At 39.9% G+C, this 121,896-nt stretch overlaps 1 protein-coding gene and 1 long non-coding RNA gene across 9 annotated transcripts; one reads left to right on the top strand and one right to left on the bottom strand.

The window, feature by feature from the left end:
* Positions 1-237: 237 nt before the first annotated feature.
* Positions 238-45,834, bottom strand: CAPRIN2 (caprin family member 2). 8 transcript variants are annotated; one of them, XM_030804544.1, is made up of 19 exons: positions 45,640-45,834; positions 44,237-44,452; positions 42,007-42,069; positions 31,587-31,673; positions 25,585-25,823; positions 24,201-24,283; positions 21,923-22,090; positions 20,821-20,864; positions 19,243-19,920; positions 16,613-16,735; positions 15,028-15,109; positions 13,916-13,971; positions 11,476-11,580; positions 9,754-9,900; positions 7,174-7,342; positions 5,621-5,806; positions 4,459-4,559; positions 2,251-2,314; positions 239-1,155 (listed from the first exon to the last, which is right to left on the bottom strand). In XM_030804544.1, exons 2-19 carry the CDS (start codon positions 44,411-44,413, stop codon positions 587-589), a joined length of 3,141 nt encoding a protein of 1,046 aa, XP_030660404.1. In that variant the 5' UTR covers positions 44,414-44,452; positions 45,640-45,834; the 3' UTR covers positions 239-586. The 8 variants fall into 8 exon arrangements, with proteins under 8 accessions (XP_030660409.1, XP_030660404.1, XP_030660402.1 ...); XM_030804542.1 differs by having other exon boundaries at positions 44,237-44,502; positions 45,640-45,688; XM_030804545.1 differs by having other exon boundaries at positions 45,596-45,648.
* Positions 45,835-45,959: 125 nt separating this feature from the next.
* On the top strand, positions 45,960-73,503 carry LOC100587741. The gene is made up of 2 exons (XR_001114726.2): positions 45,960-46,160; positions 72,153-73,503. It is a non-coding gene; the product is annotated as an uncharacterized LOC100587741 (long non-coding RNA).
* The last annotated feature ends 48,393 nt before the right edge of the window (positions 73,504-121,896 follow it).

Here is a 121,896-nt window from a genome sequence, read left to right as displayed (position 1 = left end):
ATAGCTTCAAGAAGAATGCATGATTTGGCCCATGGAAAACAGATCAAATGTTTTGATGAATGGCATGTATAATATCAGAGAAAAGTAACCCTAGAAGGAACTGTTATATATGTCTTATTTTAAAATAATGGCATGAGCCCATGAAGAAATAACCATTCAAGAGTTATCAGTGATGACTATTAAAAAGCAGATATTTTACCTCTCAACTAAATGTTTAATTAAATAGGAACACTGAAGGTGCATGTAACTTTTTTATTGAGGCACAACAAGGCATTGTAACTTGCCTGGACTTGAGGCAGTCAGTTTAGTAAGCTGAACGTTAATACAGTTAAGGATTAAGTGCAAACAATATACATTCACAGCTTGACTAGCGAGGCTACATCACAATTTATAAAGTGCCAGATTAGTGCTAATTGTCATTCAGCTTGATTTTTCCCCTTAGGAAGGAAAACAAAAAAGTAAGGACCTCCTCCTTCCTCTAGGAACAAAAACATTTTCCTAAACCACTCACGAGGGCAAATACTACTTTTCCTTCAATCCCACTAATTAGAACACCATCCTTTTATTGTCAATACTGTACTGACTTTCAATCTTGATAAAGAAGATAGCCTGAAAACGTAGAATATTTCCAGCTACTTCCATAAATTGCTCCCCTGTGCAGACGTAACCATATCTGGTCTCCCTGGAAGAGCTGAAGAATTGCATGATTGCTAGCAGTTTCATGGTCTGGAGCACCATCATTGGCATAGGCTGATACCAAGACCTCTTCGTTCTTCATGAGGTTGACATACAGTGGCACATTCACTGCCAGCTTTAGCATGTGAAAAATGAAAACATAAGTGCCATTCACTGGGCAATTAAATCTACCAAGCTGAAGATCAAAAGTTTCTCCTAAGTTGTTCAGAAGGAGATCAAACACAATAGGTTGGTCTAAAGTTCCAGGGGCCAGATTAGAGGTTCTGGCTGCTGAGAAGGCAACTCGCATCTGCTGAGGCAGGGGGTAGACGTGTACTGGCAGTATGGTGGCTGCTGGATTTGTCACTGGCACATCCACAGGGGTCATGCTACGGGAGTCTCCTTGTCCAGAGTCACCACTGTTAAAGGTTTCGTTGTCTCTTTCTGGGCTGCTCACCTGAGAAGAATCACTCCACCCTGCTGTTTTATTAGCAACAGTGAGTTTCTCATAATGAAGCAGTTAGCTTTGAACACAATATTTAACATTAGTTGGCTACTGAAATAGACAAAGATACATTTTATAGTAAATTCCAAAACAAAAGCAATATATAGCTAGATTATACTTTTCTAGATTTTTCTGACAATAGGTTTTTACAATACCCTTCTAAAGCCAGAAAGGTCCAAGATAATCTTGTCTAATTGATCCTTTTTTAAGATTAAGAAAATGTGGCCCCCAAAAGGCTAGATAACTTAGCAAAGTCTAAAACTCAGGTCTGAACACTTTTTACTTCATCTTCCTCCCATAATTCTTAATTTCTCAGAGATCATTCTACAAATCAGCTACTGTAGAAAGTCTCAAGAAAATGGAGGCTACATAAAAGAACCAATTTTTAGAACTACTAGCCACTAGCCATTCAGAGATACATTGATATGGAACTAAGTCCCATGATGAATGCTTGGTTTTTTTTATTTCCAAGTCATACACTTTTAATGTTTTAAGTGCCATACAAAAACACTGCTCAGACTAAGGCAAAGGCAAACTGAATACTATTTTTTCAGAAGGAAAAGACTGCTTTCCTGTGACAAAGTTACTCTTCAATGATTTTTTTTCTCCCTTATACAAACTTTTAATAGTTCCTCCATATTTTAAAGTGTTATAACTATGCTGGTTTTGTCTCAAGTCACAATGTCTTAATTTTTGCTTATTCGAATCTATTAATGCAGTGACACGACAGTAAGTAGAAGCACCCATTATTACAAAAACCACCATCCTGAATCATCACATGAAAAATATTTGAAATCAGCATAGTGAATATATAAGGTTAAATATGCTCTACTATCAATCAGATTTTTAAAAAACACCCACCCTTTTAATTCAATTTGCAATTGGTTTCCACAGCCTATCTAGTGGTCTAATATCTCCCTTAGTACTTTAGTACTACATTCAAGCAAACTGAAAACCTCAACAAGATAAATGCTAAAAAGCAACGTGCTTTGGAAGGAACTTGGTAGAGGATGCAGAAAGAGCTAGAGACATGTTTTGGGTAAGAAAACTATTCAGCTAATTCCCCTTACCTCTCGAATTTGCTCGTGGACCACCAGATGTTCCTCCTCGCTTATAACATTGCTGGAAATTATCCTAAAGTGAACATATAATATTTACCTTGGCATTAAAAATGCAGGACTATAATTGGTTATTACATAGGACTACTGGCTGGCAAATAAGATTAGTCCCCTTAGTTCTTTACCTGGCCTTCCCCAGCAACCAAAGAGGCTCAGGTGTTTCCAAACACTAAGAAAAACAAAGCAAGGGCAACAGTGGCATTACTTGCTTCATCTGTTTATTAACCTGACCAATCAGATCTGTTAATACCTGAAAAACAATAAAGCACTTGGAGAATACTATGTAAAAGATACAATGCTAGGTAATGAGAGAAATTTTTTAATGTGGCATGGTCCTTTGTCCCTCATCTCAGTATAAAAGGACATCATAAAGCAAGAACGCAGATTTTTCTCAACCTTGCTCTATTTATACACCAAACTGGGAAGACTAATACCAACTATGTTGGGGTTTTGGAATTTTTTTTTTAAGAAATTGATAAAAAATCATATTGTATAAATATATTTATTGCCTAGAAATATAATCCAATATATTAAGAAAAAATGTTCCAGGGGCAGCACTTCAAACAAACTCAAGTATGAAGGAAGCCAAACTTCATACAACCCATGAAAAGAATAATTAGTGGTGTAATTATTATATGCAATAAAAATTGAAAAGGACAAGAAGGTACACAATAAAAATAATAAAGCCTCTTACTCCATACTCCCAGTCGCCCCTTTGCAATAGCAACTAGCATTATCAATTTCTTGTTCCTCAGGAAAAATGTAAAAGAGCACACAAAATACTGTAATAGTGGTATTAAGAAGAGAGTTCTTTTACCTAAGTCTGTATTAATCAACATCCTCCCCTCACATACATTCCCTGAGGATCACGTAATAACATCTAATATTTGCACGGGCTGATAAACACACCTGGCTCTGTAATGCTAAGCACTTGAGTGCTTTAGTTCATTTAATTCTCAGAATATCTCATGGAGAAAACCTCACTACCCCTCAGTGTTAGATGAAAAACTAACAGATGAGGAACTAGACCTCAAAAAGTTTCACCAACATATCCGAGGTCACATGGCAAGAGAAGGGATAAATGAGGGGTCAAACCCAAGGCATTTAGATTCCAAGGTGTTCTCCACTCTTTTTTTTTTTGAGACATAGTCTCACTCTTCTTGCCCAGGGTGGAGTGCAATGGCGCTATCTCTGCTCACTGCAACCTCCACCTCCCAGGTTCAAGCGATTCTCCTGCCTCAGCCTCCTGAGTAGCTGGGATTGCAGGCGTGTGCCGCCACATCTGGCTAATTTTGATTTTTAGTAGAGATGGGGTTTCACCATGTTGGTCAGGCTGGTGTCGAACTCCTGACCTCAAGTGATCCACCTGCCTCAGCCTCCCAAAGTGCTGGGATTACAGGTGTGAGTCACCATGCCCAGACTTCACCCTTTTCAATACTGCCTCTGTGTGGATATCCATCCTACCCCATGTAACTGTAAGTTCTTCAAGGATAGGTATTTTATATATTACCAGCAGAACTCAGTATGGTACCATACACATACTCAAAGGCTTGTAAAACTTCAAAACTGAATATGCTGATGTATTATAGATTCAAATCCTTAAGTTCCCAAGGTTTAGTTAAAGTGGAATTTCTAACATACTGTTATGAGTCTTTTATCATATGTAGTAAAGAAAATATGCTGGGTTCTTCAAATAAGTACAAACAACAAAAAACTTACAAAAAAGGGCTTTGCTATATTTGCTATTTAGGCAAGTTAAGCTGAATGCAATGTAATAAAGTTAAAATCATGGGCTCTGGAGTAAGAAAGTCACGTTCTAATCTTAGTTTACCATTTCCTTGATGAGTGACCTTAGGTAAGTTATCTAACCTCTGAACCCATTTCTCCTGTCAGGTGGAAGAGCAAATGAGTTAATGCAAACAACATGATTAATAATGTCCTTAACACCTTCTAAGTTCCACATAACAAGCAATTATCATTTATCTTTCTTGGGTAATTGGAAAAAGCTTCCAACTCAACTCTTCTCCATAGGACTTACAAGTAGTTTTAAAACTAAGAGTGCACTTTTAGAAAACAAATTATGACTGCAATATACTTCAATCACCACCTTAACATCAACAACTGTAGCACTATTCAACGATGACAACTATTCTTACTTACCCTTTGGGAATAAGGTGCTCCAGAATACTCTCTAGCTTGGAACTGCAGCTGGCTATAATTTCCATTGGAAATTGAAGGGAGTCCTCTATAAGTATCAAAACCTAATAAATAAACAAACTTACATAAGATTATGAACAAAACCATATTAAACTTTTAAACAGTCTAATCCTATATTGCTTTAAAAGTTAAATTGATTATATAATGCTATCATCAGACTTATGCCCTCTTTAAGCAAACTCTACTAATATTGCTTCCACAGTAAAACATATACGTACACAACATTGCTGTCTTCAAATAAGCCAGGTTTATAAATTTACTACTGCTAAAATGCAGGGTGGGGTTGGGAAAGGGTGGTGGTAGGGCAGTTAGGTACTTAGGGCCTCTGTCTAGGGTTGTTTTGTTGTTGTTTGCTTTTTTAAAGGCAGTGCCTCGCTCTGTTACTCAGGCTGGAGCATAGTAGTGAGATCACAGCTCACTGTAACCTCAAACTCTTGGACTCAAGCATTCTTCCCAGTTCAGCCTCCCAAGTAGCTGGGACTAGAGGTGCACATCACCATGCCCAACTAATATTTTTTAATTCTTTGTAGAGGCAGGGTCTCCCTATGTTGCCCAGGCTGGTCGCAAACTCCTGGCCTCAATGATCCTCCTACCTTGGCATCCCAAAGAAATGGGATGACAGGCATCAGCCACTGCACCCAGCCTGTCTAGAGTATTTTTGTTAATAGTAAGTAGTGACTAGGATACTCGGAACCATAACAAAAGTTTAAGAGAATATCACTATTATAGTCTCAAATTCTATATTCTTCTTTGTGACATAATCTAACAAATAACTAAAAAATGGGCATTTTGTAAATATGATACACTTTTAGCAAAGTCAACAAAAGAAAAACATTACTCAAATATGAAAATTCATCCTTTGTAAAACAATATAGTGAAACTTTCCACTTCAGTAAGTCACAAAATCAATCTGTTTTTCATACAGAAAATTAGTTCCTCTGTTACGGAGAATAGGTATATTAAAAATACTTTATTATCCACAAACAGGAAATTCTCTACTACATTGTAAATGACAAAAGGGAAGAAGGTTAGGTAAAAATGGTTTGAGTCAAGTAAACACACAGACAAAATAATTCAGTATAATTAAATTTTATTCAGGGCATACCTTTATAACCACCAGGGGACCGATAGGAATTGGTTATTAATCTCCCACCACGAGTACATCCTCTAACAGATCCCCGGCTATTGACAAATGGCTGAGTAGGTCTGGGAAATACATTCGTCTGTGCTGGGTAAAAGGCAAGGCTACCATTGCTTACTTGAATAGTTCCATCAGGATGATAATTTGCTGCTTAAGAAAAACGGTTTTAGAGTCCAAGAGTTAAATGCTAATAGTCTTTATACTTAGAAGCCAATATATATCAAAATCATTAATACAATTTGCTCCCTTTAAAAATGAGATGTATATTCATATATATAATTCATCTATATGACTCATACATAATTCATATATATAATGGAATATTATTCAGCCTAAAAAAAGGAAGAAAATTTTGACCCATGCTACAACACGAATGAACCCTTAAGACATGCCAAGTAAAACAAGCTAGTTTCAAAAGCACAAATATTGTATACCACTTATACGAGGTACCTAGAGCAGTCATTTTCAGAATCAGAAAGTAGAATGGTGGTTGCCAGGGGCTGGGGGGAGAGGAGGAGGAGGAGTTAGTATTAAATGATTACAAAGTTTCAGTTGGGGAAAGATGAAAAGTTCTGGAGGCGGACAGTGGTAATAATTACACAACAGTTTGGTTGTACTTAATGCCACAGAACTATGTAGTTAAAAATGATTAAAATGGTAATTTTTATGTTATGTATATTTTACGACAATTTTTAAAAAGCAGGCTAAATACTCCAGATGAGGGAGTAAAAGAAAATGGATTCTAATTAATACTGTATCTGAGAAGGCACAAGACAAAAATATCCCTTACGTAAGTCACTTGCCCTGTCTTTCAACAGTAGAGGGGAGAACAGAATCAGGTCATCTGTGCCTAGGTCCCAGAATTTATATTACTACCTCTTCATCACTTGATTAGCCAAGCACTCAGAAAGCTCAATTCATTTGCTCCGACTTCAGTTAAAAAACTCAATAGGGATCTGAAATACCAATACAAAAAATCTACAGGTGCTTCTTAAATTTAAATTAAGAAATGAGTACAAAGTTACCTATTCTTTCATGATTTAGAACAGCATGAAAGATCAAAATAGCCTCTCATCTCTAAGCAAACAGTACAATGAGCATACTAAGTCATATCTTCACAGTCTTCAATCTTTTATTATAAGATAAAAGAGAAAAGGACAGATAACCATTTTTGTTAAAAGGATTAACAGAATGGTTTCAAAACCTTCATACAAGCAGCCCATCTACCTCAATCACTGTCTGTGGTAATCAAAGCAAATAGATTTAAAAATACAAACCTACTTCAAGGTTAAATCAGTCATCTAAGTTCTATCTCTACAAAAATTAAAATTAATAGGTAAACTTAAAGTACAGGAAAGGGCATTAGGTTTTCCTCAACACTGGAGGAACATGTGAAGAAATAATGCTTACTAGGCAGGAAAATACTTCTAAAGTGTCACTACAGACTTGCTAGACTTGCTTTCCATTCAATTGGCTGTCCCTCTAAGTCTTCCAAATATCATATGCAAAGATCTTACCAGTCTCTTGAGAATGGACAGTTTGTTCTACATGTATAGATGGCAGTTGGCACTGGGGTGGTGTTTGTGTACTTGCTGTGGTAAAACTTTGATTGTAGCCAGGTGAATAAGGGGCTTCTTTTATTTCTTGTTCTTTTCGTGGAGGCAGAGGTGCATTAACGTTAAATACCTTAAAAGACAAGGACACGCTGAGTCATTTGGGAAGTTTCAAAGAAAATGCTTAAGGGTGGTATCCAGCAAAATTGTACATTCAAAAACTTCTATTTTGCAGGCAAAGGACTTGAATAGACATCTCTCCAAAGAAGATAAATGGCAAATAAGCACATGAAAACATGCTCATCATCATTAGTCATTAGGGACATGTAAATCCAAACCATAATGCCATACAATTTTATACCCATTAGCAGGGCAATTATCAAAAAGACAGAAAATAAGTATTGGCAAGGATGCGGAGGAACTGGAACCCTCATGCATTGCCGGTGGGAATGCAAAATGGTGCAGTCACCCTGTGGAAAACAGTATGCTGCCTTCTCAAAAAGTACAGAATTAACATATGATCCACTAATTTCATTTCTAGGTATATACCCAAAATAATTGAAAGCAGGACTCAAACAGATATTTATACACCCATGTTCATAGCAGCATTATTCAGAATAGCCAAAAGGTACAAACAACTCAACTTCCCAACAGATGAATGGATAAGCGAAATGAAGTACATACATAAAATGGATTATTCAGCCATACAAAAATGAAATTCCGATACACTGTATAACGTGAATGAACTTTGAAAACATTATGCAAAGTGCAATAAGCCAGATACAAAAGGAAAAATGTTGTAGGATACCACTTATATGAGGTAGAATAGGTAAATTCATAGAAGCAAAGTAGAATAGAGGTTAGCAGAGCTGTGGAGGGGGTTACAAATAGGAAGTTATTGTTTAATGGGTACTGAGTTTCTGTTTGGAATTATGACAAAGTTCTGAAAGTAGTGATGATGATTGCACAATATGAATGTACTTAATGCCACTGAATTGTATACTTTAAAGGTTAAAATGGTAAATTCTGTGTTACATACATTTTATCACAGTAAAAAACAACAAAAAAACACTCCTACTTGATTCCTGACAGGATTTACACCTAAGAGCAAAAGTTAATCTTCCTGCTATTATGCTATCATAATAATGCTTACTGACAATAAAAGCTATACAAGGGAAAGGGGTCTTTTTTCAAAAACTAAAGATGAATGAAATATTTTACCATTTACTGAATCTTTACCGTGTGGCAAGCAATGATCTGTCCTTCTATGACTCTCTAGCTCCCTGATTCTGCTCCATTTTTCCTTGTATCACACAGCACCTGATACACAGGTATTTGTCTCCCTAGCCCTCCTACCTCCATACTAAAATGTTAAGTTTCCTGAGCATACTTTTCTTTTTTTCACTGCTACAACCTCAGTGATTAAGAACAGTGCCTGGTTTTGTAACTATTCTTTAATCAATACATGAGTAAGAACCAATGTGTACTGGGTAGGATTCAAACAGGCAGAGAAAACAGATTGGCATGAGCAAAAGGTACTGTGACAAGAATATATAAGGCAAGCTCAGGGGACTAGTGTGATAGGTTATACCACACTTGAAAAGGTACTGAGTGTCAGAGAACTAAATTTCATTCTGTAATGGAACACTGCTTGCTTTTAATTAGACAAAAGAAAAGGTAAAACCAATGTGGCTATACTGTGCAGGATGAACTGACAGGAAAAGTGTGAAAGCAAGGAAACTATTCTATCTAGAAATAAGATATTCTAAGTGATAAGGTGAGTGAATTCAGCTGTCTGGACTCACCAGCCAATCTCCCGGGGTGGTGCCTGCTTTCCATGCTACTCCACTGGCCCCACTACCACCATCACTCCAAAGTGCTTGGAGTGGGACACTAAGCACCAATAGGAAGGGTACTTATCGGCTCACTAAGGCTTTTTTCCCCCCCCAGAGAACTGTTTTATACTAGTCTGTGTTTACAAAATAAACATACCAAACTACCTGTAATATTATTTAAAAAAAAAAAAAAGCCTTAACTACAATGTGTAGAAAAATACGTAATTCAAAACACCACACAAATCTGAACAAATCTCCAAAAACCATCTTGAGATCAGGATAAAATAAAATGTAAGTTTCAGCAATGACAGAACACCCAAGTATGTGTCCGGTATTTCAGGTTACTGATGTTAGGGAATAACACTAGTAATGATATTAGTAATGGTTAGTATTATTAAGCTGTTGCTAGAAATTCTGTTTCTCACCCACACATTTTGTTTGTTTAGTATGGGTCCTCAGCTTTGCCTGCTACTAATTCTAAAAGAAGGAATAATGCTCTGATAAAACACCCATTTAAAATTCTAGAGGCTGTGGATTTCCTACTCTTCTGCCACAAACAGTATTGCCACTGGCCAAATATAATTCTACCAACCCAAATAAATTTTACAAAAGGCAAACTTTTCACATAGTATCCAATAATTATGTAAGAGAAGCAATGGCTTTTAACAGGAATAATGAACTGCAATCATCATTCATGTTTCATACTCACTGTCTGCATGGCTTGAAAGGGTGCTGTGTTAATGGTTACTGAACTACTACTTGCTGGAGGTGACTGGAAGCCCTGTTCAGAGCCCTTTGCCATGGGAGGATTTGGAGAGGCTAGTGAAGACGGTTGCTTGCCTGGGGGAACTGCTGCCTGGGGAGGAGAAATGCAGCATCAGCCAATCACCTGCCATATAACAAGCAGTTAACTTACTCTAAAACCCAAACTGGCATAAGTCAGCAAGTTCTTTAGGATGACATTTGGACACAGGAATGCAAAAGAATAGCTTTTGCTTACAATTTCAAATCTCAGTTGCTGAGGATGCATACCAGTATTTGCTTTGCACAGCTTGCTGACTAAGTGAAAGAGTCTTACCAATAATCAGTCTAACAGACGAGGGGCTGAACTTTTTATGTGCACCTAGTCCTTTCCAAACCCTGAAATGGTAACTTCCACTGAAGAACCTAATATTATTCAAAATTTATACGTCAGAATTGGATTTAAGAAAAAACTTGGGTTAGTTGTTTAGTGTTAATTTTTCTCTATTTTAAAGACTTATTAGTAGGTTTCTAAGTCAGCTACCTAAAACAGAAAACAACTCTGATCCAATTTAAGTAATCCTTACCTAAGGAAGCCACAAGTTCTTGACATAACAGATTATAAATCCAAAGGCTTAAAAAAAATACCAAAAACCAATCTCAACTAGATTGTGAAGCAGACAGCTGTGAGTTACTTGGTAACAATCACTTCTTCCTCTTCTTAAAATGAGGAATGAGATAATTTAAATTCAGATCAAGTCAGCACCATAAAAACTAAGAATTATCTATATTTTCTTATATTCTATAATGAATACATATTCTTGTATAATAGTTAACAAAAAATACCTGATGGTTGCTAAATTACCCCTCAAAATTCATCCTACTATGTCCATCTCAAGGATTTACTCAAACTTAGTAAAAACTATAACTTAGAATTGAAATTGAAAGCACAAACTTAATACTGTTAAAATGCTTTTTTTTTTTTTTTGAGATAGAGTATCACTTTGTCACCCAGGCTGAAGTGCAGTGGCACAATCTCTGCAACCTCCACCTCCTGGGTTCAAGCAATTCTCTGGCCTCAGCCTCCTGAGTACCTGGGACTAGAGGCATGCGCCACCGCACCCAGCTAATTTTTGTATTTTTAGTAGAGATGGGGCTTCACCATGTTGGCCAGGCTGGTCTTGAATTCCTGACCTCAAGTGATCCACCTGCCTCGGCCTCCCAAAGTGCTGGGATTGCAGGCGTGAGCCACTGCACCTAACCCAAAATATTTTTGACAAAGTTGGCCAAAACAAGATTGTAACTCATTCCAACTCAGTAAGTGCTAATATTAATAATATAAAGTTATTGAGCTTTCAGTTATACAAATAAGAGACTTTTCTCCTAAAAGTCCTTCAGTATAAATATAGTGAGAAACTTGACTTAATGCTACCTACACTTTTCATTTTTTTAGATTAAAAATGGACATTTATTGCACTAGATAAGGCAATACCATATTAAATCTATTTATATGGCAAAGCTACAATAAAGTTACCTGTATAAGTTCCAAGATCACAATATCTATAGAAAGCAATACATTAATAAAGTATAAATGTTACATCATTCAACTAATCATGCCTGTAATTCATAAGATAAACTGGTTCTGCTATTCTTTAAGACACAAAAGAAATTAAGACAATTGGTCTTTTACCTCAGGAGTCTCTGAGGTCATAAACTCTGTTTCAGATCCAGAAGAAGCCTGATCAGTAGTAACCAAGCAAGCATTTGAGCTACAAGTAACCGGAGAAGAAGTAGCCTAGACACAGGAAAATACAAAATATTGTAAAAGGCACATTTTGTTCACTTTATATTTCTTGGGCCCTGGCCTTCCTAATATGTTACTCTTACTGAACACGCACATGTGTCAAGCACTCTGCTAAACACTTTATACATGTTAATATATTTAATCCTAACAGTAATCTGTGAGGTAGGTACTATTCTCATTTTATTGACAATTAAGCAGTGGCAAAGAAAGGTTAAGACATTTGCCCAAGATCATACTACAATTAAGTGGTAGAGCTGAGATTCAAACTCAAGCAGCCTGCTACACTGCCTTTCCGGGCCTGGTCACCAAAACTACACATCTCATCCCATGTTCACTGATTCTTGGCCCCGTAGTAGATAGCATTCACGGGAAGGTGAGCTCTGCGTACATTTAACACTGTAGGCACAGCTCTGCCAGAGATCATAGTAACTGTGCTTTCATGCTAAGTGCTATCAGCATCCTAAAGAGGCAGGCTGAAATATAAATAGGAAGAATAAGCTCTACATAAATCAGAATGGCACCAAAAATTCTAGTGAAAAATCAAAGCTAATAGCATATGTAAAATAAAAATTGGGAGAAAGCACATTAGGAAAAAAAGTTGTGACAACTGTAATCAACAGAAAATGAAAAGAGTGGTTGGGAAAGAATTCTATCGCACGGCAGGTATTCAAATACAGCAGAGAGACACCCATAAAAATCGGGCAATAGCAAGATCTAAAGTGTCAGTGAATCCACTCCTTTTAGATAAGTGCTTCTATGTGGTTCTCAGAAGCCCAAGTAATAAAATAGGTGAACTGGAAACTAATGAAGGGTTATAAAACAGATAAATCACGTTTCAGTGACCTTCTGGAAGGAGGCATTATGATATGTTGCTTTTTAGGAAGGAGACTGGGGACTGAGTTTTAAGATCTTATGGAAAAAAATATTTGAAATCCTTTAGAACATTTTGTATTACCCAAGTAAATAGGCATAACTTAGATCTGGCCAAAATATTAGAACCATTATAAGATTAAAGTGTTTCTAAAACTAGGTCTTTCTTCTGGCTCTGTCATTAAAGTAATGAGACAAGCGCCCAAGAAAAGAAGAACTGGCTGTTGTGGGGAAATAACTAACTCTGTTGCTAAGGGAAGATTCACAGATGCTAAGTTAAGGCATCTTAGGCCACTCGATAGTTAATCTTAAAATGGCTTCGATTTCAGTTAAAAGGTTCATTTAATAACAAAGACATTTACATTAGTATTTATTTAGAAGTGATGGCAGTTCCTGCTTCCAAATGAGTGCTTTTTAAGTAGACCAGTTGGAGGTGGGTTATTGGTGAATAAACATGATATTTGAAACCAATGTTCCAAAAAATGGGTATGAAGATTCATTCAGGAAGCTTTTAAAAATATAGGCAACACCCCAGAAAATTCTGCTCCAACAGGTCTAAGGTCTTATCTAGAAATGTATACCTTATTAAAGTGACCAGGGGCTTCCGATGCAGCCATCCCACAGCCTCCACCAGAGAACTACTAAACTAGACCAGTGCTTTTCAAAAAATTTAACCTGTCAATTGAAAGCCTTATGCAGAACCCTAAACGGCTAGAACAGAAAATGTAACTGCTTTAGTAAAAGCAGTGAGTGAATTGGAGGAAAGTAGGAAAAACCCCAATATACCCTGCTCAACAAATATGGTTTGAAAATTAAGGCTGAGTACAGTGGCTCACACCTGTAATCCCAGCACTTTGGGAGGCTGAGGCGGGTGGATCACGAAGTCAGGAGTTCAAGACCAGCCTGGCCAAGATGGTGAAACCCTGTCTCTACTAAAAATACAAAAAAATTAGGCAGGTGTGGTGGCGGGCGCCTGTAATCCCAGCTACTCGGGAGGCTGAGACAGAGAACTGCTTGAACCCGTGAGGCAGACATTGCAGTGAGCCGAGATCATGCTACTGCACTCCAGCCTGGGTGACAGAGCAAGACTCTGTCTCAATAAAACAACAACAACAACAAAAATTAATTTCTTTCTTCAGACACTTTACTACGTTAATAAACTAAATCACTTAAGTAGCTCAAGAGAACATAATATTCTTAGACAAGGTACCCTCTGATTTCTTCAGGCTTGCTTTCTCTTTACTAAAGTCAGGAAATCTGTATTAAATAGTTTTCAGCACAGTCATCAGGGAATCATTTTAGGACAAGTTGTATTTAATCTACAAAAGTAGATATGCTTAGAACACTTTTAATAATTTCATTAGGTACATAAGAATCAGTAAGTCTGATTATTCTTTCCAAAGCAAGAGCTTCTTTCTTGAGTAGCAAAGAATAACAGATTAATTTGGAAAGTTACCTGTAACGGCTCTTGAAGAAAATCACTTTGAGTGGACAGATTTTGTTCTTTAGATGCTGCAAGGTGTAAAATAAACAGTAATTACTGAGGGAAGACAAAAGCTTACGCATATCAACTAGGAGGAAACTAAAGTTTACACTTCACAAAAAAGGCAATAGCTGGAAGGACTAGGTCTCAAGTTCATCATGCACTTTCTATTAGAGTTTTAAAAAGAGAGAACTGTAGAAGAATAGAAAATACTAGTTCCATCGGTGACACAGAGTGATGCCTTAAGGTTAAATGGGCAAAAGTAGCATTTCAAGACTTCCAAAAGAAAAGAACTAAGACATTTAAAAATAACTGATAATAGTGACCCGGGAAGGTAAGACCCGGGCTACCATGCATAGTAATTAACTGATAAACTTAAGTTTCACAAATTTCAAAGTCAATCTTATCTGGATCATCTGTTCAGTTTTTTTCTGATTATATATATTAACATACTTTTCAATTATATAGTTTGTTTTGTTTCTTCTTGTTAATATCCATCACTTTTATTAATTACTCTCTATTTACTCTTACTTCACCCAGGAATTGCTACACCAATCTTCAAGCTGGTGTATACTGCTCACTAAAGCTGGACTAGCTTTATGTCACTCCTCTCTGGAGAGAAACAAATGTGGGGCAAAAAGCCTAAGCTTTGAAGCATCGGACCAGATTCGAATGCAGGCTCTTTTGTTAGTTACCGTGTTAACTGCTGTTCTACACTTCATTGTGGTAATCACATCCGCAGTTAAGACCCAAAAGCCTCAACACTAGATTTAGAGTCCAAAGGAGTCAATCAAGTTCTAGTCAGAATTCACTCCAACAACAACATAAATTACAAAAACATCTATTGAGTATTTCCATTCACCCATCCAGAGCCTTTCTCCAAAAAATGAAAACAAGTCAGTTAAGTACACTAATGTCCTAATGGTAATTTACCCACATATAACTGCTAACAGATGGATACAGTTAGAATAAATAAATACACCAACATATTAGGACATCTAAAATAAAATCATTTGAAAAGACAACAACAACAAACAGCTGTTAGCTCAAGACGTTTGCTCCAAGTCTTTAGAATGATTACACACCTACGGGGCTACCTGGAGTAGCTGAAGGCGGTTGTGACGTTGGAATTGCACTTGAAGGTTTGTCAAAGTCCAGAACAGACTCCTAAAGATACGATTTTAAATAAAGAGTAGAAACAGAGATTACTCATTTAAAAGCTATTACCATTAAATTATTCATGATGCTGCCTATAGTCTATTAGCTACACATATCTAGCTAAAGCTATAGGTATCTAGCTAATCACTATCTCAAGATGCCAAAACTAGTCTCCATAGAAAAAGAAATTAAGAATTAAAAATAAAATCTAAAGTAACTGCCATAACTTAAGGCTGTGTAGAGTGCTAAAACCACAAGAATAGGCCATGTGCAGTGGCTCACACCTGTAACCCCAGCACTCTGGGAGGCTGAGGTAGAAGGATCGCTTGAGCTCAGGAGTTCGAGACCAGCATGGGCAAAAAAGCGAGACCTTGTTGCTACTAAAAATTTTAGCTAGGCATGGTGGTATGTGCCTGCAGTCCCAGATGCTCAGGAGGCTGAGACAAGAGAATCGCTTGAGCCCAGGAGTTCGAGGCTACAGTGAGCTTTGACCACACCACTGCACCCCAGCCTCAGCCAGCAGCGTGAGACCCTGTCTTTAAACAAAACAAAACAAAAAGCCTACAATACTAAATCTAAGGCCTAAGTCAGAAAAGAAACTCTTGACCTTACTAAGGTCCTAAACATAGCCATCAATCCTAGTCTAATCAGAACCCCTATTTTTATTACACCCAACCAAAGTGCATCTATTTATCTCAATCATTTACTAGCTCATGCTGTTAAAACACTTTCATGATGAGAAATCACTCCCTTCTATCTGCCTATCTCGGTTCTTCCAGAAAAGTTTCCAGTATTTTGCATACTTAAGCTACACATTTGCAGGGAGCATTTTAGTTCTTACATCTTCAACTAATCTGATGGTATAGGCAATTCCTACATTTTGCAAATAAGTGTTGGAGGTTAAATAAACAGCTGGTAAGTAACAGAATTTAAACCCAGGCCAATATTCCAGGCTCAGGATCTTTTACTAAACAAAAATACTTATTTGACTACTTTAGCCCTCAGTAATCTCATACCATTCTCAAATTCTGTGTCTGTATCTCACAACTTAAACATATTGTATAACACAATTTATCATTTAACTATTGATTTAACATAAATTTACAATCTTCTACAGCTGGAATATAAATTCTTTGAAGGCAATGAATGTCTTATTTTCTTATCTGTACTATAATGGTATCTAACAATACCAGGCACAGAGTAGGTTCTCACAGTTCTCAGTACTGATCATCTATAGCAGTAATGATACTTGAGCAAGTTAAGCTTTTCACATGCCTAATTCATTTTTTTTTTTGTTCTAACAAACTTAGGAAGTAGGAACAATAATCCTCATTTTTCAAATAAAGAAACTGAGGCAGAATCAAGTAATTTGCCTGAACTCCAGGCTAGGAGAGCTAGGAGGCAGCAGAGCCAGGACTTGACAGAATAATCTATGCTCTTAATAATTTCACTGTAATGTTTCCAATCAGAACCCCCATGCATATCATTTAAGATTTTGTAAATGACTCATACTTGCATAAAGTTACAAGTTCCTTGAATCTGAGTCATCAGATCCTGCAGTTTTTCTTTCCTCAATACTGGATCCTTCGGAAGGGTAGAGGAAGATCCTACAGGCTGATGCATAGGCTGAGGCACCTACAAGATAAACCCATAATGTGTAAGAGTGACATTCAAATTCAAGAGCCTAACTAGGAAACAGCTTATCACTACATCTTAGAGGAAAAGAAAAAACAGCAATGTTCATTTATCACAGGTAAAGAATTTTCTCATAAATACCTTTTCTAAATAAGCAAACTTTAAACAGATTTTTCCCCTTCACAATTTTCATGGAACTCTTTCTAAAACACAAAATATTCCTCTTAAAGGGAAGATCCAGCAGAACTTCCTTGTTAAGAGTGTTTTCATTATGGACATGAGTTACCATATGTCCTCTAGGATAAGATGCCACTGACAATGAGACATACCTATGATTTTTTTTCCAGGGCAAAAATTACTACTACCACATTAAATGTACATCCCATTTTTAAGATGTATCTGATTTCAGAAATCAAAATGTAAATACATATGTAAGTACATACATACACACACCCTAAAATTGAGGGGGATACACTACATTTTGTTATAAAGTAAGTACACTCTTGGGAGCTGATATTCATCCTAAATTGCTTAAAATTGCTGCACATCTTGAATTAGACCAATTTACAGTTACTTTTTATAGCTGTCAACATGCCAGTCTCCACTAGCTCTTCTCCACCTTCTAAATCTCAAAGAAGACACACAGCTAAGCTTGTCAAAGGTACCAGATAAAATAAGAGTTAACAGACCAGAAGTGAATACATATGGGACTCTTTTAGGAGGAAGGTATGAACATTAGTGATTAATTTCATGTTATCTAGTCTTTTGGCTTTGAACTCTATTCTGCACTTGACTGTACTTAGTCAATATTCTAGACAGCTCAGATTCCAAGAATGACAGAAAAATACTATATTACACACAGAAGTATACTCTCCTCTCAGTAACTGAAAAACCCTACAACTTCAATATAATGCTATCTGTGCTACAAAAGCAAATTAAATACGTTTTGACGTTTCCAAATATGTAACCCTGATTTTAAATGCAATTCATCAAATAGCATGATAATATTCTGGTATGATAAAGGTTCTGCATTGCTACACCTACTGGAATTTTAAACCAGGTTTTGAAAAGCAGCTTTCAGATATAAATTGGGTTTTTAAATATGTTTTTCAAAATAGTTATATTACAGTTACTGTTGTATGATATTTGGTTAATAAAGCTGACAATCTTCTGTAGGGTCAGGAAGAAGCTAAAATTAATATTAGCAACTTGGAAAGAGAGAGAAAGGAGAGCAAAATAGCCAAATAACTCTAAAATTTTGTTCCCATACAACACAATTAAGCCAAGGGTAATTTACTTATAAAATGCAATGCTTTGCTTTCCCCAAGCAAAATGTTTTTCACATTATATTAGAGGGCCAATGGTTTATCAGAAAGCCTTTAGCTAAAATGGCACAAATGTGCAAGGAAGACTACTCCATAGAGATAGAGAACACTGGAAGCACAAGTTCACGTATCTCAGCAAATGAGGTGGTAACAAGTTTGCATTATAAATAGTAGGCAACCCTAACATAGCACTGTACCCAAGAATTTTTCAATGTAAGTGTTATCTACCTGAAATAGGTTATTTATCCTTAAAGAATGTGGCCTCATATTTTAACTGAATCTTGTACTCCAAAACCTAACTACAAAATATTTAATGCCAACAGTTTTCCTATCTTTGGAAAAATTCTCATTTTGAAATGGAAGTAGAGAACTAATTCAAATCCTTCCCCCAATACTGAAATATCTGCAACCACCATAAACCTTCTTCATAAAGACCTGAGCTAAACTGAGTGACCATAAATGAGTAGAAGAGAAGCAAGAGAATATAGAAAAATACAACTTGTCAGAAAAAGTTATTCGTATAGCAGGTAAATGACAACAAATGAAATACAGTATCTCCCATCCTGTGTCAAGCATTTACATTACTCACTTGTTCACATTATGGTCTTAGCTAAACTATTTACTATTTTCATATCATGTTATATTGTTAAAATCTGGCATTAAAACAACATTTTATAATTGCAGAAATTTCATCTCAGATTAGGCTCAGACAGACTAGATGAACTCCCAGTTTTCAAGGGAAAACAATAAATCTACCCACTAAAGAGGGTGAAATATTTTATACATTAACTTCACATGGGTTTTGAAGAGAACTAAGGCAAGGCACAATGGCTCACGCCTGTAATCTCAGCACTTTGGGAGGCCGAGGCGGGTGGATCACGAGATCAGGAGATCCAGGCCATCCTGGCTAACACGGTGAAACCCCGTCTCTACTAAAAATACAAAAAATTAGCCAGGCATGGTGGCATGCGCCTGTAGTCCCAGCTACTCAGGAGGCTGAGGCAGGAGAATCGCTTGAATCCAAGAGGCAGAGGTTACAGTGAGCAGAGATCGTGCCACTGCACTCCAGCCTGGGTGACAGAGTGTTTCTCCATCTCAAAAAAAAGAGAACTAAAAAGTCATTACCACAACACCTTATTTATGCCTACGCTGACAGAAGCAGAATGATACAGATCAACTCACATCTTTGGGTTCTGTGTTCAACTTCCTGGGCAGGAGCTGGTCATTTGGTATGAGGCTTGCTGTAGCTACTCCCCAGGACTTTGGAGAAATCTGTGACTGTGATGTTAAAGAGTGTTTTTGACTCTCAACATTGTTTTCCCAGGATTTTGGAGTCTCTGGCTGTTTTGAATCCTGTTCTTCACACATGGGAGTGGTCCATGACTTGGTGGTGTTCTGTTCGCTCTGCACGGAAGGTGTCCAAGACTTTGGAGTTTGCTTCTTTGGATCTTGTTCTTTCTGCAGCTGAACTGGCCACAGCTTTGGTGTCTCCTGTTTCTTTTGTTCCTCTTGAACATACCCTGCTTTGGATTTAGGCGTTTCTTGCTTCCACTGGCTAGGAGATGGCTTGGATTTGGAGATCTCCTGCTTCTTCTGCTCTTCCGGCAGAGTAGACCTGAGTTTTGAGGTGTCTTGTTTCCTTTGTTCTAAAGAAACTGCAGCCTTGGATACCTCCTGGTGCTTACCAGAAGACTCCCAGGATTTAAAGGATTCCTGTTTCTTCTCTTGACCATCTGGTTCAGTAAGCATATCCCAACGTTTTGGGAGATTTGGTTTTCTAGCATAATCTGCTTCCCAAGGTTGCTCTTCACCTTGTTTGTTTGAATAATCTACTTCTGTCATATAGCGTCTGTTAAGAAACTAGATAGAGAAACAATGCACTTAAGTCACAAAATTCACAGAAGACCTTGAAGGGAATATTCAACTCTATTAGTATTGCTATCTCCTTTGATCTAAGTTGTTGCACTAATATGAAATTTCTGTCCTTATTCTACTTGAAAAGACTTTCCTACTTTCCTACGTTTCTGTCCATTCCTTTTTCCTCAATTAACAGAAATACAGACTTCGATACTTCAAAAGTAGCAACTTCTGTTGGACTTGCCTAAGACTGGTAAGAATTGCTTGATTTGGATTCTTCTACCAAGGCTGTTCCGCCTTTGCCAGCCTTAGGACTCTTCTCCTCAGTTGACTCCCTCAAACATTAAAAGGCAGAAGATAGCTCAACTTTAAAGTTAAATTATGTAACCTTAAACCTGACATTTCCTAAGTTACCAGTGTTTTCTTTATTTCCTTTATACATCGATTACACTGTTTTTGAATCTCCTGTTCTTTTCAGCTTCCCATGAATTTCAATGTCACTTCAGAAAGAGAACAAATACCCCTTTCTGCTACCAATGTGAGTAAATTCTGGAGAGAGCAAAGTCTTGCGCATCTTAAAGTTCCTCTAACATAGGAGCCAAAAATAGATATCATGTGGGCAGTTAGTGTGGCAGGCCAAATTCTAAGTAATTTAGAATTTAGATCAACCTCTTTAATCCTCACAATAACCCCATGAAGTAGTCATTATCATTATCTCTATTTTATATATGAGGATAACAGACACAGCTGGACCAGATTTCTTGCCCAAAGTCCCTAAGCTAGTAAACTGCAGAACCAGGGTTCAAGCTCGGGCAGTCTGGCTCCAGAGCCTTAGCTTCCAACCACAACCCTATGCAAAAGGCTGAAAAATCAACATCAGCAAATTGTCTTTCAGTATCTTACCTCTTGTGGTTGTATCTCTGGCTGGGCAAATTCCATTAGAGACTCTGGGATGATAAAAAGAATTTGAATAAATACTAGGTGAACTGTAAGTTTTTAGACAGATTACAACTATAATTCATTCTAGCAACATATTTCAGAAGACTCGTAACAGAAAAAGGGTAATACAATCAAGTATATTGATGGCAAGAGGAATTCTATTGCTTGTTAGTCCAAAGCATGTGGTCTGAGGCTAGTTCAAACCAGTAGCTCTCCTTATGTAAGACACTTTACAAAAGTCAAGTTTCAGTTTAAAACTGGTATCTGATTGAAAATAAGACTATTTCTTCTTATCCTAAAACACAGCTTTTTTCAAGTTAGCATTATAGCTCATGTCCCATGGGGTAAAAACTGGTCATCTCAGCTTGACATAGAGCCCTTAAAAACCTCTTACAAGCCAGTTTAACGTTAGGAGGGGATAAGAGAGTGGAGATACTTAAGCACTGCACTTAGTATTAAGAACTAAGGGGAAATAAACATGGGAAATGGTTTGACTCTTGCTTATGGCTACCAGAACCCTGCCTGGACTACCTCCTTAGAAGAGATATTTCTTTAATAAATCCAGCTTCGGCAAACAAAAGCAGAAGTGCCATTTGCTCAAAATATTTCTTCCCCAGGCAAATGGTAATTTTAAAAGTATATTTTCTTTACTGACTTTAGCACTTTTTTCGCCTGAATCGGTATTTGCACCTTAGGTTAATTACATCCTCATTCTACTACAGTACTGGTTTCTACTACAACTTCCATTGTAAACAATTTTAAATAGAATTATCCTACTAGCCGTTTAACAGAGAGGTTTATTCAAATTCCATAAATGCCTCCTTTTAACCAATGTATTCTTTTGGGACAAAGTACAAACTAATATTTCAATAAGGTTCACTCAGTAAATCATGGTGATAAAGCCTAGAGATGTTTTATAAACCTAGGTTTATCCTGCAGTAAGTAAAGATTTCCATGCATGTAGAACCTAACAAATTAAAATAAGGCAATCACTGCACAATATGTGACTCATTTGGGGTATTAAAAAATGCAACCACTATAAGGATTTTCAGAGGTCACAACAAACCTGACTCTTTGACAGATTCAGTCTTCGATAATTGTGTTTTTTTCTCTGATTGTATTAGCATTTCTTCCTCCAGTGGTACTTCCTTTTCCTTGGCATTTTTGGGAACTGGGATACTTTCAAAATAGCCTGAGTTCAGCAATTTAGACAGTAGATCTTTCAAGTGTTTGTCTAAGAAAGAGTGATTAAGACTTAGTTGTCACATGACCTAACTGAAAATTACTGGGAATAGAAATCCTAATTTTATCCTAGTTGTAGTACATTGTTACAATAGTTTACATTGATGTACATAGTACATCGTTACAATAGTTTACAACAGTTTACATTTTCATGGTACTGACTGGAGAACTTGTCAGTACCATGAAAAGTAAATATGCAGTCCATCTTTATTTTATGCTGAATCAATATGAATTTTAATGAGATCAGAATCTCAAAAGTTCAGCAAGTCACTTAAGTTTCTCTGGACCTCCATTTCCACCATTTGAAAAATGACTAAAAATCAGAGACCCTAATCAAATATGTCACAAAAGCACACATCTATTCCCTGAGATGAGAAATAAGTCATTTTTCCTATCTGCTCCCAAGACATCACAACTAGCAACCATTCTATCTTCCCCAACTAATTACGGCTTTAGAGAAGTAAAAGTCAGTTCCTCAAAAAGATTGGGTTAGAAAATCCTATATTGGACAATCTCTATTAGATTACTAATATTATTAATCTATTTTAGAAAACCCTATCTTTTACAAACTCTGAAGTATTTTTAAACTACAAAATTCCATCATTAAGATTTTACTCGAGTTATGCTGTTTGTCATTCCTACCACCTAACCATTTGATGATCAAGAAAAACCTTAATATGATGCTGAAGTCACTACACTACAAATAGGTCTAAAGTCATTTTATTTTAAAAATCCATTAAAAACATAATCCCAAACTAAGCAGAGTTTCCGTACTTCATCTGAGTCTATTATTCCTTTCACAGTACTATGACATAGATTTTGAGTCTATTATTCCTTTCATAGGAGTACTATGACAGATTTTGTCTTTTTAAAAAAAATCAGCTTTCAGATATAATTTACAGGCAAAATTCTCCTATCTTAACTGTACAGTTTTAACGGATATTTAGTTGTGTTACCACCAGAATCATGATATAGACGATTTTCATCAACCCAAAAAATTCCTTACTACCCCTTTTGCAATTAATCGTCCTCCCCTGACCCCCTGAAAACCAATAACCCACTATCATCCCATTATGTCTTTTCTAGAATTTCATATAAATGAAATCATACAATATGTACTCATTTTATGTCTGGCTTCTTTCACTCAGCATAATTATTTTGAGATTCATCCATGTTGTTACATGTATCAATAGTTCCGTCCCTTTTTTATTGGTGAGTAGATTCCACTGTATGGGTATACCACATTTTATCAATTTATCAGCTGAATAAAGCTAATATGAACATTCATGTACAAGTACTTATATGAACACGTCTTCATTTATCTTAGCTAGAAGACTAATTGCTTAGTGTTATAAGTGTATGCTTCATTTTATTCAAATACTGCCAAACTATTTTCTAAACTCATTTTGCATTCTAACCAAGAAATAAATTTTTAATTTTGATTTAAGCTTGAACAAACTTAGAAATCTTAAGATAGTTATAGACACTTCGATATTTTTTTAAAAAGGAAGCAATCACTGGTAACAAAAATATTTACTACCTTCTAGCGAGTTTTCATTACTCTAAGCTAGTACACAAAGCTATGTACTTCACGTCCAATCATTTGTATTTGGTCATTTGGCCAAAGTCTATTTGGCAAGCCAAAAGAACTCTCTTTCCACAGACCACTTCCAGATCAATAGACAACAATGTTTCAATAGACTATAAAACCATTCATATATTCTTAGGCTGATCTGGTAGATAAGCCTTGATATTAACAATGTATGAATTTAAGATTCTTAAATAGAACAGGTACTACCAAACAGAATAGAAAACTGAACCCCAAAATGATCAAGCTAGTGTTGAAGCCAGTACTTCGCTCTATTTCCAAATCATATTGACTTGCCACTTCAAAACTCTCCCTGAATTCCATTTTAGTGACTAGGGTTATACAATAGCTGCTTTTAACAGAACTAAACAAAGGGATCATTCTCCCAATGAATATAGTATTGTCAGACATGTAAGTTCTGATGGACTGACACAGTTTAGACCCTCAATATCATACTAAACTTCTAGACATAGTTTAGTATTTACTGCATAAGTCCAGAGTAGAGAAAACTCACATGTCGTTCCTACCACTGCTTTCTCACTACCTTCCAAAAGGTCCCAAAAGTACAAGGATGACTGCTCCATCTGGTCTTCAACGCTGACAAGGAAAAGCAGCAGCAGAACAAAGTGGCTTTAGAAGTACATATATATGGAGCAGCACAATTTATGCAATATAACCCATTAACAGACAAGACATTCAAATGTTAATTGTCTTTTTGCTCTTTGGAAACAAAAAAATTGAAATGTATACAAGATGACTAAATGCCTGCTTAAGGATTTCAAATGTAAGAATTTTTCCTTAAAACAACTAAAATATGGATTTTACCAAATAAAACTATTAAACAATAGACCAAAAAGAGTTTAAAGCTGCCAATGCAGTATCATTAGTTCAGGTGTATGCCCTACATAAAAGAACAGTGAAATGGAAATATTAAGAGCTGCATTTGACTTTAAAGAAAGCAGCTTATTTAACAAATTACGTTTGGCTTACATTTCATATATTAAAATGAAGCTACATTCCCTGAACCCACAAAAGTGAAGGAAGCAATGTATAGATGATGATGATGGAGTAGACTATCAGCATGAGAATTAAAAAATATATGGCTATATATAGGCAATTAAGAGTTCTATTAGGCTTCTTTCTGATCAGAGACTGATTTCTGGTAACCGTTGAAATCTGACTCTACTTTAGTAGGGCTAACAAACACGAAGCTGGAATAGCCTGCATCTAACAAAGCAAGAGCACAGCATGTGTCCCCTAGCTGATTTACTCCATCAAAACAAAAAGAGCAATGGATTACTGTGAGGGAAAAAAAAATCAGACAGCCCCAATTTGCAGGTTTTGTATTTTAAACTATTAAATGTACTTATCACTAGTTATTCACAGCATAATAAGAACACCAAATAATTGTTACTTTGAAAGTTTAATGACACCAGCCAAGTTAAATATTATTTACCTCTACTTAAGTATAGCAGGAGTAAGAAGGCAACTCTGAGGAAATTACTTTAAAAGTTTTAGAAATAGATATAATATTATACTTGTACAGGATTAAAACTTGATGCTCAGACCTCATTTTTTTTTTTAAATCAGTATTACAATGAAGAAGCATGTTAATGAGACCATTCACACTCACTTTCCTTCCAGACAATCCGTCAACCCTGTCAGACTCTGGGCCAGCCAAGGTTTCCATATTGAATCAAAGTAATACTTTCTTAATTTCTATCTCCCCCTCTCTAACACACACACACACACACACACACACTCTCTCTCTCTCTCTCTCTCTCACACACACACACACACACTCTCTCTCTCTCTCTCTCTCACACACACACACACACACCCCTAAAAAGCTAAAGTGTCAAGTGTTTCATTTCAGGAAAATCTTTTCATTAGCTTACCTCAGACTTTCATTTCTTTCAGGGCAGGTCAGTTTTGAAAACTTAATGAGGTAGTCAAGTTCTTTTGAAGGCAAATACACTGCACCATTCAAACCCCCTCTGAAGTCTTTTTGTACATGTTCCTGGGTCAAGTTCTGCAATACATACTGAACTTGAAGTATAGTTCGAAGCTTTTTCTTCTCAGCCTCAAGTTTTAGCATGTGCTCCCTTCTCTGGGCCTTCTTCTGCGCTTTTAGTAGCTGTTAAAACAAATGGCTAATTAAGGGTAACAATTCTCTACCATCCCATATTAGCAATACGTGTTCTACAGTCTAAACCCAAATAGCTGAGATTAGATGATAAATCTCATGACTGTCAAACCACCAGTTTAGTCTGTCTCCTTCTTGAGCTAAAGAAGTCACTGAGTAATAAACTGGTTTGTCTCAGTTAACCGGAGCCAAAGGGGTCAAATATCTGACTCCCAAATCCAGGATATGTCTAGTACCGCTAATATCACCATGATGAGTAGCGAAGTACCAATCATCGATGTCCATATTCATTTTACTCTTTCTAATGTATGTGTATCAGTCCTTTTTGGATCTTTTAGGATTTTTTTAAATTTCATATTCCAGGGGAAAAAATATTTGAACTAAAATGGTCAGTTTTCAATGAACCAAAGAAGACTGGCTAAAGCATAAGGGATTGAAAAGCTAACAGACATAAAATGTCTTCCAAGTGTAATGCCAAAAACCAGCCACAGCAAACGTTATTTTGTTTCAGAAGTAAAATTAAAATTTTTAAAATAATAATTTGCCCTGTCAGTCTGGACGGAGCTATATCCTCCAATATTTAGCTGACAAAACAGATACAGAAAATAAATGGAGCTTAAGTTTTCCCTCAGGCCAGGCACAGTGATACACACCTGTAATCCCAGCCCTTTGGGAGGTCGAGGAGGGTGAATCATTTGACCCCAGGAATTCAAGACCAGCCTGGGCAACATGGCAAAACCCCATCTCTACAAAAAATACAAAAATTAGCTGGGCATGGTGGTGTGTGTCTATAGTCCCAGCTACTCAGGAGGCTGTGGTAGACAGGTTGCTTGAGCCCGGGAGGTCAAGGGTACAGTGAGCGGTGACAGTGCCACTACACTCCAGACTAGGCAACAGAGTGAGATCCTGTCCCAAAAAAAAAAAAGGTTTCCCCTCCAAAAATTTGTGTATATAGACTGAGCAGCCCTAGATCTACTCTAAAGCTTAGAACTATAATACCTTAAAGTCTGACGTAATATTCATGGGTCCCAGAAAGGACTTGCCATTTAACTAAAAAGTACTATCTCTTTCCATTAAGAAACCTAAAAGGTCTTTTCCCTCCATAGTTTTTCTGATTGTAACGTTTCCGTCATATTGGATGTTTCACAAGGTTTGAAGATTAAAATACAAAAAAAAAAAAAAACAACTAAGATTTTTCCTATAGATGGGTCAAAGTACTTTGATATAGCATTGATATTTTAAATTATGTAAAAGAGATGTTCATAAATCCTAACATTAAAATTAGAGGGGAAAACCTCATGTAAAAGATTCACTGTGGCATAATCCCTTCCTAGGGGATGTGGAAGCAACTTAATAAATATGATTTGTGCTACTGCTAGGGACAGAAAGATAGTAAGTGAAGATAAAATTTTGAGAATGAGAAATAGACTGGTTGAAGGTTGCATGGGCAAGCACATTTTCTCAGATGGGAAAGGCTCAGTAAGGCTTCTTCCAAGACCTCAGTATAGACTGCATCAATAACACTTACCAAAACTATAGGATTCTCTCATCTTGCTTGAGAGAAGAAAAGAGGACGGAGGTGGCACTCCTAGCTCTCCAAAACACTGGAGTTTCTCATGGTATAGGGAAACGCAACTGATTCACAGGGCATCTTCAGACAATTATACCACATGATTATCTCAGATTTGGCCAGTCTCCCAAGGTAGGACTGGGTGGTCATATGGGCTCATGCCACCTTGAACTTCCCGTATCAAAGTATTTTTGGGTTTTTTGTTTGTTTTTGAGACAGAGTATCATTATGCCATCCAGGCTGGGGTGCAGTGGCACAATCAAGGTTCACTGCAGCTTCGACCTCTTGTGCTCAAGTGATCCTCCCACCTCAGCCTCCTGAATAGCTGGAACCACAGGTACGTGCCACCATGCCGGGCTTATTTTTTTTTTTTTTTAATAGAGATGAGGTCTATGTTGTCCAGGCTGGTCTTGAACTCCTGAACTCAAGCAATCCTCCATCCTCCTCCCAAAGGGCTAGGGTTACAGACGTAAGCCACCATCCCTGGCTATTTTTTATTTATCTGCATCTATGATGACAGGGACTACATCTACTGTTCACCAATATTCACTAATGCCCAGCACAGAGTCTGACAAATACCAGGGCCTCAAATTTTTGTTGAATAAAAGCAAGTATCAGGAAAGTCTCCCAGATCATGATCAGGTGTCATGAAAAGCCATGGACAAGAGCCAATTTCTCCTTCTTTAGATGAAAATTAGAAAGGTGGGTTACATTGTTCTCTTTTTCCAGTTGAGGACCAGTTTGGAAAGGAAACCACTCTCAATCAGTAGTACTGAATGATAAAATTGGTTTTCTTTTTTTTGAGACATAGTCTCACTCTGTCACCCAGCCTGGAGTGCAGTGGCACAATCTCGGCCCACTGCAAGCTCCGTCTCCCGGGTTCATGCCATTCTCCTGTCTCAGCCTCCTGAGTAGCTGGGACTATAGGCGCCCGCCACCACGCCCGGCTAATTTTTTGTATTTTTAGTAGAGACAGGGTTTCACCTTCTTAGCCAGGATGGTCTGGATCTCCTGACCTCATGATCCGCCCACCTTGGCCTCCCAAAGTGCTGGGATTACAGGCGTGAGCCACCGCACCCGGCCAATAAAATTGGTTTTCTTAATCCAGACTCAGAATGATGAATCCCTACCAGGAGATAGAGCTCATGAGGACAAAGCAGAATGTGACAAGGTCGAAAAGAAGGACTTCCAAATTTACTTTGAAGGGAAAAAACAAAATGTTCCACAAGCTGCAAAACTGGCTATCATAGAACATGTCTGACAAAAGAAAAACTTAAAAGAGGAGCCTAAAAATTACCAGGGGGGAAAAAAAAAAACCTCAAAAGTACTGCCAAGCACCTTTCAGGGTCTTGATTCAGTAAGGCAACCTCCAAAGTACTTTATCATGTCACCTAAAATGAAAGTAAATCTCAAACACAGGCAACTAAAAATAATTTCATGGATATTAACAAAATTTGGTGAGTTGGGAGCTACCTCTAGACTACAGCGGCAAAGAAAAAAAAAACAGGTAAGACACTATATTCATGGTATAGGGAAAAGGTACCTAGGGCCATATCTTGGCTCTACCACTTACTGGCCATATGACTTTGAATACGTTCCTTTTACTTAAATGTAAAACTCGAAACTATAAAAACCCTGTAAGATAACCTAGGAAATACCATTCTGAATATAGGAACTGGCAAAGATTTCATAACAAATATGCCAAAAGTAATCACAACAAAAGCAAAAACTGACAAGTTAGATCTAATTAAACTTAAGAGCTTTTATACAGCAAAAGAAATCATCAACAGAGTAAACAGACAACCTACAGAACGGGAGAAAACCTTTGCAAACTATGCATCTGACAAAGAGCTAATATCCAGTATCTATAAGGAAGTTAAATAAATTTACAAGAAAAGTAAACATTAAAAAATAAGCAAAGGACATAAATAGACACTTTTCAAAAGAAGACATATATGTGGCCAAAAAGCATATGATAAAAAGCTCAACATCACTGATCATTAGAAAAATGCAAATGAAAACCACAATGAGAAGCCATCTCACACCAGTCAGAATGGTTATTATTAAAAAATCAAAAACTGAAAAATGCTGGCAAGGTTGCAGAGAAAAGGGAATGCTTACACACTGTTGATGAGTGTAAATTAGTTCAATCATTGCGGAAAGCAGTGTGGCAATTCCTCAAAGAGCTAAAACCAGAACCACCATCTGACCCAACAATCCCATCACTGGGTATATATCCAAAGGAATATAAATCATTCTACCATAAAGACACAGGCATGCGTATGTTCATTATAGCACTATTCACAATAGCAACGACATGGAATCAATCTAAATGCCCATCAATGATAGACTAGATAAAGAAAACGTGGCACATATATACCATGGAATACCATGCAGCCATAAAAAAGAACAAGATCTTGTCCTTTGCAGGAACATGGATGGAGTTGGAGGCCATTATCCTTCACAAACACAGAAATAGAAACCAAATACCACATGTTCTCACGTATAAGTGGGGGCTAAATAATGAGAACACAGGGACATACAGAGGGGAACAACACACACTGGAGCCACTTAAGGGTGGAGGTTAAGAGGAGGGATAGGATGAGAAAAAATAACTATTAGGTACAAGGCTTAGTACTGGGTGACAAAATAATCTATACAACAAATCCCCATGACATGAGTTCACCTTTATAACAAACCTGCACATACACCCCTAAACCTAAAATAAAAGTTTTCTTAAAAAGAAGAATAAGTCACGCATGTAATCCCAGCTATTTGGGAGGCTGAGGCAGAAGAATCGCGTGAACCCGGGAGGCGGAGCTTGCAGTGAGCCAAAATCGCACCATTGCACTCCAGCCTGGGCAACAGGGTGAGACTCCCGTCTCAAAAAAAGAAAAAGAATAAGTTACTTTTGCTCTGAGTCTCAGATTCCTGATGTGTAAAATGGGACTATTTAGACCAACTTCCCAGACTATTGTAAAAATCAAGAGGAACTGCATAGGTGCCTGGCACAAGGTAGGCATTTTTTACACGTTTTTAATCTAAAAAGAAGAAAAGAATACCATATATTAGAAAAATATAGGCCTAAATGAAAAACTAAATTGTTACTGGGTAACTCTGAGTAAAGACAGAAGACAGAAAATTTTAAATATCATAAAAGTATACTTCTAACCATATTTGTAATCCTTCTTAACCAAGAATTAAGATGGTAAATGTCTCCAGCCTAGAAGAATTTTTTTGATTCCAGAGGAATGGAGAAGAGAATTTTAGTTCACTATAAAGAAAAACAGGCCAGGGCGATTGCTCACACCTGTAATCCCAGCATTTCGGGAGGCCAAGGCAGGAAGATCCCTTCAGCCCAGGATTATAAGCCTGCAGTGAACTATGATCACACCACTGCACTCCAGGCTGGGTGAGAGAGCGAGACCTTGTCTCTGAAACATAATAAAAATATATATATAAATTTTTAATAAAAACATCCAAAAAAAATAGAAGATATTATCTTATGAGGCATGCTCTCCACTCCAGGAATGAATGTATTTAAAAATTTCCGCAATTGTTGGAACATGATCTTTAAAGGACCTTCTAATGCTGAGATTTGAAAAAGTAAAGAATACTTCACTGAGAAGTGTTTAAGACTTCGTATTACTGATTAAATTTGTCAGAGATAAAAGTCTGAACTGCCAACATAGAGAACCTAACAAGCAGTGAGGCCAGATTTAACTCTATTTAACATGAGTCATTTATTTTCCCATTAATAATTTTCATGCTTTCAAGACTACCAACTCTGTTGTCTCATATGTTAAATAATGTGAAAAAAGCCTATCTTATATAAATTTACAAGCCTATATTCTAAAATATCTTTAATAAATATACCTTATCAAAAGTTTGATTGCCTTACTCAATGATTTCTATAATTTGACAATTAAATAACATACATTAGATAACTAATGCTTTATTCACAATGCCTCATATTCAGATGCCATTTGTGTTCTCCCTTGAGACTACAGAAATCTGAAAAAACTAGTTCTCCAAGTTATCCTCAACCCTCTATCACAATAAAATATCAGCAGAAATTAGAAGAATAATAACCAAGCACCATTACTAGACACTGACACACTGACATTTTCTCCAAGATCAGTGGTTAAAACCAGTCTCAGGAAAAGCAAAGAAAACATACTCACATCTAGGCTCAACCCAGAAAAGGTTTTCTGAAGCTCCTTGGCAAATTCCAAATTATGTACCACTTCTTCATATTTCTCTACTGCTTCCTACCAAACAGGATAAGAAAACATCAATTTTGTGACTGTTTAAGTATAAATATGTGAAAATAAGTGTTTCTTAAACACAGTAGAAGAGATTTAAGACCTTATAGCTATTTACTATACATACACAAAAAAAGTACTTTCCTAAAGAAAAAGGAGAAAGAGTATTAATACCAGTTATATTAAGTTGCATTTAAAAATTCAATTCTAATGCCAGAAATTCAATTTTTGTATTAGAAATATGAGTCCTAATTTTACCCTATAAAGTCTGAGATCAGAAAGGCCTGTTGGTTTTAATAGCACTGAGCCAATGGGATTTCTCTGTTAATATTCATTCACTACTCAAACATATTACACAAATAGCATGGTGGGTATCAAACAGATGAACAAGCAACTTCGAGACATTATAATATGGTAGAAAGATTTAGAATAATTACCTGCAACACACAAAAATAAATATTATAACAAACAATATGCAATGTCCTACAGGAAATTTAAAGGAACAAAACTTTTTTTTAAATATTTCCCAGATGAACTACATTGACAGAAAAGAGGGGGGCATTTCATGGGACTTTAACTCAAATCTATGTGGAAAGAGAAAGGACCAATCTGAAACAGAACAAGGTGGAGAACCTGCGCAACCAGATAAATACATATTATAAAGCCTCAGTAATTAAAATAGTGAAGTATTACACTCCAAGGTATCCACCCAAAAGAAACGAAAACATGTCCACATAAAGACTTGTACATATATGTATACAGCAGCATAATGGCCCAAAATGAAAACAATCCAAATATCCAGCAACTGGTAAGTGGATAAACAAAATGTGGTACACCCATACAATGGAATACTAGTCAGCAATAGAAACAAATGAAATACTGATACACGCTATAGCATGGATAAACCTCAAAAATATTATGCTAAGTAAAAGAAGCCAGATGCAGAAGACTATTTTATGCGGAATGTCCAGAAAAGACAAATTTTTAAAGATAGAAAGTAAATCAGAGCACAAAAGAGAACTTCGGGGGGATGATAGGAATACTCTAAAATGAGACTGTGCTAACAGTTCGATAACTCTACAAATTTACTATAAACAAATGTATGCTTAGAATGGGTTTACTTTGTGTTAGGTACATCATACCTCAATAGTGTTGCAAAAAATAGACTGATATTAAGTCTTTATAAAGGTACAGAACAATATGAACTCCTATGTAATAATACCAGTATTAGTATAAATTGGTACAATAATTTTGGAAAACAGTTCAGTATTTTTACCTATGAAGTTGATCATGAGCATGTCCTACAGCCTAATGATACGTACCCTGAAAAAAAATCTTACTCCTGATTCTCAGTAACACCTAAAAGATTCCTCAAAGTAAAATTCTTCATAGTGACAAAAAAACCCCAAAACCTCAAGCATCCATCTATTTACAGACTAAAACTAAGTAGAGAGAACCAAATAAAATACAGGCACTTGTATTGATATAAAAATACTAAATATAATGAGTGAAAAAAGCAAACTGCAGAATATATAGCATGATACCACTTACTATTAGGTACAAAAAAAAGCAACTCTAACAGGGCAGCAAAAAAAAAAAAAAAAAAGATGCTCTTAAAAGCAAGAGAAAACTTCAGGGTCACGGTTACAGGAAGGAGAAAGTACCACACGAGAAGGGAGCCTCAACACTGTTGGAAACAGACTACGTGAGTTGAGAGTCGGGTTCTGGTGCTTGCTTTATTATGTGTTATAACTTACATGGAATACATTGTTTCAGCCATATATTTTATAATAAAAAGGTATAGAGATCGTCCTGCTACAGAAACAAGAATGAGCGGATAACATTACCAGGATATACAGTCCTCAGAGGGATGTAAAACTATAAAGAAATACTCCTCCATATCTACTCCCAAATGGTATTAACTTTGACTCAAGAAAAACAGCATCAGCTGGGAACTACCTCAACTTTCCATCATCTAATGTAGACCTATCCTTTCATTTTTCCTTTCTTTACTAAGTGAATAAGGTATCCCGCCACCCTGCCCCCGCTTCTACCTGTGCCCTGGATCCTATGGAATTGTGCCTTCATACAAAACTTTACTTTAGGATTCCCTCTTTAATGTCTTCTAACAAAGAGCTGCTCCCTCTCTATTGATGCTTAAATCAGCATTTTACAAGTTCATGTCATCCCCAATCTGAACAAGAAAAATTAATTCTTCTGTGACAACTACTTCCCTCCAGCCTTACACAAATTCAAACGTGTTTTCAGTCTCCAGCTCTTCAGACCTCATCAACCCGGATTCCGTTTCTGCCATCCCACCAGAACTGTTTTAGCTGAAGTTACCAATTGTCGATGTCATCCTTTAAAGCTATGGATCTTTTATAGCTCTCATTTTGGTTGACTTAGCAGCAGCCTTCAACAAAAAGGCACACTCCTGCTCTACAGACATTTCTTGTTTTTCCTAACACTAAACTTCCATTTTTCTCCCATTTCTCCAGCTGCTTATTTACTAGCAATTTTTCCATTAGCTTCTCTCACCTGCTTTTAGCACCTGTAAAATAGGAGTAATAGAACCTACCTCACAAAGATGCTGTACAATTTAAATGACTGCATATGTATAAAGCACTCAGAATGATGCCTGACCCTCATAGGCACACTGCATTTTTAGCCATTATTGTCCAAACATTAAATGTCAGAGTTCCTCAGGATTCTGTCCTAGGTTTCTCTATTCTGCTTTCTATACTCTCACCCAAGACAGTCTTATCTCCTCTAATGGTTTCAAGTAGCGGTCATACAGGTGATACTTCTATCGGCTAAACTTCTCCATGCTCCAGACCCATTTACCTAAACACCTGGTACCAGACACTGATGTCTCCCAGGCACATTAAAATCAATAGTACAAAATTGAGCTCTTTATATCCTACTCCATCCTCCCAAACCTCCTTCTGCCCCAGTGGCCCCACGTTTAATAAATGGTTTTGCCATCCATCCACTGTTCAAGCGAGAAACCTGAAACCACTCTCAGCTCTACCCTCTACTCCTGTATCCAGTTACCAAGCCATGATGATTTTACCTCTCAAATCCAGCTACTTGATTCAAGTCCCTCTGCCACTACCTTGGTAGGGCTCCCATAATCATTCACCTAGACTACAGGCAACCCTTTTCTAATTTCCTTACATCCATACACCATCTCCAAACCATACTTCACACTGCAATCAAGGTGATTTTTTTTAACTAAAAATCTGTAGTTGTTCCCTGCTTAAACGTATCTGTACAATTTCTGATGCCTTTGGAAAAAAGTAATTATCAAATAGTATACAAAGACCTACCCCCTCCAGCTTCATCACCCATCCACGTGACCTTCTTTCCAGTTTTTGAAAAAGGCTCTTTGTAAAAAAACCAAAAATCTGTTCCTTCTTAGAGCCTTTACACATGCAAGCATCTGCCTAGCCTTCTGTTCTTCTTCCTCCCTCCCTCCTTTCACTGGCTAAGTCTCATTCATATTTTAGGTCTTTTTTTTTTTTTTTTTTTTTTTGAGACAGAGTCTCACTCTGTCACTCAGGCTGGAGTGCAGTGGGTACGATCTCGGCTCACTGCAAGCTCCGCCTCCTGGGTTCACGGCATTCTCCAGCCTCAGCCTCCTGAGTAGCTGGGACTACATGTGCCCGCCACCACGCCCGGCTAATTTTTTGTATTTTTAGTAGAGAGAGGGTTTCACCATGTTAGCCAGGATGGTCTCGATCTCCTGACATTGTGATCCGCCTGCCTCGGCCTCCCAAAGTGCTGGGATTACAGGCGTAAGCCACTGCACCCAGCCTCATATTTTAGGTCTTAACTAAAGTTCTTCCTTTCTTAGGATTGATCCTGCATTACAATCCCTTATCATCCTGTACTTCAACTTCTTAAAATCCATCATATACTGTATTTGCTTATTCTCCACCACATTATAGACTCCATGTGGTAATGATTACATTTGTCCCTTAGGTATTATAACCCTAATATTAAGTACAGTACCTCCTAGAGTAGATACTTAATATATTTTGTTGAATGAATAAAAGATAGTTCAGATGATCTTAGAGAGCATTAGATATGCTCAAGATTCTGAACAATTTAAAACTTTTGAAAGAAATCATACATTGAGAGCTGTTTTAAGCAAAGGACACCACAGACAACAGGACTGGTGAACTGAAGGTAAGATCTCAAGACAAGGATATCAACTAGGAAGCATATGTAAAGTTTAGGTGGCTTGCCTTGACTAGGCCAATAGCAGTGGAATTACAAAAGAGGGAAGATTCTATATTATTTATTGAGTTTACTATAGATGTATTAAATATAACACAGGATCACAGTTCAGCAGCAAAAAATGGGTACCAAATTCTAATTCCTTAACAACAAAAACTTTGGCAGAACCAAAGGCATCAAGTTCCCCTTGCCTATTGCTTGAGAATTCACTTCAATCTCATCTCTTTATTTCAAATCCAGATCTGAACCAAACATACTAAAGTTATAAATGTAACAATTTAAGTCATTTAAATTATAAAGTTACATTAAATTATTACAAATTAAAGTGACTCCAAAAATAACTTCATTAGACATTCTTTTTACTATTTGAAAAGAGAAACGTACGTTACCAATTTAACATAAACCTTATGTAGCTCAGCCTTGACAGATTCCTTAAGAGTTACTACTTCAAAGAGGCTGCAAGAGCCATATAGAACATTACAAGTTTTATTTACATTATTATAAGTACCTATTGGGTTAAAGAAGAAAATCAAACTAAAATTATAAAACATCACAAATAATATTGAAAACACAGTATCAAATCAAATACAACTGAACCAGTGCTTGAAGGAAAATTCAGTCTTCAAGAAATTTTAGAAAATTTTCACAATTAGAAAAAGCAAATAACCAAAAAACAAAAAGGCAGAAAAATTTTTAAAAAGTGGAATAAAGTAAGTCCAAAAGCTGATTTTGGGTGGGGGGGTGGAATACACCCCTAGATAATTTAAGAGTAAACTAAGGAAATAAAACCACACAAAATTATAAAGTAACAACAGAAACAAGCTGTATTAAACTTTTATTAAAAACTATTTGGCCCTAATCTATGCAAATAAATTTTAAAAACTGAATGAAATAGGTGATTTTCAATGAAGTTTTAAAAAACTGATGCCAAAAGAAATCTAAACAAAATCAATTTCCAAAGAAAAACATAGAGAATATTTTCAAAGAGCTCCCACCTCAAAGAGAACCAGGCACAGATAGTTTCTCACACAATAATTCAACCAAACTTTAAAGACCATGTATAGTAGAAACACTGCCACAATATTAAAAACAACAACAAAAGAATTGGTGAATGAGTAGATGGAGAACAGAGAATTTTTAGGGCAGTGAAACTATTCTGTATGATATTACAACGGTGGATACATTTGCATTTAACAAAACCCATAGAGCTGGGTGCTGTGACTCATGCCTGTAATCTCAGCTACTCAGAGGCTAAGAGGATCACTTGAGCCCAAGAGTTCAAGGCTGCAGTGAGCTATGAGATTGTGCCATTGCACTCCAGCCTGGTAAGAGAGAGACCTTGTCTCTTAAAAACAAACACACACCAACAAAAACCACAGAATGTACAGCACCAAGAGTGAACCCTAATGTAAACTCTAAACTACGAACTTTGGGTGATGATGATGTGTCAACGTAGATTCATAGAAAGTAAAAAACGTTATTTCTCTGATGAGAGATGTTGATAGTGGAAGAGGTTGAGCTTGTGTGGGGTGAAAGTGCTACTCCAGTGAATGCATGAATAATAAGAAATCAAATGCTACTGCTGACGTGCACAAGATTTGAGTGGTATTTCCTTAAGTCAAAACCTAGTCTAGAACAAGACCCTAACTCTCTTTTATTCTGTGAAGGCTGAGAGACTGACGAAGCTGCAGAAGAAAAGTTGGGAGCTAGCAGAAGCTGGTTCATGAGGTTTAAGGAAAGAAGTCATCTCCATCACATAGAAGTACAAGATGAATCAACAAGTGCTAGTGTAGAAGCTGCATCAAGTTAGCCAGAAAATCTAGCTAAGATAATTGACGAAGCTGGCTACACTAAACAACAGATTTTCAATGTAGACACAAGAGTCTCCTATTGGAAGAAGGTGCCATCTAGGACTCCCATAACTAGAGATGAGAAGTCAATGCCTGACTTCAAAGCTTCAAAAGACATGCTGACTTTCTTATTAGGGTCTAATGCAGCTGATGACTTTAATTTAAGGCCAATACTCATTTATAATTCTGAAAATCCTAGGACCCTTAAGACTTATGCTAAATCTACTCTGTGCTTTATAAACAAAGTAACAAAGCCTGGATGATAGCACACCTTCTTACAGCACAGTTTACTGAATATTTTAATCCCACTGTTGAGACCTATTGCTCAGAAAAAAAAGATTTCTTTCAAAATATTACTGCTCATTGACAATGCACCTTGTCACCCAAGAGCTGCGACAGAAATATACAAATCAATGATGTTTTCATGCCTGATAACGTAACACACATTCTGCAGCCCATGGATCAAGGAGTAATTTTGACTTTCATGTCTTCTTAAGAAATACATTTGGCCAGGCACGGTGGCTCACGCCTGTAATCCCAGCACTTTGGGAGACCGAGGCAGGCAGATCACCTGAGGTTGAGAGTTCGAGACCAGCCCAACATGGAGAAACCCCATCTCTACTAAAAACACAAAATTAGCCAGGCATGGTGGCACATGCCTGTGATCCTAGCTACTCAGGAGGCTGAGGCAGGAGAATCGCTTGAACCTAGGAGGTGGAGGTTGTGGTGAGCCGAGATCACGCCATTGTACTCCAGCCTGGACAACAGGAGCGAAACTCCGTCTCAAAAAAAAAAAAAAAGAAAAGAAACACATTTTGATAAGGCTATAGCTGCCATAGACAGTGATTTGTCTAATAGATCTGGGCAAAGTAAATTGAAAAGTTTCTGGAAAAGATTCCCTACATTCTAGATGTCATTAAGAACATTTGCGATTCATGGGAGGATGTCAAAATATCAACATGAACAGGAGTTTGGGAAAAGCTGACTCTAACACTAATGGATGACTCTGAGGGGGTTCAGAACTTTAGCAGAGGAAGTAACTGCAGATGTGGTGAACATAGCAAGAGAACTAGAAGTAGAGCCTGAAGATATGACTAATTGCCGCAATCTCAGGATAAACTTTTAATAGATGAGTTGCTTCTTATGAATAAGCAAAGAAAGTGATTTCTTGAGATAGACTCTACTGGTAAAGATACTATGAACATTGTTGAAATGACAACAAAACCTTTAGAATTTTACATAAACTTATAATTGATAAAGCAGCAGCAGGGTTCGAAAGACTGACTCCAATTTTGAAAAAAGTCCTACTGTGGGTAAAATCCTATCTAACAGCATCACATACTACAGAGACATCTTTCATGAAAGAAAGAGTCCATCAACGTGGCTAATTTCACTGTTGTCTTATTTTAAGAAATTGCCACAGCCACTCCAACCTTCAGCAACCACCACCCTCATCTGTCAGCAGTAATCAACACTGAGGCAAGACCCTCCTCAGCCAGTGAAAAGATTACAATTCACTGAAGGCTCAGATGATCATTAGCATTTTTTAACAATAAAATAATTTTTAATCAAGGTGTGTACCTTCTTTTTGACACAGTGCTACTGCACACTTAACAGACTACAGTATAGGACAAACGTAACTTTTACATGCACTGGGAAACCAAAAAATTTGTGTGACTTGCTTTATTGCAATCTTCACTTTATCTTGGTGGTCTGAAACAGAACTCATAATATCTCTGAGGTATGCCTATACTGGTAACAGTTCTCTAAAGATTCTGTTTTTTTTTCCTTCTGGCTTATTTGCATTTTCTAAATTTTCTACCTTACATATTGCATGTATGAGGTGTGATTTCTCAAAAGTACCACCAACTACGTGCTTAGTTACATCTAAAGACCTAACATTCATTTTATATGTAGTAAGTCTACATGTAATAAATATTTTATATACCTACTACATGTTATACTCTATTCTACGCACTAGGAATACAGCAATGAACAGACAAAATCCTTACTTTCATAGAACTTACATTGTAAGGGTAGGAAAGAGACAAGATAAAACATAGCTTGTCAGAGAAGTGCTAACTTCTATTAAGAAAAATTAAGCAAGGAAAGGAGCTAAGCAGTGTGAATGGGGAAGTGGAGGTACAGTGAGGTGAGAACAGATCTCATTGTGGGTACCTTCAAATACAAGGCTGAAGGAGGTCGGGAATTGAGCCATTGAAACATCTGGAAAAAGAGCATCCTGAGCAGTAGGAACATCATGTGCGAAAAGCCCTGCAGAAGTGTGCCTGGGATGCCTGAGGAGCAGCAAGGAGGCTAGGGTAGGTAGAATGGAGCTAGCGAGGGAAAGAAGAGCAGGAAATGGAGTCAAAATGTCAAAGGAAGTGGGAAGGATATTCTGTAGGGCTTTGTAGACACAGTAAGGACATTTTACCAACAGATGGAAACAAATGGGGACTTCTGAGCAGAGGAATAACCATCTTGACTTGCATCAGAACAGGATCACTGAATTTACTATGCTGAACAGACTTGGAGAGAGCAGAAACAGAAAAACCTGTGAGGCAGAAGTAATTACTACTGTAATAAGTAATGCAGATGAAAGATTATATAGCCTGGATGAAGACGGCAGAAATGGTCAGTTTCCTGATTTACCTTAAAGGGAGAAGTGAGCAGACTTGCGGATGAGCTGGATGTGAGCTATGAGGAGAAAGGAGATAAGTTCTCCAAGATTTTTGGCAACTCCTTCTAGTTGATCAAGCCATCAACTGACATAGCTAAGATTAGAGGAGGAGCAGGTTTTGGGGAGCAGGGAAAAATTACGAAGTGTCAGATAGGCAACTGGACACAGAAATATTGAGTTCAGAGGACTGATCTGTTGGGAATATAAATTGGGCAGTTGTCAACATATTACTCCAGATATCAAAGTTCATACATTTATTATAGAAACAACATGTGGCTATAAAGACAGTAATGAAATATTGAGAATGAAGTTTGCCTGGCTGGGGCAATGAATATAGCATGTCCTTAACATTTCTTAGAGAGCTACCATGGGAACAATCAATCTCCAACCCCCTCTCCCCGATGTTTCTTAAAAATAAAGAACACAACTCTTAACAGGACACTTCGTTCAAGAATATTTACACACAAAGAAGTTTTATCACTTTAAGAGTTATTGACAACAGAGCGAAACTCCATCTCAAAAAAAAAAGGAGTTATTGAACACACCATGACTTTAAAACAAAGCCATGCTGAAATGCTGCACATCCAGCTAAGTCCTCTCCCCAGCTAAGTGAGCGCACCATTTGCAGAGCTCACACAATGCAAATATGTGTCTCAGCAAAATTATAACTTACTACATCACAAAAATTCTGGGTCAGTGAAGAGGAGTCACTATGGAATGGGAAAAGTCCTTGAATGCCAGTATCTATGATGTATAGCCAAAAATTTTAGTTGAAAAACATAAAGACAAAAGACCCACAAACAAGATCAAATAATTTTCAAATAAATGTGTCCCTTCTTAGTCAGGAAACATGATCAAGTCAAAATGGCAAACATCCACGAAGCACTGTTTTCTTTCCACGTTGCAAAAACTCTGCTTCACAAAGTACATAAAATTTGCAATTACCAGGTATATCATTGACAAGTTAACCAATGGAAAAAATCAAGTAGCCTAATGCCTAATGTTTATAGTAAGTTTTTTTTTTTTTTTTTTTTTTTTTTTAAGGCCAGATATCTATCAGATAACATGCCTCCTGAGAGGGGACACAAAAATCCAGCATAGAAAAGTAGGAAGAGAGCATGAAAGGAATTAAGGTGAGGCAGCTAGAGAAAACTAAGGTAAGCTACAGTAAATACTCTTTCACATTTTGGAGCAGAAAGATGTCAGGTTTAGAATATACCAGTGAAGAGCTGGAAGTTAGAGTATGCCCTTCTCTTCTCCTTCAGTCCACTCTGGCACATAAGTTTAATTTAAATCTGTATGTTAACTCTTAGTAACAGTCTACACCTTTACTCCTGTTTTAACAGTCTACACTCCCATGCATACCATCTTCTAGTCAACAGAAAAAAAAGTCGTATCTGAGATCTAACAGGCACAAACAATGAAGGCTTCTGAAACACTTTTGAACAAACTATGGATTTTAACTGTGTGTGTGCACTATAAAGACTCTGGTCTCACTAAATCCATGTACAGTTTTATTAAGAAAAGAAAACCAGCAAGTCTTACTAAAAGATCATAAGCCACTTACCAACTGGTCTGGATTAAGTTGCTCTCCACTTTTCAGGCGATCCTTATAATCTTCCAGTTTGAGCTACAAAAGAGAAACTTGTATCTACCATAGTCTGATAGAAAATTCAGAAGCAAATAAAGTAAATGCCAGATCTTGTCTCCAGGAAACAAAGTCCTTGAAGTAAGCTATCAATCTACAAGACTATCATTTTACTATAAGGCATGCAGCAACTGTAGATGAGTTCCAGTCAGGGGAGAAAAAATACACAGAATCACGAGTCTGGAATTACAAAAGCTAAGCAGTAATAAAACTATTTTCTCTTAATGACTCTATTAATAACAAACTAGACCACTTAACCCATGGTTACTTACCTAGTAAATCGTATGTCCCCAACACAGTAGCTTCTCAACACGGGACAATTTTGTCCCCCAAAGATACCTGGCAATATCTAGGGATATTTTTGGTTATCACAGCTTGGGAGGGGGAAGAAGAGTGCTACTGTTATCTTGTGGTTAGAGGCCAGGGATGCTGCTAAACATCTTAAAATGCACAGGACAGCCCTTTACAACAAAGAATTATCCTGTACAAAATGTCAGTGGTGTAGAGGTTGAGAAGTCCTACTCTAATCTCATGCTTAAACTATTAGTTCAGTTACCTGTTGAATTATGTGGCATTTTCCTAAAAGGAAACTCCTATTGGAAGTACAGAAACAAAGATTTCTATCATTAGAGTAAGCTCATCCTGAAGTTATTTTTCATATTATATTTGATACTTAAGGAAATTATGAAAAATAAATTGCATTTGTTGGCCCCATAATAATGACATAAACCCACTATGGTATTTTTTTTTTTTTTTTTTTTTGAGACGGAATCTCACTCTGTTGCCCAGGCGGGAGTGCAGTGTCGCGATCTCGGCACACTGCAACTTCCACCTCTCGGGTTCAAGCGATTCTCCTGCCTCAGCCTCCTGAGTAGGTGGGATTATAGGCACCCCCCACCACGCCTGGATAATTCTTTCTGTATTTTTAGTAGAGACAGGGTTTCATCGTGTTGGCCAGGCTGGTCTCAAACTCCTGACCTCAGGTGATCCACCTGCCTTGGCCTCCCAAATCCCAGGGATTACAGGTGTGAGCCACCGCACCCGGACCCACTGTGGTATTCTAAAAGCATTTTTTAGGCTCCTCCTGTGGAAAAATTCTTTCCCAGAAGGTTGAAACAAAAGTACTGGTACTATCAGGTATTCAAAATTAAAAAGGTACTATAGGTAAGCTAGAAAGCATAAGTATACATATACGTAGTTCCTCCACCTGAGGGAGGCTCCGTCAATAGATCCTGCTTTGACCATTTATCATAGTGACGGGGAATTTGTGCTGACCTGGCACACTCACCTTACCACACTTGTGATCAACTGCATGCATTAAAAAGATAAATGGTGAGAGCTACAGAGAAGCTACTAGCAACCTGCCCTTCTTTACTTTCTTAGGTAAAAAAAAAAAAAAATAGAGTCAACCAGACTCTAAGAAGTCTCTTCACACTCCTCCATTAAAAGCAACTTTAAGGTTTAACTAGGTCTTGGCACAAAAGTATTTAAGAGCACATAGATCCAGATAGTCACTCAACCTCACCTGTCCAAAAGCAGAAGAGAATCGTAATATAGCAAAGCAACGTGCAGTCTGTTTCACAGGCTACATGACTCAGGAAATGAAGAAGGATTCAGATCTTTACAACAGCATTTTCTGTAGCTAGGATTAACTCCTGGGTCTCTTTACAAGGCTGACTACCACGCTTTCACCTAGCAATCTTAAATCTTCACCTAACATCACAAAAGTAAGTGGTAAAACATTTTCTAGTTCTACCACGGTTAAACCTTCCAACGACTGCAGCAGTTATACTGCAATATCAACTGCTGCAGAAAGTCACAAGGAAAACAAGCTAAAAAATCAGCTATTAACACATCTATGAAAAGAAACATTAATACTACATAAGGAATTAATCTGACCTAAAATAGCTAGCTCTTAAAGTATTTCAACAGCAGCATGCATAATTTTACTATGAATATTTTTATTCAGTTGTTTTGACAAATGAAACAGAAAATGTTTAATATTTCCAACAAGCCTGCTTGTTTAAAGCAGCTAAACCTAAGGTTAGTTAAATTTTTAGTAAAGAACATCTATGAGCTCTTAAAGAAAAATGTCAGCTCCTTCATCTTTAAGATCACGCATATACAGGACTGGAAGAAAAAAAGTTACCTTCTTTTTCTCGATGTTTCTAATTTTGTGTTTAAGGCATATGAGTCCATTTTCAATATAGGTCTCATATGCTTGGGAAGGAGACGCAGCAGAACTCAGAGTAGACTGCAGGGGGCTCAAGGCCCGCTGGCTTTCCCCATGCTGACTGTGGTTCACTTGGGGCTTGGCTGACTTCATATTCCCCTCTCTTTCCTCCTCTGAATGGCCTGAAGGTGACTGGTAACCAAAAGGGGATGAAGAGAGTTGCACCATTGAAACAGATGAGGCTGAAGGAGGTGGGGGAAAGTTAAGTATAAAATTAGGACTAGAGGGACACAGCCAGGCAATAACTTCCCTGGAAAGTCTAGCCCACTCCCTTAAACTTTTCCACGGAAGTGAGCTCGAAACCCAATGATGCTTCAGATACTTGTACTTTCATCCTACTTTTAAAATAATTAGTGTCGCTAGCCAATAAGGATAGCCTTTACGTAGGCAAAATTCCAGTATAGAGGATGTTTCCAGAAATTCGATTTTCCACATAGGGAGGAAGAACTGCAATGGCTTCAGAGCTCCTTTCTTCTCATGAGGGCAGATCACATTCTAAATAATTCCCATGGCCACGTGATGACACCAAAAGAATAAGCTTTCCACACCGGGACCTAAGGCAGCCACTCAAACCTCTTTACATGGTCCCTCACCACCAGCCCCAACCTCAATCCTGAACGTTTGAAAGAAAATCCCAAACTCAAAACATTCTTTTATAGCTCTAAGTGAACCAGCAGCTTCCTGAACAAGAATACTAACTTCCCCGATTGCTCTGGGGCCTACAAGGCAATCCATCACTACTGGACATTTGCAGACAGGTACTCTCTCAACCTGCAGGAACCCCGCGTTGATTCTCGGTTGTTTGGTTTAGACTAGCCCAAAACCGCTTACACCCAACCAGTTTAAGAGCTCATTCTAGCGAGCCCTTCCCGTGCCCTAATCAGTGGCCCTTGCGCACTTACGTATCCGTCTCTCGACCTCCAAGCACCCGAGTTATCCCTTTCTCCCCCCTTAGGAGCATCCCCAAAGCAAGGACAGAACAGGCCCCATGCACGCCAGCGCGCACCCCCTCAAGTCTCCAGGGGAGCCTGAGCGAAAAGCACCTCTCCCGAGCGGCCACGGAGAGCCCTGCAGGCACCGACGCCCACCCTTCCCACAGCCGCCCCGGGGACGCAGAAGCCACTTCTGCAAGGCCCCGGGGGAGGCTGACCTGGGGAAAACGCACTGGCCGCGGTCCTCGGGAGCCCCCGCCCCGCCCCAGGGATGCCAAGCCGCCCCTCCACCTCGCCGTGGCGCCGGCTGCCCAGACCTGCCCACCCTCGCCGGGTCAGCCACCTCCCTCCGCCGCGCCGACCCAGGCCGCCGCAGCTCGACTTCACCTCCCCAGGCAGCCGAGGCCGCCGCTGCCGCAGCCCGGGCCCGCCTTCCAAATCCGGGGGGAGGCAGGAGCGCTGCGGAGGTGGACCGGCGCCACCCCGCACTCGCGTCTCCTCCTCCTGTCTCCTCCCTCTCCCCTCCCGGTTCTCGCCCGCGGCCTCTGCGGCGCCGGGGACCCCGCCGACTCCGCCGCTCGCGCCTAGGCCCGCCCACCGCGCCGCGCGTGGCTTTTGTAGGCCGCGCCCCGTCCCGGCCCGCCCCGCCCCCGGCCGCCCCGCCACCGCCTCCTTCCGGTGCCCCTTCCCGGCTGCCGCTGGCCGCCTGCGCTTGTCGGGTGTTAGTTCCGGGCCCAGCTTGGGCTGGTGGTAGGTCGGGAGAGGGCGCGGTCTCCCGGCCTTTGCGCAGATTGCGGGGCACCAGGTGGGGCCGAGGCGACGCCGAACGCCGGCAGGCCGGAAACCGCGCAGCCCCGCTGGACCTCGCTGATTGCCGGCGGCACCGGTGGGTTCGCGACCTTGAACAGGTGACGCCAATAGCTCCAGGAGGGCAGCGAGCCCCTAGCGGAACTGCCAGAAAAGCCGAGCTTGAGGCTGTCGTAGCCCAGTGGGCAGTCGTGAAATGCAGAGGCGCCTTAGCCCCTCAGATAGCATCTTTCATAGTAGGATGGGGAAAAAACACCGTTTCCTTACAGGGGAATCAGCCTGTAAGAGCAGAATGCCCCAAATCAGCATCGCCATAAACACGGAGTAGGTGACTTCGCAACCTGCAATAATAGAATTGAGTTTATTCAAGCTGTATTATTTGTTCATGTGAAACACATTAATTGACTGGCACGCAGAGAAAGCTGTAAAAAACCTTTGTAAGGTTACATTAAAGTAAGAGAAAAGTCTGGAAATACATAAAAGTTTATTGAGGAAAGGAAGGTGTTTCTGATACCAAATAAGAAACACACACACACACACACACACACACACTCAGCAATACTTTGCCCCAACATGTGTTTACTTATTACACCAAGTGGAGTTTTTTAGGTCCTCTCTGTCTCTGACGCTCTGATAAAAAATATCGAGACTAGCAAAAGAACAGAGAAAATTCAGAAGAAGAATCAAGGAAACAAAGGTCTAGTTTTAAAAGCCTTGGTCAACTTCACACAAAATTAATTTTAACATTACTTAATACATTTTTTTGGCATCTATTATCTGTATTATTTTTGGTCCCTGGTGACATAATGTACCCTAATGTTGCATTTTAACTTTGAATCTCTGAATCTCATATGTGTTCTTAAGGGTCAGAGAAATACTGGATTTTCCCTTTTTCTCATTGTTTATAACCAGAGAAACGCAGAAGATGCTGAACATGAGGAGAGGAAGGCTATGCCTTCACCTTTGGTAACACAAAAAACAGTGGCCATAGTAAGAAAAAATGTGAAGGACACACTGTTGGATCAATGAGTTGACACAAAGTTACAGCACAGCCTGAGTTGTAGTCCGAGCTAATGATGAACCTAAAAATGGTATTTCAGTCAGATTAATCATGAAATGTTTGCCCTCTGCCGGGCGCAGTGTCTCAAGCCTGTGATCCCAGCACTTTGGGAGGCCTAGGCGGGGTGGATCACCTGAGGTCGGGAGTTCAAGGCCAGCTTGCCCAGCGTGGTGAATCCCCGTCTCTACTAAAAATACAAAAATTAGCCAAGCGTGGCGGCATGTGCCTGTAATCATGGCTACTCAGAGGCTAAGGCAGGAGAATCGCTTGAAACCCGGAGGTGGATGCTGCAGTGAGCCGAGATTGTGCCACTGCACTCCAGCCTGGGTGACAGAGCGAGACTCTATCTCAAAAAAAAAGAAGAAAGAAATGTTTGCCTTCTAATCGGCCAGGCAAAAAGGAGGCCATAAATTTTAAATTTTCTACTAAATGGATATTCTCCTAAATGAATAAATCTACACAGATTCAATTCAGAAGAAGGATTATAAAAATGGATCACGAAAGAATGCAAAAGCAAAAATAAATAAATTTCAAGTCCAGTAAGGTACAGTCTGTATACATATGGCGTGACATTTATAGGAGAACATACCACAGTAGATACTCTTGAAGCAATGTCTTCTGAACAAGTTAAAAAGATGATTCAGATAAAAGCTTTTCTGCTAGAGGAGATCTTTAAAGTCAGTAAGTCTGGCTTACTTTGAAAGCACATGTCCCCAAAACTTTTATTTTTCAGGAGTTTGGTTTATTTTACCCTCTCCCACTCCGTTTTCTATAACACCGTGACTTTTCTTGCCAACTGTGAGGCAGTATCTGTGGCATGCCACCTCCAAGCTTAGCGAGGAATAACTGTATTTGAAATATGATAAAAAGTGTTGTCTCAAATCATTGATAGAAGAATATATTCATTTATTCATTCAACAGATGTTTACTTAGCACTTGTTGTGTAGTAGGTGATAAGGCATAATGGTGACTGAGACAATATAGCTTCTGCCTTCGTGGAGCTGAGTGGGAATTCAGTAAAAGTTATAGATGTAAATGGCAAAAACAACGAAATCAAAAAACCTGAAATTCAAAAATACTAAAGACTTTTATAACGGATGGTTTGATTTCTACAAAAACAGCCAGACTTTACATCCTTTGAAAATGTGAAGGTCTTAAATATGCACTGTCTGACAAATGTTCAGTTGCTGCAGGGGTGGTTATGCTGTAGTCACTTAAAATTAATATAGTTTCATATTGTTGAAACTGGAAAGACAAATCCACCAAAGGATGTGAAACCTGGTAGCGTGTTAGTAGAGATATCAGAAATTATCTTAGACATATTGTTGTGGGTGATAGAAGTCTGTTTCTTATTGGCTCTACAAGACTTTGTGGAGAATTGCCACCAAGAGACAGAGAGAGAGGAAGAAAGTCACCAAGAAAAATAACAAGAAGGCTAAGAAAGAAAAAGACAGGAACAGTAACATAAGGTTGTTAAAAAGATAGTACTTTTGGCTGGGTGTGGTGGCTTACGCCTGTAATCCCGGCACTTTGGGAGACCAAGGAGGGCAGATCACTTGAAATCAGGAGTTCAAGACCAGTCTGGCCAACATGGCGAAACCCCATCTCTACTAAAAATACAAAACTCAGCCAGGCATGGTGGTGCGCCCCTGTAATCGCAGCTACTTGGGACACTAAGACAGAAGAATCTCTTGAACCCGGGAGGGGAAGGTTGCAGTGAGCCAAGATTGCGCCACTGCACTCCAGCCTGGATGACAAGAGCGAAACTCTGTCTCAAAAAAAAATAAAAAAAAAATAAAAAAAAAATATATGTATATATATATATATAGTACTTTCACATACTTGCTGATTCATAGAGTATCTATTCAAATATTTGAGAAACTTTTTATGAAAGTAAAGAACTGAGAAATACAGACCTCAGGTAGGAAAAAAAACTTGCCATAATAGTTTAGAGTATTTTTAGAGAAATACCTAGTTTGTGAGATTAATACTTTGGTAGGCTTATTTTTTCATAAAATTATACATTCCTATTGGTTTTGTTGATACTGTTTTTCTGATATTGAAGTTAATGCATTAATAGTGCTCCACCATTAAGTACCTTTGAATTAAAAGTTCTTTAGAGGAAGAATAATCGGTGTAGAACTTGTGAATATGTGTCATTAAATCAATAATATCAAGCCCATAAAAATATGATTTCTGTCCAGCTTTGAAGTATTATAAAGTGTCAACAGCATGGACTTTGGAGCAAGACACACATGGATTGGATTCTTGTTCCTGCCCCTTACTAGCTGAATGATCTTGGGCAAGTTACTGAAATCCTGTGGGCTTCAGTTTTTTCAGCTGTAAAACAGCTGATAATAAAACAGACATAATATTACCTATTAACGGTATTGTTAAGGATTTCATTTCGTTTCTGTAAAAGCATGTGTCTAGAGACTAGGCCATGAAAATGTATCCTCCACTGAGATACCTGTATTTGCTGCTTTCGCCACAATATGAAGCCCAGCATTTCTCCTAGTAGCCAAGGAGAACTACAGAACTGTGGAATTTATGGCTAAGAATCCCACCTCCCCTTATTTGAAAGATAAGGTATATAAAGCTGCTGGACATTTGTGAGTTTTCCAAGACCTAAAGAATCTAGGTCTTCTGCCCTCTAATGCAATATGCACTCCAGGCCGCTTCATCCCTTTCCCTTGCTGCTTCCATGGAGTAAATAAAGTATAGAAATAGGCAATTAAACTTGAAGATTGAAACCAAAAAGAATAAGCAATTCAGTGTTACAGTGTCTTCAAAGGAATTCATTCAGGAAGACATTTTAAAATATTCATATCTTGGCCGGGCGCGGTGGCTCACTCTTGTAATCCCAGCACTTTGGGAGGCCGAGGCGGGCAGATCACGAGGTCAGGAGATCGAGACCACGGTGAAACCCCGTCTCTACTAAAAATGCAAAAAGTTAGCCAGGCGTGGTGGCGGGCGCCTGTAGTCCCAGCTACTCAGAGAGGCTGAGGCAGGAGAATGGCGTGAACCCAGGAGGCGGAGCTTGCAGTGAGCCGAGATCACGCCACTGTACTCCAGCCTGGGTGACAGAGCAAGACTCTGTCTCAAAAAAAAGAAAAAAAAAAAATTCATATCTTTTGATCCAGTAGCCTTTATTTTAGGAATCTCCCCTATCAAAATAATCAGACATGCAAACAATCATTTATTTATGAAAATGCTAGGCACCACAGTTTTTTAAGTGGTGGGAAATTGTAAACAACAACCTAGACACTCAACAATAGAGAAATGGCTAAATAACGTGACTCTAAGCCATGAATTTTAATTCAAGTAGTACAAATCATCTTTTCAAAGAATATTCAATGACATGATATTGTATGAAGTGAAAAAAGGGCAGGATAAAACATGGTATAAAACATTTAATAAGATTATGACTTTGTAAAATATTTCATTTTAAATATGCATGGAAAAGGCTGAAAGATGTTTTCACTTTTATTTTTATAGCATACGTTTAGTTTTTATACCAAACCAGAAAAAGTATTTTCCCAAAAACATGAAAACTGCCCCCTCCATAGATTACCATTATTAACTTTTTGCTTATATTCTTCTAGACTTATTTCCAAGAAAATAACTATATAATTTTTTACAAAAATGGGAATGTACTAAACATTTTGCAATTCTGCTATTTTGACTTAAAATATAATGAGCATCTTTTTATTAAAATAAACTTGGTGCGGTGGCTCACGCTTGTAATCCCAGCACTTTGGGAGGCTGAAGTGGGCGGATCATGAGATCAGGAGATTGAGACCATCCTGGCCAACAGGTGGAACCCTGTCTCTACTAAAAATACAAAAAATTAGCCAAGCGTGGTGGCAGGCGCCTGTAGTCCCACCTACTCAGGAGTCTGAGGCAGGAGAATGGCGTGAACCCGGGAGGCAGAGCTTGCAGTGAGCCAAGATCGTGCCACTGCATTCCAGCCTGGGCGACAGAGCAAGACTCCGTCTCAAAATAAATAAATAAATAAATAATAACTTTAGCTTTGAGAGGTAGAATTTCATATTATTTTAATTATATTCTTTTTACTTTAGAATTAACATTATTTAACAGAAATGTTAGTTATCCAAATAGGAATCACAGCAATATAATACACCAGTAACTATTTGAATAAATGGTAATTTACATAATTATTATTCTTGTACAAGGACAAGAATCCTAAATGAAACACAAAAAAGTGACTCTAGAAAGAAAGCCTAAAGTGGTACAAGTTATTTTGTGATTTGAAAAAAATACTACTTATTCACTATCACTTTGTTAGCCTAGAATTTTTCACATAAACGATTTACTCATTTTTAATAAACAATATAAGTTCTGTTTCTTAGATATGGCATCAAAAGCACAAGCAACAAAAGAAAACATAGTTAAGTTGGACTCCATCAGAATTGAAAACTTGTGCTTCAAAGGACACTATCAAGAAAGTGAAAAGACAGCCCACAAAGTTGGAGAAAATATTTGTAAATTATATGTAAGATACTTGTATGAAAATATAAAGAACTCTCTTAGAACTCATTAATAAAAAGACAGCCCAATTTAAAAATGTGCAAAGAATATGATTAGGCATTTCTCCAAAGAAGAGATAAAAATGGCCAATAAGTACATGGAAAGATGCTCAACATCAGTAGTCATCAGGGGAATGTCAATCAAAACCACAATGAGATATCATTTCACACCTACCTAGGTGGTCATAATAAAAAAACATAATAACAAGTGTTGACGAGGATGTGGAAAAATTGGTTGAAATCCTCATACATTGCTGGTGGGAGTGTAAAATGATATAGCTGCTTTGGAAGACAGTCTGGCAGTTCTTCAGTTAAATATACTGTTACCATATGACCCAGCAATTCCATTCCTAGGTATACTCCCAGGAGAAATGAAAACACATATGCACACAAAAGCTTGAACACACATTTTCATAGCAGCATTATTCAAATCACTGAAAAACAGAAACAACCAGGCTGGGCGCGCTGGCTCATGCCTGTAATCCCAGCATTTTGGAGGCCGAGGCGGGTGGATCATGAGGTCAGTAGTTCAAGACCAGCCTGGCCAAGATGCTGAAACCCCGTCTTTACTAAAAAAATAAAAATACAAAACAATTAGCTAGGCTTGGTGGCAGGTGCCTGTAATCCCAGCCACTCAGGAGGCTGAGGCAGAGAATTGCTTGAACCTGGGAGGCGGAGGTTACAGTGAGCCGAGATTGCACCACTGCACTCCAGCCTGGGCGACAGAACGAGACTCGTCTAAAAATGAATAAATAAATAAGTAAATAAATAAATAAATAAGGTAGAAACAACCAAAATGTCCCATCTACTAATAAATGCTTAAATAAAATGTGGTATATCTGTACAATTGAATATTATTCAGCCATTAAAAGGAATGAAGTACTGATACAGTATGTATGAAATTTAGAAACATTATACTAAGCAATGCCAGGCGCAGTGGCTCACATCTGTAATCCCAGCATTTTGGGAGGCTGAGGCAGGTGGATCACTTGAGGTCAGGACTTGGAGACCAGCCTGGCCAATGTGGTGAAACCTCATCTCTACTAAAAATACAAAAATTAGCCAGGCATGGTGGTGGGCGCCTGTAATCTCAGCTACGGGGGAGGCTGAGGCAGGAGAATCACTTGAACCTGGGAAGTGGAGGTTGCAGTGAGCCAGGATCACACCACTGCACTCCAGCCTGGGCGACAGTGAGACTCCATCTCAAAAAAATAAATAAATAAAATAAAATTATATTCCATCTCAAAAAAAAAAAAGCCAGCACAAAAGGCCACATACTATATTATTCCATTTATATGAAATGTCCAGAATAGGCAATCTATAGAGACAGAACATGGATAACTAGTTGCCTAGCACTTGGGGCAGTGTTGCAGGGAAATGGAGAGTGACTGCTAATGGATACAGGACAGGGTGGCATTGTGGGGCGATGAAAATGTTGTGAAGTTGATATAATGATTGCACAATTCTGTGAGTATACTAAAAACCATTAAATTGTATACTTTAAATGGGTGAATTGTATGGTGGTGTGGGTTGATTTGTGTCCACTAAAAAGATATGTTAAAGTCCTACCCCTGTACCTTGAATATCACCTTATTTAGAAATGGGATATTTGCAGATGTGATCAAGTTGAGGCCATACTGGATTAGGATGGGCACCTAAATCCAAGGACTGGTGTCCTCATAAGAACAGAGAGATTTGGGGCTGGGCGTGGTGGCTCATGACTGTAACCCCAGCACTTTGGGAGGCCGAGGCAGGCGGATCACGAGGCCAGGAGATCGAGACCATCCTGACTAACACGGTGAAACCCCGTTTCTACTAAAAATACAAAAAATTAGCCAGGCATGGTGGCAGGCACCTGTAGTCCCAGCTACTCTGGAGGCTGAGGCAGGAGAATGGCATGAACCCAGGAGGCGGAGGTTGCAATGAGCTGAGATCGCGCACTACTGCACTCCAGCCTGGGCAACAGAGGGAGACTCTGTCTGAAAAAAAAAAAAAGGACAGAGATTTGAAGACACGGAGGAGACACAGGGATGAAGGCCATGTGATGACAGAGACGGAGTAAAGCAATGGAGTAAGAGCCAAAGAACACCAAGGAGTGCTGACAACCACCAGAACATAGAAAGGAGGGAAAGGATTCTTCCCCAGAGCCTTCAGGAGCATGCCCCTGCCGACACCTTGATTTTGGATGTCCAGTCTCCAGCACTGTGAGAAAATAAATATTTTCAATAAAATAAAACAATATTCTGTATATTCTGTAAGTGTAAAATAAAACAAAATTCTGTAATTATTCAATAAAATAAAACAATATTCAATAAAACAAATTCTGTTGTTTTAATCCACCCAGTTTGTGGTAATTTGTAGCTATATAAAACTAATATATATGGTATGATACGGTATGTGAATTATATACTAATAAAGCTTTTTTCAGGGCTCTGGCTTTATTTTTGTTTTAAGTGGAAATGTGTATACTCATGGCAGACAGCATTGGAAGTCCAGAAGGCAAAACGTGAAAAGCGGGCTCTATTCATGCAGATTTCTGAGGGGCAGAAGCAGGAGTGAGGGGAAGGCATAGGCCAGAGCCCTTACTGGGGTTCTGCAGCAAATGCAAGGCAGAGCAGGGGAAACAGTTTAGGATTGGCTAGTTTGAATAATTCCAATAGGCGTTGGGCTATAGAGGTGATCTCTAGTTGCCTGATACCTGGCCCTGTGATGATTTAGGGCAGGGCAAACAGTGGCTTGGCATATGAGAGTTAGATAAGAAGGTATGTGGAGCCACAACCTTGGTTCAGGTGGTCTGCACATGAGTTCCCGGCAAGCCGACTTACAGGACAAAGGTAAATATGGTTTACCATATTTACTTATGGTTTGGCCCTGCGATAAGTGGATCCCAAATAGACATACAGAATCTAAGAAAATGCAGTTAAAACAGGTAGTCTGATACCATTTACCTTCAGACTGAGTCCCCTACCTACTCAAGTACATTCCCTGACAAGTTAATAGCTGAATACTGTTCCCTGATTGGCGCTTTGGCCCTGGGAACTTAACTTTGGTTCCTTCTCTACCCAGTCATTCTCTCTCCCTTTAGGCTCCCTGAAACTCTGCATCCCACCCAACTGCCTGTCCATCCCAACAAGTCTGATCACATATTCAGTGAAAGATTAAAACAAAATTTAGCAGCTCCCAACTGCCCCCAGGATGCAATGTTCTTTGTAAATTATTTACATTTTATTTTTGAGTAGCTAATGGAATATAGTCGCTATACGGAAGGAAAAGTATCCCCTCACTCTTGTCCTCAGTTCCCTTCCTCCGAGTTAACAAGTGTTAACTATCTTCGGTGGGTCTTTCCATAGATTTTATGCACATGTAACAAATATATTCTCCCACCACCATCACCATTTTTTAAATCCAAATGTTCACATACAAACACTGCTACATCTTGCTTTTTTCTCCTAACAGTTTATCTTTGCAATCAACCCCATACCATTATACAAGGAGCTTCCTCATTCTTTCGAACAAGCATAGTATTGCATTTAAATGTATCATAAATTACTTAATGGGCACAATGTAAGTTGTTCAGGAAATGAATACCCTGAAAGCCCTGACTTGATCTCTAGGCAATCTATGCATGTAACAAAATTGTACTTGGAACTCATAAATGTATACAAAAAAATAAAGGTACCATAATTTAACCAGTCCTCTAGTGAAAAATTTTAAGGATATTTCCAACCTTTTGCCTTACAATTATGCAATTAATAACCTTATTCATACATCATTTTGCACATTTATGAATATATCTGTAGGAGAAAACCTTCAAAGCAGTATTACTGGATCAATTATGCTTTTGATAGGTGTTTCCAAATTGATTTTCATAGAAGTAGCCACATGTAAACTCCCATCAGCAACATATGCAACCTGTTTATCCTCCCCATCATTAACACAGCATGTGTAGCATTTGCTGCCGGTGCCCAGACCTGTCAGTGTGTTCCTGTGACTTCCGACTGTCAGTATCTGCTCAGTCTCTGTGCCTGAGAGTCCCATCCCCATCTGAACAAAGCATCTTATGGGATTATAGGACGGTCAAAAGCACAGAAAATGAACACCACTACCTTCAACCCCCCCACCATATACACAAGGCACAAGGAGCAGCATTTATCCCTGACTTTCCAGCGCCATCATCCCTCTAGTGGGATAATTCTGAGGTTTGTATATTACCTCCTAGGGTTTTTCCACATGGTAGCTGGTAAATAAAGTACCTTCACTGGCTGTCTTACCTTTTCTAAGGCATTTCCCTACTTCTCTTTCCAGTCTCCCCTCCCAGCTGCCCCATCTGAATTGCCCTCCTAGAATTCTTTTTGTTTGTAATTAGTATCAGGCAGCAAAAGTAGGGGTCAGCAATGTTTACCTTCCAAAGATAATTGAGCTCCTTATTTGATCTGAGTGTTCCTACATCTGTTTCATCTTCATCATAATGTTGATTTTTTCAGGCTATTGGAAACTAGTCTCTTTAAAACCATGCAACATTAATTAAAGCCTTAAAGCAGATGTCTGTGCCAGAAAAAATTCAGCAAATTATTTACTTTTAGAATATTTCCCTTAATCTCAGCAGGAATCCTGAGAGCATGCATATTATTCATGTAGGTTGGCACTGAAATTATCTTGGGGCCACGGAGAAGAACGGTAAATAAACAACATGTTGATTTTCATAGGAAATTTTAAAAGATGTATACTTTTAAAGGCTTCATAATTTTTTTTCAAAATGCCTAACAACTAGTAAGTAAAACATGGGGGAAAAAGGACTAAATGGAACTTCATTTAAATGCTGAATGTTTTACTATTGAGGCAAATTATTTTTTTCTAGGAAAGAGAGTTACCTTCAGATGCAGGTAAGTAAAACTACTAGCTAATAATTCAGCTTCTTAGAGCTTTAGTTTTATTTCCTCTGAAATGAGATTATAATTCATAGGAGTGTTTTGATGATTAAATGAGCTAATAGATGTAAAGTACTTAGCACATTGCCTGTCATATCATACTCAGTAATTGGTCCTTATTCTTACAAAAACAATTTCCACTCATAAGCCATTATCTACTCTAAAAGTAGCCAAGGAAGACTATATCCCATGAAAGGATTAGGACAGCCTAGGGAAAGGAAGTAGGGCACTACATAAACAATTCATGAGACAAAAACCCCACATCTCAGGACAGCGCAAATCAAGAAGACAGCATAGTCTCTTTTCCCATGCTGGGTAGCTTGGGCTACCCAGACTTCTATAAATATGTAGAGGGGGCATCACAGGAGTTTAATGCAAATGCTGGAGTAGGCATGTTTTCTCTAAGATCATTGCTTTTGCTACCCCTACCTGACACTATGTTACCAATTCTAAAAACATTATTTAGAGTGGCAGCAACAATGTCTCTTCTTCAGAGCAGCCTGTGCAATGGTTATTTGTTTAAAGCAAAATTTGAAGGTAAGAGGTAAAGGGCAGGCAATGAGAGTTGGTATAGAGAGGATGTACTGGATATATCATGCATCTATAATGGCATAGTAGAAAGAGAACGGGATTAAGAACCAGGCAGGCAGAGTTCTAATTCTAGCTCTTCCAATGATAGTTTGTGAACTTGGGCAAACTACTAAATTTGTCTGTGAACAGTCCCGCAATAAACTGTCAGCAAGTGCTATCAACTCTACCTTGAAAGCATATCCCAATTCTGTCCACTTCTCTCTATATACACTTCCACTGAAGCCAGGCCACTGTTTGCTCTCTACAGCAACAGCCTCCTGTGAATTTCTTGTTTCCCTGCTGACCCCACTACAATTTCTCTTAGACACTGAAGCAGAGGGATAGTTAAGAATTTAAAATATGATATAATCTCCTGCTCAGGTCTCCTAATGATTCTCTACCTCACTTAGAAAAAACAAATTCATACTATAGTACTTAAGATGGTGTTCATGATATAAACCCTCCCCCAACCTCCACCTCTGTTTCCTCATTGTGGCTGACAGTCCCTAATGTGGTTCCCATGATCCCCACCTCCAGGTATTCATCCCAGTGTAATTCCCTCCCCTTGAGTGGGCAGGACCCGGACATGTTTTTAACCAACAAAATACAGCCAGGGTGACGGGCCATCACCTCCGTTATAACCTTACACAAGACTGTAACCTCTCTTGCGGGAAACTCTCTCTCCCTTGCTGGTGTTGAGGAAGCAAGCAGCCATAATGGGAAGGCCCCCACGGCAAGGAACTGAGGGCAGCTTCTAGCCAACAGCCAGGAAGAGGTTGAGGCCCTACAGCCAAGAGCCTGCAAAAAATTGAATTCTGCAAACAACTACTTGAGCTTGGAAGCAGATTCACAGATGAGCCTCCCATGAGAACCCTACTTTGGCCAATACCCTGATTGCAGCTTTGCAGAGGACCCAGCTAAACTGTGCCAGGCTGCTACATTTGTGGTAATATTGTTACATAACAATAGATAACAAATACACTTCTCTTCCATTACACTCCTTATCATCTCTACACTGGACCTTCTTGCTGCTCTCCCCATATGTCAAGGCTATTCCCTCCTCAGGGCCATTGTGCTTACCCTGTCCTCTGCCTAGGAGGCTTTTAACCCAGCTCTTTACCTAGCTGACCTTTTCTTGTCATTCAAGATCTTAGCTCTAATGTTTATTCTTATCTAACTAATCTAAATAGCCATTCTGACACTAGCACATTACAATGTTTTCATTCTCTGCACAGGACTTTTTATTACCTGTAAAAAAGTCTTTATTCTGTTTCTTTACACTAGAAAGTGAGCTATTTGAGAGCAAGGATCTTGTCTATCCTGTTTCCCACTACATGCCTAGAAACTAAAATAGTAGCTAGTATATAGTAACATTCAACAAATACTTGTTGATTAACATTGAATGAATATTGGGCAGTATTTAAGCTCCTTCCCGTGCTCAAATAGTCTCAGGTCCATAGTCTCAGGTCACGTATGTCCCAAGGGGACAGATGCAAAGATGTACATTGTAACAATATTTGTGGTACAGTGAATAGATAATCTTGGTGTCCATCACTGGAAGAGTAGATTAGCAATAGATCAGATTTGCACATTGCAACATGGCTGAACTTAAAGCATAATGCCCAAGACTAAGATGTATCTGATGCACTTTTTTTGTAAACAAAAATACGCATGCATACAAAGATATCTGTTTTGTAAGCACGATATAAAGAGACAAGCAAAAAAAAAAACCACATTAAAAAGACTAGAATGTTTGCCTATAGGAGAGGATGGAGATGCAAGTGGGAAATGGGGTTAATAGGGAATAAATAAAACAAGAGAAGGACCTTGCTCAGACTAATGATGATAATGTGCTAGGAATCGAGCTGTGTGATTAATTCAATCTTCTTCATCAGAGAGCCAAAATTAAGGCAAAGCAACATTGTGTGATTCAGAGATCATAGGCAATATCCAAAGGTGTCACCAGCTTAAAGATTAAAAAATGTTGGATTAAATGTTGGAAGGTGACCTGCACTGGGAGTCTCACATCATTCTTCACTCCTACCCTTCCCTCGCTCTCCTTATGGAACCCAGGGTCTGGGGGCTTCCAAATTTTCTCTCAGTTTAGTGTCCACCCGTCTTAGGTTTCCATCGTGATTAGACTTAAGCTTAATTTTCTTGACACTGCTGCTTCACAGCTATGCTCTTGCCATGCTCTTGCAGTGGGATGTACACAATGTATGATTATCTCTCTTTTGTGATGTTAGACCTATTAAGGACCAGTGCCACCAGTCTTTATGTCAATGCCTCTCTAGTCATTTTGCTTATCTGAGGCTAATTTTCTAGTACATTCCTCAGGAAGAGTTCATGGGAGCAATATTCCCTGAGATCCTAAATGTCCATAACAATTGATCTGTAGGCCTTATACTTGAAAGTCAACTAAGCACAATGTATAAATTATTGGCTCACATTCTCTTTGCTAACACACATCTTTCAGACTTTTGTGTTACAGCTTATACCTTTCTACACTGGAATGTTCTTCTCACTCGTCACCTGTCAAACTCTGTTCATCCACTTATACCCCGTTTGGCTTTCTACTACTATGAAACCTCTCCTATCTCCTCCTGACAGGGTTAAGTTCTACTTTCAAAAGTCTTATGCAGCTTTATATATTTCTCTATGGTATTACTTAATACATCTTATATAGCTTTTTTTTAAAGAGACAGGGCCTCACTATGTTGCCAGGCTGGACTCACACTCCTGGCTCAAGCAATCCTTCCAAGTAGCTGGGACTAAAAGTGCATGACACTGAACCTGGCTTGCTTACGTATGGCTTTTAAAAAACATCTCATTTTTTCTTCATGAATGCAATAGCTTCTTTTATCTCTCTGAGACCATAACTTGTAGGTCCTAACTTTTCTGATTCCTCTATTGTCTCAGTTTCCTCCACATTCTTTTCTGTTTGTTTTATCTCTATTTCTTTATGCTGGAAACTTTCCTCAAGTGTCTGATGATTCTTACCTATTCATTTATATCTAAAACTGAGGCACTAAAACCTAAAAACAAAACCTTTGTGGAGAAGTGCAATGTATTGAATTACAGACTTATTGCAGAATGATTTGGTAGGGCCCCAGCTATTCCCTAGGGAAAACCTCCCCAGAAATGTGTCAGCATCTCTAAGTCTTTTTCTAGGCATGGCCATTTTCCTCAGGAGAAATTCTCCTTCCAGTTTCACACTTTGGTGGGTGTTATAGATGCCAGCATTCTAAGAGCCACGGTAAGGAAGGAGGCTTTAGAGTCTTACTTTGAGATATATCAATTTCCACTTATTTCCCCTACTTTCTGCAGAGTTTCCTGCCTTTCACCTATGCCTGAATTTGAGTTCCTCAATTCAATACCTTTCCATTTTCTGCTGGGCTGGGTTACTTGTCTGCCTATGGTATGGAAAGGGATATAAGGGTCTAACTGGTTCATTCACAGATATTCAATCCATCCTTCTGTTGTCAGCCTCACTTCTCACCCCTACCTTCAGAGATGACTAATACTACCTATTCCTGAGATTTTCCAGGGTTTTAAGGCAGGGTTTTTCTTTTTGGCTTCCCTCTCTGCAGGCAGTATTGTTTCAGCTTTCTCTGGTCTGCTAGATCAGTTAGCAATTGCAAACTGATTTGGAGGCTTCCAAAATTTAATTGGCATCTCTCAACTCTTCTGTCCTCTCCTGTTGTCTCCCTTCATGTTCTTTCTCTTAGATTTATGCCTTTTAAAATCCCTTTAGTGTCATCTAGGTGAAAATTCAGGAAGGAACAGAAGGAAATGCAAGTCTCCAATCTTTTATGTTTAGCAAGAAACCTGTGCTTTTAACTTCTCTGTTATGCTGTCTCTATGTATAGTTTGCGTCGCTATCCCCCACATAGATTATGATTTTCTTGAAGGCAGAGGCTTGAAAATAAAAAAATTCCGACACTCCTGGGAAAAGATTAAATGTGCTGTAGTTATGGCAACAAGTAACCACCAGAACCAGGTCCAAACTGGTTTAATGGGCTGGGCATGGTGGCTCACATCTGTAATCCCAGCATTTTGGGAGACTGAAGTTGGAGGTTCACTTGAACCCAGGGGTTTGCAGATGCAGTGAGCTGTAATTGCACACTGTACTTTAGCATGGGCAACAGAGTGAGACCCTGTCTCAAAAAAAAAACCAAAAAACAAAAAGGAATAAAATAAAATAATCTGGTCTGGTGGATTGATGGCAACTTACCTAAGCGAACACACTTCTGAAATCTAGCCAGAAACAGCCCTATGCTTTTGAAAGCCAGCCAATCCACAACAATCTCATCTAGACAACCAAGTTTCCCTAGCTGGCAACAACCAACCCACTCCCACCTTTGAAGGTCTGCCAGTCCCTCAACTTCATGCTCCACAAACTTCTATAGACAATCAGCTCCTTGCTTTACTGGAGAAGACTGTGCTTCAGGCAGCATTAGATTCAGCTTTTTGTTTCAGATATTGAGTGGTATTCTTTTTCTTTGTCAGATCTCAACAACCACCACAGTATCTGTTGCTTGGAAGGTACTCAGTGGGAAGATAGGAGAAGGTGCAGAGGGCAACAGTAAAGGTGTCCTAAGTGAAGGGGCCTGGGCTGTTTGCCCTATGCAGCCCTGTGGCAAGGCTAAACCAGGTATAAAGTTTGCTCAACATTCACTCTTCAATTCCAATTCATAAGCATCTCAGGTATAAGAAATGTAAACATCTGCATCCAGAAGCAATTATCTTTGCCTGTTACCTTTCATTCAATATTGTTAACTGTATATAATTGTGAAAGGAAAATATCTTGGAACTCCAAAATCACTAAGCTAAAAGGAAAATTCAAGCTGGGAATTGCTTACGGCAAACTTGCCTCTCGTTCTATTCAAAGTCATCCCTCTGCTCACTAAGATAAATGTGTATCTGACTGAGTCCTTTGGTGAGGCTAATCAAAAACTCAAAAGAATGCAGCCACTTGTCTCTCACCTATCTGTGACCTGGAAACCCCCTCCCTGCTTCAAGATGCCCTGCTTTTACTTCGAGTTGTCCTGCCTTTCCAGACCGAACTAATGTTCATCTTACATATGTTGATTGAGGTCTCGTATCTCCCTAAAATGTACAAAATCAAGTTGTGTTCTGACCACCTTGGGCATATGTCATCAGGAACTCCTGAGGCTGTGTCATGGGCATGCATCTTCAACCTTGGCAAAATGAACTTTCTAAATTAACTGAGACCTGTCTCAAATTTTGGGGGTTCACATTTGGTAACCACAGAGGGATTCTGAGTGGAGATGCCCCTGACCTTTGACAAATCTCCTACAGGTGCTTGCTACCAGCATGAGCTAACTTTATGGCTCAAACCAACAGGACAATTTGCTGAGGTGTGAGAGCACCCCCTCCAGAGAATCCCTGATCTCCCAAAATTTGACAAAGATCTAAAGTGTATTTTGCCTTACAAGTCCCTTTTTTTTTTTTGGAGTTCTACTTGCTTCCAACAAGGAAGGAGGCAGGTTTTCTGCTTCCATGATGATCCAAGGCAGGTAACTCCTTTGTGGAGTTTGAGCTCACTTCTAACAGGGAAAATGAGGTCTTTCTCCTGCTTCTAGGATGGTAGAGAGCAGTCCACAGCCTGAGGCCTATGCCTAGGTAAGTAACCGAGTTGGGGTATGTCTTGGCTAAAGTTAAGATTAACAACCAGCTAGCCTTAATTTCTTCTTACAATTAGAGTGCTCAGTAATCATATAAGTGGCATGATCGTTTGTTTTGCTTAACTATTTTTTGTTGTTGTTTGTTTCTGTTTTTGTTGTTGTTTCAGTCTTTTTCCCATTGGGTTTGACCAACTCTATCTGACGTGATCAAATCTGAAGGAAAGTTCCAAATTATGAGGAACAAGACCTCTAAAGTGGCTAAATCCTCCCCCACCCCACCCCCCCACACACACAAGGTGGTATGGTGGAAGGAGAAAAATGGCCAGCACAAGGAAAAAAATGATGTTTGATTTTGACTACTTAAGGGGCTTTATTTACATAACAAGGCCACCTTTTTGCCAGCCAGGCCAGAGTGAAAGAGCAATGGCTGTCATTTTATGCTGCAGTTTGATAGCTAAGGTCCTGCTTTTGTATTTTTTTTCACCACTACAGCCTGGGTTTGGGGTTTGGTTCCTAAATCAAGCCCTTTCTGGGTTGTTACTTGGGACTTTTGAAATAGCAGCAAGTTTTCCTAGTTAAAATATGGTAATGAGATTTAAAAGGATTTTTTTAAAAAGCAGTTCAATGGTTAAAAGTCAGCTTAATTAAAAGGCTAACATCCGAGATGTGTGTGTATGTGCATACATGCATGTTTGTATTTAAAAGGCCTTCATTTTTTGTTGTTGTTGTTGTTTGTTGTTCTCGCCTAGGAACTTGTCTTTTTTTTGAGCAAAAGGCTTTTTCTTCTCAGTTGACTGAATTATGTTTTCACCTGATTTTTTGACTAAAATAGGTATTGGGTTTTTAAGAAAGAGTGTAGTTTAGATACTTAGTCTGAACTGTCTCTGTTTAAAAAACAAATTTTTTTGAGATTGAGTCTTACTCTATTGCCCAGGCTAAAGTGCAATGGCATGATCTCAGCTCACTGCATCCTCCACCTCCTGGGTTCAAGTGATTCGCCTGACTCAGCCTCCCAATTAGCTGAGATTACAGGCGTGTGCTGCCACACCCAGATAATTTTGTATTTTTAGTACAGAACATGGTTTCACCATATTGATCAGGCTGGTCTCGAACTCCTGACCTTAAATGATCCACACACCTCAGCCTCCCAAAGTACTGGGATTACAGGTATGAGCTACAGCAGCTGGCCAAAAGCATTTTTTAAGTGCAGTGTAAAAGAATCATGTGGTCTAGCCTCATAATAATTCCTTCTTTTTGGAGACCCAGAATTCAGTGTAGGCCCTGCCTAGAGCTCACAGATCCAGTTAAAAAAAATAGGTAGTCCCCATCTAAATAAAATTAATCTCTTTATACAATCCAATGATAAATTTCTATAGTTTTATGTTCAGTTGGTAATTAAATCTGTTTTAATTTCTTTCTACCTCACCAAACTTTCTTTTTGTACATTATGTTGTAAATTTTGCCATCTGCCATACACCTGAGGTGTTTCTGTTAATATGCCAATTTAAGGCTATTTAGCTGACAACTGCCTAGGGTTGTGAAACAGGTTATCAAGAATCTGAAAGTCTAAGATAGGAAAAAAAGGTTTTTATGAATCTGTAAGATGTACTTCTATCAGCATGCCTAATACGTCTATGTATTTATATGTTGTGTACACAATGTTTCACCACTGAAAACATATAAAAGAGCTCTAATTAATTGGCTGAAAGAAAAATAAAATTGCTTAAATCACATACTTTATCAGGGAAAAAGAAAAGACTAGTCAAATGCTTTTGTAAGTTTATGTAACTTAAGCAAAATATTTAATAAATAAGCTAGCTTTAAAATTATTGGTAAAGTAGTATTAGAAATGTCTTAAGAAGTGCCAGCATACATTTTTGTTTGCATTTATTAATCAAGCAATTTCATACTTATCCCTGGCAAATACTATAAGGTGTGTGTCAAAATTGGCACAGGGGTTACAGAACTATAAACCCAGCCCAAAACAGAATTATCTTCACTTGTGTAATGTTTAATAAATAAGACATTGATATGGGTTTAATGAAGATAGCTGCATCTTGAATTTAGCAAGATAACCATAACTTCTAATACTGTGGCTTTAGGGAGTCTAGTCCACAGACAATAAGGAGGTTTGTTTTGGAAAAGGACATCTTTGTTTATCTTTGTTATCATCTTTGTTTCAAAGCTAAACTACAAAGGAAGTTCCTCTCAAAGTTAGTTCCACCTGTGCCCAGGAATGAAGAAGGACAGCTTGGAGGTTAAGAGCAAGATGGAGTCAGTTGGGTCAAATAGTTTTTTACTGTCTCAGTTATTATTTTGCAATGGCAGCTTCATAACTTTAAATCATAACTATCACAGTTTTCATAAATAACCTAGGTAAACAAAATAATTAGGTAAAGGTAATGATACAAATACTTGTAGATAAACTGGTCATGATTTAGAATATAAAGGTATATCAAATTAAATAATTGTTATTTCATTACTTGTGTATTTTCCAACAAATACATATTGTAGGAAAACATTCTTGCTAAAAAAAAAAAAAAAGTGTGTCCTTTGTTTAAAAAAGGTGAACAAGACCACGCACAGTGGCTCATGCAGCACTTTGGGAGACCAAGGCATGTGGATCACCTGAGGTGAGGAGTTTGAGACCAGCCTGACCAACATGGTAAAACCTTGTCTCTACTAAAAATACAAAAATCAACTGGGCATGGTTGTGCATGCCTGTAATCCCAGCTACTTGGGAGGCTTAGCAGGAGAATCACTTGAACCCAGGAGGCAGAGGTTGCAGTGAGCTGAGATTGTGCCATTGCCCTCCAGTAACAAGAGTGAAACTCCATCTCAAAAAAAAAAAAAAATAAACAAGCTTTGTCTAATTCAAAGCTTATTTAAAGGTTATATATAAAACAAGGTAAACAGATCCAGGAAATAAGAGAAATACAAAGAAAGTTATAGAAATAAAGAGGTTTTTTTGGTAAGAAAGCTTAAAGACAAATAATTTTACATGAGAAAGAATATTGAATGGTAAATTTAGACCCAGAATACAATGACTGGTTGTTTAAGAAAGACGGATGTTCAGGACAAACCCCAAAGTCCAAGCATGTCATGAATGGTCTTCGTAAGTCACAATAAAAGGATTTATTAAAAAAAAACTTTTATATGGTCAATTGTCTAAAATTAAAGTAAAACTATAATGGGCTTTCTAGAGATGGGGTATGATGTAAAAAGGAAACCACTTATACACTAAATAATTGGTTAGAACAATGAAATTTTCTTAAGGGATTTATTTACTTTAATAAATTATAAAAAATTTTAATTTTTTTAACCCAAAGTTCAACTTTTATTGCATTTCTCCATTTTCTTTCCCCTTTTAAAGGGTATGAAATAGTAATGCTCTCTTTCAACTCATTTTCAGCTCATATATATATTTTTTTTTTCCTGGACTTCTATTGTAGTGGCCTGATGTTTTCTTAAAGGTCTAAAGGAAATGTTTTCTTCCATCATAATATTCTGTGCACTGCTGAAGATCTTTTCTTTTGATTTTTGGTAACTGCCCTAACAGATTTACATGTTATCACAACAATTACTATGCTATTATTATAAAGCATTGGTTTGCTTAGGGAAAAAAACTGAGATTAAATTTTAAAAAATAAGGTTATTACATCTGTGTATCTCTCTGTATGCACTTTTAAAGGCATTGAGTTAGAGGGCTTTGACTTCTGGGTCTAAAAAGGACACCAAGTCCTGCTAAATCGTAAACACTGATAGCAATTAAAGCTCCATCTTTAGGCCCCATAGAAGATACCAATCAAAATAAACTGCATGCCAGAGACACAGGGCCAGAAGTTAAAGCTATTTCAGTTAAGGCCCAGGGACTCTCGTGGAAGAGGTGGGCATGTGGGGTTGTAAGGGCTGATTCCTAAAAAACAAAATAAGTTCATATTCTCTATAAATTAATCATTAATGTTAAAGGCACACTGAAGCAAGACCTGCATATGGGCCCCCTGTGTCAAATTAACAAGGTTTTCTTGAAGCATTAACTGACTCTTTAATAAAGGTTATATGGGTTATCAAAAGCTTATGGAAGTTATATCTTATGGTCTACATTAAAATTTTATAGATTGTTTATAACATTTTGAAAAACAAATTTGGCTGGGTGTGGTGGCTTATGCCTGTAATCCCAGCTATTTGGGAGGCTAAGGCATGAGAATCTCTTGAGCCTGGGAGGTGGAAGTTGCAGTGAGCCAAGATTGTGCCACTGCACTCCAGCCTGGGCAAAAGAGCAAGACTCCATCTTTTAAAAAAAAAAAAGGAAAGCAAATTTAATTGGCTTCATCCTGTTTTTATTAGGGCTTATTATTTGGAAAATTAACTCTCCTCTCTCACAGAATGAAGGTTTTCACCTTTTTTAAAAACTCTTTGAGTTACCACTTTGGTTAAATGAACAACTTATTTTACATTGGCCTGTGATCCTATTTTGTAATATCAAGTTTTAAACCTTTGATATTTGACAGGCTTTCCAAAATCAAATTATAAATTATTCTTTTTCTGACCTAGTTAACTCTTTAAGATATTGGGTTCCCTAAAGTCCAAAAATGACATAATTTGGCTTATTTGTTACAAAAATTACACAGGAAGCATTGTCAAATGTGAAATGGTGTTTGGTTTTCTTTGGGCTGTGTTTGTATAAATATGTTATTAGTATGTGTTCCAAAATTATGGGAAACTCCTATAATTCTAACATAACTTAATGTATATTATCAGTAATAATTATAATTGTTATGTTAAATCATTGTGTGCCACAGAGGTAACAAATTTCTCTCTCAATTGTGTCTTTGACTATGGCTGCCCTAAAATGTTTTGTCATCCATGGACAATTGTTGTCTTGTTTTGGTCCTCTTTAGAAGGTGATTTTATAATCAGCTATAAAACTCTAACAGGTGCTCTATGAATGCAGGTTTCTGATAACTTTGGAGAATGTGCCATTAGTGTAAAGGAAAAACTTTCAGGACTCATGGAGAGCTAAAATGTTCATGAATATCAAGCAGAACAGGAATTTTTTTGACTTTTTGTTTAAGACATTGTTGATCCTTTGTTTTGTTTTTCAGAGTCTTGAAACTTTTCTTTTGAGCTATTGACAACTTTAAACAATTTAGTATACCCCATAAACAAAATTTGGAGCATATTTGTTTCTCTCTACCTGATTTCTCCAGAATTTGGAAACTACTTATGAGTATTCTTAACTTACGGCAATACAGTTATTTGCATAAGTGCAATAAGAATCTGTTTTCATTTGTAACAGGACACAATTTGAAAAACTCGTTATTTTACCAAGGCTTTGACTGGAATGGTATGCTTTCCTTTAAGGAATCAAACAACGTATGGAGCCAATAAAGCCCTTGGGAAAACTGGCCCCATATTTTGTGTACACAGTTCCTATACATGGTTTTTGACCTGTGACAAGTAAAGAATGTCACTTACTGAAAGGTCCAGGAGCCCCAGGTTTATATTGGAACCTCAAGAGGAGAGGATCATCCAACTCATAGATATTTGATGGCACAAATCCATGGCAGGGCTCGGCTTTTGAAAAGTTTTATCTGAGATTCCTCCTATGGAACATAGTTCCATCAAACCCCATTTAAAAGGTTATGTAAAAAATAATTATTTTTGCTATACTGTATACAAATAATTAGGCCAACTATAATAAAGCAAACCAGTCCTACCATGATTTGTCTTTAGCAAAAATGGGAAGCTAGAGAGAGAAAAATTATGTTTCAAAAATTATCATACACCTGTTGTTAAATTCTGTCTTGCCTAATGTTTTCCAGTTTTTATATTTTCTACAGTTTGGAAAGAATTCTAATTTTTCTTGGCTACGAGTCTTCAAAATAATGTTTTCAAATTTTCTCTTCTTTTTTCCCCATTTTTCCTAATTTGGAGTCACTGAAAATTAAGCTGTGCTTTCGTAACGCCCTGTGAACTGAAACTAGGCAACTTAAACTTCAGAAGAAAATAACAGCAACCTATTTATGTACATAAGCCACTTACATACCTGCCTACTGATATATAGACTTCAGAGTAATTGTGGCCTATATCAATTTTCCAGGAGTGTTCTTTTGTTTATTGTTGTTTTTTTCTCCCTCCTATTTTCTCTTCATAGGATATGAGACTTCACAACCTTCTAAAAATGAGCTTTCCTCATAACACCAGACTTACCTGGTCAGGAATAAACCATCCTAGCCATGAGATATCAGATGAAACCTAGAACCAGGAACTCATTTTCTTTTAAAATGCTTTCTCCAAAAGATTTTAAAAAAGAAAAGGGGGGAAATGTAAAAGGAAAATATCTTGGAACCCCAAAATCACTAAACTAAAGGGAAAATTCAAGCTGGGAACTGCTTAGGGCAAACCTGCCTCCCATTCTATTCAAAGTCATCCCTCTGCTCACTGAGATAAATGCGTATGTGATTGCCTCCTTTGGAAAGGCTAATCAGAAACTCAAAAGAATGCAACTGTTTGTCTCTCACCTACCTGTGCCCTGAAGCCCCCTCCCCGCTTCAAGTTGTCCCACTTTTACTTCAAGTTGTCCTGCCTTTCTGGACTAAACCAAAGTTCATTTTACATATGTTGATTGATGTTTCTTATCTCCCTAAAATGTATAAAACCAAGTTGTGCTCTGACCACCTTGGGCACATGTCATCAGGACCCCCTGTGGCTGTGTCACAGGTGTGGGTCCACAACCTTCGCAAAATGAACTTTCTAAATTAACTGAGACCTGTCTCAAATTTTCGGGGATGAAAATTGTCATAAACAATGACCAGGACTGGCTAATGGATGGGGTTTTTTTGTTTGTTTTGTTTTGTTTTATTACACTGTAAAGCAAAAAGTATCTGAGACAAATCTCAATCAATTTAGAAAGCTTATTTTGCCAATGTTAAAGACACACCTGTGACACAGCCTCAGGAGGTCCTGATGACATGTGCCCAAGATGGTTGGGGTACAGCTTGCTTTCATACATTTTAGGGAGACATAAGGCATCAATCAATACATGTATGATTTACATTGGTTCAATCTGGAAGGGTAAGACAGCTCAAAGGGGAACAGGCTTCCAGTTCATAGGCAGATTTAAACATACTCTGATTGGCAATTGGTTGAAAGAGTTATTATCAGTAGAAAGATGTCTGGGTTACAGTAAGGGGTTGTGGAGATCAAGGTTTTATCATGCAGGTGAAGCTTACAAATGGTAGGTTTTAGAAGGAATAGACTTTAAATGTTTCTTCTTAGAATTACGGTCTATGTTGATGTTAATGCTGGAGGGGTATAATGAGGCATGCCAAGCCCCATTCCTATCTTGGCCTGAACCAGTTTTTCAGGTTAAATTTTAGAGTGCCCTGAGAGAGGAGGGCATCCATTCAGATGGTTGCCAGGGCCTTCAAATTTTATTTTCAGTTTACAACTCTATATGGTCAACTGTTTTCTTTATCCCAGTTCAAAGAAGGGAAGGAGAATCTCCCATCAACAGATATCACATTTACAGTAGCAAAAGCAGTTCTAACAGATATAGCAAAAAATGTCTCCAGGCAACACTTAACCACTAGGATAAGATGTGTAGTTTAATATGTAACAAACCTGCACATTGTGCACATGTACCCTAAAACCTAAAGTATAATAATAAAATAAAATAAAATAAAAAAAAGAATGCTATTTGTGGCCAGGGGCAATGGTTCGCGCCTTTAGTCTCAGCACTTTGGGAGGCTCAGGAGGGCGGATCGCCTGAGCTCGGGAGTTTCAGACCAGCCTGGGAAACATGGCAAAACCCCCTCTCTACAAAAAATACAAAAATTAGCCAGGTGTGGTGGCAAGGGCCTGTAGTCCCAGCTACTCGGGAGGCTGAGGCAGGAGAATTGCTTGAACCTGGGAGCTGGAGGCACCAGTGAGCTGGGATCGTGCCACTGCACTCCAGCCTGGGTGACAGAGTGAGACTCTGTCTCAAAAAGAAAAGAGAGAGAGAGAGAAAGAGAGAGAGCGAGAGAGAGGCAAGAAAGCAAGAAAGCAAGCAAGCAAGCAAGAAAAAAAGAAAGAAAGGAAGAAAAGGAAAAGAAAAAGAAAGAATTTTATTATTATTATTATTATTATTATTATTATTGAGATGGGGTCTCCGTCTGTCACCTGGGCTGGAGTGCAGTGGCACAGTCTCAGCTCACTGCAACCTCTGCCTCCTGGGCTCAAGTGATCCTCTTTCCTTAGCCTCCTGAGTATCTGGGACTGCAGGCATGTGCCATCATGCCCAGCTAATTTTTGTATTTTTCTTTTTGTTGAAATGGGATTTCATTATGTTGCCCAGGCTGGTCTTGAACTCCTGAGCTTGGGCGATCTGCCCACCTCAGCCTCCCAAAGTGCTGGGATTACAGGCGTGAGCCACCACACCTGGTCCTATTTCTATTTTTGAATAATGCATTGAAGTTTTCTTTGTGACCTGATATTGAATATTTCATGCATAGAAGGTATAGTTTTTTCTTGTTAGGTTAATACATTGCTGGACTATATGTCTGTAGAGTTCTTTATATCTTATTGAATGTACTGTTTCTTCTCTACACTTACTGTCTTGAGCTGAGAGAGATGATTAAAGTGCCCTATTATTACTATGTTATTTTCTTTAAGTTTTTCCTTGTATCTCTTATAGTTTCTGTGTCATCAGAGTTGTGCTACATTATTGAATGCATAGATATTAAAAACTGTTATCTCTTCATTGTGAAATTATAGCCTTTGGCATTTTAAAGCATCTTTCTTAGTCTTATTTAATGCCTTTTGATCTAATCTGGGATCAAGATCATGACTCCTAATTTCTAAATTTTGTTTTAACCTGCATTTTCCTGATATATATTAACTCAACCACCCTGTTTACAAATTGTTTTCTGACTCTCTTTGCTTTGCATACCTCTTGTAAGGAGCATAGACTTGTACAGAGCTAATATGCAACTTGTTCGTCTAGTAGTGAGTTAAGTTCTTGACATTATTGTTATAAATATGTTTGACCTCGTCTATCACACTCTTTTATGTCCTATTTATGAAAATATATATCTTTTACATAAATAACATCATCCACTCTGTTGTCTGTGTTATTTGCTTTCTTCTAGAATGTCTTTTGGTGTTGAGGAAGGTTCATATTTGTGTTGTTATCTTATAGTACATCTTTATGTAATATGTATTCTGTATTCCCCCTTCCCTTTAATAAATGGCATATTCACTCCCTAAAAAAAAAAAAAAACAAGAAAAAGATGTGTGATGTGTACTTTAGAACTTAACTCTTTTCTGAGAATCCGAATTCATTTGCCTCTAGGACACCTAACATGATGCAGCAGAATTTCTTCTAGGAATCTAAAGGGACCATATGGAGCAAGTTATATTCAAGAAAAACAGGACTGTGAGGCTTAGAGTACCAGAGAGGAGGCAACAACTGCAAGTATAAAAAGTCCCATTTGGCAAAAGAAATCTGAAGAGCACAGTGTCCTGCACCAGGCTCCATTACAGCCTGGAGTAAGGCGAAGTTGTTGGGGAAATCAGACAGCAGGGAGAATGGGGCCACTGCAGCCCCTCTGACCTTCTTCCCCTGGACTTTCTCAACATACTTTCCTGCTCTGCTGTCATTGCAGCTGCAGGTCCTCACTCCAGGGTGGCAGCCAGGGGCTCAGGTGGAACTGGGCTCCACGACTCTGCACATTCCCAACCTGAAAACCACTCCAGGCTCCCAGCCTTGCCTATCGGTTCCCTGAGGGTCTTGGATGCTGCCCCAGCACAGGGATGTCCCTTCTGCCTGGGATCCACCAGAGGCAAGCCCAAGGATGTAGTTTGGCACCTTCTTACATTAATTGGTTTTGGATGACTTGGTAATTTAGAAACTGCTGAGGTGAACCTCCAATAGAGGAAGTCTGGCATGGTTCCATGCCTGACTGTGCCCCGATTATGTCTCAAAATGCCTCTTAAGCCCCTGATGATGGGTGCTGGTTTCCCTACAAAAGTGAACATGCTTCTCAGAAGATGTTCCTGCCACCTTCTGCATCAATGAGGGAAGTCTGGAGGACAAAGTACAGGTTACTTTTGGAACAATAGGATCCTCTCTCCCTCTGTCCTTTTGACAGATTTTCAGAAGTAGAAGGGAAAGACCTAAGACACTATCCAAACCCATGGGATCTATCACCACCTATAGGGTGTGACATGTCACACTAGCTGAGCCACCTGGCCTTAGCTGCATGTCTGCCAAACAGCCACTTGAAAGCTACCTGTTAGAAAGCAATGTGCTTGATACTAGATATTGCCTGTTATATGTTACATGAATTCTAAAAAAAAAATAAATACATCTCATTTTTGGTAAATATTGTCAGTCTCTAAGACAGAGTATACTTTAAATATTATACTATAATTATAAATTTGTCTATTTCTCCTTATAGTTCCACTTATATTTCATTTATGTATATTGAAAATCTGTGGTTGGTTCCACATAAGATCTTAACTGTTAGGTCTTTTTGGATAAATGTTTCTTTTATCATTACAAAATGTTTTTCTTTATCTCTTTTAGTCTTTTTCATCTGTACTACTATATCTGTTATTATTACATCTGTAGTATTACATCTGTTATCACATCTGTTATTATTTGCTTGATATTTGTTTTTTAAAATATATCTTTTATCTCACCTTTGTGCATCATTTGAAAATGGCTTAATATTTTCCTTTTTAGGCCTATTTTTAATTCTTTATAATGAACTATGAGGAAGAAAATTTTAAAACACCAAAATGTTGGGGCACCAAGAGAAAGAACCAGTCAGAGTATTTGTTTTTCCCTTTATTTTCTAATTATCTTAACCAACGCTTTTCTCCTCAAAAAGTTAAAAATGGAACTATCTTATGACCTCAAAAAGTTAAAAATGGAACTATCTTATAACTATTTCTACTCCTAGGTATGTACCCCAAGAGAAATGAAAATGTGTCCACACAGACACTTGTACACAAATGTTTATAAGAACATTACTCATAATAGCCTAAAGTTGGAAACAAAAAAATGTCCATCAACAAATGCATGGATAAACAAACTGTGGTATATACATACAGTGGAATATAATTTAGCCACTAAAAAGAATGAAGTACTGATACATCCTACGACTTGGATGAACCCAAAAACATTGCACTAAAAGTGAAAGAAGCCAGACACAAAAGGTCACATATTGAATGATTCCTTTTGTATGACATATCCAGAATAGGCAAATCCTATAATAAAAACAAAAAGCAGATTAGTGGTTAACTGGGAATGAGGGGAGGGGACAATGAAGAGTGAGTATTTAATGGTATGGATGCTTTGGGGAGTGATAAAAAGTTTTGTAACTCCAAGGAAGTGGTTGTACAACATTGCAGACATACTAAGTACCACTAAATTGTGTACTTTATAATGGCTAACTGCATGTTATATTAATTTCACCTCAATAAGAAATAAAATCACCCTCTGCTAGTAAGATGGATTAATTTTTGCAAACTGGTAAGCAGTTCTGATTTTCTTACATTTTTGTTTGTTTGTTTAATTGAGATGGAGTCTCACTCTGTCACCCAGGCTGGAGTGCGGTGGCATGATCTTGGCTCACTGCAACCTCTGCCTCCTAGGTTCAAGCAATTCTCGCACCTCAGTCTCCCGAGTAGCTGGGATTACAGGCACGTGCCACCACACCCGGATAACTTTTTTATTTTTAGTAGATGGGGTTTTGCCATGTTGGCCAGGCTGGTCTCGAACTCCTGACTTCAGGTGATCCGCCTACCTCAGCCTCCCAAAGTGCTGGGATTACAGGTTTGAGCCACCACATCCAGCCAGATCTTATTATCTTGACAGTGAAAGAGGATCTTTTCCTGCAATTTACAGCCAAACCTATGGGTATAACCAAGTGTCTGCTTCCAAGGGGGAAAGCGTTCTAACTCTTTACTACTTATCTGGGGGCAAAATTTATGGGCTGTGGCAACAGTCAGTTGGAATTCTAGTATCTGAGTTATGCTGAGGGGCAGGCCTAATGGTTAGGCTCTTCTTTTTTAACAGCAACGTTAAATAACAGTAAGAATAATTCCTGGATAGAGACAGAGTTCACTTAGATATTTGGCAAAATTTGCCATGTTCTTATCTCATCTCATGATATACATGATTTCTCTTCTAGAAGGAACTACATATCTTATTGCTGTGATATATCATGGCTCGTTTTTCCAGGCTCAGTTGATCTTAATTTTTCCCAAATGACTTTAGACATATAGTCACTGCTCTTCTGTCCCAAGCACTGCTCTTGCCTGTCACAGACACCTCCAAATAAATACTGCCTGGACTTTTGAGGGGTGGAAGTTGGAGATATTTGCAAGGGCTTCTTGGTATATTAGTTCACTTTTGCTACATCCTAAACTACCCTAAAACTCAGAGGCTTAAAATAACAATGTTCTTCAACTCACAATTCTGCAGGTCAGCAATTTGGGCTAGGCTCAACCTGGCAGTTTTTCTATGGTCTTGTTTGTGCATTTGCAGTCAGCTGCAAGATATGCAGTCAGTTGGCAGTTGGCTGATCCACTAGGCAGGCAGGGGTTAGAGGAATCCCAAGTAGCCTCACTTGGATGTTTGGCAGGTGGCCAGCTGTCAGCTGGGGCACTTGGTCCTTCTCCATGTGGTTTCATCTTCCACCAGGCTAGCCCAAGCTTGTTCACTTGGTGGCAGTGTCCAAAATTCACACAGTGTCACTTCTATCACATTCTTTCAGTCAAAGAGAGCCACAAGGCCAACCCAGATTCAAAGGGGTGGGAACACATCTCCCAACTCTCTTGTTTGGAGATGCATTGTGAGCATTTTTGCAATCTACTACAACTGAACTCACTATTCTTGCTATAGTAACCCACTACTTCCCACACCAGTTGCTCCTGAATGCCATCCTGACTTTGACAGCCTCCAGGCATAAAGCCCACTTGGTCACTGATTCTTTGTGATCATGCTCTTCTTTCCCTCAGCTGGTTTGGGTTACCAGTTTCTTCTTTCCTCTGATTCTACATGGATTTAGTCTCAAAAAATCCCCATAGTTTCTGATCTATTGATAATTTACTTATGTTTTTTAGCATGGCCATGTATTCATGTAGAGCTAGTGTAACCATATGATTTATCATTCAAACTCTGATTTCTAAGAATGAAATGGGACACTATAAATAATCATGCTAGGACACCAAGCATAAACTGAGATGTCTCTGCTTAAAGCCCAGTGGTTATAAGCACAGGTTCTTGGACCCATATTGCTGCGGTTGGAATCTCAGCTCTGCCAATTATTTGCCAGTTACTTAAACTCTTGGTGACAGTTTTCTCATCTATTAAATGTAGATAATAATAGTACTCACTTTAGAGGTATTTTGTGAGGTTTAAATGAGATAACTTATATAAAATACGCATTATTTTTACATCATTTCTAAGCTCCCAAGTGGATGTGTGAATTACCTTCATTTAATATTCTATTATATTCATGTATCATAAGATAAAGTTATTTCATAATCTTTGTATAATCAGTTTTAATGACTATATACAGCTTCATTAAAGATTCTATAATTTACCTGAAAACTCTTCTGTTAAGTATTTAGATCATTTACACTTTTCCCTTATTATAAATTATGTTAAAATTTCATTGTGGATAAATACTTTGGCAATAAATTATTTTCTTATGTTAATTCTAGAAAAAAGAATATTATATTAAAGAATATAAATATTTTAAGGATCTTGTTACATATTGCCAAATTGCTTTCTCAAAGGATTACATTAATGCTTTCAAACAATAATCAGGAAGTTCTAACTTTAATACAACCTCATCAGCATTGAGTATCACACAACTTAATCTGCTGTACTCATTTAAAACACAATTTTAACAAACTTATTTTCTGGTTTCCCAGCCCTCACAAATTAAAAGCAAAAAATTCAAAGCAGTAAAAACTAATATTGGAAAAGGTATTTAGGCAGATTTTCTGATCACTTGGTGGTGAAAAGAAAGAAATAAATATAAGAAATAAAATCCTAGACATCTTAGATCATTTAATGGCTAAACACATCTTCAGTCTTTAAAGTCCATGACATCATTGTTTGTTGCAGTATATAACAGTTAATGTTCATTGTAATAATACTAAATGATCCATCAAGAGAAATCCAGATGACAGTAAACAAATTTTTGACAGAGCAGGAGCATCACCATCTTGGACAAGCCCCTCATTCTAAAGTTCACCTTAATAAAAAAAACACCTAAATCCAAAGGGTATCAGCCTAATGGCTAAGGTCAGCATAAACCACAATAACCACAAATAACATCTCCAACCAGAAACATTCCAAACTCCTCCCCAATCAGAGACATGCTAGCCCCAAGATAACCCCCCTGCAGCCGGGAAGATGCCAGCCCCGAGATAACCCCGCTCCAAGCCAGAAAGATGTCTGCCCCAAGATAAACCCTGCCATAAAACTTATCCCTCACACAGAAACATTCCAAGCTTCTAATAAGCCCCCTCACCCTAAAACCAATGTATACTCTTAGTCTGTAAAAGTGCTCCTAACCAAAGTCAGCCAGAAGCCCCTCTCAGGTTTTATCTAAAGTAAACCTGTGTTTACTGTCAAACCACATTTCATGTCTCTTTCCTGTTTCTTTAACTCTTACAATTTTGTTTTAGGGAGATTTCCATTAACAAGTAAAAATAAAATTTATGCTGAAAGAGGCCATCTCTGGCTGGCTGTATTTTCTTTTCAGACCTTGAATTGATGTGAAGAGTCATAAGGGTTTGCTAAAGGAGGAGTGAGAAAGTGGGGAGGGTGTGAGCTCCATAATCAGGAATAAAAACAGGGGGTACAAGACCAGGGCAGAAAGGCTTTTTAAAATCCCAGAACTTCTGACACATCTTCATATTGGTTATCATTCATTATCTCCTTCCTATTTTCCTTGGAAGCAGAAGGGCCTGTCTACATATATTTTTGTCTTCCCAAGCAGCAAGGAAGTGGGAAGTTCAGAAAGCTATTTCCCCTCCACACTTTTTCAGGCATATTAAGAGTAAGAGAACCCCCAAGGGTATAGTGGCTAGCTAAGTAATCAAAGAGAAAAAAGTAAGCCCTATTTCCTTAGCTCTGCAGCAAAGAAAGAACTTTGACATCAATCTTCATATGAAGAAAAGGTCATTAAGCTCAGTAGATTAAAAATCTGAAATGATTTTCTAACTGTATCAAGCATCAAAATCACCTGGAGGGCTTGATAAAACACAGATTGTTAATCCCTACTTCAAGAGTCTATGATTTAGTGAGTCTGAACAGAGCCTGTGAACCAAAAAGTGGCTGAGGCAGATCTCGATCGAGTTAGAGGTTTGTTTTGCCAAGGTTGAGGATGTGGCCAGGGTAAAAGAAACACAAGTTACAGTAGAATCTGTGGCCTGTACTTTTTCCAAAGAGGGTTTTGAGGACTTCCATATTTAAAGAGGAAAGAGCAGGTAGAAGAGGAAGGAGAAAAAAAAAGAGGCTGGGTGTAGGCAGTAACATGTTTAGATTCTTGTGAGGCTTCTATTAGCACTTATTACTACTCACCGAATCCACATTTTACATGTGAAAAGAGAGTGATAGGGTTAAAGTTAATTACGCATTCTTCTCATGGTGGGTATATCTACATTTTACACAAGATAAAGTAAGCATAGAGTAGAGGAAGAACTCAATTATGCATTTGTTTCAGGTGGGTGGAGGAATTTCTAGTCTTATGTTTGGCCCCTACCTGTGAAAATAAGCTGTTAATTTGCATTGTCAGGGTAAGATTCAACAGCACTCTATTTTAGGGCAAGTTTATAGGACGGATATGTATTCTGAAAGATTTGGGGTCCACGAGGAATTTCCTTGTGAGCAATTTGTGAGGGAGGCCCCCTGGGAAGATATGTGACCTTCTATTTTGCAGCTATTTGGTTGGGAACAAAAAGGAAGGCAGTTTGATTGCTTTTGTGTGACTCAGTTCCCAAGCTTCACTTTCCCTTTGGCATAGTGAGTTCGGGGTCCTGAGATTTTTATTTTCCATTCACAGCTCTGAGAATTTGCATTTCTAATAAGTTGCTAGGTGATGCAGATAATGTGGGTCCAGGGACCAGATTTGGGGAACCACTGCAGGTATGGTTCCCAGTCCCGACTAATGGTCAGAATCACCTGTGATGTTAAAAACAAAACAAAACAAAAAAAGAAAAACAAACACACAAAGAAAAAAAACCAGATTCCCAAGAGCCTCATGCCAGAAGCCACCAATCTGAATCTTCAGAAGTGGAGCCACCGGGAACCTGTTTATTTGATAAAGCTCCCCATTAGACCCTGGTGTTCAGCAGATGTAGAATTCCACAGCCCCAGAGTACTCAGGATTATGCTAAACATTTAGTCAGTGTCTAAGAAAGCCTTGATTGATGGGCTGATTTAGATCCGGAGGCACTTTCAGCAGTAAAATGTGAATCCTTTTGTATGCTAATTTTTTATTTAATTTGTGATGATGATATTCTTTGGAGAAGATCTGTACTGGTCTCTTAGCTACATAAAAATGAGCACTTTTGTAAAGGAAGTTCTCACAATTCTAATAGACAAATTAAAAAACTCTAGCACAACCATGTAAATCATCAGAATATTTCCACAGCAATAGCACAAAAACTTAAAAAAAATAAGGAGTCCCACTTTGGGAGGCCAAGGCGGGTGGATCATGAGGTCAGGAGATGGAGAACATCCTGGCTAACACGGTGAAACCCCATCTCTATTAAAAATACAACAAAATTAGCCAGGCGTGGTGGTGGGTGCCTGTAGTCTCAGCTACTCGGAGGCTGAGGCAGGAGAATGGCGTGAACCTGGGAGGTGGAGCTTGCAGTGAGCTGAGATCGCGCCACTGCACTACAGCATGGGCGACAGAGCGAGACTCCATCTCAAAAAATAATAATAATAATAATAAAAAATAAGAAGTCCAAATGGAATTATCCTGAGATTCTGTCAGATTTATCCTTTAGAAATTAATAGTTGCCTTTTATCAGAATTTCCTGGCAATGTAACTAGATTGGTGGCTCACATGCTTATCAAAATTTAGTAGGTTAGATGTTCCACGTAACATTACTTTCTTTCCTGACATTCTTCATAGGCTGGTTTTTACAACATATTTCTCCTGGTAACTGTCTATTTAGCAGAGATTAAAAGCAGAACAATGTTCTTATTTTTTTAAGTATTTTATTTCATTAAAAGGAGGGTTGTCACTTCAATAATCTCTGACTAAATTAGGAGTTGGATAATATGGGTCTAAACTGTGTAATTTCATCTTTTCTTCATTTCCGTAATGGTTCTAGGTCACATTTCTTACTAACAAACTTCTAAATTTTGTGCAACCTACTTAACTGAAATGAACCATTAAGCTTTGGCTTGTTACACCTTTGCACAAATGAAGAAATGGCTTGTGAGCTTAACTCTAAATTGTGGTTCATTTAGAGAAGTGGTTACTGTATAATTTGTAGATTGGGTACTGAACTCAGTATTTTTGAAATTAGATAATAGAGAGCTAATAGTGACCCAAATGGAAAAACACACCCTATGTTCAAATAGAATTCATCATTCTCCATGTGATGACAAAGAGCACAAAAGCAATGTGAAAATTAACTTAATTGGAAATATTGTAAAATTATTTTCAATATCATACGTTAAATTAAGGCATTGCTTTGATTGCTAAGTAGATAATAGAAAAAGCTGAAGTGGTAAGCCTTGTTAGAATTTGTGCAAATGCTTTACAAATTGCTGATTTTCTAGTACCATCACAACATTTAATAGTGGTACATTTAATAGAAAGACAGTTCAAGTTGAAATAGATGACAGTTAAGTAGATGTTTTGAACAAGTTGTTCAATAACTTCTCAAACTAAATTTCATCTTCTGTATCCAGAGAGCTAAAAATATATTCCCTAGGATCTAGTACTTTCCTTACACATAGTTGGTAGTCAGTAAACACTTGTCAAAAGTAAGGGAACAGATGAATACTACAAGATAATGTAGTGGAATCTAAGCTGGTACTGCTCACTGCAGGACAGCCAATAAGTCACGAGACAAGGTGTTGGGGCAAGAGGGCAGTAACTCAGTTTATTTGCTCAGAGAGCCAGCAAACCGGGAAGATGGTGGACTAATGTCCTAAAGAACTGTCTTAAGGCAATGTGCATTTCCGGTCCCTTTATTGTTAAGGGAAGGGGGTAGAAGGAGATTGAGGTCAAGAGGTGACTGATGGTTACAGGCATCTGGGCAGCAGAGAGGGTCTGAGAGGGAGTTGGAAATCTTCTTTGTCCTTGGTCAGGTCACAGTGCTCCTATAAATCTTTAATTATATATTTCTTATTATTATTTTATTTTTTCATATACCGAGTGAAAGCTAGGATCCCATAAATCTTTAAAATAACATTGTTACTTGTGTGTACCACTCCTTATCTCCTTGAAGGTTAGTTTTGAGAAGGAACTAGCATCCTATTATCCTTGCTTTAAAGTTAAACTACAAACTAAATTCCTTCCATCATATCATTATCTTGGCCTCCACGCAGAGATAAGCAAAATTAGTTAATCTAAAAGGTACCACCTGGAGGGGGAAGGAGGGTGTTAGGAGCAAAATGGAGTTTGTTGAGCTAGGCCTCCTTTTCACTGTTACAAAGATGCTAGGAGAAAAGTTATCTCCTTGGCACTGGAGAGAAGTCTGGGTGCAAAAGAGAAACAAATTGAAAATCAGTTGTGATTCTTCTAGGATTCGTTAATTGCATCCTTCAGATCTCTTTTGCCAGTCCAATCCTCTCCCAAGAAGTCCAGATTCCAGCTCTTACTGGACGCCTCCATTTCAAATAATGCAGCAAACAGGTTAAGAATACAGATGCTGAACCAAGACAGCTTAGGTTCAAATCTCCATACCCCACTGACTTTAGCTGTTTGACCTCAGGCAAGTTACTTTACTTCTTGATATCTCATTTGTGAAATTGAGACAATAATAGCATATCTATCTTAAGTTGTGCTGGAAGGATTATGTGACTTAAGACATGTAAAGCATTTGGGATAGTGCCCACATACCTGTGATAGACAGCTTCAGACACAGCTCCCAACGGTCTCCACCTCTTGGTGATCAGCCCTTGTATAATTCCTTCCCCTAGAGTGTGGGCTGAGCCTAATGACTTGCTTCTAATACATGGAATTTGGCAAAAGTGAGAGTGTGACAGTTAATTTTTTAATGTCAACTTCATGAGGCTGAGGGATGCCCACATAGTGGGTATAACATTATTTCTTGGTGTATCTTTGAGGATGTTTCCGTAAGAGATTGGCATTTGAATCAGTAGACTGAGTAAAGAAGATTGCACTCACCAATGTAAGTGGGCATCATCCAATCCACTGAGGACCCAGATAGAACAAAAAGATAGTGAAAGGACAAACTGGCCAGGTGCTGTGGTTCACACCTGTAATCCCAGCACTTTGGGAGGCTGAGGTGGCCAAATCACTTGAGGTCAGGAGTTCAAGACCAGCCTGACTAACATGACGAAATCCTGTCTCTACTAAAAATACAAAAATTAGCCAGGCCTGGTGGCGGGTGCCTGTAGTCCCAGCTACTCAGGAGGCTGAGGCAGGAGAATCGCTTGAACCCGGGAGGTGGAGGCTGCAGTGAACTGAGATTGCACCACTGCACTCCAGCCTGGGTGACAAAGCGAGACTCCCTCTAAAAAAAAGGACAAATTTACTCTCTGTTTCAGCAAGGACATCCATTTTCTCCTGCCCTTGAACATCTTTGCTTCTGGTTCTCAGGTCTTCAAGTTTAGGGTGGAACTACACTACTGGCTTTCCTGGCCCTCCAGCTTGCAGACAGCCTCCATATCACATGAGCTAATCCCTCATAATACATCTTTATACAGATATAGATATAGATATAGATATAGATATAGGTATAGGTATAGATATAGATATATAGATATAGATACACACACACACACACACACATACATATATATACCATTGGTTCAGTTTCTCTGGAGGACCCCAACTAACACAGATTTAATGTGGCTTCTGTGATTAGGTTACTAAAGACTGTGACTTCCATCTTGCTAGCACTGTGTCTTGCCTTCTCTGATGAAGTCAGCTGCCATGTTGTGAGCTGCTCTATGGAGAGGTCCATGTGGCAAGGAACTGAGGGAGACCTCTGGCTGACAGTTTGTGAGTAAATGAAACCTTAGTCCAACAACCTGCAAGAAAGTGAATTCTGCTGGCAACCACCCAAGGCACCTAGGAAGACAATCCTTCCCAGTTGAGTCCTAGAACCTAGAGCCTTGCAAGAGACCCAGAGCTAGAGGACCCAGCTCATCCACAACTAGATTTCTAAGCTCCAGAAACAATGAGGTAATAAATGCTGCTTTATGCCACTAAGTTTCAGGATAATTTGTTATACAATACTTAAGCATTCTATAAATGTAAGCTACTAACAGACATCTCAAATTCCACATCTTCTCCCCCACTATTCACACGTCAGTAAAGAGAAAACCACCATCCATCCAAGTTGATGAAACCAAAAGCCTAAAAAATCATTTTTAATTATCTTTTTCTCAATGCCTTCTCCCCTAAATTGACCAAATTCATGAATATCTAAGAGTGCTTCAACTATAGAAAGTTCAAAAGCTCTTAAGCCAAAAATAAACTTGGGTTATTTTAAGACAAAAGAGAGAGATGTTATAGAACTGAACTTCGATCTGCTCACCTGGCTCAGTAAAGCCAATCACTGACACTGGGATAGCAGTGAGAGAAAGTGAGGCGCTGATTGCAGGGTGCCAAGCAAGCAGAATCAGGGCAGCTCAAGCTTAAGACCTGAACTCCCGGATGGCTTGCAGGCTGGGATTTTTAAAGGCAGGAGTAGATGTAACCTCCATGTATTGTTTTATGATTTTGCCTGTAGCACAGGCAAAAGCTACAGGCAAAATTGTAAATCAATGCATGGAGGTACATGTTGGCTTAGGCCTAAAAGGGCGGCATATCGTGAAGCAGGCTTAGGTTCAAATCTCCTATGTCATAGGTAGATTCAAAGATTTTCTCATTTGCAATTGGTTTAGGAAGAAAAGCTTTAAAAAAAAAAAAAACTGGGATCGGCAGAAAAATGTCAAGCAGAATGATATGGTTTGGCTCTGTGTCCCCAGAGCCCCCAGGGGACTGTGACATTCTCTAAGCCCCTCTGGAAAAGTTTTAGGACAAAGAATGTGGTCAGAGTTCAGTTTTCAATTCCCGCTTATCTGAGGTCTACAGGCCAGCAGATCCATTCAGTGAGGGCCCTCAGTAGGGTCCAAGTCTCTGAAAGACAATTCAGGGACATATGTTAAGATGTTATCTTTAGTTTCCATAAGGAAAGCAAACATCTCTGGAACTCTAACTTCCTTGGCTATTGCTTTAGACTACTATTACCTTTTTGTCTGACAAATTTCTTGTTTACTTCTGGGGCTAGCTAGGTTCCTGGAATTTCCCTTTAAGGAACTCCAGACTTTTCTTTATTTCCATGCTTGGGGTTTTCAGGCCTCTAGAAAGGGGGTTCCTGCTCCATTGCACCCCAATGCCCTCAGTAATCTGGCCCCTTGTTTTCCTCTCTAATTCTGTTTTTATATCATTCTCCCTCTTACTAGCAGTTCTAGCCACATGGGTTTTTAGCTGTCCAGTCATTTTTGTTTGGCACCCTACAAATAAATGCTTTTCCTTCTATTGCTGCAAAACTTCAGTGTAGATATCTGGTTTTACTGTACCGGGAGAGCAGACCCAAGTTTGGTTCTATAATAGTAATGTAATTTTCATCTATTATAAGTCAAAAGATATTATTATATCTATTTGTAAGTCAAAAGATATTCATTTGTTTAGGGAAGAAATAGTGGACATCTTCCTCATAATTTAATTCCAATATAGAATTTACATTAACCTAATATTTTTAATAATATTAAAAATTCATTAAGAATCTTCTTCAGATACTAAGGCACATCTTATTCTGTCCAACAAATTCCTCTGCAACAGTCATCCCTGATTTCTTCACTTTGAACTGCCAACCACCCATTCTTTAAAAATAGTAGGATAAGAATACTATTTATGAGCTTCCTGTTTGTGAATGGCATTACATGAAAGATCTTGCAAAAATCAGAGGAGAATATTCACGACAATGAAGATGACAGTGACAGCAGCTAATGTTTATTGCTCCTCTTCTGCACCAGGCATCACACTAAGCACTTCATACACGTATCTCATTTAATCTTGACAACAATCCTATGAGCTAAGTACCCTTATGCCATTTGTACTGATGAAAGCACCAAGGCTCAGGGAGGTGAGCTAAGTGGCCCAAGGTCCCACATAGCAAACACTTGTACCATGCAGTTTTGCTCCAGAACCCATGCTCTTAATTGCCACTATGCTGCCTCTCTAAATAATAAAAATGGGACACTTCCAAAAGATAGGCCACTATTCTCTATCCACAGTAGTAAAGGTTAAAAAGAGAAATGAAAGATTATATTCAATTCTGTACATTCAGTGAACATTACTGAATGCCTGATAAAGAAAAGTAGGCTTTGATGTTACATGCATAGCCTTGCTCTGACCTGCACTAGCTGCTGATCTCGGGCCAATCACCCAGCCTCTAATAAACAGGTTAATCATGCTGACCTCACAGGCTGTTGTGAGCATAGGATGAAATGTGAACCACTGGCACAGTGCCTGGCACAGTGCCTGGCACAAATAACACAGCTTTGTACACTCTGGAAGAGTGGTGTGGCTGAAAGTAGCTTCTGGCAACCAGAAGATAAAAGGGTTAAACTAAACAGTTGTTCTAACACTACAGGTCAAAATAGCAAGTGCTCAGGAAAAAAGAATTTGTGATGAAACACATTCTGTCTATGAAATTGTGTGTAAACATTCACAGTGACCAACTCCAAGTTGTTGCTGTTTATCCTTACAGAGATTCCTCTGGATGACAGTCATGGGAAATGGCAAGAAAGACGAGATAGGGAAAGGGTAAGCCAAACGACTGCCCAGGGAAATACAATTACTGATGCTTTCTCCAGTATTGATTTCTGTGGGGACATCAGAGTTATCTGGGTTTTGAGGTGCTAACCCCAGGCAGCCAGAACCCGTGCTGGGGCTGGTCTCAGCTTACCAGTGCTTTCCAAGCAGAGCTAACCATTAATTCCTTTATTCATGCATTGCATTCTTTTGTTCTCTCATTCAACACTTATTTATCAAGCCCCATGTCCTGTGCTTGCAGCCCTGAGTCAGCAACAGAGCAGGCCTGCAAAAGCCTCCTCTCTGTCTCAGAATAGAGTCATGGAGGGCTAAATCTAACTGGGCTTTCAATAGACATTTATAATCTGGAAGGCGGTGCAGGCTCACTTTAAGAAGGCTCACCCAGTGCCTTCATGGTGGAACTGAGGAAACCCAGACCCAGGCAGCAACTGCCCAGGGTTGCAGAGATAGTAAGCAGCGAAGTCGGTATGCAAATCCAGGTCTTCCGAAGCCACATCTGTAAGCCCCTCACTATATCACTACAACACCAGGGAGAGAGAGAGCCCAGGGTTTCTTTCTCTTGAAAAGGACCAGTCACTGGAGCAGAGCTGTTTGTCCATGGAGATGAGTTTTCTGTGAGCCAGGTTTACAAAGAGTAGAGTGAGGCTGGGCACGGTGGCTCACACCTGTAATCCCAGCACTTTGGGAGGCTGAGGTGGGTGGATCACGAGGTCAGAAGATCAAGACCATCCTGGCTAACATGGTGAAACCCCATCTCTACTAAAAAAATAACAAAAAATTAGCGGGGCGTGGTGGCAGGCGTCTGTAGTCCCAGCTACTTGGGAGGCTGAGGCAGGAGAATGGCTTGAACCCAGGAGGCAGAGCTTGCAGTGAGCCAAGATCACACCACTGTGCTCCAGCCTGGGTGACAGAGCGAGACTCCGTCAAAAAAAAAAAAAAAGGGTAGAGTAAGAGGAAAGAAGAGCGGAAGATTGCAGACAAATATGGCCAGCAAGCATCTCTCTCCAGCCCTCTCTAGAGCCAGGCTGTGCCCCTGCTCATGACTTTCAGTTGTTTCACTATGCAATGAAAGTCAAAGCCCAGTTCCCATGCCACACCCAGAGGAGTCCCTATCTCCTTTTCTGGCATCTTTTCTCACATTCCTGCCACCCAGATTCTCCACTCTAGCCACATACCTTATCCTGTCCCACCCAAGGACCTTGGCTTCTACCACCCAGAAGTCTTCTGCCAACCCCAGAGCTGTCCAAATGCCTTTTCTTTTTCTTTTCTTTTTTTTTTTTTTTTTTTTTTGGAGACGGAGTTTTGCTCTTGTTGCCCAGGCTGGAGTGCAGTGGTGCCATCTTGGCTCACTGCAACCTCCGCCTCCTGGGTTCAAGCAATTCTCCTGCCTCAGCCTCCCAAGTAGCTGGGATTACAGGCACCCATCACCACGCCCGGCTAATTTTTTGTATTTTTTTTTTTTTAGCAGAGACAGGGTTTCATCGTGTTGGCAGGCTGGCCAGGCTGGTCTGGAACTCCTGAAGTTAGGTGATCCACCCACCTCAGCCCCCCAAATAGCTGGGATTACAGGCGTGATCCACTGCGTCCCACCCCAGATGCCTTTTCTATGAAGTATATCCCAGTTGGAAGTAATTTTTGTTTACCCTGGATTTCTGTACACTCAATGATTGTGCAAAGAGCTGGCTACAGGCGGCCTTACTGTAGTTCTCTACCTTCAAGCCTTACTTCCTCCTAAATGAATTAGGTCCCATGACATTAGAGCCTTCGAGGTATTTCTGTACAGTTCTAGTTCCTAGCATAGCACCTTGTATTCTTTAGGTACCTGACAAATGGTCACCAATCCTCCATGGGAGAGGACTTTTTACTAAGCCTGCAGGAAGGGCCAGCTAGGCAGGCGTCTCCCTGCTTTGCCCAACAGTGAAAGTCACAGCACATTTCTCAATATTATTCACGTTAAAAACATCTTTTTCCTACTAAATAGACACACCCTCCACCCTCTTTTAGTCAATCTTCCACAAAATTAGGTAAGGAGAAATAACCCTTTGTTTCACATCCGCTGACTCAGATACTGAGCATTATTCAATGGGGTCGGGGGTGGCAGTGGAGGGGAGGGGGCTGAGCAAACTACAAGTGGAGGAAGAAGAGGACAGCCTAGGAGAGGGAGGGCAGAAGAAAGGAGAGCACATTGTGCAGGGGCACAGTGTTTTGCTGTTCCTTTTTTTCTTTCTTTTCTTAATATGGCCCTGGCTCACAGCAAGGCCACTACCTGACAAGCAGATGAGTCACTTCCCATGGGCGCAGCGGGGGTACAACTTGATAGCTACAAAACCAGACAACCTCTCGCCATGCACTCACCCTGTTCCCAGACCCAGGTGGTGGTCTCGGGGGTTGGAAGGGGTGGGAAAGACGCTGACTTAAGAAACATCCTTACATCTCAGGGCCTCACCCCTCTAGGGAGGTGACCCTTGGCCACCCTCTGTGCAGTTCTCCCTGAAAGGTCATGCCACGTCTTAGCACTCTGGTCCCTGCGCCCCTGCAGGCCTCCCAGATCGCCCACTTGTCTCGATGCAGGGGACGCCCACTTGTCTCGACGCAGGGATCGCCCACTTGTCTGACGCAGGGCACGTGGCTGAAGTCAGGCCTCCCTCTTGCTGCACGGCCACCGTGGGAACTGGCACAGGCTCCTTGGCAGCATTATGGGCAGCTGGTAGAGCAGCCAGTTCAGAGGGCCGGATGGGCCTTCCAAGGTTGGGCCGTGCCCCGCTGGGCAGCGCAGAGGGGGTTAGGGCATGCGACTTGGAGCCAGGTCCAGACCCATCCTGACTCCTCTCAGGGCTCCTTCCCTTCCTCCCATTCCACCCCAGCCCTGCTGGCTCTCCGCAGGACCCAGCACAGCAGTAGCCTTCTCTGAACTGCGGCTCAGGAAGAGGTGGCACTCCTGCCTCCAACCCAGGAGGGCAGGTCAGGTTATGCAGCGCGTGCGGCCCGATCTCCCCCCACCTCCAACCTCATTTTCTCCTGGGTCCACACCGCAGTTCCCACCGCTTCGGGTGTCCTCCCCAGTGCCCTATATGATTTCCAGTTTCATCCATGTCCCTACAAAAGACATGAACTCATCATTTTTTATGGCTGCATAGTATTCCATGGTGTGTATGTGCCACATTTTCTTAATCCAGTCTATCGTTGTTGGACATTTGGGTTGGTTCCAAGTCTTTGCTATTCTGAATAGTGCCACAATAAACATACATGTGCATGTGTCTTTAGAGCAGCATGATTTATAGTCCTTTGGGTATATACCCAGTAATGGGATGGCTGGGTCAAATGGTATTTCTAGTTCTAGATTCCTGAGGAATCGCCACACTGACTTCCACAACGGTTGAACTAGTTTACAGTCCCACCAACAGTGTAAAAGTGTTCCTATTTCTCCACATCCTCTCCAGCACCTGTTGTTTCCTGACTTTTTAATGATGGCCATTCTAACTGGTGTGAGATGGTATCTCATTGTGGTTTTGATTTGCATTTCTCTGATGGCCAGTGATGATGAGCATTTCTTCATGTGTTTTTTGGCTGCATAAATGTCTTCTTTTGAGAAGTGTCTGTTCATGTCCTTCACCCACTTTTTGATGGGGTTGTTTGTTTTTTTCTTGTAAATTTGTTTGAGATTCTGGATATTAGCCCTTTGTCAGATGAGTAGGTTGTGAAAATTTTCTCCCATTTTGTGGGTTGCCTGTTCACTCTGATGGTAGTTTCTTTTGCTGTGCAGAAGCTCTTTAGTTTAATTAGATCCCATTTGTCAATTTTGGCTTTTGTTGCCATTGCTTTTGGTGTTTTAGACATGAAGTGCTTGCCCATGCCTATGTCCTGAATGATAATGCCTAGGTTTTCTTCTAGGGTTTTTATGGTTTTAGGTCTAACATGTAAGTCTTTAATCCATCTTGAATTAATTTTTGTATAAGGTGTAAGGAAGGAATCCAGTTTCAGCTTTCTACATATGGCTAGCCAGTTTTCCCAGCACCAATTATTAAATAGGGAATGCTTTCCCCATTGCTTGTTTTTGTCAGGTTTGTCAAAGATCAGATAGTTGTAGATAAGCGGCGTTATTTCTGAGGGCTCTGTTCCACTCCATTGATCTATATCTCTGTTTTGCTACCAGTACCATGCTGTTTTGGTTACTGTAGCCTTGTAGTATAGTTTGAAGTCAGGTAGTGTGATGCCTCCAGCTTTGTTCTTTTGGCTTAGGATTGACTTGGTGATGCGGGCTCTTTTTTGGTTCCATATGAACTTTCAAGTAGTTTTTTCCAATTCTGTGAAGAAAGTCATTGGTAGCTTGATGGGGATGGCACTGAATCTATAAATTACCTTGGGCAGTATGGCCATTTTCACAATATTGATTCTTCCAACCCATGAGCATGGAATCTTCTTCCATTTGTTTGTATCCTCTTATTTCATTCAGCAGTGGTTCGTAGTTCTCCTTGAAGAGGTCCTTCACATCCCTTGTAAGTTGGATTCCTAGGTATTTTATTCTCTTTGAAGCAATTGTGAATGGGAGTTCACTCATGATTTGGCTCTCTGTTTGTCTATTATTGGTGTAAAGAAAGCTTGTGATTTTTGTACATTGATTTTGTATCCTGAGACTTTGCTGAAGTTGCTTATCAGCTTAAGGATATTTTGGGCTGAGACAATGAGGTTTTCCAGATATACAATCATGCCATCTGCAAACAGGGACAATTTGACTTCCTCTTTTCCTAATTGAATACCCTTTATTTCTTTCTCCTGCCTGATTGCCCTGGCCAGAACTTCCAACACTATGTTGAATAGGAGTGGTGAGAGAGGGCATCCCTGTCTGGTGCCAGTTTTCAAAGGGAATGCTTCCAGTTTTTGCCCATTCAGTATGATATTGGCTGTTGGTTTGTCATAGATAGCTCTTATTATTTTGAGATACGTCCCGTCAATACCTAATTTATTGAGAGTTTTTAGCATGCAGGGTTGTTGAATTTTGTCAAAGGCCTTTTCTGCATCTATTGAGATAATCATGTGGGTTTTGCCTTTGGTTCTGTTTATATGCTGGATTACATTTATTGATTTTCGTATGTTGAACCAGCCTTGCATCCCAGGGATGAAGCCCACTTGATCATGGTGGATAAGCTTTTGGATGTGCTGCTGGATTCAGTTTGCCAGTATTTTATTGAGGATTTTTGCAGCAATGTTCATCAAGGATTTTGGTCTAAAATTCTCTTTTTTTGTTGTGTCTCTGCCCGGCTTTGGTATCAGGATGATGCTGGCCTCATAAAATGTGTTAGGGAGGATCCCCTCTTTTTCTATTGATCTGAATAGTTTCAGAAGGAATGGTACCAGTTCCTCCTTGTACCTCTGGTAGAATTCGGCTGTGAATCCATCAGGTACTGGACTCTTTTTGGTTGGTAAGCTATTGATTATTGCCACAATTTCAGAGCCTGTTATTGGTCTATTCAGAGATTCAAGTTATTCCTGGTTTAGTCTTGGGAGGGTGTGTGTGTAGAGGAATTTATCCATTTCTTCTAGATTTTGTAGTTTATTTGTGTAGAGGTGTTTGTAGTATTCTCTGATGGTAGTTTGTATTTCTGTGGGATCGGTGGTGATATCCCCTTTATCATTTCTCATTGCGTCTATTTGATTCTTCTCTCTTTTCTTCTTTATTAGTCTTGCTAGCGGTCTATCAATTGTGTTGATCTTTTCAAAAAACCAGCTCCTGGATTCATTAATTTTTTGAAGGGTTTTTTGTGTCTCTATTTCCTTCAGTTCTGCTCTGATTCTAGTTATTTCTTGCCTTCTGCTAGCTTTTTTTTTTTTTTTATACTTTAGGTTTTAGGGTACATGTGCATAATGTGCAGGTTTGTTACATATGTATCCATGTGCCATGTTGATTTCCTGCACCCAATAACTCGTCATTTAGCATTAGGTATATCTCCTAATGCTGTCCCTTCCCCCTCCCCCCACCCCACAACAGTCCCTGGAATGTGATGTTCCCCTTCCTGTGTCCATGTGTTCTCATTGTTCAATTCCTACCTATGAGTGGGAACATGCGGTGTTTGGTTTTTTGTCCTTGCGATAGTTTACTGAGAATGATGTTTTCCAGTTTCATCCATGTCCCTACAAGGGACACGAACTCATCATTTTTTATGGCTGCATAGTATTCCATGGTGTATATGTGCCACATTTTCTTAATCCAGTCTATCGTTGTTGGACATTTGGGTTGGTTCCAACTCTTTGCTATTGTGAATAGTGCCGCAATAAACATACGTGTGCATGTGTCTTTATAGCAGCATGATTTATAGTCCTTTGGGTATATACCCAGTAATGGGATGGCTGCGTCAAATGGTATTTCTAGTTCTAGATCCCTGAGGAATCGCCACACTGACTTCCACAATGATTGAACTAGTTTACAGTCCCACCAACAGTGTAAAAGTGTTCCTATTTCTCCACATCCTCTCCAGCACCTGTTGTTTCCTGTTTTTTTAATGATGGCCATTCTAACTGGTGTGAGATGGTATCTCACTGTGGTTTTGATTTGCATTTCTCTGATGGCCAGTGATGATGAGCATTTCTTCATGGGTTTTTTGGCTGCATAAATGTCTTCTTTTGAGAAGTGTCTGTTCATGTCCTTTGCCCACTTTTGATGGGGTTGTTTGTTTTTTTCTTGTAAATTTGTTTGAGTTCATTGTAGATTCTGGATATTAGCCCTTTGTCAGATGAGTAGGTTGCAAAAATTTTCTCCCATTCTGTAGGTTGCCTGTTCACTCTGAGGGTAGTTTATTTTGCTGTGAAGAAGCTCTTTAGTTTAATTAGATCCCATTTGTCAATTTTGGCTTTTGTTGCCATTGCTTTTGGTGTTTTAGACATGAAGTCCTTGCCCACGCCTATGTCCTGAATGGTATTCCCTAGGTTTTCTTGTAGGATTTTAATGGTTTTAGGTCTAACATTTAAGTCTTTAATCCATTTTGAATTAATTTTTGTATAAGGTGTAAGGAAGGGATCCAGTTTCAGCTTTCTACATATGGCTAGCCAGTTTTCCCAGCACCATTTATTAAATAGGGAATCCTTTCCCCATTTCTTGTTTTTGTCAGGTTTGTCAAAGATCAGATAGTTGTAGATATGCGGCATCATTTCTGAGGGCTCTGTTCTGTTCCATTGATCTATATCTCTGTTGTGGTATCAGTACCATGCTGTTTTGGTTACTGTAGCCTTGTAGTATAGTTTGAAGTCAGGTAGTGTGATGCCTCCAGCTTTGTTCTTTTGGCTTAGGATTGACTTGGCGATGCGGGCTCTTTTTTGGTTCCATATGAACTTTCAAGTAGTTTTTTCCAATTCTGTGAAGAAAGTCATTGGTAGCTTGATGGGGATGGCATTGAATCTATAAATTACCTTGGGCAGTATGGCCATTTTCACGATATTGATTCTTCCAACCCATGAGCATGGAATGTTCTTCCATTTGTTTGTATCCTCTTTTATTTCATTGAGCAGTGGTTTGTAGTTCTCCTTGAAGAGGTCCTTCACATCCCTTGTAAGTTGGATTCCTAGGTATTTTATTCTCTTTGAAGCAATTGTGAATGGGAGTTCACTCATGATTTGGCTCTCTGTTTGTCTGTGATTGGTGTACAAGAATGCTTGTGATTTTTGTACATTGATTTTGTATCCTGAGACTTTGCTGAAGTTGCTTATCAGCTTAAGGAGATTTTGGGCTGAGACATTGGGATTTTCTAGATATACAATCATGTCATCTGCAAACAGGGACAATTTGACTTCCTCTTTTCCTAATTGAATACCCTTTATTTCCTTCTCCTGCCTAATTGCTCTGGCCAGAACTTCCAGCACTATGTTGAATAGGAGTGGTGAGAGAGGGCATCCCTGTCTTGTGCCAGTTTTCAGAGGGAATGCTTCCAGTTTTTGCCCATTCAGTATGATATTGGCTGTGGGTTTGTCGTATATAGCTCTTATTTTGAGATACGTCCCATCAATACCTAACTTATTGAGAGTTTTTAGCATGAAGGGTTGTTGAATTTTATCAAAGGCCTTTTGTGCATCTATTGAGATAATCATGTGGTTTTTGTCTTTGGTTCTGTTTATATGCTGGATTACATTTATTGATTTGCATATGTTGAACCAGCCTTGCATCCCAGGGATGAAGCCCACTTGATCATGGTGTATAAGCTTTTTGATGTGCTGCTGGATTCGGTTTGCCAGTATTTTATTGAGGATTTTTGCATCAATGTTCATCAAGGATATTGGTCTAAAATTCTCTTTTTTGGTTGTGTCTCTGCCTGGCTTTGGTATCAGGACGATGCTGGCTTCATAAAATGTGTTAGGGAGGATTCCCTCTTTTTCTATCGATTGGAATAGTTTCAGAAGGAATGGTACCAGTTCCTCCTTGTACCTCTGGTAGAATTCAGCTGGGAATCCATCAGGTCCTGGACTCTTTTTGGTTGGTAAGCTATTGATTATTGCCACAATTTCAGAACCTGTTATTGGTCTATTCAGAGATTCGACTTCTTCCTGATTTAGTCTTGGGAGAGTGTATTTGTCGAGGAATTTATCCATTTCTTCTAGATTTTGTAGTTTATTTGCATAGAGGTGTTTGCAGTATTCTCTGATGGTAGATTGTATTTCTGTGGGATCGGTGGTGATATCCCCTTTTTCATTTTTTATTGCATCTATTTGATTCTTCTCTCTTTTCTTCTTTATTAGTCTTGCTAGCGGTCTATCAATTTTGTTGATCTTCTCAAAAAACCAGCTCCTGGATTCATTAATTTTTTGAAGGGTTTTTTGTGTCTCTATTTCCTTCAGTTCTGCTCTGATTTTAGTTATTTCTAGCCTTCTGCTAGCTTTTGAATGTGTTTGCTCTTGCTTTTCCAGTTCTTTTAATTGTGATGTTAGGGTGTCAATTTTGGATCTTTCCTGCTTTCTCTTGTGGGCATTTAGTGCTATAAATTTCCCTCTACACACTGCTTTGAACGTGTCCCAGAGATTCTGGTATGTTGTGTCTTTGTTCTCGTTGGTTTCAAAGAACATCTTTATTTCTGCCTTCATTTCATTATGTACCCAATAGTCATTCAGGAGCAGGTTGTTCAGTTTCCATGTAGTTGAGCGGTTTTGAGTGAGTTTTTTAATCCTGAGTTCTAGTTTGATTGCACTGTGGTCTGAGAGACAGTTTGTTATAATTTCTGTTCTTTTACATTTGCTGAGGAGAGCTTTACTTCAACTATGTGGTCAATTTTGGAATAGGTGTGGTGTGGTGCTGAAAAAAATGTATATTCTGTTGATTTGGGGTGGAGAGTTCTGTAGATGTCTATTAGGTCCACTTTGTTTAGAGCTGAGTTCAATTCCTGGATATCCTTGTTAACTTTCTGTCTCGATGATCTGTCTAATGTTGAAAGTGGGGTGTTAAAATCTCCCATTATTATTGTGTGGGAGTTTAAGTCCCTTTGTAGGTCACTCCAGACTTGCTTTATGAATCTGGGTGCTCCTGTGTTGGGTGAATATATATTTAGGATAGTTAGCTCTTCTTGTTGAATTGATCCCTTTACCATTATGTAATGGCCTTCTTTGTCTCTTTTGATCTTTGTTGGTTTAAAGTCTATTTTATCAGAGACTAGGATTGCAACCCCTGCCTTTTTTGCTTTCCATTTGCTTGATAGATCTTCCTCCATCCCTTTATTTTGAGTCTATGTGTGTCTCTGCATGTGAGATGGGTTTCCTGAATACAGCACACTGATGGGTCCTGACTCCTTATCCAGTTTGCCAGTCTGTGTCTTTTAATTGGAGCATTTAGCCCATTTACATTTAACGTTAAGCCTTCTGCTAGCTTTTGAATGTGTTTGCTCTTGCTTTTCTAGTTCTTTTAATTGTGATGTTAGGGTGTCAATTTTGGATCTTTCCTGCTTTCTCTTGTGGGCATTTAGTGCTATAAATTTCCCTCTACACACTGTTTTGAATGTGTCCCAGAGATTCTGGTATGTTGTGTCTTTGTTCTCGTTGGTTTCAAAGAACATCTTTATTTCTGCCTTCATTTTGTTATGTACCCAGTAGTCATTCAGGAGCAGGTTGTTCAGTTTCCATGTAGTTGAGCAGTTTTGCATGAGTTTCTTAATTTTGAGTGCTAGTTTGATTGCACTGTGGTCTGAGAGACAGTTTGTTATAATTTCTGTTCTTTTACATTTGCTGAGGAGAGCTTTACTTCCAACTATGTGGTCAATTTTGGAATAGGTGTGGTGTGGTGCTGAAAAAAATGTATATTCTGTTGATTTGGGGTGGAGGGTCCTGTAGATGTCTATTAGGTCCACTTGGTGCAGAGCTGAGTTCAATTCCTGGGTATCCTTTTTAACTTTCTGTCTCATTGATCTGTCTAATGTTGACAGTGGGGTGTTAAAGTCTCCCATTATTATTGTGTGGGAGTCTAAGTCTCTTTGTATGTCACTCAGGACTTGTTTTATGAATCTGGGTGCTCCTGTATTGAGTGCATATATATTTAGGATAGTTAGCTCTTCTTGTTGAATTGATCCCTTTACCATTATGTAATGGCCTTCTTTGTCTCTTTTGATCTTTGTTGGTTTAAATTCTGTTTTATCAGAGACTAGGATTGCAACCCCTGCCTTTTTTTGTTTTCCATTTGCTTGGTAGATCTTCTTCCATCCTTTTATTTTGAGCATATGTGTGTCTCTGCACGTGAGATGGGTTTCCTGAATACAGCACACTGATGGGTCTTGACTCTTTATCCAATTTGCCAGTCTATGCCTTTTAATTGGAGTATTTAGTCCATTTACATTTAAAGTTAATATTGTTATGTGTGAATTTGATCCTGTCATTATGATGTTAGCTGGTTATTTTGCTCGTTAGTTGATGCAGTTTCTTCCTAGCCTTGATGGTCTTTACAATTTGGCATGATTTTGCAGTGGCTGGTGCCGGTTGTTCCTTTCCATGTTTAGTGCTTCTTTCAGGAGCTCTTTTAGGGCAGGCCTGGTGGTGACAAAATCCCTCAGCATTTGCTTGTCTGTAAAGTATTTTATTTCTCCTTCACTTATGAAGCTCAGTTTGGCTGGATATGAAATTCTGGGTTGAAAATTCTTTTCTTTAAGATTGTTGAATATTGGCCCCCACTCTCTTCTGGCTTGTAGAGTTTCTGCTGAGAGATCCGCTGTTAGTCTGATGGGCTTCCCTTTGTGGGTAACTTGACCTTTCTCTCTGGCTGCTCTTAACATTTTTTCCTTCATTTCAACTTTGGTGAATCTGACAATTATGTGTGTTGGAATTGCTCTTCTCAAGGAGTATCTTTGTGGCATTCTCTGTATTTCCTGAATCTGAAGGTTGGCATGCCTTGCTAGATTGGGGAAGTCCTCCTGGATAATATCCTGCAGAGTGTTTTCCAACTTGGTTCCATTCTCCCTGTCACTTTCAGGTATACCAATCAGACGTAGATGTGGTCTTTTCACATAGTCCCATATTTCTTGGAGGCTTTGTCTGTTTCTTTTTATTCTTTTTTCTCTAAACTTCCCTTCTTGCTTCCTTTTATTCATTTCGTCTTCTGTCACTGATACCCTTTCTTCCAGTTGATTGCATCGGCTCCTGAGGCTTCTGCATTCTTCACGTAGTTCTCGAGCCTTGGCTTTCAGCTCCATCAGCTCCTTTAAGCACTTCTCTGTATTGGTTATTCTAGGTACACATTTGTCTAATTTTTTTTCAAAGTTTTTAACTTCTTTGCCATTGGTTTGAATTTCCTCCTGTAGCTCGGACTAGTTTGATCGTCTGAAGCCTTCTTGTCTCAACTCATCAAAGTCATTCTCTGTCCAGCTTTGTTCTGTTGCTGGTGAGGAACTGTGTTCCTTTGGAGGAGGAGGCTAATTTTTTGTATTTTTTGTAGAGATGGGGTTTCACCATATTAGCCAGGATGGTCTCGATCTACCAACCTTGTGATCCGTCTGCTTTGGCCTCCCAAAGTGCTGGGATTACAGGTGTGAGCCACCACACCCAGCTCAGAATATTTCTTAATCAAAATTTCACCAGGGCTTCCAAAATGGCAGCATAGAATCAAGCTTCTTCCACAGAAAATCAAAAACAAATATATAGCACTGAGATTATTACCAGCAATATGTCAGAACTCGAATATGAAGATGAGACAGTTCCTGGGGCCACAGAGAAGTGAAAAACTTTGAGAAGATGGTAAAAGAATCAGACTTTCGTGTCCACAATGCCTTTCCTCCCAGTCTGCTCAGCACCCAGTGTACAGAAAATTTCTCCTGGACTTACAGTCTCCACATCTGGAAAAACCAAGATTGAGGAGGACAACCAGCTTCCCCACCATCTTGGGTTCTCTATCAGGAGACCCATCCCTGCCTCAACCCAAGGGAAGCATCAGGAGTACCTTGAAAGGAAAACTATTCCTGAGGGCAGCCAGAGACAAAGGAGGGAAGTGAGACTGCCATCCTCAGCCCTGGAACCTCTGTAACTCAGTGAAATGAGGCACAAATCAGAGTAGCTCTTCAGCAGCACCATGCTGTAGGAGGTTCATGCCACAGGTTCGTGCTCTGGGCAGAACACCCTAGGCAGCCTTCCTGCACTACTGCAATATTTCATTTAGCGTATCCCCATTTGGGCTGGGAAGCACTCTGATCATTTACTAGAACTGTAGCAAACCTGGGCTTAAAGTGCCATCTAGTGACAAAAAGAAGGCAGTGACCTGGCAAGAAAAAAAAAGAAGTCAACAGATAAATTACAAATAATCTGTAAGCAAACATATCCAATAAAAACCAAAACAAGCCACATCAAGAAGACTGGAATAAAGAGCTAATCCTTAAATGAAAGACATAGATGTACATGCACAAGAAACAACAGCAATCAGGGAACTATGACTTTTTCAAACAACCAAACAAGGAACCAGTGACTGATCTTAATAAGATGGCAATTTGTGAACTCTCTAAGAATTTAAAATAATAGTTGTTTTTTATTTTTTTAGGCAGAGTCTTACTCTGTCACCCTGGCTGGAGTGCAGTGGCACAATCTTAGCTCACTGCAACCCCCATCTCTCAGGTTCGAGCAATTCTTGTGCCTCAGCCTCCCAAGTAGCTGAGATTATAGGCATGCACCACCACACCTGGTTAATTTTTGTATTTTTAGTAGAGATGGGGTTTCACCATGTTGCCCAGGTTGGTCTCAAACTCCTGGCCTCAAGTGATCTTCCCGCCTCAAACTCCCAATGTGCTGGAACTATTGGCATAAGCCACCATGCCTGGCTCAAAATAATAGTTTTAAGAAAACTCAGTGACCTCCAAGATAACACCAAAAACAAATTTAGAAATTTATCAGAGAAATTTAACAAAGAGATTGAAATGATTTTTTAAAAATCAAACAGAAATCTTGGAATTGAGAAATACATTTGCTGGACTAAAAAATTAATTACAGGCCCTCAACAGCAAAATGCATTGAACAGAGGAAAGAGTCAGTGAGCTTAAAGACAAGCTATTTGAATATTCACAGTTAGAGGACAAAGAAGAAAAAAGAAAAGAAACAGATCACCTACAAGATATAGAAAATTACCTGAAAAGACAAAATTAAACATTATTGGTATTGAATAGAGAGTTGAGGAAGGGCAAAGTGTAGAAACCTTATTCAAAGAAATAATAGAAAACTTTTCAAAACATGAGAAAAAGATAAATATCCAGGTACAAGGAAGTAAAAGAACACCAAATATTTTTGACCCAAATAAGACTAACCTAAGGCATATAATCGTCAAACTCTCAAAGGTCAATGACAAACAGAGGATCCTTTCTCTCTTTTAAGAGAGGATCCTAATAGTAGCAAGAGAAAAGAAACAAATAACAAATAAAGAGTTCTAATTCATCTGGCAAGAGACTTCTCAACAGAAACTATATAGGCCAAAAAAGAGTGAGATGACACTTTCAATGTGCTGAGTGAAAAAAAACAGATATCCAAGAATATTGTATCCAGCAAAGTTATCCTTCAAATATGAAGGAGAGATAAAGTCTTTTCCAGACAAACAAAAGCTGAGAGAATTCACCACCACCAGACTCATCTTACAAGAAATGCTAAAGGTAGTTACTCATTCTGAAAGAAAAAAAATTAATGTGAATAAAGAAATCATTTGAAGATATAAAACCCATTGGTAAAATTAAGTATACGGACAAAGTCAGAATAGTCTAATACCATAACTGTGTATTTATATACTTATAAATACTTATAACCCTAGTATGAATCTAAAAGACAAACCTATTAAAAATAATAATACCTACAACAACTTGATAAGAGACAGGCAATATAAAATAAGTAAATTGAGGCAATATAAAGTCAAAATGTGTGTTGTAGGAGTGGAGTTAAAGGGTAGAGGGTTTTTTTCCTTGTTTGCTCCTATTTTTTGTGTGTGACCTAAGATAAATTGTCATCTCTTTAAATTAACATGTTACACCTATGAGATGTTTTTTGTAAGCCTGATGGTAACCACACTACAAAAACCAACAATAGATTCACTAAAAATAACAAGTGATCAATTAAAACATACTACCAGAGAAAATAACTACAAAGAAAGACAGTAAGAAAAGGAAGAAAGAGAGGAGTTACAAAACAATCAGAAAATAGCAAGAAAATGGCACTAGTAAGTCCTACTTTTTCAGTAATAACACTGAATGTAAATGGACTCAATTCTATAATTAAAAGGCATAGAGTGGCTGAACAAATAAAGAAACAAGACCCAACTATATGCTGCCTACAAGAAACACACTTCACCTATAGAGACACAAATCAAAGATTGCAAAGAGACAAAGAAGGTCACTACATAATGACAAAGGGGTCTATTTGGCAAGAGGATATAATAATTATAAATATCTATGCACTCAACACTGGAGCTTCCAAGTATATAAAACGAACATTACTATCTCTGAAGGTAGAGATAGACTACAATACAATAACAGTAGCAAATTCACCACATCAGTAGAACAAAGAAAAAAATTTTCATCTCATGACAAGATGAGAAAAGTCATTTCAATATATTCAGAAAACCTTTTTTTTTGAGACAGAGTCTTGCTCTGTTGCCCAGGCTGGAGTTCAGCGGCACAATCTCGGCTCACTGCAATCTCCTCCACCAAGGTTCAAGCGATTCTCCTCCCTTAGCTTCCTGACTAGCTGAATTACAGGTGTCCATCACCACACCTGTAGAGACAGGGTTTCACTATGTTGGCCAGGCTGGTCTCGAACTTCTGACCTCAGGTGATCTGCCTGCCTCAGCCTCCCAAAGTACTAGGATTACAGGTGTGAGCCAGTGCACCTGGCCCAGAAAACATATTTGATAAAACAAAAATTTTAAAAATTTAAAAATCCATCAGGTTTATTCATAGGATTCTAAATTTTATATGAAAAAGCAAAGGACTTAAAATATCCAAGACAGTCTTAGAAAAGGATAATAAAGGTGGGGCACTTACACTATTGGACTTCAAGACTTACTCTAAAGTTACAGTAATCAAAACTTTACTGGATGGTACTGGGATAAAGATCAACAAGTAAGTCAATGGAATAAATAGAGAACCCGCAAACAGATGCATACCATGGCCATTTGGTTCTCGACAAGGTGCCAAAGCAATCCAATGGGAAAAAAAATTCTTTAAGAAATAGTTCTGGAACAACTAGGTATATGTCCACAGAAATAAATGAACCTCTACCCTTGCCTCACATCATACACAAAAATTAATTCAAATGGAGCATAGACCTAAACATAAAAGTTATAATTATAAAGTCTCCAGATGAAAACGAAAGAATATTTTTGTGAATTGGACATAGGTAAAAGTTTGTTAGGATATAGAAAGCAATAAATGATAAATGAAACCTCATAAAAATAAAAAATTTCTGTTCTTCAAACACACTATTAAGAAAAAAGACAAGACATAGGGAGATATTTTGCAAGACATATATATCTGACAAATAACTGATAAACAGAATATATTTTTAAAAAACTCCTGACCAGGTGGGGTGGCTTACACCTGTAATCCTGGAACTTTGGAGGCCGAAGCAGGCAGATCACTTGAGCCCAGCAGTTCAAGGCCAGCCTGAGCAACATAGTGAGACCCCGTCTCAAAAATAAATAAATAAATATAAATAAATCTCCTTAACTCAATAATAAAAAGACAACCCAACTTTTAAAAATAGGCAAAACATTTCAATAGACATTTTACAAATTAATATATATGAATGACCAACAAGAACATTAAAAAGTACTTAACATCATTAGTTGTTAGGAAAATACAAATTAAAACCACAATGAAAAACCACTACGCACCTACCAGAATGACTAAAAATAAAAACACTGAAACACAAAATGTTGGCCAGGATTTGGAACAACCTGAACTTTCATGCATTGTTGGTGGGAATGTTAAATTGTATAGTTACTTCTGAAAGGTCTACCTGTTTCTTAGGAAACTGAATATACATATACCCTGTAACCTAGCTATTACATTTTTAGGTATTTGCCCAAGAGAAATAAAAAAAACATAGTCCACAAAAAGACTTGCACAAAAATGTCTGTAGAAGCTCTATTTATAATAGCCCTGAACTGAAAACCGTCCAGGTGTACATTGGTAGGAAAAACTGTGGCAAATTTATAAAGTAGTACAAACTAATGTTAGATAAAATAGCATGAATAAATCTTGAAAATGCTATTTTGGTGAAAGAAGTCTAACACAAAAGAGACATACTTTATGATTCCAATTTATGAAGTTAGATCCTTATAAAACAGGCAGAACTAATCTATGATCTTGTATTAGTCAGGGGTTTCCAGAGGGACAGAACTAATAGGGTGTGTGTGTGTGTGTGTGTGTGTGTGTGTGTGTGTGTGTGTGAGTTTATTAGGGAGAATTGGCTCACACAATTACAAAGCAAAGTCCCATGATAGGCTATCGGCAAGCTGGGGAAGAGAGATGCCGGTAGTGGTTCAGTCCAAGTCCGAAAGCCTCAAACTAGAGAGGCTGACAGTGCAGTCATCGTCTGTGGGCAAAGGCCTGAAAGCCCCTGGAAAACCAATGGTGCGAGCCCCAGAGTCCAAAAGCCAAAGAACCTGGAGTTTGATGTCCAAGGGCAGGAGGAGCAGAAGAAGGCATCCAGCATGGGAGAAAGAAGGCAGCCAGAAGACTCAGCAAGCCAGTTTATCCCACCTTCTTCTGCCTGTTTTGTTCTAGCCACACTGGCAGCCTATTGGATGGTGTCCACACACATTGAGGGTGGATCTTCCTCTCTCTGTCCACTGACTCAAATGTCAGTCTTCTCTAGCAGCACACTCACAGACACACCCAAAAACAATGCTTACCAGCTATCTTGGCATCCTTCAATCCAATCAAGTTGACAACTAATATTAACCATCACAGATGACAAAAAAAATCAGACAGTGGATACATCTAGAGGATAAAGGATTCAGGATTTACTAGGAAGGGTTATTTGTGGAGTTGCTAGACAAAATACAAGATGCCCAGTTAAACTTGAATTTCAGATAAACAATGAGTTTTTTTTTTTTTTTTTTTGAGAAAAGGTCTCACTCTGGAATGCAGTAGTGTGATCATAGCTCACTGCAGCCTCAAACTCCTGGGGTCCTGTGATCCTCCCACCTCAACCACCCAAGTAGCTAGGACTACAAGCGTGCACCACCACAACTGGCTAATATTTCCTTTTCTTTTTTTATAGAGACCGAGCCTTGCTATATTGCCCAGGCTGGTCTCGAACTCCTGACCGCAAGCAATCCTCCTGCCATGGCCTCCCAAAGTGCTGGGATTACAGGTGTAAACCATCATGCCCAGCTCGGCAACAAATGATTTTTTTAGGACAAGAATTTTTCATGCAATAGTAGGGGCATACCTACACACACACACAAACACACACCACACACACACACACACACACACACACACACAAAGCCATCATTTATCTGAAATTCAAATGTAACTGGGCATCTTATTATTATTTTTCCTTCTAAATCTGGCAACCCCAGACATGAGGAAACTAGTTTCTAGAGTGATGATAATGTTTTATATATTATAGGGGTTTAGATTGCACAGGTATATATATTTGTAAAAATTCATCTAATGTTAGATTAAAAATGTATGTATTTAATTGTACGTAAATGTTATCTAAAAAAACTACAAATATTGAACTCTAGTTAATGATATGCATGCTGAAGTGCTAAGTGTAGTAATGTCTACAACTTGCTTTGAAATGCCTTAAAAAAGTAAGATGGATTAATGGGTGCATAGAGGAATGGATAAAAGAACAGAAAAGTGATAGGCAAATATCATAGAATGGTAATGAGAATCTAGGTGGTGGATATATGGCTGTTCACTGTACAATTTTTCAACTTTTCTGTTTAAAAATTTTCACAATAAAATGCTGGGGAAAATTCAAGGGAAAAAGTTTCATGATGAATAGTGCGATACCAATTTTGTAAAATGTAGATAAATATACACAAAGAACAACAAAAGTGAAATACATTACAATGGTTAACAGTTGCTATCCAGAAAAACGGTAACAACAAAAGAAACCTCACAGAATCCCATCAGACAGCAAAAGGGTGCATGATCTTCTTGCAAATTAGGCAGCTAAAATTTGTGTAAAGGTTGCTTTTAAAACATGAAGCACAGATTTGCAAGGAAAGGCATGGGTTTAAAATGTTACATTCTATTCAACAAGCCTCATCTTGTTTTTATGTGGCTCAGGGGGCATCACCCTGGGAGTAGACCCAGCTGTTCTGTTACAATTCAGAATCTCTGAGTTGTTCAATTTCCATGTAGTTGTGTGGTGTGTATGTACCATTAACCATTTGATCAGTCCCATATGGATGGACATTGGGCTGTTTCCAATATTTTCACTGCAGTTTTCTTAACTTTTTACTTTGCAGTGATTATATTCACAGGGAGTTGCAAAATAGTAGGTAGAGTCCCTTGGATGCGTCACACAGCTTCCCATAAAGGTGACATCTTCCATAACAGCAGTTACACTATCAAAACTAGGGAACTGGCATTGGTTCAATATTGTTAGACTACAGACCTTATGCGGTTTTCACAATTTGTACATGTACTTGTCGGAGGGGTGGGGGGTGTGGGGGTGTGTGTGTGCTTTCTATGCAAGTTGACCTCATGTATGGTATCTTGTAACCACCACCACCACCATCAACATAGAACTGTTTCATCACCAAGTGGAACTCCCTTGTGCTGCCCCTTTTCAGTCACATCCCACCTGTCCCTGTCCCCCTGGTCACTGCTAATCCATTCTCCACCTCTATAGTTTTGTCATTTTGAGGATGGTATTACATGAAATTATAGTGTGTAACCTTTTATGCAATTGGCCTTTTTCACTCAGCTTCATGCTGTGAAGATCCTTCAAGTTGGTGTACATATCAATAGTTTATTTCTTTTTATTCCTGAGTAGTATCCACTGAATGGATATGCTAGAGTTTGTTGAATCCCTTACTCATTGAACAAAATTTGGGTGGTTTCCAGTTTGAGGCTATTATGAATAAAGCTCTTATTAACATTCATGCACAGGCTTTTTTTGAACATAAGTTTTCATTCTTTGGGATATAGGCCAAAGAGTGCAATTGCTGAGTCACATGATAAGTGCATGTTGAGTTTTTTAAGAAACTGCCAAGCCATTTTCCAGAATGGCTGTACCATTTTCTATTCATGCTAGCAATGTATGACACGTCTGGTGTTCTTTGCATTCTTGCTAGCATGTGGTGTGATTTTTCAACTTATCCATTCTAATAGGTATAGTGATAGCTCATTGTGGTTTTAATTTGTATTTTTCCCTAATGGTTAATCATGCTGATCATATTTACATGTGCATATTTGCTGTTCATTTCCTTTTTTTTTTTTTTGAGACAGGTTCTCACTTTGTCACCCAGGCTGAAGTGCAGTGGTGCTGTCAGAGCTTAATGCAGTTTTAACCTCCCAGGCTCAAGCGATCCTCCTACCTCAGCCTCCCAAGTAGCTAGAACTACTGGTGCATGCCATCACACCTGGCTAATTTTTAAATTTTTCTGTAGAGATGCGGTCTCCGTGTTGTCCAGGCCGGTCTCCAACTCCTGTGCTCAACTGATTCTCCTGCTTCAGCCTTCCAAAGTTCTGGGATTATAAGCATGAGCCACTGCACCTGGCCTCATGTCCCTTTTTTAGTGAGATGTCTGTTCATGTCTTTTGTCCATTTTCTCAGGGGATTTTTTAAAATGTGTTCAGTTTTAAGAGTTCTTCATATATTCTAGATGCAAGTCCTTTGTCAGACATATGGTTTGCAAATGTTTTCACTCAGTCTATAGCATGCCATTGCATCCTCTTATAGGATCCTTCACAAAGCCAAAGTCCTAAATTTTGATGAAGTCCATTTGATCCGTTTTTTCTTCCATAAATTACTATTTTGGTGCCATATCTAAGGACTAGGTCTTGAATATTTATCCCATATTTTCTTCTAAAAGTTTTATAGTTTTACATTTTATATTTAAATCTGTGGTCCATTTGAATTGATTTTTATATAAGCTAGGAGCTTTAGGTTGCGGTTCAATGTTTTGCACATGACAGTTCAATTGTTCCAATAGCATCTATTGAAAGAGTGTCTTTGTTTACTGGGTTGCCTTTGCACCTCTGTCAGAAGTCAATTGGCTGTATTTGTATAGATCTATTTCTGGACTCTCTGTATTCTTCTTTTTACCTTTTATCTTTGCATGTAAATTGTAGAATCATCTTGTCTCTATAAAATATCCCGTGCTGGGATTTTGATGGAGTTGCATTAAAGATATAGATCAATTTGGGAATAATTAAAATCTTTACTATGTTGAGTCTTCCAATCCATGAATCCGTATATTCTTGATTTATTTAGAACTTCTTTGATTTTGTTTACAGCATTGTGTAAGTTTTCAGCACACAGATCCTATATATACCTAAAAGTTTTATGTTTCAGAGATACTAGAGGTGTAATTATTTCAAAATTTTTGGTTTTATTTATTGCTAATGTTTAGAAATTCATCTGTGTGTTGTGTGTTGACCTTGTATTACTTTTGGTGTGTGTGTGTGTGTGTGTGTGTGTGTGTGTGTGTGCGCGCATTCCTTGGAATTTTCTATGTAGAAATCATCTTGCTTATTAATAAGGATGATTTCTTTCCCCCAAGGAAGTCATTTTTCCATCCAAGGAGTCGCTCTGGTTCTCTCTCCATGTCTGTCTATACAGTACTCACCATTCTGGGAAGAAGAAAGGTCCCTTATCTAGAGCTCCACTCCTCTTTGGGCCTTACGGGTGTGTGTGTTTTGGTAGAGGGGGTGTTCAAGTATCTCCCCAACAAAGTGGAGACCAGCTGTGTGTTGTGGCTCACACCTGTAATCCCAGCACTTTGGGAGGCCAAGGTGGGAGGATTACTTGAGCCAAGAGTTGGCGACCAGCCTAAGCAAAATAGTGAAACCCAGTATCTGTAAAAATATAAAAATTAGCTGGGTGTGATGACGTGCTTCTCTAGTCCCAGCTACTTGTGGGAGGCTGAGTTGACAGGATCCCTTGATCCCAGGAGGTCAAGGCCGCAGTGAGCCATGATTGTGCCACGGCACTCCAGCCTAGGCAACAGAGTGAGACCTTGTCTCAAAACAACAAAAAACCAATATGGAGATTTAGCAGAAACGCATTTACCTGTTATATTGGTATCTGATGCAATAAAGCAACTTTTCATTGCTTTGAGATCGAAATAAAGTTAAAACCAAAAGTGGCCTCACAAAAAAACTGTGCAAATATCTGTATGTGGAACTCTCTCTGACTTGTCCTTCTCACCAGGCTACAAGGAAAAGGGAGAGCTGGGAGCTGGGAGGGGAGCAGGAAGAGGGAGATCTGTGTAGGGAGGGGGAAAGGTGCCCATCCGTGACAATTGTAGGACATGTCTTTCTTCAAAATGTGGCTGCTGGAGAACCTGGACTCTGGCAACTGTGAGCTGCCCTGTGAGTCAAGTTTGGGCTTCCCTGCCTGCCTTCAGACAGGACCTGTGTCGTGTGGCACCTGGACAGCATGAGTGGAAGGACATTAGCAGAGTGGGGAACTGGGTGGTAGAGACTGTCACACCTGCCAGGAAGGTCAATGTGACTGCGAAAACACCACCAGATTGAAAATCTTCCTATGTAGACCCTGGATATATCAGCCACTCCACCCCACTGGTCACTGTGGATGGGTGAACTAAACATGTCTTTCCACAAAATGGTGAGACAGCCAAGTAAAAAGTGGTCCCTGGAGAACCTCCGACTGGCCTTTGCACTGACAGGATGGGGCAGGGCCTCGGAAAGTTCGTGCTGTTTGTAGGGGGGAGGAGCCTGGCCTCTCCTGTTCTTGGGTGGTGACCTGGAATTCAATCTGTGAGATGGGGCCTGTTAACAGGAACCCCTCTAGCTTTGCTGAGAATCTTTTGTCTTTTTGCCCTATAAATTCTGTAACCGCTCACGCTTCAAAGTGTCTGCATGCCTTGTCTTTCCTGGTTGTGTGATGAGAACCTGTTTTTTTCTACAACAATGGGAAGACACAGAAGGAGCCAAAATATGCCTTTTTCTTGCCTCTATTCTCCCCACAGTCCTCTCTCTGCTGACCTTTACCCCAGAACCAGGTCTTCTTTAAAAAGCAGAATTGGTCCAGACTCTATCAGCAAGTTTTTGATTGTCCTGGGGTTTAAAGGGGGCTTCTGGGAGCCAGACAACCCTTTTCTTGGTCTCTTTGCTAAACTGATTCTAACTCCTAGAGAATGGCATTTCAATTATTCTAGGCCTGTAGGAATGTAGATACCATCATCCTCCTTTGGAACATTTATGATAATGGCTTGATGGTGCTGAAAACCCCAATTACCAGGGTTCTAGTCTATCCCTAACCTAAATTCTTATTCTATATTTTTGCCTTTAGGAGTGCTGAGTATGCATCATTCAGCCTCTATAAAGCAACCATCACCCTTTTGATGATTCCAAACTCCTCATTTTCAGAGTGTTCTTATTTCTCAGAAAGATTTGAACTTGGGCATGGAAAGGTCTGCTTCTCCTGTGCTGGCTCTGCTGTCTTCAGCTGGAGGGTCAGGAGACATTCTGGATGGAGAACGGCTGTCAGGGAGTGACAGGGAGCTTCACTCCAGACAAGCACCTGGAATTTGGAACCAGGGAAATGGGAGGCTAAGAGACATCCTCTTGTTCTTTGATCTGATTCCCCAGTCAGTGGGAAGCCCACTGGGGGCTATAACTAACAGCTTCTGAATAGCAGGGAAATTTTCACTAATCCAAGTCCAAACCTAGAAAAAAAGCCTCCTCTTTTTATCTCAAAACCATGAAAATCTTCTAGGAACAGGCAGAAAACAAACAGCTGGAGACTTTTTTTTTTTTTTTTTTTTTTGCTTCATGTGGCCACGCATATGAAGAATTACTAAAAGACCAAGATGTAGAAATAAAAGAGGCAGGGCTGCTCAGAGGACAAATAAAAATTAAGTTGATCAAATCAAAGATCTTAAGTTGTGCTTCTTCAAGTCCTTTGGTTCCTCAGCCACTGGCTGTTTTCTCCTGCCATGCAGGGGTTTTCAGGAGGGCTACAGGAGATTTGGCAATTATGTTTCACAAGGTCATAGGGAAAATTCCATTTTAGGTGGAGAGTAGACATCACCAAGCACATCGTGGTTGTGGTTCATTGATGTCACTACTCATTGAACTAATCTATCCTGATGATAGGCATCATACATCAGTATTAGACTAAATGACCCTCAGGGCAGGCTAGGAAAGATCCACTGCCCTAGATGGGGAACTCCCATCTATACCTCCTTCCCTCACAGCAGCACTGGGCAAGGTGCCCTTGTCACAGCTGACATCTTTCTTGTAGGGTGCAGGGAGGAAGGCTACTCTGGCCAGTGTTGACATTAGACAAGAAGGGAGCCTGTGGGTATGAGTGGGGAAGGTGAGGGGATCATACTTGGCAGGACCTTGGGAGTTGTGGGCAGGAGCCCACCCCATAGCCCATGCCACTGTCCAGTGAGACCTGGGAATGAAAAATGCAAAAGAGAAGGCAGCAGAAAACTTTTGAGAGAGAGAAAGAGACAGAGAGAGGGAGGGAGAGAGAGAGTATGTGTGTGTGTGTGTGTAGGGTCAGCCAAAACTCCAAATTTCCATCGAGGGGCCAAATATACAGCAAGAACCAGTTGTCAGTTCAAAAGGGCCCCCATCACCACCATAGCTAGGATCTTAGCAGCGCAGTAGTAGAAACCTTGGGAAACTAGAAAAAGGATGTTACCTAAAGTCAATTTCTAGAAGACCTTTATGGCAATGAAAAGGAACCAAGAAAATCTAGATGGGTTGAACTTGGAGAACGACAAAGACTCTTGTTTCTAGACTCTAGAAACAGTTAACCTGGGAGTTACTGACACTTTCTCCACTTTTTCATGGATAAGTCCATGAAAGCACAACTCATCGTCATTGAGGAATGGATGGTCGTCTATTTTAATTTCGAGGTTGCTGATACAAGTGCCAAGAAGGGCTGAACACTGGGACTACAAGAGATTCAATGAGCCAATTCAGGGTGAATAGTTGGGTCCTATTTTCCCCAAAGCAGTTGCTTTTCAACCATCATTGTCAAAATACACTTGAAGGACACAACACCATAGGGCAATGTTCTAGGGAGATGCAAACTAATGTAACAGTTGCCCCCACAAAATTTGTTTCCACCACCGTGAGCTCCTGCTTGCTGCCTCTTCCCTTGTCCTGGTCCCCTCCATGGCAGCTGGAGGAAAGCCTGGTCTAGAGTGAGGAAGGGATAGAGAAATGAGCATGACAGAGTTGATTTTTGGACAAACAACAGTTTCACCCAGTTTCCCTTCTTGAGCCCCTGATGTCTGCGTTTGGGTAGAGCAGAGGCTTGGAGTGAGGAGGCCCCTCCCTCCAGCCAGCCTGAGACTACTTCCATACTCTCAGTCAGTGCACATTTTCCCCAGGAAACCAATGACAGAAGTCCATGCTGTGGCAATGAAGAGAAAGTCAGCCACCTCTTCTGTGGAGGATTCTGATGCCAGCTCAGGGACACAGAGGCTCGTCAGAATACCTCCCTACACCTCACAGTGAAGCATTGTTTTTGGAGAAGTACGAAGCCAAAGAACCCAAGCCGAGTGGACAGAGTGAAGACAAGAATAAAACACATCAGGCAGGGCATGGTGGCTCATGTCTGTAATCCCAGCACTTTGGGAGGCCAAGGTAGGCAGATCACCTGAGGTCAAGAGTTTGAGATCAGCCTGGTCAACATGGTGAAACCCTGTCTCTACTAAAAATACAACAATTAGCCAGGCATGGTGGTGGGCACCTGTAATCCCAGCTGCTCGGGTGGCTGAGGCAGGAGAATCACTTGAACCCAGGACGTGGAGGTTGCAGTGAGCCAAGATCATGCCATTGCACTCCAGCCTGGGCAACAAGAGTCAAACTCTATCTCAAAAAACAACAAAAAGAATAATACTTTGGTTTCACAAAGTAAGACGTGGTACAAATATACCCATCACATGATTTTAGAAAAATTGAGGGAAATGGAAGCAAACACAAGATATTCAAAACAGTAATGTCCTAACTTGTTTGCAGGTACCAGAATAATGACTTACAGATACCAGAATAATGAGGGAGAAGGAAAGGAAAAAATCAGTTGGGGAATACTTGGACTGCAAAAGCAGCCTGCCTCAAAAGTCAGAGCAACAGGAAAACACACACACACACACACACACACACACACACACACACAACAAACAAAAACAAACATGGGTAAAACCTCAGGCTGCACATGCACACAGATAAGCAGACAGGGTCCTGCAGAGAAGCCCATTGTTCTTTGTATAATTAGCAAACTCCCAGGAAAAAGTTCCTTCCCCTTTTCAGGCATATACACGGTGGGCTCCACGGAAACTGGCACAGGGAGGAGGGGGACTCACCTAAAACAAGCCCACAGTTATATAAATAAGAGAAGTGGTGCTTTGTGCCTGCCTGGAGACATACCTACAGCTGCATAAGATAAGGGGAATTGCACAGACAACTTTACGGGTAAAAAGTTACTAAAACAGTTACAGGGAGGAGAGCAGTTGCTTATAGAAGTTTATTGCAATCAGCTGCAAACTGGCAATCCACTCGGACTCCCCTCTGATGTGGACAGCTTTCTTCTTTAGCTTATTAAACTTTTGCTCCAACCTCATCCTTGTATCCACGTTCCTTAATCTTCTTGGATGTAGGACAAAGAACCCTGGGTACTAGTTCAAACAATGAGAAACTGCTACAATAAGATGGATTAGTGAGACTGCAACAATACCTTTGTTCATCGTACAAATTCCCTCAATCACGTAGAGAAAAGCACTTAAGTGTTCAGAAGTAACCCTTGTCACACTCCAAATACAAAATGATTTACATGCAGCAAAATACACAAGAAGTGAATTAAAATATAATCGTTATATTCACTTGGCACAATTGTAACTCCATTAAAAAAAATTTGAAAAGTACTGAAACTGACCTGAATTTAAGTTTCTTCAACAGAAACATTATCAAAGTAATAAAAAATTACATGAGATATATCGAAGCAAAATGCCTTCTTGAGTTTTTCCCTTAAATTTCTCTGTGTTTTTTTAAAATACAGTTTTAATGCCAAGGGAACTCACAACTATATTTTAAAGTGAATATTATTGCATTGTTTTTGCATTATCTTGTGGGACTGAAATGCAGAGTTATGGATTACCACCTTAGAAGTAGAGACAGTGGTCTGTTTTTGTATTCAAACGGTCCCAGATTTAGATCTCCACACAATTAAACCAGAATAGGGGGACTATGTACTCACAGGTGCCACGGGCACACGACATGGGTGCATACACATTTGGATATATGTACACAACCTACTACATACACACATGTGTAACACACACAAAGACTCTCTCACCCATGCTCTTCCCTCCCACACCTACCTATACACCCAGGATAAAATGGAACCCAACTCAATTACCTATATTGTGCAAGATATATCAAGTGCATTGCCAATTACCTTTACATTAGAAAACTAAACCAAGCCAGAAAAAAAAAAAAAAAGGATTACTACTTAAGGGATTTATAACAAATTATCGGGCATACACAATACTTAGTATCTAATTCTCCAACAAAGGCTTCTATTGAACCCTACCTGGATAAAAGAAACCACAACCATTTAAATAATACAAGAAAACCAAACCCGATTTACACTGGCAAAAGAGAAAACTAAGAGGGTGGGTACGGGACTTGGTAAATACTCTCCTTCCTCTCCTCCCCTCTGGGAAAACAAAAACCAAAAAAAAAAAAAAAATAAGAGCTCAAAACAAATCAAAAAATGAAAACTGCAAGAAAAGTGTCAAACCACAAAAAAAAGAGCGCTCCACAGAAGCTCAGCACATCTTCATTTGGTGGACGCTGGTGCCCTTTCCCTGTGGGCGGCGCCAGCTCCTTTCTCGGCTGCCTGCCCAGCTGCTGGGCTGGAGCTCCGCGTGCTGGGTGTGGGTCAAGTGATCCCGCCGCGGGCGGGCGGAGGTGGCCGGGCAGCGGCCGCTGTGCCCGGGTCTGGGGTGAGCTGCACTGCTGCCCTGTTTCCCGGAGCTCCGCGGCTCCGGCTGCTTCGTCCTCCCTCTGTGGACTGGGCTGGGGTCCTCGGGAGAAGTCCTGCCCCGCTCCCTTCTCCAAATCCAAAGGCCCTGTCTCTCTGGAGACAGGGAGGCTCATACTGGGTATGTGCAAATGCTTTTATTACAAGCTGGGTTGAAAGACACCCGTTTGCTCTCGGGTCCTTTTGGTGAGCGCCGCAGGAAGCCGGGCTCCTCTCTCCCCAGAGGCGGCCGCAGGTTCGCGGCGCAGGGCCTGCAGTGCCAGGAGCAGGCAGGGGCCTCTGCCCTCCCCTCCGTCCCTGATCTCCCGCCTCCTCCTCACCCGCCGTCTCTGCGGACTCACCCTGGGCTGCGGCCTTTCTTCCCTCAAAGCAGGCCCTTTACATCACCGGACTCTGCGTCTTGTCCCAATACAAATACATGAAAATGCGGTTCTTCAGGTGGCGAGAACAGTGAGAACTTCTGAAACAAGCCCATTAGGAACACTGAAGTAAATCTGAAGCCTAACGCCCCGGCGCCCTGACCACGGGCTGCTGAGCGGACTCTGCGGTCCCGCACTCGCGGCCCTGGACGCGCAGCTCCCAGGCTTTTCTGCGCCGGCCCCTGCCGACATTGGCCAGGTCCCCGCAATTCACGAAAGGCAAGAGGGCGTCGGCAGGGCTCCGCGGGGCGCCCCGCTGAGGACGCTGTGGGCCTCGCACTCCACCTCGTCTCCTGTCCTGTCACAGGTGGAGGCCAGCTTCTGGGTTGAGACCTCTGTGAACACGGGATCTTGAGCAAATTGCCCCAGTCCTGAAATCAAAACCTAGGGGGCGGGGTTGGAGGCCATGAAGAATCGAAGGAACATTATCACTGGAGCTCGACTCCTAGAGGGTGGCAGCAACGGGCTTCTGACGCGGAACTTCGCGGGCCAGTGCATGTGTGTGTGCGTGCGTGTGTGTGCGCATGTGTGAGGGGTTGGGAGGGGTGCTTGTAGAAAAGGAGCAGAGAAGGAGCATCAACCGAAGGATTAGGGATGTGTAGGCCAGAGAAGAGAAGTTTTGCCTTGGGTATTAAAAGCCGTCATCAAATAAAGACGGCTCACAGAGGGATGGGGAAGCCTGCCCTGCTGCTTCCTAGGCCTACCCCAGCCTGCCCTTCTCTTCTCCTCTCTGATGCCTTTCATATTATTCTTCCCAAGAAACCTTCATTCTCCCTGCCGAAACTGTAGCCCCGAGCCCACTGCCCATAGCCAGCTGGCTGTATTTCCTGGGGTGAGGATCCAGAAGTAGGCAGGGAAACACCATGCGCGCACCTGCTCGGAAGGGCCAGCGGGCGACCCCTAAAACTTCTCCATCCTCCCTGTTGGCAGCTTTATGCCTGGCTACGGGGAAAACAAGCTCCTGAGACAAAGGAAGGGAGGAAGCCACAGAGCGCACCTCGCACAGTTCCTCCCAGGTGTCTATTCGTCTTGCTCCCAACCCACATCACTCTCTCCTGACGCTGCCTAATTTTACTTTGGAGCTTCTGCCCCTTCCTGACCTGTTGCATACGTATTTATTTATTATCTGTCACTCCTCACCACAATGTGAGTCACTAGAGCAGAGGCTCTGTTTCTCAGCTGTGTCCCCTCACCTAGAACAGCGCCTGCACGTGGTAGGTGCTCAGGAGAGATCTGTGAAATGAATAAAGGATAACAAGGCCACATAAAGCATCCGAGTTTTCGAGTTTCAAGGGACCTTCGAAGCCATCTGGTTTAACTCCCCATCTCCTGCATGACAGTCTGATGACTGATGGGCACCATCTGTGCTTATATATGTCTAGTGATGGGAGGCTTGCTACTTTTAGGAAATGCCCCCTCATTTTGGGAGAGCTCAGTTGGGAATGTCTTCCTCATGTGAGCTGAAATGTCCCCGCCTGTCTGTTGAGCTAGTTGCTCCACGACCGTGACTCTTTCCCCATGCCTCCCATTGCAGGTGTGAGATGCCCAGCACAGCCTCTGAAGTCATCTCCTTTCCTGGTTTACCTAATTCCTTCAACCAGTTCTCCTACGAAATGGTTCCTAGGGACCTTGCCGTCCTGATCATCCTTTTTTGGGTTTGTTCCAATTTGTTGAAGGTCCCTTAAAATGTGGTGCCAGGATGCTCTAGATGCTCTCACCAGGCAGAGTACAGTGGAACTGAAAGCTCTCTTGTTCTAAACAAGCAGCTGTCAAGCTGGCTGTGCATTAGAGTCATCAAAGGGCTTTAAAAAATATCAGTTTCACTTGTCATGGATTGCCAAAGCATCACAGGTGATTCTTATGAGCAGTCAGCATTGAGCACCACAGATCCTGACCTTCTCTGTGCATACAGTACAAAATCACATTTGCATCTTGTTCAATCACAGCACATGGCTGGCTTATATGATGGAGCCTCGAGACCTTTCTCGAGGTTTACCGGCCTATGGCAGGGATACTTTTCTCAGTAGGTTCTTTCTCTGCCTGTATCAGGCCCAGCCTCAAGAGAGCCAGTAACATCTCGTGTGCTCATATTTTCCCAAGCCAGCCGTCCTTCCATAGCCCTGAGAGGGAAGGGAGGGTCTTTCTGGCTCAGAGGCTTGACATACAATCAGTTTGGAAAGAGCCAGGTTCTCTCTTCTCAGCTCCCCACGCCAAGTCCCCTTGCTGCTCATGGTCTCTCCCTCCCCTATCTGCTGTGGGATGGGGAGTCATGTACCACTTCACCAGGCTGCTGGCACTGCCTTGGAACTGCCTCCTAGGGTCCCAGCCTGGCTGCCCACCATGGGGAAGAGAGGCCAGGATCTCTGGTTTGTGCTGCCATCCCTGTGCCAGGGGGTGGTCTCCTCAGCACAGGAGCTGCAGTGGTTGGACAGGACACTGCTGGTGAGGTTCTTGCTGGACTCAGCCATCTCCAACACAGGGTGGGAACGAGCTGCAGGGCCTGCCTAGACTGGGGGCTGTGGCAGGGGGTGGTGGAGAATGGCCTGGGAATGAGGCAGGGGGATGGCTTCTCTGAATAAGAGGGCTCAGGCCCACCACTGAAAATGCCTGTGGACACACAAATAGTATGAGTCATTGGGAGTCACTGGCGCCAAGCAAGGCAGGCCCCTGCTTCTGAGCAACCACTGCTTTGCCGCTGTTGTTTCCAGCTAGTTCCACCCACATGGGATTCACATGCCATCATTTTCACCCATCTCAATCCTACCTCATCAGGCCTGGCATGAGTTTCAACCATCTCAAAATATGTTTTATGATTGTCTCAGTCTGATGTGGCCTGCTTCTGCTCTAACTTCAGAAAGCTGTGGTTGAGTGGAATCAAGGTAATCTGCATTTCAGCCCTGGCCCTGTCACCTAGTAGCTGTGAATTCTCTCACTCTTGGTTTTCTCATCAGTATAATAGAGAATGATGATGCCTGTATCTTCTATAAACCAGAATACAAATGCCCTCTCTATCAACCTACCTTACAGGGTTGGCGTGAGGTTCAAGCAAAATAAGGTCTGTGAAGAAGTATAGCGCACATCTCACAGAGCTAGACCAAACCAGTATTTGCTGTTTTAATTTTTACAATTAATTGGGCCATTAACAATGCCCCACCAGCCTCTAGCTCAGGTTGTCGTTGACCCATAGTGTAAGTCTTACACTATATTGTAATCAAACGATTCACATATCGTGTCCTCTGTCCCAGCATGTTCTTGAGCATCCTGAGGGCAGGGACCAGCCTTGACGACCCACCCTGGCAGAGGCTCCCCCGCGGCGGCTGCTCTGAGATGTGCTCCCGGGAGAGAGCAACGCTGTGTGGGGAAAGCCCAGCTCTGAGAGGCAGAGAGAACAGGAAGATCACCACCTAGGTGGGAGTGAGGAGAAAGGGATAAAGAGGAGCACAAAATAAAGATGACTTTCTTGCTTACCAGCAGGCTGAGAACAGATGGGGGAAATCAACTGTTAGAAATCTTTCAGAGTGCAGCAAACCACCATGGCACATGTGTACCTATGTAACAAACCTGCATGTTCTGCACATGTATCCCAGAACTTAAAGCAAAATAAGTAAAAAAAAATAATAAAAGAAAAAAAGAAATCTTTTAGAATAATGCACACAATGTCCCCACATTTTGCCACCTCTCTACCCCAGTTCATCATGGTCCCAACCTGGGGCTCCTGGGTCCCTGGAGATCTAGGAAAAGTTTAAGGTATGTTCAATATTTTGGAAAGCCCAGTGGAAATCATACCTTTTTAGGCAATGCCACCTGGGCTAAGCAAAACAGTGCATTTCTTTGACGTCAGTTGGGTCACACTGGTCATCTTATGCGATTATGAGCTTCGATTAGCAGCTGAATGCCTTTGGGTAAAAAAAAAATTATTTAAAGCCTAGGTCCATGTAGGGAATATATAATTAAATGAGTAAAAATTCAGGAAACCAAGGTTTAGACCTCATCTTGCCTGGGATTAATAGAATGATCTTAGATGACTCTTTAAGTGAGTAGTCCTAAATACCAAGAATATGTTTGGTACTGGCATCTTGCATTTCTCTATCTCAGCTGGAGCCAGCCAGGCCGAGAGGGGTTCCATCCAGGGAATCTCCCTGACATGTTTTCCTTGGATGCCATTTCCTACTCTTGACCATGTTGCTGGCAGGTTCTTGGACCGTTTCTCTGTGTCGGTGGATGAATTGTTGTGCAGCTAAATTTCCAGTATGTTCAAACTCTTCCTGCATGGGTGCCCCACAGCTTAAGCCTGTTTGGTGAGGAGACATCTGTGGCACCAAAAGAAGATAGCTCAGGCAGGTCCTGCAGTTGCTGATTCTTCAGGATCCCGCGAAGAGTTCCTACACAGCAGTATTTCCTAGATCCACCTTGTGATATTACCGACCTTGCTAAGGCTCTCGCCTGCACAGGAAGAATGGGCAGCCCTAGCGAGGGGCTGTTAGGGCCAGGGGTGGGAGGTACCAGCAGTCAGAGACAGGGAAAACTGACTGATCTCTCGGGGATTTGTCCCTTATCCCAGGGTGGTGGCTGGCAGCCCGTCCAAATGTATGAGCCACCAGAGGGTCAAGTAGACGCAGGGCAGGGCTGTCTTCTGGAAGATGTGTCCCCCTAAATTCTTCTGTCACTTCAGACATTCCAGGTAGAAGGAGGCCTTTTGACCTGCAAAGCCAGCCAGAGAACCAGGAACAGGGCAGGGAAAGAGCATGCTAGCCTGAGACGGCTCACACCCAGCTGGGGTGTGAGGAGCAATGTCTGTGGCCCCAGACACACCTCCTTTCCCCACCCTGTCACCTTATCTCTGAGACATACTGTGCAGCATATGTCCAAGGCCCATCTGGGCACACCCTGCCTTTGGAATTCTGTTTTTTCACTTTGAAAATCTGGCCAGCCCACTTTGGGGAGGTTGTTTGAGTCAGGTTCCTATGGTCTCTCAGTCATCCCTCAGCACTGACCGGTGTCCCCTCAGAGGGGACCACTGGCCACATCTGGAGAGCAATGTGTGTGTTTAATAGTGAGGCAGAGCAGAGGGAGCCTGTCTTCAGGGATTGCTGGATGTCTCTCTTGTCCTCTTCTGGGGGTGTCAATTGTTGATTTTCATCACCCCGGTAGGAGAGCCTGGAACACAGAACTCTTGGGGCTCATTCCTGGAGGCTGAGAAATGCCACTGCGTAGGGACAGCTGCCACCCCCAGAAAGCAGTTTGCTCTTTTCCTTAGTGAAGAAACCCTCCCCCTGCCCCACCATATTGTGCTTACATACAGGTTGATGCATTTCCCTCCCAGGAAATTCCACCATGCCCCCGGCATCACAGATGCCTCCAGACCTGCTGGTTGGGAGTTTCCAGCTCCTTTACCCACAGCTTGTCCTATGAACTTGCATTTCAGATTTAGGGCAGTGAAGGCAGTCTCAGGTCAAAGGTGTCAAGAAAGTTGAAAACATTCTAGGCCCATTAGGTTCTTTCAAGGAAAGGCCTCAGCTCCTGTGTTTGCATGTGCTACTGCTATGTGCCACAGCTACTCTCAACTTTAACCCAGACTTATCAGCCACCCCCCATTTCTCCCTGCCCTGCCAACCCCTGCATCACCAAGGGCACATAAGCAGCTGCCTACAACAAGCATACAATCATTCAGTCAGCAACTAGATGCGCTGTAAGGAAATTTGGGAGGTATCAAGTCAATGGCATCCAGGTCTTTTGATGGTGACTCACAGTGAGAATATATTTGACACATTCCCGTCACGCACGGACACACCTAATGGAATCTTGCATTTCGCTATCTCAGCTGGAGCCAGCCAGGCCAAGAGGGATTCTGTCCAGGGAATCTCCCTGACATGTTTTCCTTGGATGCCATTCCCTACTCTTGACCATGTTGCTGGCAGTTTCTTGGATCATTTCTCTATGTTGGTGGATGGATTGTTGTGCAGCTAAATTTCCAGTGTGACTACATTGCACACTGGTAAGTTCTAGTCTACTTTACGCTGTTGTCATTCATTAAAATTTTGATTTCACAATCCCTAGTGCATCAGCCTGCAGTCTGAGAGGCACAGTTGCCTTTTAACCTCCTTTTGCAGATGAAGCCATCAACTTGCTGGTGCCTGGTGCAGCCCCCACCTCTAAGGGGAGACACTGCTGCCTTTATCTTCTGTGAGTCCACCCTTTTTCCTGGCATAGCACAGTGACTTTCAGTCTTTACAGACGTGCAACAGCCTTTGTTGAGTGAGACCTCACATTCTTATGCCTCCAAGCCTTGCTCTTATTCTCAACTAGTCAAGCCCTCCCTATTATATTTCCTCTTAGACAAGTCACCCCTACTCTTGCACTTCCAGCTGTTTGACCTTGTGCATCATACATGTTAAGCTCATCCTGCCCTCAACCTTCTCTGAGTGCCTGTACCCCTCAGGGTTTGTACCACCCTGTAGGCAATTAGTTAGAGCTCTCCATGTTATCTTCCTCTTCTGAGACCCTCTTAGCTTCCTAACTAGTTTGGAAAACCTCCTTGAGTATGGGGACTGGTTTATTCACAACCTATCAGAGTGCCTGCATGCACCAGGCACTCAAGAAGAGCCAAAATGGGTTAAAGCATACACTTTTCCTGACTTCTAGGATAGGTAGTTGTGTATGAGTTTGTATTCCCCAAAAATCAATTTAGAGAATGTTATCTCTTAAGAAGCTTCCAATGTTTCTTTTGGTTTTGTGTTGACTATGTTTCATTTTGTCAGGAACATGAAGCTCTATCACCCCCACCATCCTATTTTGCTGATGGGGACATGAAGGCACAGGGTGGTTGATGGATTTGTCAAGAGCTCCTGGTCTCTACTATTTCCATGCTTTTCCTTATTCACTAGATTCTTCTTTCTTCATCAGGGGGACAGGAGACACTTCTGGTACTCCTCCAACCCAGTTCTGGAGCAGAATGCTGTGGACCCCAGGAAGCCACATGCTGCATTAGCTTGGCTGGAGCCTTTCCCCACATCCCCCTGGGGGGCCCGGGGCCTCCCTCCCATCACTTCCAGCCACACCTTTCCTTTCTTCACAAGCCTAAAAAGCTAGTCCTTCCTCAGTATAAAGTACTTTCAGGAGAGCTTCTAAAAACAGTGTGTCTTTAATGTTTTTTAATGTAACCCACTGTCATCAAGGCATTTTACAAGGAGACTTTCTAGATACACACACATATTGGCAATGAACCAAATGTTTCACCACATAATACTAACATTTGTGACTTTTGATGTACTCTGTTATTTCCTATTGTGCTATGCCGTGCACTTCTTTTAAAGGGCTGACCAAATTGATGTCACAACATTCTAACGGATCTAGGTCTGCAGTTTAAACACTCTACTCCAAAAATTCCAGCAAGAACAAAAATCTCAGCCCTAGATTTGCCAATGGTGTCCTTTTCTGGGACTTTATTATAAGGCATTGCATAAAAAATTTGTTAATTGTTAATATATGGATGTGTGCACTGAGTCTCACTGGAAAACATATTGATGACTATTAGTTACAGCCTAAAAAGAATGTTTGAAAGTTTTCCTGGTGAGGAAAAGCCAAGCTAAAAAGGGGAGTCGTGTGTGTGTGTGTGTGTGTGTGTGAGAGAGAGATGGGGGTGGTCCCATCCCCCTAATGAGATGCCACATGCTGTGCAGATGTTTTATAATATTTGATCTCCTCTTCTCCCCGAAATCATATCCAGAGGAGAAATTCCATGGACCTGCCCCTGCCTCCCCCAGACCCTTCCCCACACCTTGGCTGGCCTGGGCAGAGGGCCAGAGAGCTCACATCTCTGTGGGGAGCAGGCTGGACTCCCTGCGGGACTCAGGGTCTTTACTCACCTTTACTTCACAGGTCTCCTCCTGAGACCCCTTGTCCTGACACACTACAGCTCTCTGGCTCTCTCAGGAGTGGCACCTAAAATGTCCGAGATAGAGACAAAAAATCA

The sequence above is a fragment of the Nomascus leucogenys genome, chromosome 23 (genome assembly GCF_006542625.1).
Source record: "Nomascus leucogenys isolate Asia chromosome 23, Asia_NLE_v1, whole genome shotgun sequence".
Taxonomy (NCBI): Eukaryota; Metazoa; Chordata; class Mammalia; order Primates; family Hylobatidae; genus Nomascus; species Nomascus leucogenys.
Note: the sequence above shows the minus strand (reverse complement) of the source record. Positions and strands in the feature narration are given on the sequence as shown.

Bases quoted from the DNA above. Each gene is read 5' to 3' on its own strand.
- CAPRIN2 (XM_030804542.1), bottom strand. From the start codon at position 44,488: ATGGTGCAACTCTCTTCATCCCCTTTTGGTTACCAGTCACCTTCAGGC. The intron at 31,674-42,006 runs GTAAGTGGCTTA...CCTGTTTGGTAG, and splicing joins AACTTAATCCAGACCAGTTG to GAAGCAGTAGAGAAATATGA. The intron at 20,865-21,922 runs GTTTGTTGTGAC...TTATCATCCCAG, and splicing joins TGAATCTGTCAAAGAGTCAG to AGTCTCTAATGGAATTTGCC.